The sequence below is a fragment of the Scomber scombrus genome, chromosome 14 (assembly GCF_963691925.1).
Source record: "Scomber scombrus chromosome 14, fScoSco1.1, whole genome shotgun sequence".
NCBI classification, from domain to species: domain Eukaryota; kingdom Metazoa; phylum Chordata; class Actinopteri; order Scombriformes; family Scombridae; genus Scomber; species Scomber scombrus.
Window position 1 is genome coordinate 19,177,868 of NC_084983.1, and position 144,179 is coordinate 19,322,046.

Here is a 144,179-nt window from a genome sequence, read left to right on the forward strand (position 1 = left end):
TCTTCTTCATCATTGATCACCTGTAATCCTTCAAACTAAAAAACATTCATTGAAGATAGTTGTGCAACCATTCATTTGAAAAATGATAAGTAAGCCATGAATTGAGTAACTGTTATCAATAGAAAATACTACTTAATTAGACTAAGGTTGTAAGGGACAAAAAACCTTGTCAGTTAAGTGTGGACTGTATTTTACATAATTGTGAATGTATGAAACTGTAAGATTTAATCTGATTCCTCATAATTACATGCGTTTTCCCTTCACAGTTGATTTCAATGTCCCTGATGAGACAATAATGTTAGAGTCTATTCTATATCTTCTACACAGTGAAGCTTTAAGCGTATGGATATCATCGGATTGATATCATGGATATCAATAATGGAACAAACTTCCCCACTCTGAAAAGTGCATATTGTTTTGTTTGCTCCCTGTAAATGGATTGGATTAAAAAAATGTGCAAATGTGGATATTACAATGTGTGCTGAGAAAAGAGTGCTGCTGAGATTTCAGACTATGCAGACCAAGGTGCATAAAATAACACGTTTTTGAATAGCATTTGCCTATAAACTATCATTACTGGTAACCCTAATAACCACTACATATTCATGTATTTGATTCAATTATGTGGGCATTAGGGGGAATGGATGTATTGAGAAGGGAAGGAGCCTTGATTTTTAATGCCACAACCCTGCATACGTGATTAGGGACCAGATTTGGTTAAAAAATTCCCTCTTTTTCTGTAGATATCTTCTCTCACTGCAACTCTGTTTTGCCAGGAATAATACTTAGCAAAAGCTCTCATTCAGATTCCAGAGTCAAGCATCAGTGGTGTTAATTAAGTACGAAGTGGGGAGCACAGTGACAATGGACAGCAGTAATTATATCCACTGCCTCTGTCTGCAAGTGTAGCCTTGAGAAAAATTGCATAAGAGAATCAGGAAGGGAGGTGGTGGGGGTGGGTTGAGGATAATTTAACAGAATTATCCACTTGGAAGCACGAACACTTATCTGAAAAAGTTTTCGGCTGTTTTTTGGCTTGCAAATAACAGAGGGAAGAAGTGAAAACAAAAAGACTCTGGGATGAGGACAATGACACATGGAGGAAAGCAGCAGTAACAAAATGAGACAAAAGGACCAGATCACTACTGGTCTCTCTTAGCTTCTCTTTTAAAGAGTCAGGTAACATCAGGCTGAAAAGCAGTGTTTTTGCACCCTTTGCTGTTGAAAAATATCAGTCTGAGTTGTTGCATCTGTGTGATTACAGATACAACAGTGATGCTACTGCGTACTGAAACACCTTGTAGTACACCTGTAGCTCACTGCAGCAAGGCGAGATGTCAAATCATTGATGCACTAGATTTTTAGCTGCTGTTAAGTTGTTCTTTAAATACTTGACAGTTTTTTTTGCACATTTACCCAAACAAATTGTGAATAATTTAAATACAGCAACACATTTTAGATTTTTTATTGTGATTAGTATGTTTGACCAGTTTTAAACCCTTGAAACTTGTTTGTCTTTAGTTATCTATCACTAGTTTTACTGTTGTAGAATTTAACTTATTGTTGCTTACAGAGTTGTAAGGGTGGAATGATTTGAAATCTGTTTGAAGTCTGCAATGCGTTATCTAACAACAACAACAACGTAACTTAAAAGCAGACAGGATGTTCACTGAGATGGATCACCCCTGCTGTAACAAGTCTAATGAGTATTCAAATGGCTTTCAGTACCACACAGAAAGGAATAGAAATGAGTGGATACACGGATGGTATGAAAAATGACACCATGTTTAAGAAAAATGCTCGTCAGCCTGAAGGAGTTTGTTTTGTTAAAATAATCAAATATACAACGCTCCAAGCAGAAAGTACCACTTGAGCAAACCAGAAGACTCAAGCTAGTCATGTGACTGAGCTTTATGCCTCTAATTTGTCCCGTTGTTTCAGTCTCATCTGTTTCATGAACAATGAATAGAGCGAATGATTCTTTGTTCCAATTTTTTTACACCACACACACCCTTTTTTCCCTTAGCTTAATTTATTACTTGTTGCATACCTTCATTGCATATGTGTCTCAACATGTTTTTATTTCTGCTTTTGCTCACGTTTTGTCACATTTTTCATTTCAAGCAAGCTTTCATTCAGAAAACAAAGTTTGTTGAATGCTTTGTCTCCTTTTAAGCGATCTGTTTAATGCATCACGTTTGTTAGAGAGAATCAGAAAACCATTGTGTCAATTCAGTCATTTGCAGAGTAGGGGGAGAGGAAGTGAGTGTGCAGAACAAAATAAATCAAAAGACTCAGTGGATTCATTACATTAACCACAGAGTTACACTGAAGCAGTAAAATCCTAAATAGATAAAACTGTGTTACGACGCAAATAATTTCATACTGTCAAAGCTTCTTGTGGCCCATAAAACGTAATATTTGATAACTTAATAAAGCAAACAGAAAAGAACATCTCAGTTTCATTTCAGATCCATAAATTCAGAAGTGTCTACAGCTTTGCAGTGACTTACCAAATAACACATGGTGCATAGAGTATGCTCACTGTGTATAATCTAGCAAAGTGTTGTGACACCAGTTATGCTCCAATTTGGCAGTGCTTGGAAATAATTAATTCATAATCTTGGGTTTAAGTAAACATTTTATAGTCAGTAGACATATTTTTACACTGTGAGCTTTATGGTGTGTGCTTTTATTGTGTAGTTGCATACATTTTTAAATCTTCCAGAAATCTGTCAGAGTTATGCCTGCACATGGATAAAAATGCAAAGAGCAGTAGGAAGACACAGGAACTGGAGGAAATAACTGTTTATTACCAGACTGCAAGGGAAACAGCTGAAAACACTAAAATACACTGACCACAAAGTGACAAAGACCTCAAAGAACAGACATGTGTAAATACACAAGGGGCTACTCACAGAGAGAGACACAGCTGAAGTGAGGCAGACACTGGAAAAGGAGGGAAACACATGGACTGGTTGACAATGAAGACAACAAGGGTATGGTAGGCGACAAAGAGGACAAGGCTAATGAGCCTGAATGCAGGGGAAACAGCCTGAGCAGGACTATAGCAAATCATGTGAAACACAAGGTTGCAAACTGCCAAGAATAAAACCAAAGCAAGGCAGAGATAAAACTAAAGAAAACAAAAAGCCCTGGACTCAAAGGAAAAACAATACCAAGCACAACCCCAAAAATACATACATAGACATAGACAAATGCACTTATCACAAATAATTTGTAACCCACAGCACATTCAAAACACACACATAGCAACACGATCTAGAGTTTAGTCTCCTTCATGTTTTTACTAACACTTAAATTTGTATTAGTGGTTGTGTTGAGTAGAGTTAATGATTACATTCATTAACACATGTATAATTTAGGCTATTAACAACAGTCAGTAGTATGGCAATATGTATTTTGGCCCGTCCAAGCTTTGGAGACATTTAAGTTTGTTTTATTGTTTATTTTGTTTTTTGTTTTGTTTTTCAGAATTTCGGATGTCTAGGATTATTTTTACCTTTACTGTTTCATGCAAATGTATTGATTGTTTGCCCTTAATATTACATTATTTTTTTTCTTTTCATTTTATTTAATCAGACATTGAATTCCTATCTCCATCTTGATTGATGTTGATGGGCTGTGAAAAAAAATCATGATACGTTGCATACATCGAATAAAAACTCAATAACTGAAATTAATTTGACTTAACTGTTTGTGTTACAGTATATGACACTGCCTTTAATTTTAATCTGCTCTTCAGAAGAACATAATGTTTTGTCATTCACCTCATGCATAGCATCTAATATAAACAGTCTTTCATGACTTTTGACTTTAAATTGTCATGTACTGAGAATAGTCAAATCGACCTGTATGTCTGAGGTATCTTATTTTGAAAGTCACAACCGGACATCAGTTAGTATGCTCCAAGTAGCTTGAACGCAGTCCATCCCCCGAGTCAGACTGAAAGTTGCCTCCGCTTGGGAGAGGAGGGAGTCGAGACTCGCTAGTTTGCACTGCAGCTGCTTCACAGGCTTTCTCTCGGAGAGATGAGGCGGAAAGAGAAGCGGCTGCTGCAGTTCGCCGGGCTGCTCATAGCGGCTCTTCTTTTCCTCCCCAATGTCGGGCTGTGGTCTTTGTACAGGGACCGAGTGCTCGTCAACTCGCCCGACACAGTGGACGGTCCGGGCGGCATTCCCCAAACACAGGTAAGGGAAGCTACTACTACTACTACTACCGTGGTCCCCCTCATGAAATGCTTCCCAGAGTACCGGGATCTTCGCCAGGGAGGACTGAGAACATGCAGTAGCGCCGTATTTTCTCTGCACGTTTTCTTCGTGTTCTTCTCAGTTCAAGCGACTCCTGAGGTGGAGTTGCTTCAGGCTCTCAATCAATCAGAATCAAAGAACACACTCATACGCGACCTCAGAGATGAAAATAATGCCAACATACATGTTTTTAGACATGTTTAAATGTCTAATAAGGTAGATTGTTCCACCCGCCGAATACACAATTCGATAGGGGTAAGCGGGTCAAGACAATGGAGAGCGACTATACTTTCAGCGCAGCCCAGGTTCAGCACCATGGAGAGCGCCCATGCTGTTAGACACAGACCTGAAGGCAAAAGAGGCTCCTCGGTTTTGTAAAACTGCCACCATAAAGCAAGAAAGTCTAGTTCGTTTAGGGTGTAATACTGTAAAGAACCCCCCGAAAAATTCAACTTGTAATTGTGAAGCTCTCAGCAGCCCCTGGAGATGGCTATAGAGGCATGAAATTGCAGGTTAGGCGTTCAGATCATTGTCCCGCTGCTCTAAAGTTAGTTATTTGCGCTGTTAGGTTTGTTTGCCTCTTATTATTATTTATCTATGTCCCAAACGTGGTGAATTGCTGCTGTTACCTATACTGTATTTAGCACAAAAAAAAAAAAAAAAAAATATATATATATATATATATATATATATATATATATATATATATATATATATATATATATATATATATATATATATATATATATATATTTTACAAAGAGCAACCATAAGCCGTTTCATCTGTGCTCTTATCGATGTTGCAGCCCTTCAGTATCTGCTTTGTAGCACTCGCCATGGGGAACAACCAAAGCTGCCACTGGTTATTTGCGTTATTGACTAATGTAAGGATTAATTGATCGTGTAGCATATGAAATGACATGAAAAGGGAAGCATCCACCACAGGTTATTAGATTGTTTTAGTGTTTAAAATGTCAAGAGTAATGAGAATATACATTTAAATATGGCACGCACTCACCACAGGCTGCCAGAACCTAAAGTGATTACTCAAACTGCTTATTAGAAAATAATTTAATGATATAATAAAAACAAGTATAATAACAGAGTAAAGCAGAATAGCTTTATATATGGAAAGCTCCAATTATAATTCCTTTAAATGCTAGATAATGTTTTCTATTATCATTTTTTTATTTTTTTTATCACTAATCCTTCAATTAACTAGAACTGACAAACTATTATACACAAGCATTTTACAACTAATTCCTGGTATGTCACTGGTATTTGTAGCCCATTCGATATGTCCAGCATCTCCTTACAGCAGTAAAATACTCAGATGAAACCACTAATGATAGTTACAAGTCTTAGCTGGTCAAATTTGCAGGATCACTGTCATCACATCAAGCTCCCGTCATGTTTCTTCTCGTATATATTCACGTCTTTACTGTATGTGTGTGGAAAAAAGCCACCCTGAGCTGTGAATCTGATTCACAATCAAAGCATGAAATAATCGTTTTTCACTCAAAATTACCTCAAAATCATTCAGAGGTTTGCTGTTTCAGTGTGTTTGACAGATTAAATGCAAGAATCAATAGCCTAAAATAAAATGACAGCTATTAAATGCAGGTAAATCAGCATGGTTTATGTGACTGTATGTGAAATTATTCCATTCAGATGCTGATCAACCATTGTACAAACAGCAGGTTGTTTAGACATGAGCAGCAACAAAGGTTTCCCACCATGAATTTCTTATTGACACATGCATCAGTTAGTCACTGTCCTCCTCACTGTTTCAACAGAGCAGATGAGAAAAGATAGGTGCAGTGATTAGAGTTTAGCATAAGGTTTACAGACTATCTAGGCAGTTTGCATTTTCAACTGAATAGTTATACACTTAGAATACTCTTTAACATGTTAAGCTCTCCTTTCTCCTTACTGTCACAGTAAAAATCAGTCATACTTTGTATTTGTTTAGGTCTTTTTATTCCATTTTCCAATATGAGGGTCTACAGATGGTAACCTCTAACAACCCCATCATGGCATAATGTCAAATTTGTAAACACTGAAATGCGTTGCAGTTGGAAAATAGCTTTGAGGTGCTTTGTGATGTGGCACAAATTTCCACTTCTTCAGAGAACATTTTGCATATATTGCCTTTGATATCCCTCATGAGCTTGACAGCATAAAGGCTAATTATGTTATGTAATGACAGTATATCTTTATTACGGAGATGGATTTATTCAGTACTCATTTGGCAAAACCAGCAGTATTTCACACTAAACATTCTGAGTGAGCCGCACTCTCCAGTGTCAATGTCTGTTGTTTTGCTGACCCATTAAACCACCCGACATTGAGTTATAAAACCTGATAAATTTGATGGCTGGAACTAACTTTTTTTTTTTTTTTTTTTTTTTTTGGGGGGGGGGGGGTTTATGCATGCATTTAGTCTTATGTCTTGAGGGATGAAATAAAAACATTTACGATTCACAAATTGTGAAATAAACACCAGATTTCTCAGTTTACCCACTCACCTTTTCATCCTGCTGTTCTGTACTTGCTCATGCTGCATTCATGTGATGTGGGCTGGAAGACAATGATGGAAAAAATTAATGACGTGCAAGTGTCTATGTCATAAGATGTATGATTGCAGAGTTGGCTTAAGTTGTGGTCATAATAGCATTAAACTTATTAATTTAGCATTTAATTATCCTTAATAGTACATTTTTGGCTGATGTGGGGCATCTAGAATTCTTTCCATTTTCAGTGAGTTCCAAATCAATTTGTGCTAAGTTGCAAAGTTGGATATGTTGACATGAAGTACAAAGCTGGTAGTTATCTTGTAGTCGTGGTATTTTTCCCCACATGATGTCAATGCCATTGCTTCAGTGTCATGTATGTACTGGACCCTACCCCAGCATACACAGGGTGAAAAGCAGGGAATCAACCTGAACCTGACTGCAGACAGTTCTCATTTTAGCCTCCAATACAACAGAACCTGTTACGCTGCTGAACTCTGGCTGAAAGCATTCATCACCATTTTTTGTTTCTTTCTTGTAAATTTTTAATAGCGAAAGACAAATGGAACAAAGGACAAACAAGGATAAAGGAAGGAACAATATGTGTGTCTCTGATCTGTGTTTGAGTGCTCCCAGTGGGCTGTTATGGCTTCACTGAAGTAGATAAAAATCAATACCATAATCCCATTCGGCCTTTTTCCCACATAACTCTTGTTAGAGACATTTGTATTGGATATTTTCTAACCCTTGTTGGTTTCGGTCTGCTTCACTTGTAGACAACAGTACTTAAATCATTTGAATAAGATTGCAGAGGATTAAATATAAACAGAATGAGCTGCTGTCTCATTCATATACAATCTACTCTCCCACAGATGTCTTAGATAAAATGGAAATATAGATGAGTAAAATTCATACATATTGTTTTTTTTTATTGATTTGTTGACTTAAGGAGGAGGGTGAGAAGGCTTTTCTTCAGCATCTTTATTTACATGTATTTAGTTGAACTTTTTTGCAACCAGTTTGTCCTGCAGGATCTTAGCTGGAGGAAAATATGTTTTACTTACAGTAAATGCCTTGCAGCCTAGCCAGCAGCATAAAGCTATGTCAGGCTTTGGCCACACAGACAGCAATACGTCTCTGTCAGTGATTTCCATAGGGACTATTTGTTTAGTAATTCTGATGATGCAAGAAAAAAGCTGTTCTTGAGTTTTTCAAAAGCAATTTTTCAATGATTTGAGCACCACAAGTAAAACTTATTTCAGGTTTATCAAATCAGGATGGCAGAAAAGATCCCAGACACAGAGCCTGTATCTTAAGAAAAAACAAAATCTAAATCTATATTATGTGCATGCCTACATACCACGAGGGGTACATTGAAAAGTTTCCATTCATCATTTTGATAAATTTACCATTGGGCATTGTGACTTTATGGGTCACGGTAACGTTGGACTTACCTTTTCTCTGTTGAAACCTCTTGAACTTTGCCACGCCCCTTTTTAGTGATGTCCAACCAGGTGTTTTCCTATATTTATTTGAATTTCCATTTTAATATGAGATTATAAATGTTGGATTTTTTGCATGTTTTTCCACAGTGTGACAAGTTATTTTAAAATAGAATTATCTTTTACCATACAGCATACACCACAGCGTAACTAAATACCTCCCAGCAGCAGAGTGACAGCTCTTTGCGTTAACCCAATTGATTTGCCCCTCTTAACCATACTGAGCATTGATCGCTGCAGTAGAAGAAAGGAGCAACCTGTCTCTGCCCCCCCGGCTCAGCAAAACACAGCACAACTCAGAGCAGGATAAGTCCGCTTTAGACCGGGAGGTGTACAGTATGTAAGGATGCTGGGAGGAGGATTATGTGAGCTACTGAGATGATGATGTAAGCCACATCTGTCCTTTTGTAGCCCCATGTTGAACAGAGCCAAGCTCAGAGGCTACAAGAGGAGACAAGTCACTCATCTGTAGTCTGAATTCTGCTGACAGAGACTTTCATTCACACAGAGGGAAAGAGAGGACTGCAGGGCTGCCACTGCTGCTGCCGGTCACGTGACTGAGAGTTTCATCTGTAGCTCAAAAACCAGAGCTGTGACAAAGAGATACAGTTTGTAAATATTTTTGCCACTGGTGGCAGTGGAACAAGCTGGAAACATAACACTGACATTATTACCTTATAAAGTTAATATAGCAAATGCATCAGCAAACAATCGTTTATTTATACATCAAGCTGACACAGTGCAAGATTAGCATAAATGTAGTCATGGCGTTGTCCACTAGATGTAAGTCAAATATTCACTCTTATTTTAGCTCTGTTTTGCTCCCCACCAACTCCTGAAGGATACATCTGGCTCTTTAGCTGCTAAATGCTCCACTGTGTTCACCAGTTAGCTGTTAATCTTCACTGTCTGTTTTGTGCTGTGCAGCTAACATCTAGTTTACCAAAGCTGTTTTTATAAAAAGAAAAACAAATACATATGCCTGGTGCAATGAGAATGGTAAACATGAACCCAGGAAAGCTGTGGACCACAAAACCAAAATAATTAGTTAAAAATATACTATGAAGCGCCGTAGAGTTGAAAGAGCCTGTAAAATCAAGTGATAATTCTCCATACTACAAGTTACTCCTTTAACCCTTATAAGGTATTCGGGTCTGTGGGACCCGTTTTCAGTTTTTAGCTTAAGAAAAATGATACAAATAATAATTTTTTCAAACTAAGATTCATTGGCCTTGGCTCATTTTCTGTGAGGAACATGAATCAGAAATTTTTTTCGATGACCCCCCCCTGTATACCCCCCCTACACTTTTATAATATATACAGGGTCTTCGGGTCCACTGGACCCGGGTCTAGTGAAAGTGTGTAAAAGATCCTGTGCACCCTCATTTTCCCTTCCTTTTTCCTCCTCTCTGGGCCTGTGTGTGTGTGTGTGTGTGTGTGTGTGTGTGTGTGTGTGCGTGTGTGTGTGTGTTTGTGTGAGAGAGAGAGAGAGCGAAGGAGAGTGCGGGAACAGGTGCACCCACCTGTTCCCGCACAAGGTTGCAAAATTGTTGCAAAATTGGAGTACCCAACACTATCTGCACCCACATTCCCACACATTTCACCCTCTGTCTTGCGGGAACCAATCTTGGGGACCTGACACTATGAATAGCTGTGTCAGCGTGGTTCCATACCGCAACTGATCAAGATTCTCTGTTCAGGCTGCCTTACAATTGATTTTGGAAGAGAGAGAAAGTTTAGATGGTGATGCAGAGGATGAAGTTTCATAGTGTGAGGATCATATCTCTGAAACTTCAGAGTCTGACACTGAGTTGGAAGAGGAGGATGAGCATCAGCCAGCTCAGAAGCTTTTCATTATTCTAGATTGTGGCCATTCAAATAAAACACTAGTTTTGGAAAAACTTCCTTCATTTGTACATGTAAGTGTTGATTATTTTCTAGTTATGCCTGCTTTATGATGCATTTTCTTATTTTGTTGCATTTTTTTTTAACTAAAAAAAAAAGAGCAACATTTCTATTCATAAATGTGATTTAACAAAGGTAAAGGGAACAAATTTAACATATGTGTTGTTTATATTACTTGCAATTGGGATGAAGTAAAGATCTGCTGAGTATTTTAACAAAAAAAGGTTCGATTATGTTGAATTAAAAGCCTCAAAATGCAATGGGTCCACCAGACCCAGCAGGACTCCCTGTGTAACAAAAAAACGAATACCATATAAGGGTTAACATACACATAATCATTTGATGTACTAATGATGAGAACAATGGCAGGTCATAAATATGAGAATGTCCTTATAGAGATGGGCATGGACGGTCGGGTCATGTCAAGGTGTTGCTGACATGTCCTAACTGATATTTGTACCTGTAACAAATTATCTTATCATTTTAACTTCACATAGTGTTAATGGTACAATTTATGCAGATTTGTCAGGTTAGTATGTTTTCTGTAACAAGTGTGTTATTGGAAAGTAGATTTGTGGCAGCCGCATCTCAGTATTTTAAGTATCTTTTTTGTTTTACTTTTGTAACAAAATCTATTTCTAAGCCTCATCTCAGTATCACTGGCACTGCACTTAAAAGGAAACGTTGGTGTTTTTTTTTTAACTTGGATCCTTTTTTCCCATCTTGTTGTGACTAACTGAGACAAGATTTTTTGAAATTGGTCCAGTATCGAGCGAGAGTGCTTCAGCCAGCTGCTGCAAAACAAGCTGCAGTATAATGCGACGGGGTAATCGCACCCCATTAATGTACTTCCACGAAAAGTGCTTGTTCTTGCCACTGACAGGCTCAGATTGTTATTGTAGGTTTCTGACAACATAATGGAAAGGACCATACTGAGAACTAAAACGTTTTTCTTTACCTTTCGCTTGATACTGTCTATCTATAATTATTATTGTTTGTTGAAATTAGCTAAATATTCATCCATGACAGAGTTGGAGAGAGGAGTGTCAGGAGGGCTTTGTTGTGTTGGAGCACAGAAAGCTTAACGTTATCTAAAAGATTTTCAAAGTCATGGCTGATTATTAAGCTGATTTTAGCAAGAGACTTCTCCTTGAGTGAGACTTGGTGAAACAAAAGCGGACATAGATTGACAGTGGGCTATTGGCCTGTCTGATTACATTACAAACTGTTTCGTAGATACCATCTGCAGATCTCTCACTGAAAACCTTACCAAATTAGATGGGAAAATAGGATCAAGGTTGAAAAATACAGAAGTTCCCCTTTAATATATATAGAGTTAAAACATTTTCTTACATGTAGGTAACATTTTCTCAGCTTCTCCATCTAAAAGTTTAGTCTATTACTGAATCTTTGGGCCTGGTCTGTGCAAAGCAGGGAATTGAGGCTGATAGTGGCTGCTGTCGGTCAACTTTGCCTCTAGCTGGAATGGGACAGGAAGCTTCTCTTTGAGTTGGCAGCATCCCGGCTCAGCACTTAATGGCCACCGTACAGCAACTCTTTGCTGTTATTCCCCTGCCTTCCTCTCCCTCAGACATGATAATAAGGAGCTTATTTGAACAGCTCAGAAGGGTTTGGTCTGGAGCCAGCAGAGGCTGTGATTCCAGCAGTGCCAACACAGCTGTAAATCACCACTAAACCCCCCAGTAGGTCCATCACACCATACTTATAGCGAACAATGTGCTGTTGTGTGTTCCTTTACTTACAAAATCTTGTGCAGGCACCCATAAAACATTTTCTTTACTTAGGATTTTAAAGGTTAGGTTCCAAAATTCCCAAAAAACAAATGTATTTTGTCATTTAACCATTACCCCACTTACTATCCCTGGCCATCCAGATATTTTTGGTTTTGTGTGCTAAAGCTTTGAGACACACATCTCTCAATCAACTGTTGTTACATTACATTCACGTGACACTTTTGTCCAAAGTGACTTACAATAAGTGTATTCTAATGATGTAGGAGAGTTGTAGATATCATCCGCAATTGTTACTTTACCTTTCTTTTAAGAGGTGAGACATAAGTAAGTGCTAGCAAGGCATCAGTAGTTAGAATATAGTCTGAAATGGTGGTTTTTAGCCTGCAGCAGAAGATGGGCAGTGACTCTGCTATACTGATTTCAGTGGGCAGTTCATTCCACTACAGTGGAGCTTTGACCAAGATGAGAAACCACAGGGTCATCTGAGTGATGGAATGGCTAAATGTCTAGAGGCAGAGGAGTGTAGGGTTTGACTATGACTTGGGGCTAGGAAAGAGCAGTTTCCTCCACTGCCCTGTAGGCCAGCACCACAGTTTTACTGGATGTGAACAGCAACAAGGAGCCAATATAGTGAATGGAGAAGAGCAGTGGTGTGAGCTTTATGTGGTGTCTTGACATCCACTCAGAGATGTCACCCAGGTAAGAAGTGATGGGTGTTGTCATCCCAATACGATAAAGGCAAATGGTGAATCTTGTTTGTCATCTTGAAAATATTAGAAACTCAACAGCTTCATACTCAGAATAATCCACACCGACATCACCATCAGCAGCTTTCACTATTTCTTTGGAGGAAAGTAGTCCCAATGAAAAATTCATTATGACAAGAAGCAGGCAGGAAAGCAAATAAAGGATGTGGATGTAAGTATAAGCAGCTGGAACTAACATGGCTAGCCAGCTAACAATAGCCTTCCACAAGTCCACAATTGTCCTTGCATTAATTGTTACCATGCAGTATCCTTCATAGCCCAAAATAGAGTAGTTTGAACTCTGCAGAATTTAGCAGGATCCAGTTATGACAGCAGCTGCTGGAGTGCAACACCTACTGCCTTGAGTTTAAACGTCAAGTTGTATGGTTATTCATTATGGCAAGGAAGGAAGCTTCAAAGCAGTAAGGTCCTTATTATAAGTCCTCATTGTATGTACTTAACAGGCTTTTAAAAACAAAACAAGCGGTTAGCAGTAGTGTTTGCATATATATCAAAGTTTTCAGGAACAGTAATGTGAGTTTAAATTCAGGTATCTGCATGTTTCCAAGCTGTATCCGCCAACAGTTTTTTATTAAGAACCTTTAAGCTGTTTGGGAGACTCTGCTGTTAGCAAGTGATAGCAGGACTGCTTTAAGCTGGAAGTGTGTGTTTGCATAGATATGCAAAGTTTGCCCTCTTTAGTGTGTGTTAGTGAAGTTCTCTCTGTATGTTTGCACACTATGTATTTGCCCACTATACTTTCTTGTTAGGTTTGTTTGCTTACCATGTGTGTATGTGCATGCAAACCCGTTCAGCCTGTAACCTGAAAAGAGTGTGACAGAGCAATAAATAAGAGAGAAGTCTGGAAATAGACAAAAGTATGTTGACACCTTTATATTACATCCACTATATCTGATTGTTGAGCATGTGATTTCAAAACTAAAAGCAGATTAATCTGTTGTTATAAGAATCTCTGCTCGTCTGTGAAGGCTTCCAACAAGAGTATGAAACCTGGCTGCATGGATTTGCTCTCAATCAGCCACAATAGCATTAGTGATGTCATATGCTGATGACTGGTGATAAAGTCTGGCTTGCATTTTGGGCTCCAGATCATCCCAAAGTATGGGGTTGAAAACATTTCTTCAATCCAAAACTGGGAAAACTTTTTTTTTTATGGTCGTGCCTTTGTGCATGGGAGCATTGTCATGTTGAAACAGGAAAAGGTCTTTCCCACACTGTTTCTACATATTGGAAGAACACTATTATCTAAAATATCTTTGGATGTTGTGGAAAAACAGCCCCAAACTAAAGCTATGTGGACAGGGTGTCAACATAGGGATTTGGCCATTAAAAGGGTAATCTGAAATGTTACACATCTACATTTGAGTTAAATAATCATACATTTAAAATTATGTGGCTTTTCATCTTTATTGTCAGCTCTCACTCATTCAACTATCTGTCCCTCACCTCGTCTAATAGTTTCAGTTCATATTTGTTGATATCAAGCAGAATGTAGTGTATGAAGAGATGATATTGGTGTTGAAGTGACATGTTGCATATTATGTTTATATTATTTATTGTAAAATAAATTAAACCAAGCTCTTCCCAATCATAATTGACTGGCTGAAATGTGAGCTGGCATTTTCTGGAAAGCGAAACCTTTCTCTGGAAGTGCTGCGCTATACAAAAAAAAGCAACAAAAAAAAAGCCATTGTGTGCAGCATCTTTAAAAAAGAGCAGCTGCACATTGAGTGTATCATGGCTGTTTCCCACTGCTCTTTGTGCATATAGGGAAAACAAATCATCAATGCTCCTATGTCCCCAACTACATCCTTCATCTGAAATAAAAAGAAAAGGAGTGAGGTTCTTCATCTGGATTAATGTTCTTTGGCTATTTCATGGAAACAGCAGGTGGTTCAAACATTTTGTAAGGTCAGTGTTTGTATCACCATCCATCAATATTGCAGAAGAAGACTGAGACTGCAGGAGGCGGCCTCTCTTCGGTCCTCTACATGCTCTCTTTATCTCAGCAGGACTCTCGATAATGACTTCTTTCGGGAGATGGACTGTGTGGCCTCAGTGAGCTCCTCTATGAGGGGGGGTTTGAGTGCCTCGCTGCAGGGGTCTCCGCCTGGAGGTCTTTTGCCCCAAGCTCTTGTCAGGCTCAGACAGGACGGAGAATGGAAGCCTAGAGAGATTTGCATGTGAATCACAACAGGATTTCTTGGCCCACAAGACTTTTTCTATGTGCTTTTTCAGTACTTCATCGAAAGCACTTTGAATGGAAAATGAAAACAGATACACCTTAGGTGATTTGCCAGATTTTTGTGAATAGGTAGTCAGGAGTTTCGTATCTCTCTACTTTGTCCTCTCACTAAACTGAAGGAATAGGTCAGTTATTCTCACAGAAGCTGGATGTTCTTAGAAGAAGGGAAGTGTTGTGAGTGTCCAGTGCAGATTTACTTGTATATGAAGTGGCTCTAGATAGAGGAGGAGGAGAAGAGGGTTGAGGTTGAACCGGAAAGACAGGTAATTGTATCTCTGGGGTCGAGGTGGATCTGCTCTCACTCAGAACTACTGTCAGCTCTCAGCAGGAGAAAGGGAAACAGAAAAGGGAATTATTGACCCAGGGTGGTCTGATTCATCCTCCTGAGAGAATGAATGGGCAGCTCTGTTCTTATCAGAATTAATGCTCTGCTGGTAACACCATTCCCGAACAAAGGCAGTCCAATAGTAGTCCTCTATCTCTCTTTGATCAACCCCTCCTCTTTATCCAGCACAACAGATCTGAAAGCAGCTACAAAGCATCACCCGCTACAAAACAAGAGAGAAATAATGCCTAGCAAAATAGCAACAACTTGTGGTGGTGGTTTTGATTTTGAGCCAATCAGCTGTTTCAAGTTATCATAAAATGTATCAATGTAAAAAAAATTCCTTCTGTTTAGCTTTTTTTTTTCCGGTGTCCAAGATGACATCTTTAAAGTTGTGTTTTTGTTTTCTGTTGTTTGTTTCTGTATGAATGGTGTAAGGTATATATGTAAGTTTGGGAGATGTAAGTTGTGATGCAGCAACACTGAGCCCAAGAAAAAATTCACCACGGAGACAATACATTAGTGACAACTTGAAGTCCATGATGTAAAACTGATGGCAGAGCTAAACAGAAATAAATTAACAAGATACAACTTACAACAATATTAGATTTTTACCACAAAAAAACATTAAGTTCTCCCATGATTGCACTGGAGGAGAAACATGCTGCTGCTTAATTCTAAAGTGTCTATCCTCCAAGGAGCATACATGTGCTCAGAATATTACATGTTAGATTTCCTTATTTTGTAGCACAAGAGAACAGTTTCATATATCTTTACCTCTGAAATGGCAAAACATTATTTAACCTGTAATTTGGGTATCTAATATCTTTTCAGGGCATCCCACCCAGGAGGTAGAGCAAATGGAAAGGATGGATGAAATTGCGGTGCTAGTGGGATGGTCTGGGTGCCACTAAAATTTAAAATAAAGCCACGTCATGGTATTTCTCTGTTCAGATTGTGAAGCATGTCTTGTATATTTACAATAAAAACATATTTCCAAAATTAAAACATCTGTTGTCATGAACTAGAGACTGAGACAAGTGGAAGTCTAATCTGTTGTGGCATAAGATGAAATTTATAGGGATCACCAAAGTCTTTTGGATATATTTCTTCACGATGAATGGCTGTACCAAATTCAGTGGAGGTCCATCTAAAAGTTGCCAAGATGATTCACTCTGACCAGAATGTTGGATTGGTACAACAACCTTCTTATCACACTAGTGTAGATAAAATAATATTCTCTATTCATAAGAAATCCACATTGGATGCCTGCATTTTGTATGCATTCATCTTGGGGATTATATGTAACTCAGGCATGATTAATACCATGCCTGACCCATACAAGAAAACTCTGTGTAAAGTCAGGCAGCACAGATGAAAGCAACACTCACAGTTTCTAAACAAATCTCTGGAGGCAGAGACAGCCGCAGCCTATACTGTCAGCTCCAGCAGATACTGTGCTGAGCTTTCACAAATGAGAATACAAATTTTGCACACTGTAATATATGAATGCTTTCTGCCAAGGAACACTCCTGTCATTAGTTATATTAATTGTATCATTGACTTGGCATTTATGTTGTACTCTTGGGACTCCCCATTGCGGTAATACAGCATACTGGAATACATAGAGGTAGGTAAATAACATACAGACGAGCAGTACAATATGGGAAGGGGGCGTATTTAGAAAAGACCTACATAGTGCTTTCAAACTGAGAAAGCACAAAGCACTTGGAGGCTGGGATGCCATATACTATATATATACAACCACCATATATGATACAAGATCTGCATACCAGTCTCTTGTGTTTGACTAGATCCCTGTTAAGTTTCCCACTGTGCTTTGAGGAAAGTTTTGGAGGGACAAGTAAGACCTCAGACATCACTGGCATTTTGTTCTGATTTTGCTGTCACTTATTTCTCAGGAGAAATGTTTTTCCCTTGTGTCATAATACAGCCGCTGAAGAATAAAACCATGCCACAAAGCACAATGAGGTAAGTCTTTGCTGAAAAGGTGATGCCTCAGAGATTAGCGTGGCATTTCCAGTCATTGTGATGTGGTTTTCATTGGTTTTTGCAGTGTTCGAGACCTTTTCAAGTCTAGTCAGGTGCAACATGTAAGACATTTTCAGAAACCAGGGATATGGCAGAAAATGGTTTGCAGATATGTCAAGTGTATAGAGTAATTTAGAACAATAAAAGGGGGAAATGGCATCCACAGGTATAATGTGACTCTTTCATTTTCCGGAAATCGGACTGACCATTTGAGAAGGGTCCAGCTTTCTTACAGTTATTGTTGCTATTCCTGTAAAGGTTTTCATTGTAGAATGGCACAAATGCAGTTTACATTGATAACCCGGCAGATGTATGTCTAAAATAATACTCTGAATCATTGAACCAATGGTTTATTGATTTTACTTGGAAGTACACAGCAAAAGCATAATATCATGCTAAAAGACTGAGGCTAAAGACATTTGCTACATTATTTGTTTTTCATAAAATATGCATCACTAACACATAAGAGAAAAGGCTTTCAGGATGTATGTTTGGGAAACAAAACATTATCTTGGAGAACAGGTTTTGGCTGAGGCTGCTGATGTGTGGACGTCCCCAAATCCAAGCAAGACAGTCACTAACGTTAGCTTAGTATAATAGAAATACCCTTTGACCCTTTAATCCGTTATATACTGACTTTGCTCTTACATGGCCCCACCGATAGCATGTGGTGAAATCATAGACTGACAGACCTGCCATGTCTAGTTATGGTTTTCTGTCTCTGTCCATGGTGCTGAAAGAGTCCAGTTTTTATTTGGTTTTGATAATCTGTCACTTTGTTGTTAATGCAAAATCAAGCAAGCACGCGCACACACAACCACACACACACACACACACACACACACACACACACACACACACACACACACACACACACACACACACACACACACACACACACACACACACACACATACAAACAAATACATACTGAAACTTCAAAGTGGAACTGATTCATAATGTTTATCTGCACCCAGGGACAGAGCAAACATTAGATGAATAGATGAATAGACCATTAAAAGACGACATGAAAGTTAATCAGTGATCACTCATGCAGGTGAAATTGGCCACGTCTCTCTCTCTCTCTATCTCTCTCTCACACACACACACACACACACACACACAAACATTCTGCTGTACACTGAATGTTTTACTCGATAAAAATATGAATTTCCATTCCAGCCTGTCACTTATCAGACACAGTGTTTTGTAATTAATGACTGCACAGTTTATGAAGATAAAATATGGGCTGCATTGCTTGTGGTGTAGCTCACGTGATGCCCTATTAGCTTGTTTATGCTGCACCTTGAATATTGACGGAGATAGAGGAGTGCCCAGAGCAGACAGTTGTTTGTGGCAACATGAAACCTCATCCCCATGATGCTGGCCATTAAGAAGGTAGCAGCAGAGCACAGAACGGGGAGGCAAAGAGGGCAACACAGAGTAGAATAAAGAAGGGTGTGTTTAATGTTTTTCTTTTCTTTAAGTACAATGTGAGAACCACTTAGAGCAGTTTTTATGAGGTGGGTATTGGTGATGTGGTTAATACTACACAATACAGCCCCAGAGGTAGAGTAGAGTCACTTTTTTATTTGAAACCCCCCCCCCCCCCCCCCCCCCCCCCCCAACACCCCCCACCTTGCTAGCTGAATTATCTCTTTCTCAAGTGTTAGACTGGATGGGGAAGGGTCAGGCAACACTGGGGGTTTTGTTTAGTGAGGCAACAGCAGGTGAGGAGCTTTGAGAAAGGAGAGACATGATGAATAGGTTTGCTGAAAGGTTTTTTGTTTTTGTATCTTTTGAACAACAAATTGCCTGATAACGAGATTTTTGTATGTTTGGGATTAACTTTTAGATGTTGTAATTAATACCTTTGCGACCTTCCTCCCAACCTGGTTGGAATGGAGGTTAAGGTGTTTGGCTTTGATGAGGAGGTGTTTCTGTTGTTGAAGGGAACTTATATTAATGTAAGTGATGTTCAAAGCTGTATTGACTGTACAGTGAGTTTATTAGAGCTTGTTTGCTAGAAACAGTGAGGTTTTACTTGATGAAAGTACCAAGACTTTATAAACTTTATTTAATTATTCACATAAATATGATGCAAGGACATTTTCAAACCTGTACTGTTTAGTCTGGTTAAATCAGACTCTCATTTGTATTCATGACAACTGAAAAGGGAAATAATTTAATTATGTAATGCAGTGGTGTTGTTTGGAGGTAAAAAGAACAAAATATAGTTGCAAACTGGAGTGACTGGTGACGGGACAGGACCAATTCATAAAATCTGTCTGGTATGAATGAGTGAGTAAAAAATTGCTCAGAGTTGGACGTTTTTTAAACTTGAGGCCTTCTGGGTGCTCCTGCTAAAATGGAGAGTGCAAAGAGTAGAAATATGAGGGGCTAAGCAACACAAAAGCAGCAAATATAAAGCTTCACTGTCATTGAAAACAATTACAAAAAGCTGCCCCAGGCTGCTAAAAAGTGCTCGGTCTGACTGGGGCCTTAATGTGGTGTCCAGTTTCATTTCCTGTATTCCTAGTATTGAGTGAATACGACAGTTTTTCTTGGAGTTCAATCCCCTGGCTGTTTGTTCTACACATCTACTCTGTGTTTGTGTATGAGAGAGAAACACACACACACACACACACACACACACACACACACACACACACACACACACCTTAATCTAATCTCAAATCACACTTTACCACTAACATTTACTAGGACCTAACAAATTATGTCTTGCCTTTGGTCCCCATGTGGACTACTGGTCCTATTTATACTGCAAAAGGTCCCTATGAGATTCCAAAAATGTGCACGCACGCACGCGCGCACACACACACACACACACACACACACACACACACACACGCACACGCACACACGCACACACGCGCGCACACACACGCGCACACATACACACACACACACACACACACACATATACCTGTAAAAGCAGACAAAATAACACCTAAGTAAAGTAACACAAAAAATACTCATAGAGACTCAGAGAGATTACGAAACGTTTTTGGTTTTCCTTGTTTGTTTTTCAAGGTCTTGTTAGAGCAGAAAAGCACTGGTGGAATATCATGGTGATGTGTGCTGAAAGGAAGGACTGATTGAAAGGAAATGGGGCGGCCCAGTGTTGCTTCCTTTTAGTTGGAAATAGACAGATGGACTCTTGCTGCATGTCAGGCCCTGGTGTGACTCGGAGTAGAGAGGAGGAAACGTGAAGCTATCAGAAGGGAGATAAAAGTTGCAATATGATATGTGATACTGGCATTTTATTTTGCAAAATAAAAATTAAACTAAAATTTCAGCAAGAGCAAGGGTTAAATTGAACAGAAGCAGAAAACATTGGCATCCTTAGATTTTCATTTTTTAGCCTGATTATTACGAAGTTTTCTGTGGACCCAAATCTATTCTGAATAAATCTCTGTGATGCCTGTGGGATGTTTTTAATAGCTGCACCGGTTCAATGACCTCATCATACAAATCATTCATAATTGTCCACATGGCTAACACCATCAATCAGAATAATTAGCCTCAAATTATTTCATGAAGAGGTGGCACTGAACAATCGGGATGCTGATTTTCCACAATTAATGAAACTTAAATATGACAGCTGTGGTATCAGCACTTTGGTGTTTCAAACATGACAACTTGAAAAGTTTTATTTTATTCATCCTGTTTGCTTGAAAATAATGATTATCTTTCAACATTTGCAAGTAATTAAAGGCTAGAATACCAACATTGCACAAGATGTCTAACCACCTTTTTATCAGCATTGAGTTTTTAGTGGCAGCCAACTCTAATTAATATTTTTGCCGTTACTGAATTAACATTAATTTGTTGATCTAATCTGCCAGCATTTTTTTCATTTTACCAGCAACAGTTACCTATATTATTAGAAATTATTATCATTATTATTATTAGATTTTTCATTGCTTTTCGCTATGAAGTGGGACGAGACAAAAGGTTTGATCTGGAGTTTAAGACATCCGGTTATTTTGCAGACCTGAAATCGGTAACAGTGGAACCAGCTATGGGAACCGGTCTTTAGTATGTACCGCCTTGGCAGATTGGCTTCGTTGTCTCTAAAATATCAAGCAGTCAAATAGAAACAAAGAGAACAGCTACTGTAGGTGCTCTACATTCACATGTACATACGCTCTCATTACTCGCCATAGTGGTTTGTCCGACAGTACGGTGATCTCAGCTAACAGCCTGGTTAATAGTATTCCATGCAGTCAGACGTGTTATTTGTATTTACAACGTTTCACTAATTGCATCCTCCCTTGGAGCTAATTAATTTACTGTTGTGCTCTGCTCCTATAATATCTTGAGTCACTGAAAGTCATTCCTAAACCAAGGAGAATCGCTGCTTTTGCATTTTAATGCTGAATAGAGAATAATAGCTTTCAGCTATAAGTGTGTGTGTGTGCATGTGTGTAATGGCAGTGAAATTGAATGTCATTTTCTTGGTGTCATACAAAAAAAAACAACAACAAAAAAAATGTGTTTCTTGCTTTGTGTGAATCCCCAGCTGTCAGCAGCACATGTAAATTCTGTTTTTCTTTTTTCTCTTTGTCGAAATTATTACAATATTTAAGCCTCTTAGTGCACCAATTCTGATTTGTAAACTAACTAATTATATATATTATTATGAATCAATTTCATACTATTATACCATGAGGTTTCTTCCTGTATTTATTATTGTTTGGCATTAAAATACAAAACTTTAACTACATAGATAATTCAGGTTTCTTTTACAGACACTTGAAATCTGTCAGTAATTCAAGGAAAATGCTCTACTTTTAAGGAAAGAGAAGTCATATGGGAAAGCATAATGTTCTTCATTGTCATTGACAGTTATACTTATGTTTCAAGTGTTTAAGGTTTCAAATGATGCTTAGACTTTTCTAGAATAAACTTTTATTTTTTAAATAGATTTTTAAACCTTTCTCTCTGTGTGAACCTTTCTCTCTTGAATGTTTTTTGTGTGATGTAACTAAACTTGGTGGTTATTATGAGCCTAAACTAAACAGTGTTGATTAAAGTCTTATAAGTTTGTGTGTTTTCTGCATACTCTTGCAGGGCCTGAACCAAATGAGGAAGGTTGCTCAGGTGGGACTCGATGGTGTGCGGAGGACAGACTGGCATGACTATGAAGCAATGAGGAGAGATGCTGCTCGCATTGGTGGGTCCAAACTCTTTGCTGATGCTGCTCTTTTATTTGGGCATGCTCGCTGAGAACATCTGCACTGTTTAAGCACAATGCCACAACACATACAGGCACACAAATTGCAGCACTGCAGTTCAACTCTCTTTTTTAGTCTTTTCTTAATTCCCTCCAAGTGGATTTCTCTCCCTGAAAAGCAGTGTGAATCAATGCTGCGAGTACAGTCCATATTTCATAATTAAACACTGTTAATCGTACACAATAAGCATCGATTCAGCTTCAAGGCAACACAAGGCAAGTGAAGTTTATTTATATAGTACAATTCATACATATTGGCAATTCACAGCCCTTTACGAATCAGCAGAGAGCATAGAAAAATAAGACATTAAAAAAGGTAAACTGCAATAAAACAGTTACAAGGAACACATGGAAATAAATCTTTTTAAAGAATGAGGTGCAGAAGAACAGAAATAGGGTGCAGTCGATCAGTTAACAAGTAACTTAGAACATTAGGACGTCTAGATTTGAAACTGGCTGAAGTTGGATCACATTTAATCACAAGCTAAATGCTGCTTTGTTATGTTTAATTTTGACAGTAAGCACCATAAACAGATTTCTCTCCAGTGGTCTGAGAGATCTAGCAGGTATGTACTACCGAAACATATCTGGAAGGTATTTTGGTCACCATTTAATGATTTACATCCAAGCAGCAGTCCTTTAAAGTTCTTTCAGTGACTTAAAAGGGGTCAGTGTTATGGTGTCATAGTAAAAATTTCTGATTTGGCTGTGTGGACATTGTTTAACATTTTACCTGAGTGTTTGTGGTCAGTTTCTTTATAACAAAGAGAAACAACTGTTTCCAGAAGTAAAAGTCCCATTCATTTTCTCAATACACAGCATCAGGTGAGTGACAGTTCGAGCACATCCACAACTCTGCCATTTGCATCAGTACAAAACATGAGCAACATGGTTAGAAAATATCTAGTTCATAAAATGCAAAGTGAGAAGTTAAGTACAACTCCCAGAGATGGAAAGCAAAAGCAGGGGTGAAGAAAAAGGTCTTCTGGGATAAACAAATAAACAACATATATATTAAAGGTGCAGTGCGTAAGATTTAGTTGTTTCTAGCGCCAGCATTTGGTTTGTCTGCTCTGGGCTACTGTAGAAACATGGTGCAACATGGCAGGCTCCATAGAACCCACATCCACATGGACCCACTGTAGATATAAATAGCTTCATAAAATTCCTATTTTCAGGGGATTTTACACTAATTAAAACATACTTATCAATTTTATATTCTATTTGTGTCAAGTCTATTCTGCTAGTAAATTCTACACACTGCACCTTTAAAGATCCTTTAGTGAATGTTTGTTAACTCTGTATGATGGGTCATTACCAAGAGTTGTATATGTTAATTGGGTGGTGTAAAACAGGAGAAGAAGTTGTGTGGCAAGAGACAGAGGACAACATTAACGTGGCCCACAAACGATTTTTGAGGAAAATTACACAAAAAAACTCAAAAGATATTTTATTAGACAATTTAAAAAATATTTCTTAGTCTCCAAATTTTCCTAAAAACATAATTGAAGTGATCCATGTAACACGTTTATTATGCAAGGAAAAGTACAACGTTAAGTAGAAGAGTTTATCTCTGAAATGAGCCATTAAAGTGAGAAGTTATTTTCCACAGTTATTACCTTCAGGTATATAGACAGATCATTTCTGCCTAATGGAACAAGGCAGCTCATTTTAATTTGATGCTCTCCTCTGACTATAGATCAGCTTTCATGCATGTGTCTGTGTGTGTTTGGTGGTGTGCATTGATGAGTGGCTAATGAAACATGCAGCACAGTGTTATTTGATGCCCTCCTGAAATAAGCTCAGATATCATAATGTCTGTGTGTTGTTAGAAGGTTATTAGGTACATGCTTGTGTGTACATAGTATATATATTTTTGAATGCCCTTTTTATGTACAGTCTACACTTGTTCTCACACTTTGTCTGTGCTTGAATGCTGTTACAATTTGGTGGGTGGGTGTATTGTAAATGCTGTTGCAAGTTTTAGCTAGGTCTCTCTTGAGAAAGAGAAACTTAAGAAACTTACCATTTAAATAAAAGATAAATAAATTAAGAGGAAGCCTCTGTAAATATCTTGTATAACAGAAAAGAAGCTCTTCAGTTCACCAAAAACACCATACAATGGGTGGTCTTTTATTGTGCAGGACGCTACTGAGTTTCCTGCCTACTCTTTTCTCCATGACCACCACTAGTAAATCAGGAGGCAAACCAATGATGGATCCTGCCTTTTTTATTAACTTGTTGATCCTATGTATGTCCTCTGATTTTAACCCCCACCCCCAGCAGACAATAGTTTAAAAAAGCACACTAGCTAAAATACTTTGATAAAACACATTAAAGGGTGACCTGCTGACATCAAACGATCGAAGCTTCCTGAGGAAGGACAGCCGGGAGGGGCTGGTATGATGGTGCCAATGAAGAGTATGTTTTTTCACTCATTGGATGTATGTGTGTGTGTGATAGGTAACGGTGAACAGGGGAAACCGTTTCCTCTGACAGACGCTGATCGGATCGACCAGGCCTACAGGGAGAATGGCTTCAACATTTACATCAGCGATAGGATATCCCTCAACCGCTCCCTCCCGGACATCCGCCATTTAAAGTGAGTCCTGTGTGTGTGTGTGTGTGTGTGTATTCGTCCCTGCAGGTAAATGTATGAAAGCACTTATTACAGTAAACAAAGACACTATTGCTAACATTAGTTTTCATCAGCCCATACCAGGTGCCAAACTAAAACCAAAGGTGAGTGGCACCCAGACTTTGGAACAATGTCTCCCCTCCCATTAAATCAGCTGAGTTTTATATAAAGCATTCAATAATGCCAAGGGTTTGGTGGTAAATGGTTGTGTATGCTTTCATATGTGTGTTACGTCTGCTTGAATTTTTGAATGTTTTTATTCTTTTGTTTCTTTTTCTCTTTTTCTTTGTGTGCTGATGTTGATGTAAAGCACTTTATACCCAATGTTAAAAAGGTGCTATATAAATAAAGTTTTACTTAATTGAGGTCAAAAAAGGGCCCTAAAAAGTAATAATCATAGACATATTTAGCATTAAACTTGTGATATTAATGTGTTGTGTTACATTATGATGCTTGAACTGGTGCCTCAATAGAAGCGCTCCTTATTCACAAGTAAACACTGTGACTTAAGTAAGTCCCTGAAATCCGCCTACAGTATGTATTCATCTTCATCAGGAGCAGCAGGTCATTGAGAGGATACTTGGTGCAGCGTTTGAAAGGATTAATGCTAAAGGCTGTGCTACATCAGAAAAGAGTGAAAAAGTTTTTGAATTTCTCTCAAAGAACCAGAATCTATCCAGAACCCCGTGAACTGCATGCTCTCCTTCAATCCCAGAAAGGCATTGTGAAAGGCCTTTAATCACAGCTTTTCTTTTTCCTGACAAGAACTTTCCTCTGACACTTGACCCTCCCTTCTCTTTCATGTGGAAAGCAGCTTTGAACGCTTCCTCGCTGCCAGTTTCCCCCAAAGAGGACTGACTCTTTTTTTTTTTTAGGTGTGTTTATAAAAGCAGGCCTTCCCTGACCTTATGCACCTCTTGGCATAAACCGTCAGTGCTGACAGGTACTCAGAATAAATGAAATATATCAAAACATTCACCCACACATACCTAGTTTTCCACAGGGGGCATCCATTTTGGGTCTGCTGATGTCTATGCATGAGAATGCAGCAAGGTCAAAACTAAAGACTTGGATGTTGTTGCTGTTAAATCAAATCTTGACTATCCTCCATCCTATTATCTGTATTTACCTATCCTGTCCAGGGTCATGGAGGGATGGCGCCTAACCCAGTTCACCTTGGGCGAGATGCAGGATACACTCAGGACAGCTGGCCAGTCTGACAGGACTAACACATTCACACTCACATTTATACCTAAGGGAAATTTAGAGTCTCCAAAGCACCTAACCATACATGTCTTTTGATATTAGGGAGAAACCACTAAGTTACTGGATACCTGACTTTTTAAATATTAAACCAAGACCACGCTCTCTTTCTAACCTGCTAGTAACTTGTCACAAGCCGGCTCAATGCGGGGAGACCAAGCATGAGTTGTGATTAAAATAGATTAATTGCATACAACTAAAAGATAAATTAAACAAAAAACAAAAAACACAAATAGTTGAAGCTGGAGGAGAGAGGGAAAGACTGCCTGACTGACTGCCACCATCTTATATAGAAGCCTGTCACTCCAGGTGAGATTAATCTCCAGATTACCCAACTCTGCCCACCAGGCTCCTGCAGGTAGAGGACAAGGAGTCTGTCCAGAGAGGGTGGTCACACTCACCCTATAAAAAGGTTTACAAACTACAAAAATCCCTATAAACTTTGGAACTAAAAGAAACATTAGTTCCTTTTTGCCAACCGGCCACCTCCAAACTCAATGACAAAATCCAGCACTTGTCATCCCCCTTTAAACAACCCATATTAGCCTTTTCTATAGAAATACAGCTAAATAAATGTACTATATATAAATAAAGTTATTATAAAGTTATTTTCAGATCTGATGATCCCATTGGCCGCACAAACAAAATGCATATGATGTTACAAATATGATTAATATGACTGCATCCCTATCTGCAATTTATCTATAAATGTTTAAAATATGTTTAGCTTATGGCAACAGACAAACAGGCAGCTGTAATGCCAATAAGTACATTTACATGACATCCATGATACCAGTATTTTTTAAATACTTTATACTTTTTAATGTGATGACATTTGAATTATTAGAATGTGCTTCATGAGTGATTGCTGTTACAGACTGATGCGCACCCCTAGCTGCCAAAATGTTCGTCACTCTTCTGCAACCAATCGGACAGACGCACTTCGCACCAACCAGTGGCTGTCCGTTCCCCACACCCTCCCCGACTTCTACCCCTGTAAGCTGCATCTGTCTCTTAGTGATTGGCATGTTGTCGGAGCCATGGAGGCAGCCAGTCTCAGACCCGCGACTGACACATTCGATTTCTGCACTCCTGACAAGATTTAATTGAAACACACACACACACATATACTCACACACCTCCATCCCCTGTGGAATGGGACAGGGTTTATTAGGATTCACTGGCTGGCTGCCTGTCGATCACTCTGCCTGCCTGTCTCCCAGCGTTCATATTTGAATGAATAACACGCGGGCAGATGTTCAACACACACATTGATCGACTGACATAGTTCACTACACTCCTTTTCTCTCTCTCCGTCATTGAGGGAACACAATTCTCTTTCCGTGATGAGCTCCTTTGCAGGCGTTCCGCCACTTGCTGTGATGATCATGTACGAGGTGATCGCTGTAACCCGTCATCGGAGCCAATGTTGGCGGTTGATAACAGCTGTATGTGCTGAAAATAATGAAATTACAGCTGTCTGTGATGTAGGAGGAACATGTCAGTAGCATCACTGCAGAACTCCACTTAGGGGCCTGTCTGAAGGTCTGTTCTAACTGTTGAACCACCTATTGACTCTTTACTCTTTTATATATTGTAATTTTCTCATTTAACAGCAAAACAAATTATTACAAAGAAAACACATTATCCATCCAAAGAATTGCTCATGTTTTATTGCCAATTTGTATCCATTACCTTTTTTTTGTTTGTTTTTACAGGGAATGCGCTTCAAAAATGACATCATTGTTTTTAGCCATGCCAATGAATGCAATATCTAACTTGTTGATCAGTTTCAATTAAATGTAAGTTTATTATTATATTAAATTAATTTGTGCAGATTCTCATGGTCTCCCGAGGATTAACCCTACTAACTTTGGCGATCCCCTGACTATACATTGAGTGCCACTAGAAGGTCAAATTCATCATATATATCCGTGAAATACTGTATATCAGCATCATCTAATAAGACTGGCACAAAATTCAAAATTCCTCTGGTGTTACCAAGTGGTCAGAATTTCTGTTTGGGAAATATTTTAGTATATGATAAAATACATTTTTTCAAAATTGCATGATATCACAAAATTATGTTTTCATCACCCTCAGCTTTTACATTTATTGCCAGTTAACACATTTTAGCATGCTAACGTGATAAATTAAGAACCAGGTGAACATTATGTCTTCTAAACCGGAATCAGCCAACTGACACAATTTCCGGTTCCGATTGAGTGTACGCTGCGCGCATTTTGGCTGCCGCTGCTCTCCAGTGTTTCTGCTTTTTTTTCTGTGTTTTTGCTGTTGCTCTGCTGTTGCCTTCTGGATTACTTTCACCTGTTTTCTGGACTACTTCATCTTACTAACCGTCTGTTGGATTACTAACACTGTTTGCTGGATTGCTCATATCACGGACTGTTTCTACTGGCCAGATAATTCCAAGTCATGGTCGTAGTTTCCATTGCTATGCCGATGATATTCAGCTCTACATAAATTCTTATTCCCCCAACGATTCCCCCTCCAGCAGCCTAGCTAACTCTCTGTCTGATCTACAAATTTGGATGCATGATAATTTCCTCAAACTCATTTCTGACAAAACAGATGTACTCGTCATTGGCTCCAAATCCTCACCTCCAAAACTCTCCACTCTGACCATTGGCAGTCTATCTCTCAACCCCGCACCCGCGGTCAGGAACCTTGGCATCCTTTTTGACTCCACTCTCACCTTTGATGCTCACATTAAATCTCTCACCAAGACATCCTTCTTTCACCTCCGTAACATTGCACGCCTCTGCTCATTTCTCTCAAATTCTGATGATCAGACCGTGGTTCACGCATTCATCATGTCCCACATTGACTACTGCAATTCCCTTTTCATTGGTCTCCCAGAAAGATCCACCCAAAAACTTCAGCACATCCAGAACTCAGCAGCCAGAATCCTCACTCACACTTCATGCACGGCCCACATCACCCGCATCCTCTCTCAGCTGCACTGGTTACCAGTTTTGTCCCGGATCAAATTCAAAATCCTACTTCTCACCTTCAAAGCCCTCCATAACCTGGCTCCTGTATACCTCATTGAACTCCTGACTCCTTATTTTCCCTCTCTGTCTCTCAGATCCTCCGCCTCCAACCTCCTCACCGTCCCACGCACCAAACTGTCCACCTTGGGAGGCCGGTCCTTTAGCGCCATGGCCCCCAAGCTCTGGAATTCTCTCCCTCAATCCCTCTGCGACTGTTCTTCCTTTTCCATATTCAAGTCTCAGTTAAAAACTTTTCTTTTTAATGAACAATTCTCTTCATCCTCCTCTGCATAGTCTTGCTTTGATCTGTTTTTTGTTTTTGTTTTTTTTCCTCTGTCAAGCATCCTTGGGTGTGTGAAAGGCACTATATAAATGATGATTATTATTATTATTATTATTAAACCTCAGTATGTTAGATTTATCTTAATCTTAATATATCTTGTTAATCATTGTCCTATGTCTAATAGCCAAAGACCCCAGTTTTGACATAAGCAAGAAAATATAGAGTCAACATACCATCTAACATAGCATTACAAGTGAAGACATTCGAGCGTGAACCATTAAAAGTTGTTTCTTTTTGTACAAATTATACAAAAGAATTCATTTACCATAATCGCTAAAGCTATTTTTCCCACATTTTTATCACTGACATCTTCGCCTTATCACAATCTCTTAGAAGAACCCAAACCACTGCCAAACAGGAAGCTTTCATGTCCATCACTATTTTTTCTCTGCTATGAAGGCAGCAACAACAAATGTTACTCTCATGCAATTTTACACCTTTATCATCTCTCTTGAGATGAGAAACACAGCGATACACAAGCAATGTTAGGGCTTTGCAAATGTTATACAAATAAGCCAATGCATTCAATGTGTTTTTTAGACCTCAATGTTACATACAATGCGTTTTCTTGAGAAACCGTGAATATATAGAGTAACTGCTCCAGTCACTATCTATTCATGTTCATCAATTTCAGGGTCTCACATTAGTCAAGACGTGATGCACACCCTTTACACATACAGACAAACAAGCATCCACATCTATGGGCAATTTAGAGTTACTTGCGGGTGTTTGGATCTGACATTATATGAAATGAAAGTGTCCTTTTTTCTCAGTTTCTCTGAAAGTAAATGCAATTAGATTCCTGAGGGAAATTTAAGCATCCGGTACCTTTTTTTCTGTCCATTTTCATAGTTTTAGAGGCACCTGGATTACTGCATGCATCCTTCCCTCATTTAAGTGTAAGGAGTAAAACAGGGACAATTTGTTAAAAAGCAAACCATACTAGAATAAAATAAAAGTATAAAAATGTATAAAATGCATATTGTTTGTGTGTAGCTGTAAACAGAAGCTCTATGCGGAGAAGCTGCCCAACACAAGTATCATCATCCCATTCCATAATGAGGGCTGGTCGTCGCTTCTGAGGACCGTTCACAGCGTACTCAACCGCTCTCCTCCACAGCTCATCGCAGAGGTCATCCTGGTCGACGACTTCAGTGACAAAGGTACAAGAAGAACACACACTCATCACTGATTCAAACACACACACACACACACACACACACACACACACACACACACACACACACACACACACACACACACACACACACAAACAAACACCTGCTTCGAAGACAGACCTTGCTTGTTTGCTGTTTTTTCTCTTTTATTCTGACTTCACTGAAATGGAAACGTGTGTAATACAGCTCTGAACACATTGGTGTGTATGAGTGAATGTTTGTTGTCATGGTCCAACTCCAACTTCTGTGTTGTATTGCCTAGAATGCACTGAAAGATATGAGAATATAATATAGTGTTAACAGTAATATTTAGTAATATTAGATTTGATAAGATTCAACTTTATTGTCATTGTGTATGGTATAAGTACACAGCCAATGAAATACAGTTAGCACATAACATGGTATTGTGTTAACTGGAAGCATATCGATAGTAATTAATACAGCAAGAACATAACACATACAGACATTTGATGCCTGACACGCATCAGTGTGTAGTACAGACAACCCCTGAGCAGTATATGCTGTATGTCTGAACAAGGCTACAGTATATATAGGGTGCAGAAAGTTCATATACATGTCTGTTAGTCTTGAGGTGTGAATTTCTCATTAGACGATGTGGAGATGCTCAATGAATAAATAAATCACCAGTTCAGACATCAAAACTCCAAGCCTGCTGTCACAACCAGGAAACATGAACGAAAAATACACATTTCACCCTCAATGACTGCTGAGATTCATCTGAGAGAGGCACTAAAATAATTTTATCAGCTTTAGCTAGCAGTAGCATTTGCATCAGCTGCCAAAGACTGGCAAGGCGGAGGTAAGTAAGAAGAGTGTGCACAGTGTCAGATTTTTCCAGAGAAATGCAGGTTCTACATCTGTTTGTCTTTTTGTAGGTGAGGGCTGCAGTAATTTTTCATTTAATAATGGCCGTCCAATTTTCATAGTGAGGATGAAATCATAATCATATCAGACTTAGCCAAAATACATCTCTGCTGCAGCATTTATCGCTCTAGTTCACTCTGTTCAGCATATGTGGGTTTGGTTTTGTGTATGTGTATCTCCATTTGCACAAACTAAACAAAAATGCTTTCCATTTTTGTTTGGTTTGTGCGTCTGCGTGTGTGTGTGTGTGCGTGTGCACGCGCACTTGTCTGTGTGTTACTTTTTCTCTCCTTTCACAAGCCCTCTTAAGAAAGTGTTTAAGTCCTTGTTAATTAGTGCTCTCTGTCACGGTCCCTTGTTGAAGGATGTGTTTACTTCTCGTCTCCACGGTAATGAGATGTTCCGCTGCCTCAGACTCATTTGGAGGTTAACACCCATCAGAGCTGAGAAACGAAACCCTCCCACTGCTGCTGCTGAGTGGAAAGGAAACAAAAACCAGAAAAAATACTTTTCAAACTGCAGGACAGTCTTCTTATTTTCAAATGTGTTCATCAGTAATATACATGTTGTGTAAAGTGGAAAGCATTTTGAAGGTAGAAAACATGTCATAGAATTTCTAAAAATCTCCATTAGATTTTGTTGTGTGATTTTGTTGTGTGATAATTTTCCAGTTTGGCTGGAAAATTATCACACAACAAAATCAATGAGTCTATAATTGAGTCTGAAGATAAGCCACAAAGTCTAATGAAATAAGTATACAGTTTGACTTTTTCACCAATCTATCATTTATTTTAGCACAAAATGTACATGAAAGCATATTAGAAATGAAGAATATCATGTTGTTGACAACACAAACAAATTAAGTCATGTACAACTAGTTTGCAGTCAATTTTTTTGTAGAAATTTCACCTTTCCGAACTCATGCCTGGAGTTTGGATGGATGGGTGACCAGGATTTGCGTCCCATACCACAAATGATAATTAATTGATTCATGGCAATTATCTTTCCCTGAACTTAAGTCTAAGCTTAATCATTATCAGTGATTCTCTAATTATATCAAAATTATTTCAGTTAAGCAAACACATAACCATAAACATCTTAATCACGCTTAAAGCCAAGTTTTACACAGCTCTGAAAACTTAATATTTTTAATTTATTATATGTTCAATTTGTTGAACCATTTCTAATACTGTTTAAAACGGTTTTGTCATTATATTGATTTAAAAAAAAAATCACAATCTGACAAAATTATATTTAAAGTATATCTAATGCAAAAAAAATCACATATGAACATAAGTAACTTGAGGCAGCGTGGGAAATTTAAAAAAAGGAATTCCTCAGACAAATTTGCACTGCTTTGTCTCATAAACAAGCCACTTAGCCATTTGTACCCCACTGTTTGGGCACAGTTAATAAAATGAACCAACTTTTATGCTCGAGTTCTGACCAAAGATAATTATTTTATTCCTCCATCGCCTCTCCTCTAGCCTAACATGTCCCTGTGGGTGGGAAGTAAGGATCAACTCAGCTGTGTGAGAATAGAACATGAACACGGGGTGGGTCTGTGCACTCTGACGTCAGGATCGATGAGAGAACATTACACAGCTGCAGGGAATGGATTTCACCTCTGCAGGTTATCTGCTCTAACGTTCCCTCTCACAGCTACTGTCCTTTGATAAGAAATTAGTCAAGCTGTAATTAAAACTTAACAGTCTAGAGGGCAAAGTGAACTTCAATCAGTTCTGGGGTCTCATTTATAAAACAGTGTGTAGGATCCATACTAAAAGTGTACATATGCCAACCAATTGTCAGATTTATAAAACTGTACAGGCGCAAATGCACATATTATTCCATTTGAAAATCACATTCCATCTACAAATGTGTGCACATGGATCAGCCTCATATCACGTCTTCTACACACCCATATTCAACCATAAATGGTCACTGCAAAACCTTTATGAGTACTGATGTACTGGTATTTCTTTCACTGGCATAATCAGGCTTTTTGTCTCGAGACACCTGCATAATCAGTGTCGAGAGCGAGCATATCGGGTTCTCTCACTCATCAATGCAGAGTAAGAATCACCATATCCGTGAACAGACTTTTATTGTTTTATTTCCCATTTTTGGACTACTTGAAATTATGTGTGTAACCCACAACAACCATATAGAACTTCAATAAACATTCCTGTGGATTGTAAAGGTAGGCATCTCTGGTTAAGTTATCACTTGACATCCTGCAGCAGGCCAGAAGTTAACCAGTTTTAAGTAGTTTATACACTGCATACTCATATCTACAATACAATAAACATTGTATTCATTTATATTTATATATACTACAAAATCCAGCATAGGGGTGTTTCTCTGTTCTGCAACTACCTTTAAGTTGCATTTATTTGATGTAATCTTCTTCTAGAACCGAAAATGATAATTTCATCACTAAGTTAACGTGGTCGAAGAAAAAGGAATCAGTATATTCATGCTTAATATCAGGGAACGGCAATCCAGACTTTACTGGATCCTGCCACCTGCAAAATCCTGATATCATGCTGACATCATCCTGACATCATGCTGACATCATTCATTTCAGCAGCTGTGTTTTGCTGCTTAGCTGACCCGCTCCTCTCCACTCTGGGTAAAATAGCGCTGAGGCTTCAAGCCCTGTTTTATACGTACACAACGGTAATAAATGAGACCCCCCTATCTCTGGTTGAGAGATTGGTACAACAACTTTGGAGAGAATAATTCTGAACAGTTTCTGTGCAGAATAATACAAATCAATGCTGAGAGCTTTGAAACATCATACAAATAAATCAAGGAGCAAGTGCATTACAGACAAGGAGAGAAAAAGTGATTTATAAGGATGTGTGGTTCGAAACTACGGTATGGTGTTTAATTTTTGGTTTGCACATTAATTTGCCAAGCTGAGAAATACATTTCTGCAAAAATGTGGAAGAAGCAAGGAGATGAATCAGTGATGTGTGTGAACAGGAGCATCTGAATAAGTCCTGTCTCTATATAGGTGTTTGTGTGTCTCATTGCAGCTGTGGCATATTTGTTCACTTTAAAAAGGTGAGGACATTTCATGCCTTCATGTGACAGGAACAGTAGAGAGATGCAACAAAAGCCCCTGGCTGGATTTGAACTAGGTGACTTTGCAGTCCATAGTTGTTGTCTTAACCTGTATGCTGCCTCAAGCCAACCCAATCTCATGACAGTTCATGAAATAGTCACAAAATTTATCTGTAGATGCGTGTACATGGACACAAATTTTCCAAATTTTTCGTAACATTCAGCACGACTTTTAAACTAATGTATTTCAGTTGGAAGCATCTTTTGTGCCTACACCACTTTTAACTTACACATGCCATTATATAAACGCCATGTATGTATAGGGTTAGGGTTAGGGTTAGGGTTACTAGGGTACTGCCATGTTTGGAGGTGGTGGGTTGGTAGATGGTTCCATTCATAAGTGGCTAAATGTGGACTTTGCTGCAGGAGACCACTGTTCTCCATCCATTTCCAACTGCAAGTGTCATGTCTCCAAGTTGAGACGTTTTTATTTTGTTGTGGTGTTTACAGTATGTTGCCATGACAATGAAGGTTATCTAACTTTATGGCAGTATCATTTAACTCAAACCATAATTTTCTCCTAACCCTAACCAAGTGATTTTTGTGCCTAAACCTAACTAGACTTTAACCACCGTGTTGTCACGTCATAAAACATCATTATTTTAAAAAAATGATGTGTGAAGTACAAATTTGAGTGATCAGACAAAAATGTATATGAAATTTAAAAAGAAAAGTGAATCAGTGAATATAGGTACAGTAGTAAGCTCGTATGTGGCTACCTAGTAAACTAGCTAACAGCCCTGCTAAATTTTCTGTAGCTGGCTCACCTAATTTAGCTTGCTGAATTTAGCTAATTTCTAGACCATTATTGTTAATGACATGAAGACATACATACTAACACAAATGCACACTTTTAACCAAGCTGTACGGAGACTTCCTCTTTACTGAGGTATGAAATAAAATATGATAATTATTCTTACACAATTCAGGATCAAATTCTCAATCAGAGAACAGAATCAGTCTATGTTAATAATTTACGGCACGACCACCAACAGCTCCACACACATTTCAATGCCATATCCTGCCCTTGTTTGTGATGAGATTCTCAAACCACTTTTTCATTTCATTTTCATCTTAATAATTTTCACCCTTTGGCAGATTACACCCCCACACCTCCACCTCCACCTCCACCGACACACACACACACACACACACACACACACACACACACACACACACACACACACACACACACACACACACACACACACACATCCACACCCACCCCTTGACTCTTGTTATAGAGTATATAATAAAAGCAGCTCAGCCCCTCTGGAATCTCTGCAGGTTTTGCACTTTCTTCATATTTTATTCAATCACAGGAATCAGTCGAGGTTGGTTCAATCAGTTCAGTCAGGTCAGAGTGACCCCCACTCTTTGGTCTCCGCCTCTGTGTTTATCTCTCGCTCTGTCTCTCTGCCTCCACTGCACTGTTACCACATCTGACCAGCAGACAGTTCTGATTTACTGTCAGCAACTCAAGCATGACATTGAGCTATAGTCAGTGAGCAAGTGTTGCCTCTTTTCTTCATCTTATTTATTTTATTTTTTTGCCTCTCCACTACATAAAGTTTTATAAGCCTTAAGAAAATAGTGAAATATCTACATTTAAAGCCCCTGGATGTAAAATAGTGTCCTGAATATACCGTTCACGATATGAATTCATCAATAACAGGGTTAGCCCTTTAAAGAAGTTTAACCGTGAATCAAAATTATCGTGAAATATGATAACGTCAAAATCCTATACTTCTGCAATTTGTAATTATAACAATAGAGCGATATCCTCTTGCTGTTTATAGATGGTCACAGTGGGTAAATGGTTTGTGGGTGTGTGTGTGTGTGTGTGTGTGTGTGTGTGTGTGTGTGTGTGTGTGTGTGTGTGTGTGTGTGTGTGTGTGTGTCTGGCAGCTTAGTTTTGGTGGATGAGCGTGAGCGATGAATACTGCTGGTGGAGCCCAAGTCATTTCACGGATTTATGGCCAGACGGGGCAGGGAAAGTCGCTGTAACTTAACACATACAGTACCAAACAGAAAAGAACTGAAAGCTGCCTCCTTCTTCTACACATCAGGGAAGAGAAAATTGCGTTTGGGAGGCAACGGAAGGGAACGCTGTATGTAACAGCGTGCGTGTAATAGTGTGCAGCTGCTGGAGCCTTGTATGTTCAATCAAATTCATCCAAGGATCGTATCAAGAAAACTCCTAAATCTGACTCTCACAGATCAACCAGCATGAGCTTCAGTCACTTCAGTTCTCATATTGTTAAATGTAACCTCTGCTCCTAAACCCTGCTGCTGTTGACATGGGTTACTACTAAAATACAGTATATTACAACATTGAGTACAAATGATAGAAAATGTTATCATCTTACAATGATTGCAATATTGTAGGGTGAAGTGTGTAGGGTATTTGATCTTATCGTTAATTAGAAACAAACAAGTTAGATACACTGCACTGAAAATACATGCCTCAAAGTGCAACCTCAGTGCAATAAAAGTGAGTATACAGGTGACCACTGAACCAAAATGAGTACAGATGTGTCTTCTGATTCAGACTAATTGCCTGAACAAGGTTATAAAAGCACCTGTGAAGACCACAACTTTATCATTTTTGGCCTGGGTTGTGTCTCATGTAACATGGTTCCACCCAGATTGTGAGACATGAAGATAGGAGAAGATCATTAGTTCATGACTGAACATCAGCCCAAACACAGTTGCAGCAGTGGTTAGGAGGTACAGGAGAACCGATACTACGATTAACAGAAGGCGCATTGGTCGTCGTTCAAAAAAAATGACACTCAGTCAGTTATGCATTTAAGAAAACAATGTGCAAATGCTTCTGACTTGGCACAAGGAATTTCCTTGGAAAACTGTGACAGCAAGTCCTCCAAATTAAATGACCACATAACCACACGTTTGTACCCTGCATTCCAGGACGACCCATTGGAGCGTAATATGCCGTTTTTTCTAAAACCGTTGCAAATCACTGTTAACAAATTATTACGTTTTTATCATGTGAAAACACTGTGGCTAAGGTTTGGTCAGGTTTAGGAACAAAAAAACACTGGGGGAGGGTTAGGGAAATATTGTGGTTTGTGTTAAAATGTTCCCTTGAAATGTGGTCACTACTTCCTTGTAATTAGGCAACCGTTGTATTCATGGCAACAGTGAACACTGTGTTGCATGTGTGTTTATGGTTTGTTTGTTTCTTTAAATGAAAACGGAAAAAAAACAAGAAGTGAGCAGTGGTCTACTTAGTCCACTTTTTGCCATCTAACCCTCACATCAGCCATATTGTATTTGTCCACAAATCACATATTCACCTCCTGTAGCGTTGAAATTAAGCTTTAAAAAGTTTGGAGCTCATTCCTTCATGGTGGACAGCAGCTGTCACTGTAGCTACTTGGATTCTTGTGCAGTTACAATGGGACCTGTTTTCAAGGGGAAAAAAACGTCCCTAAAACTAAAATCCCCTAAAATCCCAAATAACTATTGCAACAAAATTCTGTCAACTCTGTTCGCTGTTAACATTTCCTACAATATCCTTTTTTTTGCAAGTTGTCTGGAGGTGTTAACTTCTAACTGGGAACATTAACTTACACAGGAGGCGTAGCAGACTCGTGGCAGCAGCTGGTGATAGATCTGGCAGTGGTCATCAGAGTACACATTCAGTGTAGTTGCATGCATAAAATGTAGGAAAATAGATACAAAGTGTCTTACTGTTATGTAGCCTGTGTTAATAGCTGTGTTGAATAAATATAGAAGCGTAACTGTTCTGTCCAACGCGTGTGAGGTAGACAATGCAGTCTAAAAAAAAACGTTTTAAGAATTAACATATATGAAATAACTGTCACAATATAAACAATGGATTTACACATAATTATGATTTGTTTATTTTGCTGCCTTGTGAAGCACTTTGTCACTTAGATTTTGAAAAGTGATCTATAAATAAAGTTTAATTTCCTTTTCTTCTTCTTCTTCTTATTATCATTATTGCATACAGTAGATGCAAGACCATATGAAGTAACTCAACATTACAGTTCACATACAATCTGACAAAGTTAACAGTAACTGACTCATTCTAGTCAACATACAAGCAATTCTAGTAATTATGACAAAATGCAATTATTTTTTCACGCATAGTTGCACACTTTAATAACAAACAGACATTAAGAATAGATGGCACGATGAAGTCAATTAGGCGTAGCTGAATGCAGCTGCTGGCATTGACATACAACCTAAATAACCTTATGGCTTTTTTTCAACACAAATAAAGCATGATTAAAATGTTGTTTTGGTTTAACATTGAAAAAGAGAACATGACTTGATGCATAAAGCATATTTAACCAAAACCCAATATTTGTTTCCTGATCTTAGCTTGTATTTGGGAAGCAGCATGTGAATCTGAGCTCTGAACTTATGCTTTTTACACCCAAACGCCACCACATTATCACATTCAGGATTTTGACACCACATGAACACTCACCTTGTGACTTTTCAGTTTTTTAAAATTAAATCAAGCCCCCCCCCCCAAAAAAAACAACCCAAAACAAAAACATTATTTACAGCAGTAGCTGCGGGGGAGTATCGCCCACATTCACATATTAACACCAGGGAATCAGCCATGCAGCGACCACTGCCTGAGCCTAGTGACACATAAACAGCACCAGTAGAGCAGTTTGGGACTGAAAGCTTTGTTCAGGGGATTCTGACAGGAGTTAAAGATGCAGGGGAAGGTGTTACTCATTCAAGTCCCTCTGCCATGCCACTGTGGGGATTCTTACAAGAGTAGAGCCGAAGTAGATAGTTTATTTTGTTTGATCTAGTCACAACTGTTGTCTCAAAACTATGCATATTCACAGCTTAAAAACATATATTACATTTTCCAGTTCAGAGGTTTATCTTCCTCCTACTAGTGCCTGATTACATACTGATTCACTGTTTGCTTGTCTTTACAGTAGCATATCTTTTAAATGTTAAGAGATCATATTGGGTTTTTTTTGCCTTTATTTAGTCCACCTGCTGCAATAATTTCTTGTAATAATATAACTATAGGTGCGTTTGGGCGCTGTAGGAACTCATAATTTCCCTCTTCCATTCTTCTGACAACTGTTTTGTGTCTCTGAACCTTATTTATCCAAATGCTGTTTGTATTTATATATCTATTGCTATTTACTTGTTACCTGGTGTTACATTGTGATGTCTTTCCTTTCAGAATAACAATCATATAGTGACAGAATTATGAAAATCATCAGAAAACAGCTCAGCCAGAATAAAAATCCCTCATGTATGTATCCTTGTAAAGCTTTTATTATTACTTTTTTTGAAATTTCAACACTTTTAATGATTAAAAAAACAGTGTAATATATGACAATTTCCCTTATAACAACATTTTGAACCCTAGCACAATGGTACAACATTTGTTTTAAATCCCCAACCCACCCTTTTTTATTATCTACTTGACTTGAAGTAAGAATCTGTAAATCTGTAAATAATCGGTCTGAAGATAATCGGAGTGACTACTAATGTGTGAACATGTATATTCCAGATCTGTACTGTATGCATGCACAGTAAGTACAACACTGTCTCTAAGAAATGACATTCATATACGACTAGACTGCTACAGCAAATACTTTTTGTTAGAAATGTTCCTCTCAACAAAGAGAAAATGTTTGTTAATTAATGTATTTGGTAAGTTGCAATAATGCTTATACTGATGGTATGAGAAATGTAGTTCTTTGTCAATGCAACATAATTGGGAAAACAACTTAGTACTACATGAACTCCATTTCCAGGAGACAGTGTTGTTTAGTTAAATTCCCTGATCCCAGGGAAGAATCTCTCACTACAACACTTTCTAGTAGCAGGTGTCTCATCTTCTTCCTCTTCATTACTACAACAGTAATATAGTCCAGTCAAACAGTTCTTTCAGTGAAAAGCACAACAGTAAACCAACAGTTGTTTCAAATGCCAAATGTGGCTTCATCTTTGGCTATAGTAGAGTGTGACACTGTCTGTTATTTTGTTAAGCACTCATGTACTTGTGTTGAATTTGTCAATAACATTGATTTTTAATGAGAATGAAAGAGACTTGTGTCATGTAATCACAGCCAGTAACAGAGCCTGTATTTATTCAGTGAGGCAGCTGTGGCACACAGCACTATCAGCTTCCTTGTGATGGAAACCTGTCATTGGCAGATTGATCGCCCAATTACTTTCTCACTTTCTGGTCCCCGATGGGATCAGTTGAGCAAATGGCTGCAATACTTCATTTCAAGTAAGGAGCAGCCTACACACTGCTCTTATGCAGAGTGACTTTTGATGTATTTCCAGTCAGATGTAAGGGCGGTTTGACGGTCAGACAGCGTGGCTCCCAGCAGGTGTCAGCCCAGCCTCCAACCTGGAGCGACCACAGAGCTGACTGCAAGAAGTCCGCCGACAGTATGTCTCACATTTTAGTGGAAAACAGATTTTCATTGTGTGAAAATGATAGTGACCTCTGCCAGTGCTGGGGCACAGTGTTGAAAGATACAGGTTCTTGCTTGGCTTTAATTTATACCTGGCAAATATAATGTGTTTGATGTTTCTGAGTAAAATGAATATCTGTCAGGATGACCCCAGCATCAAGAATACAGTTGTTGTTTTCTGTGATGCTGTGATGCTGCCTGTTTGATCTTTAATATTGCATGGCACTGTGAAAAGCACATAAGAGAAGAATGACACTAATGGAGTCTGAGTGCTGAGATGTGTTTGTCAGATTTCTGCCATGCTTCAGACAATCTGTTATGTAATTGTCCTTGTTTTAAAACATGAATGGCTTTTATTCTCATTTACTGATAGAGCCCATCTTTGTGATTGTTTGCTTTTTTATTTTCCGGATAAAGAGTGCAATCAAACACTAAACAACTGAGCGAAAAAGTAAGATTATTCTAAAAAAAGCAGCTTGATATTTAGATTTCATCTACAGGTTATCTCATGAGTGAAGAAAATCATCACCTTTTGGCCAAAACAGAAAACCAGAGTAAAGTAGACCACCCTGCTAATGACTGTAGTGTTTGCTATCCTTCACATTGCAAATGTGATGGACAGAATCAACAATATAGTGATTATTTAGCTATTCTTGGAGTATTTGTGTGTGTGTCTCTCTGAGTGTGGTGCTAGAGGAAGTGCCCTGCATGGGGGCATAGATATTCTCAGTGAATCAGAGTAATCTGACTGTTTATGAGATATGTAATTGTCACAACCCGGCTGAAAGCTGGACTAAGGAAGGGAGACCACACATGAGTTGTAACTACAAAATAAGATATATTAAACTTAAAACCAACTAAACACAACAAAACCAAAGCAGGTGAAAGCCAGGGGAGAGAGGAAGTGTGTCTGACTGCCATCAGTTTATATATAGAGAGCAGTTAGTCAGTCCACGTGAACTGAATGTCCCTGATGACACTTGATTACATCATGTACAATGTTATGAGTCTGGTACTAGACACAAAGTTTCTAAAATGTAAAATATTGACCTTGTCTGGGACAAATGAATGTGCTTAATACATTTCATAGCAATCTTCTCACCAGATCTCAAAATGTTGTCTGTACAATCGGAAATTATTGGCTCGATAAGAGGAAAGAGGAAAAAGGTCATAAGGTCAACCAAAACATTGGGATGCACCCTACTGGGTGATCATGAAAAGCTGTGGTAAATTTTCTGGCATTGCAAGAAGATTTGACCTGGTGGTGGCACTAGATGAAAGGTCGAGACATCGCCACAACCACCAGGAATCAACTTAGAGCCAATTTCCTGCCAATCTGGCAAGTAGTTGTTGAGAGAGAGAGCATTTGCTCTCTGGAGCAAAGTGTTTGTGATTGATGGACGTACTAACCACGGACATTGCTACACTTTGACTGTGCCAACTAGCAGGCAAAAACTGGGGCATATGATATAAACTTGGAAGAAACAGAAAGATTAATACTTTCTGTTAATAAAAAAGTTCCTAATTAGTACTTAATAAACTAATTTCATTGCAGGACAGTTTTATTAATGATTTAGTTGCTGCCTGGGAAAGCTGCTGTCAGCAGTGTAGAGTTGCTTTGAACAGTCTTATCAACACCAGCAGCCCCGCCATCTGCATGATGAAGAGGTGGGGAGAGGAAGCGGCGACGATGAGGAGATAGGAGACAATGTGCGGTGATGGAAGCGCGTACGAATGGGGAGAGAGGCAGTAATGCAGAAACATTGAACAAAGTTCAGCATGTTTATTCATTCATGTCAGCGTGCGCGTATGTGTGTGTGTTTGTTTGAGTGTCTGTTTGTGTATGTGACTGAGGGTGTGGGGAGATAATGAGGTAATGGTGCTCAGTGAAGTGTGACAGCGAGACGAGGGAGAGAGTGATATGAAGAGGGAGGTTGAGAGGGAGACAGATGACAGAGGACAAAAGGAGCTAATTGAGTGTTGCCACTTAGAGATGTTGAGCCATCAGTTGGAGCTGATCGATTCAAACATCGTTCTGAAGAGGAGAAGGCCACAGGAGTCACGTTTACTGAGTAAGGACACAGTAAACAATGTCCACTGTAGCTTCGATGATGTATTTATTTGCCTCTGCATTAAGTTACGTAGTTAAGAACATGTCATCTGGAGCTTCGTTTAAAAGCCAAATTCACTTTTATTTGATCCAGCCTTCAATCTCCCAGCTACCAACATATTATACTTAAGCTATTGTGTTATGTGTTCAAATGACAAAATAGTTTTTTTTTTTGAACTACATAATATAGCAAGATGTTGGGTACACAGCAGTTTATTATGCAACATGTTATGTTTAGAAAAGTTGTGTATAGGGTCGTTTGCCAGTTTTGAAGGAGCTATATGATGGTAACAGTCGCTAAAGTTGGGGACAGACTTTCTTGTAGATGTCTGTTAAGTGGTTGCATAACCGCATACCTATATTAAAGTTTATTATATGCTAACACAATTTTCCAAATCTATTTTTTATTTGGGAGGTCTAAAATGAAATAATTCCCTCGGTCAGTCAAGTCTTATCTGTTTATGTGCAGGGAGATGATGAAATTAGAGGAAGCATTGTCTAAATGTCATACAAGGTATGGTGTTGCATCACCAGCACTATACCATCATTACTCAATATTACAGACTGTTTGAGAAATATCTCCAACTGAATCTCAACCTATCTGCTCACAGATGAGATAACACAGACTGATATGTCATCAGTTAATTTGGGCTTTGATGTTGAAAATTTAACCACTTACACTTTACAAATTAGATTGCTTTTATTCTTTGTACTATTGTTCGTTAATTTTCCTATATCTAGAAAATAAACAAACAAAAGGGATTTAATTATCCCTCCTGGTCTGAACTCTGGAGTACTGAGACACTTGAGTTAACATAAATCAATCGCCAAGACTGTAATAGAGTTAGACTTGTAATTGGAATTTTAGGAGCAGCATCTTACATCATTAATTCTTTTTATACATTCATACATTTTTTTTAATTAATTAACACCTTCCCTACCTATCATGCGGTTTAGACCTTAACATGTTTAACTGTCATCCTACCAACAACCTGCTTTCAACTGGGGTCCCCCAGGACTCCAATACGTTGGTATTTTAAAAAAGCACTAATTAAAACAGTAACAGAAAACAATGATTTTAAAACATTAGTAAACAAATTGATTGATAAAGTTCTGAAAAATAGGAATGATAGAATAAACCACTTGTGAGATATGACAAAAAGTAAACCTCTGGGGGTCTCTGGTTAACCCAGTCAGGCTTGATTTCCTTCTATGGATATTCTATGAATTCAGTTGTCTCTCCAGAAGGTTTTATATCTCTCGATGCAACCTCCCTTTTCATTTTTCTTCTTGATTGTGTTGTCTTTTCTGTTGTAGGCATGAATTCAAACTCTGGTCAATTACTAGACTGAACTTGCCTGTATTTCTTATAATATATATTTTTTCCATTTTTCTCCATATTTTTCAGCATAGCAGTTTTTCTATGTATTTTTCTATGTAGTAGATTTTATGCTATAGTTTTTTTTTTTTCTGATGTGTTTAACTTAAACAAATTTCACTCAACTTTTGTATGTGTTTGCTTTGTGCTGACCCTGATGTTTCATGTTGGTTTTGCCCTTTTCACAGAGTCATGCTCTGTCCCCTACGTGGGAGTTTCAGACAGTGTTGTCCAGTTTTGCTCTGATTGGTCCAGCTTGTGAGCAGACTGACTTTCAATCATGCCGATCACAATCACCTGAGTGATGAATGTGTTTGCGTCTACATATTGCTTGTCCTGCTTTGTGATGGTGATTTAAGAATGCCTGGTGAAGATCGAAATGTTGCTCTATTAAAATTGCTGGGAGCTACAAGTTCAATGCGCTGATCTTTTGTCGGAGACTTGCAGAGACATTTTTTATTTATTTATTTATTTTTCTGTTTTTTTCCCTCTCCCTTGTCTTGCTGCTCTTCTCCTTCACAAATCCTTCTTAATTAGAGCATTTTTCTCTAATTAAGACAAGCCTTCAATTCCTTTGACACCTCTGGCTTATTTGGAAAGACACCTTCAGTCTTTTAATTTCAGTTAAATTAACCACAAAGCATGATTAGACAAATGTCCTCTAGTCTTATCTTATCACATAATATGCTACAAGTTGTGTCCTTGAGAGTGTCTCTTGTCTCCTCTTTGCAGCTTTCTTTGTTGTTTTTTCCCGTTCAGCTTTTTTAAAATATATATTACAGTTGTGCTATAAGAGTCTACACACATGTTGTCACTGCCTGTATATTTCATTCATGGGGATCTAAGATCTCACAAAAAGCTGCTGCTTTTCAAGCTTCCTTGTGAATCTCCTCACAGCCGTTCTCCTCTCTGCCATGTAAATCATGAATTTCTGAAGTAGATAAACTGGTCTAGTGTTATCATCTCAGTCTCAGTAGAATATTAGTACACTATTTAAATGTTAAATGTCCATTTTACACACAGACCACCTCTATTAAGATTTTTTCGGATTCTTTCTTGATTTAATCTGTTTCTGTCTTGATAATAGTGTAGATGAAGGAAAATCTGAGCTCACCCTTATTTGAGCTGCTTCATTTTACTGGAGACTTAGATTACATTTAACAGAGTAAGGTCTCGCAAAAAATGTACCATCTTTTTTTAAAACATGTCCCTTTTCACTGCTTTTTTTCTGATATTAATGGACAGACTATGTGGTAACAGCTGGGATGTGGAGGGTGCTGAATTTGCTTCAGTATTGCATTTCTACTTTTGCAGATGATGTGTGGTCCTAATAGCTTCATCAACCTATGACCCCGAGCACACACTGAGGCATTTTGCAGCGAAGTGTATAGCTGTATTTATACTTGATGGAAGGGGTTAATGGCAGTTCCTTTGGTGTAGACCGTTTAAATTATTATCTAGTGTCAGATGTCACCTAGTGATAGCACTACTGCAACACTGCATGTATCACAAGTGGTCAGCCTATATTATATTATGTGTACCTTATTTTCTTTACTTGTGATACAGAGCACTGGTATACACATAGAACTAGTGTTACATACAGGTATTTTCTGTCTTGCCTGACCTCATTATTCAGACTGCTGCCATACAATTGTAGTGGTTACATTATTTTATTCCCTTCATGGTAGACAGCGATAATCACAGTGAGTAGGAGGGTTGCAGTGGAAATGGCTTTTGTAGACATAGCCCAATCCAAGCAATTACCAGATGTTTGGCAAAGACTTCTGTCTGATTTCCTTTATTCACCTGCTCTAATCATATCTTATCATTGGTCCAATAAAATACAGTAACTGCTATAGCAACCTGCTCTGCACTGAAAAACCTGGGTGAGTTCATATTGCTCAAGTCATACAATTGTGTTTACTAAAGTAAACGGTTTTACTGTTTGTTTTAATAAGCAAGCAGAGTGATGAAAATGCATAATTTCAAAGCAACTTCATCAGAGGAACCAGGAACTAGTGAAAATGATGAAAATGACAAAGTGGAAACAAGGAGAGGCAAAGCGAGTTACAGAAGCTGGGGGGAGTCTACCTGTGCCAGCATTGCGGCTCACTCCTCGTAGTGGTCATGGCCGTAGCTACCATTGAGGACACCGAGGTCATGTCCTCGGTATTTTTTTCTTGAAGTTTTGTTGAAAGTGAAAATAGCTGACGAGACAATTATCCTTGCATCAACGGACCGTCATGTGACACGTACTTGAAGATTCCGCTGCCATGTCAAAACGAAAGTATCCGGCTATAGCCAGCGGTGGAGTGACTTGTGAATTGGACTTGACCCGATTTTGCAAACTGTTCATTCATTGGATGAGCCCTTTTCTCCCTTTCCCAGCAGGCCGTGCTCCATTCCACATTTTAAGAACAAACAAAGAAAATAATATATTGCAGTTATAATTTTTAAATATACAACCATGTAAGTTGTAGAATACTGAAATAGAAGTTGATTTAAGTTGCACAATTTGAAATGATAAGAAAGAACTGGACCACAAGAATGACCATGACTGAGAAATGCACAGCAAGAAAGCAGTATAAATACATCATGGATTAAACAGAACAGTCATATAAATTGCAGTCTTATTTTTGACCTCGGTATTTGAAAAATCCTGGCTATGGCCTTGGTAGTGGTGTTACATAGCAGTGTGAGGAGGGAACCCTGGTATCCAGCGTTAGTTAATGTAACTCACCCAAAGCACTTCATAATCAGCAAAGGCGCATCAGTCAGACCTGCGCAGGACTCCTGTCTGGAATATGAATCACTTAAGATCAGTTGAGATGCAACTTTTTACAGACATCCCTATCTGTGTTGCTTTTTTTCCTTTCTAGAGGTCAGCTGTGCAGTTTATCTGTTAAAAAGAACATCCTTGATGTTTGGTGGTGTGCCAGAGCATCCAGGGATTAATCTGCCACCTTGGAAACTGAGCTCAGCGGGCCATTTTGGGTCTAGTGTGTCTCAACTCTAATTGGATTATTAAGAAATGCATTATAGGGAGAATGTTGCTGCTGAACATTCATTTAGCTAACTTTTATATTTTAATGTAAGATTTAAAGGCTGTGTCTACAATTTAGAATGGAAAAGGCAAAGAGTAATGATAATACTAATACTACTACTACTACTAATAATAATAATCATAATAATAATAATAAGAAGAAGAATCATGATAATAATCATATTAATAATAATAATTCAAAATATACATTTGTTTTACTCTAATGTCTCCAGACATTGCTAATGTAAATCAACCTTTTCAGCAACCCAAAACATTGGAAACCTTGATTTAGGTGTTGTTTACTGTTAATCCTTGTTTTAAAAGTTTTGTCTGTCAATTTAAATGGGTTAAAGTGAAAGTGCAAATTACACCATTAATCATTAGGTTTAACCCCTTAAATCCACCATAAAAAGTCTGAGAGAAGTCGTCACTGTGGATTTGTGTCCATAAAAGTGCGTGACTTTCACACCTAAACCCAGATTTGGGCCTTGTCTCCCTGTTTCAAACCACAATGGTGGCAAATACATATCAGAAAAACACCCTTAAGAGTAATCTTTGGGTAGTTTCAGAAGGAAAAGACAAACATGTTCTCATTAAGGTATGAGGACTTGTTATTTCAAAAAGTGGTGGCGGTGTACATGACTAAATGCCTCTCATTCATGTCTGCTGTACATGGAGCATTGAGTCTTTAAATGGCAATTTCTTAAAAAAACTGGAAACCATCAGACACCACAGGGCAGCTGTGACTCAGGAAGTAGAGTGGGTTGTCCATTAATTGGAAGAATCCCCAGCTCCTCCAGTCGAAGAGTCCTTGGGCAAGATACTGAACCTTCAATTTGTCTGGCTGACAGTGCCATTGGTGTGTGAATGAGTGGGTGGATACATTAGTTTCTCCTCCTGATGAGCAGGTTGGCACAGGGCTCTAAACTAACTTTTTTCACTGGTTGCACTGGTGCGCATAGATTTTTTTCTTAGGTGCACCAGCACAAAAGTTAGGTGCACCCAAATTTCCGACCATATCGCATTCAACACCGCAGTTTTAAAGGTTCACGTTTTTTAAATAGCTGTCCATATAGGCAGTATTGACTTGTAAATGATTAACTAACAATCTGGTCAACATAAAGTTTTTTATTTGAACAATTCCACAAGAAAGGTAACTTCACTGAAAAGTGCTGGTGCTTAAAGTGCTTCACTGAGCTGAAATTTAAACTTAAAACATCTCAAGATAAATGAAATAGTCATTATTATGAGATAGTTTCTCATTATTATGAGATAGTTTCTCATTATTATGAGATACTAAGTCATTATTATGAGATACTAAGTCATTATTTTGAGATAGTTTCTCATTATAATGACTTACAGGATTTTTTTTTTTTCAACACAAATGGGCTTCCATACGGAGTCGATCGTATGTGGCTCATTATCTGATGCTGTCTCCTGACTAGGGCTTGACATAACCTGGGAGGTTGATGACTCCGTATCAGAGCATTCGTTATGATTTTCGGACAGATCAGGCCTTAACTTAACATGCTTCACGAAAAAGTTGTCAATGGTTCTTTTCATCTTTTCATCCGCGGCTACATGCACTCTACATTATGGCTGTCAAAATTGCTCCAAAATGACGTTCGAATATTCCCTTTGCTCTCACACGCGCTGCATTTACAGCCACACACACACGCAGTCACTCTCTAGTGCGCGCTCTTGCTCGTTTACTCCAGATTCCGGGAGATTACGTCTCAGGGAGCCAAAATCAATATGCGGGAGACTCCCGTAACTTCCGGGAGAGTTGGGATGTCTAGATCTGGAGAAGCGGTATAGTGAGGAAAAGGGCATGCTCATTTGGGTGCACATTTTCGAGATGTGCCCTCATGTTGCTAGTGCCGGAATGGTAAGCTAACTGTAGCTTACACAGCTTGCATAAAACTTTATCTCGATGCTCCGTATTTTTGCCGTCTACTGACCAAAATCCGAAGTATTTCCAAATGGGGCTTTTTAGGTTGCTTGGAGTCCAAACAGCTCACTGCTTCCGAGTTGGGCTCTGAACTTTCTGCCATTTCGTTTTCATCTCTGTGCAAGTGCGACTCCTGTGACTTGTCCCTGTCCCTGACCCGTCATGCAGTGCGCCCACTCGCAAAGCAGCCGCTGATGTGTTTTTTTTCCACAGTCGAATATTAATTTTCACAATCGAATCTCCATTTAAAAAAAATATTCAAATATATATTCGAATTTAGAATATTCGTTGACAGCCCTACTTTAAATCCACTCTCTCTGTCTGACTGCAGCACACGCATTACACACAGGAATAACTGGACCACGGCCAATCAGAGGGGGTCCCGCCCTTCACTATCTCTTATTGGTTTAGACCACGATATGGGCCTAATGTGTGTCTGTTGTTGAAGGTTGAACCACAGGGAGACTTTCAGAGTCGCAGAGATTTTTTTTTTCCGAACAGCTGGTCGCACCGGTGCGACCTCAGATTTTTTTTAGTCGCACCACTGAGAAATTAGGTTGCATGTGCGACCAAATTGGTCGCACGTTAGAGCCCTGTGGCACCTTGTTTGGTCCTGCCATCTGTGTATGAATGTGTGTGAATGGGTGAATGTCGTTATGCAGTATAAAGCACTTTGAGTGTTTGGAAGACAAGAGAGGCGGTACATAAGTACAGTCAATTTACCATTTACCATAAGTCATTAGAAGTCGTTAAATTCTGTAACGTATGATACTGTATGATATATTCTGAACTAAGCGCAAATGTATGGGGAACAAATAACATGCTTTAGCTTTCTGGTTTCATTTGCTTTAAAAGTTGTTTCATAGGAGTCAATACAAATATAACCAACATGCTAAAATGAATATTTTGCATTGTACGATGCTTATTGACCTGAATGGACTAACTACACCTCAGTCAGCGGATGTGATTTCAGTTCACAGAGAAATGCATCAAAGTAAGACAAGCATAAACTACAAACATGTGACATTTTAAATGCATACAGACACTTTGACAAGAGCCCAAGGCCAACTGCCGCACCTTTCATCTGCTAAGTACTAATTCATGTTTGAGCTTGGCCCTGTGTGAGCAGATGAAAGACGGGCCGGGCAGCTCCAGCACTGTCCGTAGGAGAAATAAGTGAGTGACGGACTGCAGTGAGGCAAACAAACAGAAAAGGGATGGATGTTATGCTGGAATTTAAGTTGCAGTTTAGTTTGTGCTGAATAAATGGCCTGGATTTCTATCACCAACCTGATGTGTGTGATGAACAATTCATCCCTCTGATCCACGCTTTGAAATGACCCCGACATCCACGACGCCTAAACCCTCCAATCTCCTCTGCTTCACATTGAAGACTAATATGTTTGCCGACATTCAGCTCGCTCTCATTAGAGTGATTAATTGCCTCCTTGCTTTCGGTAAACAGTATGAGCTGTATTCCAATTTATTCAGGGAAAATTAACCAATCATAATTAAATGCTCTGATCTTTCTCCCTCACCTCTCCACGTGCAAGCTCTCGTCACACAAGATAATTAATTTTGCTTCGGTAGATGTAAGTAACACTTTCTGTATAGTGAGTTTTCATATATAGCAAGAGTCAGGCTTTAATGGTCAGTTTTTAATAGGCTGATTTATTGCTGGAGCACACAGGCAGGACAGTTCGTTTTTTTTTCCTCACAGTTTGGCGTCGACCCCTGCGACGCCCCTCCGCCCTTGTTCCAATGTCACATTTTACAGCGTGTAGGTCAGCTGCTGTGCAACACAATAAACACAGCAAGGGAAAAAAAAAAGGTTGACCTTCACTGGTGTCAGAGACATACAAAGTCTGGGGATGGAGAGTTTGGACTTGGAGTAAGTTTTTATAGAGAGACAGTAAGAGACATTTAAAGTCCCCCTCCAGTTAAAAATGTGTTTTTCTTCTTGTTACTTCAGTTGGATGTTTCACTGTGCAGAATCATATATGTACAGAGTTTGACACTAGGAGGCTGTTTTCATATTCATCTGAGCATGATTCGTGACATAACTAGTTGGCCTTCACATTAACCTATTGTGCTGTTGAGTTATCAAAGACACTTTCGAGGTTTTATTTGGAGAATCGTTGAGGATGTTGTTAAAATCGACAGTGAGGAAAATGCCTCTTGGCAGCGGGTCATCTGGTCCGCCCAGTTATTTCTCTCCCTGCTGCAGGTTGTCTGAATGTGTTTTAAAGTGTAACCTTAGATCTCTTTCTTTTTTCTGGCTTTCTTACTCTCTGTCAACCCCAACTCAGTCAGAGCTGCAATTTGGCATGGAAGTAAATAAAGTTTCAAAAGTATGAATTTAAAAGGTCAACATTTCAACTTCCCTTAGTCTCTCATTGCATTCCCATTGACAGGCGATATGGCTTTTTGTGAAAAAGAAGCTGTCTCTGAATTAAACTTCATGTTTTGACAGCTACAGGAATGATTTCTATTCACACTGTGAGTACTGACTCCGGCCCTGAGACCAAGATTTTTGGAGTTTGAACATTTTTTCACATGCTCTCCAAAAACACACACACAAAAAAAACACAATGGGAGGCCACAACATTCATAATTGAGACATAGATTTTAAGAAGAGTGTCAAGTTTAGAGACCCAACCAAAGTTTCAAACATCCCAACTATTGCCTCTAGTCCTAGCTGTTGTTGAAATGGATAAATAACAGGATTTCTTTTCCCAGCCTGTGTGGGCTTTACAGACAAATATACCAAATACAGTGTATTGTGAGAAAATGACCTTTCTTTGAGAACTTATTTTTCTAAGGTTTAAAATTGGCTAAAACACATCTCAAACCTTTAATCTTAAATGTTCATCCAGCCAGATGTCAGCTGAAATTAAACATGTTTTACTGCGAATTGTAGCCCTTCAATCATCATTTAAACAGCCATTAAAGGCCACATGGAAAAGTTTTCAAACTCAACAGTAAGTCATATAACCAGGAAAGTCTTTCCTCTTCAGGGAGACCATTAAATCAACATATTTCTGGGGCTAAGGGTGGCTGAAAAGTGTATGTAGAGTAGAGCCATGATCATCACCATTATCATGTAGAGTATTATCATGTATACAGTTATTTATAGTGTTTTATGGCTGGCAGAAGTTTTGACCAACATGGACATGGGACAATATGCATTTAAAAAATAAACTTTTGTTGGTAGCAAAAAGAGAAACCTAACAGCATCTACAGCAAAAAGGGAAATTGAGTTATTACTTAATTAATTGTCTCTGTGTGTTTTTTATTTTGTTTTGTGTTTTTATGCTACATTGCTGTAAATAAAATGTCCTCTTATGGGACAATAAAAGCTGAATTGAACTTTTATTGTTATTACTATTGTGCTTATTAATAATTATGAGCTTGTAAGCAAAGGTTCCCATTTATATATGACAACAAATTATATAATATATTGGTCTATATGAATTTTGGATGGTTGCAATAGCCTGTTACCAATGACTATCTCATGTTCATGTATCCAGTCTATCACTTTATCAGTGCTCTTTCATTTCCATTTGTTGCAATGCAAGCTCGAGGAAAGCATTTTCCAAATTCCAGTTATGTCAACAGATGGAAAACGCAGTTTAAAAACATAACATCTTTAATGATGCAGTAAACTGATACAGTGACCGTGGGTGAAGTCTGCTGCAGATACAAGACAAATAATGGGAAGGAGGGAGGGGGGCATGGATAGTCTCTAAATCAGCTCTCACTGTCAGTGTGTACATATTTATTTCTAATGATTCCCCATAGGCCGAATACTCTCTCTAATATTACCAGTTCTCTCCAGCTCTTTTGGAATGGGATGATCAGATATTAGCTGAGAGGATTAGTTATTCTGAAAAGGCACTGTGTTTCAGCTTTAAATGTTTGAGACAATAATGTGTCTGGTGAAAATCAGACGCGTGTCTCCAATGCATCGACTGTCACTGCCAGTATATTCACTTTGATGTCAATTAGGCAATGCTACACATTAACATTTCATTAGCTATCTTCCAGTCTACTGACAAGCATTTTGGAGTGGCTATGGCTCAGGCAGTAGAGCGGGTTGTCTACTAATCAGAATATCAGTGGCTTTACAAATGCAGTCCATTTACCACTGAAATTAGCTAGCTTCATGGCCAACTAAGCAAATAATCTAGCAACAGATAAACTAGCAAGCATGTGTTTTAACATCAACATTATACTGACAAGGCAGAAAATGATACGGCCAATGACTATTTTCTTGCTAGAAATGTTTAATGTTAAAACAAGTAAGCAGATTTGTACACTACTCAACTACTGTACAGTTGAGTGATTGAGAGAAGGTGACAGAAGTAATAAAATAATCTAAAAAACGTACCTTTGGCTGTGTGTTTTTTCAATTTCTTAATTATTGATTACAGATATAAACACATTTTAGCTCAAATAGGCTATAACATCAGCCCACAGATGTGCAGATACATTCAATAAAAAGTTAATTTATTCTATATGATGAGATAATGTACAATCATCTAGTTATCAGAATCAATATTTTGTTTCTGTTTCTTTTCTCCTCAAAACTAATTTTGTATATTTTCTGTTCTTGATCATTAAATTAATACTGGTAAGTTCACCTTACCTACAAGGAGCTGTGGACTATTACTGGTTTTGTTTGGGGGGGGGGGTTGTCCTGCATCAGTAAAGCAATACATGTCTGCAGTTTGTTAGTGTGACTCATTACCCTTGCCTCTCTGTCTTTAATGTTTGCATTCACAATGCAACAGTCCCAACAGGCAGAAAACTCTGCAAATTACCAACATGCAGTGGCCAATATGTAAAGTACACCCTAGACAGGTTGTCAGTCTATCACAAGACACTGCAGTAACAACTGCACAGCAACCTCTTTGCTACAAAGACATGTCCATGCCAAGCATTTAAGAAAGCATATCCATTATGTTTCCACTCCTGAAACAGCTAAACCATCCAAACTGCTACAATAAAATTTAATTAACAGCACTGAACATGTGTCCACTGACTTACCCTCCTGTCTCTTCTTTACAGAGCACCTAAAGGTGGCACTAGAGGAATACATGATGCGGATGCCGAAAGTTCGCATCATGCGGACTAAGAAGAGGGAGGGTTTGATCAGAACCCGCCTGCTGGGAGCTACTGCTGCAAAAGGAGAGGTCATCACTTTCCTGGACTCCCACTGTGAAGCCAACGTCAACTGGCTGCCCCCACTGCTAGGTGAACAAAACACACACAGAGACATACATTTCCATTTCTATACTTGTGAGGTGGCAAAAACCTTTCTAGCCAACTCTTTAACTATCAAACAGCACTTTGAAGTAGTGAGGCTATATCTAAAATGTCCCCATTCCGAAAATCTCCTCACTTTAGAAAAAGGTCCTGTCTTGACTTTACAAAATGTTTTAACTTTTCAAACAGGTCCTTGATTTCTAAAAAATGTCTTTAGTTCACAGAAATGTTCTTACTTTTTTTTCAAATGTCCTCAAAGTCCTCACATTGACAGAATTAAAAAAGCACACACATATGCTCAAAATGTTGATACTGCCGTCACACTGCTTTCTCAAACAGAATCAAGAGGAGTGCCTCCTCTTCAAGTTGATGGAGTTACTGACAAACAATCTCACTTTCTCTGTTACCCTTCTTTCATTAAGGACCCGTGCTCAGCCATGTTTCCGAGCATGGCGTCGTTCCACGTGGAATTGTTTCACGACAGCCCTGATGTCCCCTCGTTCCCTCCCTTTCAAGCTGTTTATTCATTATGTGGGAATAGGACGCATGTCTTCCAGTGTGTAACATGAACACATAGTTGTTGTGTACATTATAGCAGGCTGTGAACATTAATAATGGAGAGGAGGTGGAGGCTTTGACAAAATGAGTCAATTTACATGTTACAAGCAGGTTCACATCCTGTGTTGTATTCAAATGACAACAATTTAGTAATATATAATAATCACTTTCATTAAATTATAATTATTATGCACAAAGAAATATGAATCATATTAATTACAAAAATTGATCAGCTACTTCAGAAAGATATACTACAAGACAATAATACTATGTAGTAGATGACCCAGTTTTAAGTGGTAAAAGTTTTTGGATGAGTGAGCTTCCCAGTGACTTTTATGCAAATGTCTCAAAGGCAATCTAACTAGGTCGGACCTGGTAATGTTTTTCATATGACTTTGCACATGGGAAGTCTGCATTGAATGCCATCAGATTAACATAAATGCTGCAGCAGCAGAAGATAAAACATACAAAGACAGAAATGCTCATTTTGTTTTACATCACTGTAATGAATGTAGTATCTCAACCATCATTTCTTATGCAGAACAATCAGTTTAATGAACAAGAAAACACTGTGAAAAAGCTAATTTTAGGGCATTGATGTGATTGACCTTCTGTTGTCTGATCATTGTATAAAAACACAATTTCCCTTCATGGTGCAACTGGAGTTTAAAAAACCCTTTAATAACCACAGTAGTAAACAGACTAGCAGGCCCTCTCTAAATCACTGGTGTCAGTATTGGCTTTATATATAGCATATAACATGTGAGCAAATGGACATTGAATAACAGTAACAGCTTAACATCTTCCCAATCAACGATGGCAGTCTTTGCAGGCAGCAGAATTCACTTTCACATCATGTTAAATGATTAAATTGCCACTAGTGGTGTCAGTGGTGAGCATCCTTTATTAATTACAGCTTCAACATCAAAATAAAATCTATCAGGGATGCAGCCTTCAAAAAAAAACATCTTGCTATCTGAACATTTTTACCTCAACCCTCTCTTTCTATCTCTCTCTCTCTCTCTCTCTCTCTCTCTCTCTCTCTCTCTCTCTCTCTCTCTCTCTCTCTCTCTCTCTCTCTCTCTCTCTCTCTCTCTCTCTCTCTCTCTCTCTCTCTCTCTCTCTCTCTCTCTCTCTCTCTCTCACACACACACACACACACACACACACACACACAAACACACACACATTAGATGCCAAATATTGTGTAAGCATGTGTCCCTGTCTGTAAATGTCTCATCATGTTTGAATAAAGCAGTGAGGAACATTAATGTTAAAGTAATCTCTGTCTGAACAAGTGATGAAGCTACCAATGTTATGTGTCCCCTGTATGAAAAAGGCTTTGTTAATCACTAAATTTGTCTGACATCTTCCTCTGGTGGCCAGTTGGTAATCTCAGCATGCGAATGGTGGAGTCATGAGTGGAACTGAACAAGAAAAAGAAAAAGAAAAAAATCACCACATCCACGCCTATAGTACTTATTCCAGAAGGTCAAGTCGAAACATTTCCAATACTGCTGAAAAACTTTTTGACAATGAGCAGGGGAGAAGACGGCTGTAGCTGTTTTATCAGTTTCTCATCCTGAGTGACCTGCGTCAACATGCTGGCAACCCTTTTTCAGACACGGTCGATGTGTATCTTGAGCTCAGTGAAAAGAGTGGCATTGCACACAAACAAACGTACTTCATGTTAGTATTGTATTCTTCATGGAAACCCAGTTGCTTTTCTTGTTTACCACTCCTACAGTACAAAAACATACACAAACATAAGCCTTGTATTGTGTGTTTGCTGTGAACCTTCAGGAGTAAAAAAAACTGTTTCTTTTTAACTGAGCTAAAGATCAAAATTCTGCCTCCCTGTGTGTCTTTCAGACCGAATCGCCCAGAACAGAAAGACTATCGTGTGTCCAATGATCGATGTGATCAACCACGACAATTTTGGCTACGACACGCAGGCAGGGGATGCCATGCGAGGGGCGTTTGATTGGGAAATGTACTACAAACGAATTCCCATTCCTCCAGAGCTGCAGAGGGACGACCCCAGCGAACCCTTTGAGTGAGTGACAACACACTTTATTTGGATTGAATCATACCCTCTACCAATTTATACTGTTGCATAAAATTTACCAAACATTGCACAGTTGACAGACTTTGTTTCCGTGTTGAGAAGATTATCTTTCATGCTGTTGCTTTAAATGTCAGATTTCACTTGAGGGGTTTTAGTGACTTATCGTCATAATGGCATCATTTTTGTTTTGGATGGAAGAGAATGACAGTTTCTAAAGCCCACTTGAGTTAAATGATAGTATCACATTGTTTTCATTCTCCTCTTTTGGCTGTATTTTCAGCATTATCTTCCATTCAGCCCAGCTGATCTGTTAAAAGCTTCTGTTTTCTAAAAGTACACATTTTATTTATTTATTTTTGTATGTTTCTGTTGTTGTTTTTCGGTCAACATGCTCCATTAAATGTATCACAAGATTGTACAATCAACTTCAAACTTATGTAGGAGGAGATGCTAGTTTGTGGGGCTAGTTATTAAGTGCAACACGCCTGGAGGACACACATGCTGTACAGATAGAAGGAGTGGATGTGATGAAAAAAAAAAGTTTTCTGGAGAGTTGAGGCTTGTTTATAACCGATTTTTGCTCCCTACAAGTCAAAAGCCAGGACTTCAAGTTGCTCTGAAGGCTCCATATGCAAAATTACCTCTATTTCCTTTTCCATTCTGTAGCCTTTGTTGCTAAGGTTGTTGCTAAGGTAGAACAAAAAAACAAAAGCAAAATCCTGCTACTGTTTGTTTATGTAGCCTCCAGAACTACCAGAAGCTGGCCAATCAACACAGTGTGGGGTCATCGGACAGAGGTTGAACTGAGGGGCTGCATTAAGATAAACAAGATATACTGTATAAGGACTTCTTGAACTCAAAATCATGCAAAGACATTCCAGTAAAGCCACAAAAAAAGTATATTTAGACCTGAAAATATGCATAATATGTCTTCTTAAAACCATTAGCAGAGAAAAGAACAATGTACACAGCAAAACATTCAACAATGCTGCTGTGCAGGCATTGTATAATCATATTATAACAGCCTCAAACATTTTTTGTCTGGTATTCTAAGCTCTATTAGGAGAAATATTGTATATCTATTTCCTGAAGTCAACCTAAATCAATAGTATCACTGATGTTATGTTTTACCCTTATACGTTACTAAGTATAAAATAATGCACGCATACTCTAAAGAAATATACTACTACAGATTGAATTATAATAGTTTTCCAAAATTAAATGGAATTATGATTCACTTTAAAAAATAATCTGTGTGAATGATTACCTCAAATGTTTTGACAAAATACACAAACATTATGTTTTAAGCTCTTACACATTCATATCCCATTTGATGATGTCATTCCAAACATTAGATAAAGGTAGTCTGACCTATGTTGGCTGCTGTGTCACTCTTCATAGTGTTAACAAGCCAACTGAAAGCTACAGACTTAACTGAACAGTGCCTCTCTCCACATACACACATACACACTCCCCCACCTCACTAACAGTGGGTTGATGCTTCTGTTTTGTGTAGGAGGTGGGGACAGACTGATAAGGGAGTGTTTCATTACTTTTTAACTTTACTATTGAGAGCCCTGCAGAAACAGGGGATCCAAGTGCTCATACACAAACCAGTAGAGTTGGAGTCAAACCCCCTTGAGCAGCACACACTGGTGCACTGCAGCGCTCTTCTGACTGTAGAGACTGTGTCAACACATGCATTAAACATTTTGCTCGCTGATTCTCCTGCTTAAAGCCACACTGTTGTACCACAGCACTTTACAAGTGGAACACCTAGAACAGGAGCCGAAAAATGTTGATTTGTTATTAATATGAATAATATACATACTGTCGACTTTAGTCTCAGCAGCAGGCCATTTATAATAAGCAAAAGGCAAATTAAGTGTCCTAAATGGCCTCCACTGTGTGAAGTTTTAATATATGTGTTATGTGCTCCTATTTCCATGTATGTGCTATCTATGAAATGCTCCTTTGACAAGTAGACAGTGAGGGACAGGGAGCTGTCTTCTTCCCAGTCGAGCTGTCCAGGCTTCATGATTGTTGCCATAGAGACAGCTCTAAAGTAAACAATCTTTTAGCAATGTTGTGACTAGGGACAAGGTCGTCTGGGTGTTGCCTGAATAACTGAGAGTGGTTCAGTTCTTTTCCCTCATATTTGCCGTGGCATTTCACTGAGTCTACACCAGCACTTTCAATTGTGACTGCTGTCTTCTCGGTCGATCAAGTTTGTGTTTGTCAATAAATCTTTTTTGCATAAGACATATCTCTTGGAGATACTGTATTGACGAGCTCAAGATTTCTATAACACAATGTTCTTTGTGACAGTCGGGGGAAGGGAAAACGAAGAAGTGCATATTTGTATGTCTTGTGCTTTCTCTCAACAACAAAGTGTTACCAGTTAATTTCTGAAGGTAATTACAGCTGCACAGTGTGCTTTCTTTCTGACAATGCAGTATGAGCTTTCTTAAATGAACACATCACACAAACGCTGAGAGTCATAAAACTGGTTGCTCCTGCTTCTCCTCTGCTTTATTTTGTCTCAGTGGTAATTAAGTCCATTCTTTTACATTGTTTCAAACTCATGATTTGTGCACAGAATTGTACTAACATAGAATAAGACCACTTTTTTTAAACAAGGAGTGGTTATTTCAGTCATTATGTGACTGCAGCTGCCGATTTTGGACATGTTTCAGTCATGGTTTTCATTCATCAATCTCATGCTCATCTGTTTTTAAACTTAAAGTTGAATTAATACCACTGCCCACACCTGCTACATATTGTTTATTGCCTCACTCACATAACTCTAACACATGTTTTAAGCTTCAAGTCTATTGTTTGTCAATATGTAGCTTGACTGATTGTATACTGGGCTGTGAGGGGTCTCAAAACTCTTCAGAGAGTGCATCAACATTGTGGCTGAAGCATCCAGTGTAGACACTGACTAGCTGCTGCTGTTGTGCTGGTAATGTAGTTAAAGAAGTAGCACAAATTGAGGTATTTTACTTTAAAACAGCTGCAGGCACAAGAATGTATTTGACTTAGCCTGGAATGCCAACTTGTTATAAGTTAATGTAATTTACATTAAAAAAAAGCCATAAGTATGTAGACAGTGTGGTCATTAGTCAGTGATATTTAGGCAATAGCGTACTGTCTCACTGCACAAATCAAGGTATGTAATGAAAAGGGTTTACTGAGATTGGTGTGGAAGAATTTCTCTGGCTTGCGCAGAGCCCTGACCTCAACACCTTTGGGATGTGTCGGGATGCCTACTCTGAGCCAAGCCTTATCACCCAGCATCACATCTCAGTAATGCTCTTGTGGCATTAGTGAGCAAATCCCTGTAGCCAGCAGGTTCCAAAATCTGGCAGAAAACCAGAGGAGTGGAAGCTGTTCTAGCAGCAGATTGAAGTCCATAGTTTTGGTTAAACGATCGCATGTTCTATTGTCCACATACTTTTTGCCATATAATCTACATTTTTCTTTTATCAGCTGATACCAAATATAGAATATTTTTGTCATTGAGAAAGCAAGTTGAATATTATGTAAATTGTATTACACAGCAAACAAATCCATTCAGTTGTCACACATGCATATCTTGCAGCTTACAGTTTCATCAGATAGCATGACTCACAGAAAGCACAGCAAACATAAATGTTTTTATCACTCCAAATTGTTTTGACTTTAAAGCTGCAGTGCGGGACTTTTACATATAAATGAATGAACATTACATTCAAGCCCTCTTCAAACAATCTCACACAATGCAGATTAAGCTAATCGCCCCCAGATAAATCTCTCTGTATTTGACAGTCTACAGAACTTTTAATTCAGGTGTCTAGTTTGACATTCCCATGCTGGTGCACCAGCAATAATGCACTTCATGTGAACCAGGAATTACTGGTTTCCCCTTCTGTGCATCCTGATAGCTCCAGTGGAGGTAATGTATTTAACAACCAACACTTCAAAACCTACCAAACATATGGATCAGGCAAAGAAGTAAATGATATTGCAGGAGTGGTTTGAGCAGTTAAAATTCATTGTATCGGCTTTGACAGCTGATGTCCTCCACAAAAGGAGAAACACTTGTTTCAGTGGCCACCTTTTAATCGTACAGGTGTTAACACTTACATTTTAAACTGTGTATTTCTTTGAGAACAAAACATTGAATAGTGAAGATAAAAACAAAAAAAGTATAGGGAGAGGCACAGACAGTAAGTCTCTGTGTGCGTGTGTGAGTATTTCTGGTGGTACTATTTTCTATTTTCTCTCCAGATAATGAAGATGCTCTGAACAGTGCTGTACCAATTAACCCACCACAGAGAACTGTGGCTTCTGTCTGCTGTGACAAGCTCTGTGCAGCTGAGTACAGGGCTTGTTAGCTGTTGTTCTGTTTCTCTGCTGCACTTGATTGTAGCTGCTTCACACCTGAGGCACAAAAATTGGGGTAGCAGGTGCAGACACAAAAAAAAAAAAGATCAGATTGTCTTGATAGGGGACTTCATTGACTAGATCTGAACCTTAACCCCAACTCCTTCCACTGCACGACCTACTTTAACCCGATTAAAGTAACTAACTGTAACAATAAATCAAAATTCAAGCACATCCTCCACATATTTCTATCCCCCCACAAGTAACGCATTCCTCTTCAGTGCAGAAATATTACATCACACACGTGCAGGTATACTGGGTTGTCATAGTTACAAGCTTTCAGTTGAAAGTTGGAGGCAGCCAGCCAGCAGGTAGCATGCTTTCGCCAAAGTCCTCCCTGCAGAGGATCAATTAAAGGCAAACAGGGCAGCTACTGTACTGTTGGCAGTGAAAAACACTCCAGGGCTTCCCACGCCTCATGAGCAGTGAGTACATGTACGAGTCCTGTGGCGATAACAACCATGTTTCTGCCGTTTTCCTTCACTAAGGGTGAAATGATCTAAAAGTCATTAGAAATACCTCCGTACTTCTCTTCAACACTCTTGTTTGTCTTGTTGTTTGACATTTCTCTATCAATCAGGGCGAAGAGGAACCTTGTTTTCTGCTTTAGTTTACCCCAAACATCATTATGCACAGTCATATTTACTCTTGTGAGACACGTTTTCTCATAGCAATACAACATGTAGAAAAAGTTTGTAACTTAAAGTTTATAAAGTGCTTCATTATCAATATTTCTGACATCTGTTTATTCAGTTTCTCTCTGACTTTTCAGTTTAAGGTGATCTCAGATACTTTTTCTTGCTTTTTCCCATCTCATCTTTGTTCCTTTCAATCTGAAAATGTGATGATCTGAGGGTTAGTTGTTTTTATTTGTGAGTAAGTTAGTTAGTCTTTTATCTATTTACTGTAGATGTATCTTTTGACAGGTGAGACACGTATCTAGAACAAAAACAAAGTGGAAAGTAATGCTGCTGATTGCATAGGTAGAGCTTTTGTACAAAATGTACTCAAAGTAGTGAGTGTTTGTGTTGCATTTTGTGTCCCCTAGGTCACCAGTGATGGCAGGTGGACTGTTCGCTGTGGACAGGAAGTGGTTCTGGGACCTGGGAGGATACGACACTGGTTTGGAGATCTGGGGAGGAGAACAATATGAGATTTCCTTCAAGGTAAAAAAAAACAAGAACAAACAAATAAATCAGGGTGATAGAAAGACAGTAATGTGTCACAACAATTACATGATAATTAAAAATATTTTGTAAGCCAATATTTACTGCTCATTTACTGCTTCAGTGTGTTCTATTTATGAACGTCTGCAGTTGAAGACAACGTTTACTGGTTGTTGTTAAAAAATAAAATTATAATTCTGGCTTTTCCTCAACTAAATTTTACCAGCAAGACATTCTTCTTCATTATAGGTTTGACCCTGATACTACTGTACACGGTAACAGAATAATATTTACATCCAATAATATTTCATTCCAATAATTAATTGCTAAATCTAACTTTAAAACTAAATTATTTATGTCACTGACAACAACAGAGGGTCTATATAGCACAGATGAATAAAGTATATCACACAATACATAAGTGGGGTCAATTCATTGTTGGTTTGGCTCTGCACATGAGATCTTTTGCAATAAGAGAAGAAAAAAATCACCATCCTTCTCCTTTAAGTAGGCCCTGGGTTAAAAGTGTGCATTTCTCATAGTCTCAAGTATTTGACCTCAACAAAAAACAGTGATGACCCAGTGCTGGTGTGAAAAGCCCTTCTGTTTTAGTGTTTTGAAGCTTTTCATCTTATTTAAGTAATTACTGTGATAATATCATATACCAAGGTTATTATTTTGGCCAAGATACTCATACTATTAAATTTTGCTATCAGCACATGCCTAGCTGTGCCTCTTAAGTCTACTTTATGCCCTCAGATATTCAATTTGGTTTCCTTTTTATTAAGATCCCCATTAGCTGATACAGCGCAGACAGCCAGTCTCCCGAGGTGAGAAGATTAACAGGCTCTCATACTAATCCTTACAACCAAACTGCTGCTCCCACAGACAGCCAGGCCCTGTATGCATGTGAAACACAATCACTTTATTCACAGGTACCGTTAATCTAAAGCTCCATCCTGGTGACATTGGTATGGGAACACAGATCATTTCCAGCTCACACAGTGAGATAATATCAGGACATACACGCACACAGAGCACAGGGCCAATATGACCTCACATGCAGAGCGACGGGACAGTGTAGGACATAAAACTGGTGACGGATTATTTATAATGCTCCAGCAAATTGGACTTTCAGGTATACTAACATTTCGGTGAGACAGAGCTGCTCTAAAGAAAGAAATAATTAAACTTCTGTGGATGGAGCCAAAAAGAAAGTAGTTATTCAGAGTAAAAGTAATAGTTGGCAAAAGAAAACTTTCTAAAAGCATACATTAAAACAAAAATGACAAAGTTTTCCATTCATGATAGCACTCTGAATTTAAGATGGATAGTCAGCTACTGACCCATATTGGTAAATTGTACAGCTGATAGAAATAATGCTTTGCTACAAGGATAATGCAGTCACTTTCTGATGCTTGTCTCCATGACAACACCATCAAACAGTCATTGATGGCAAGAAAAAAAGTTTTAAAAAATGACATCATCCTGCATATTATTGGCTCTCAGGTCCAGATGCAGGTGATATAATAAAGTCAAACCATAATGAACACATTTATTTTCAAATTTAGATCATTGGTTGTTTAAAGTCCATTCAGGATGGTGTGGGAAGCAGAACTTCTTGTTTTATTCATAGTGACACCGATAGACACTACTCAAGTTGTTGTTGCACTTGCCAGATTTTGTCTTGCAGCAATATGTTTTATTCATGCAGCTGGAGTGAATTCTGTTGTTCTATAGTTTCTCTATCAGCTGAGCTGTTTGCACTCTTGTGATTCAAGCTGGTTTGCTGGTGGTGGAGCTTCTTCATGTGCCACAGACCAGAGACTATGGTTGTGCTGCGGTGAAAATAATAGACACACAAGGTCATGAGGCTTACTTAGTTATGCCTGGATGATTTAATAGCCTAATGTTAGTTGGTGCTTGAAATTATTCCCATGCCGAAACAATTTAAAAATTCAATTTACTAAGGAAAACAACTTTTAAATGAAGGGGACACGATGAAGAATGCAAACTGGATTGGTCATAGCTTGTGTGTTTTAAAAGCAATGCAGGATTTTCCCTAAAAAAATACAGACTCTTATTTTGTCATTATTTTGTTGTGTTCAGGACTTTTCTGGTATGTTAAGGACAGATGATGCGTAGCTACCAGCAAATAACAGCACGCAGGCTGTGAGGTCAGGGCTCTATGGCATAGCGACCAGGTTACATTGCTGTCTCCATCTCTCTCCTCTGCTCTGCTCTGCTCTATGTCTCTGTGTCATGGATATATAAGAGGCCATTCCTGCATTGTATATCTTTAATGACTTTATTTGCTTTGAATGATGAAATTATGTAGCACTCCTGGATTTGTAAATTTTGAACATTACGTGTCCCTGCACCAGCTTCCTGTTTGGCATCAGGACAGTCTGTGTCCGTGTCGCCCTGCACTCCAAAGAAGGAAAAAAGTCCTTCCTGCAATTCCTACAACTAGTCACTTCATCTTCAGCTGCTCTCTCCAAGATGTTTCAAGACACTGCCAAAATTCTGAGAGCAGAGGCGAAATGAAAGCAGGTTGAGACAGATTAGCTGAGGCTTAAAAGCTGGCTGACCGTATGCGGAGACACTGGGAGTGTTACATGCTCTGCCGCCTTGGCCATAACCTTCTGGACATCATGGGACAGTCTCAGTCGAGGTGTCCAGCAACAGCGGCGATGGAGAATCGAGAGAAGCAGGGACTCATCCTTGCCGTGGAGATCACTCTCGAAACCCTGGTTCGCTCTTCTCACAGCTTAGTAAGACATTGCCAGCATCATCAGGGCATCATGCTGCTCTCTGCCTTGTCCGAAGAGATGCCCATCTGCGGTGGCAATGATACTGGTGCACATTGGCCAAGAATGAGCTTGGAGTGGCAATTCCATCCATGGAGAAGTAAGATCAGTGAGCTGATTCGCCATTGTCGAAGTGAGAAAGATGAGAGCAGCAGTGAGATGTTGCTTTTCATACTGTTTGAGGCAAACATAATCAGTAGGTGCATCCTGACTGGGCTACTATATACAGTTAGGGATATCCGATATTATCTACCCTCCAAAATGATCGGCCGATATTTACTTAAAAATGTAATATCGGGAAGTATCGATATCGGGTTTGAATAACCAATGTTTGTTCTGTAGGCTTCAGCATTTCCGAGCCTGCATGAACGCAGCATGGAACATTTACCGGCGTTCGCTTCATGACGTATAACAACAACAACACGCTAGACTCGTGGGTCGCTATGCTAACCGTGGCTAACAAGTTCATAGCGTCCACCGCCATGTACACAGACATACAAACAGAAACGAGGTTTACCTCCTCGTTGTCATTTTCTCTGTTATGCTTATGGCGAGTTGCCTCTGTGACGTCACTGTCAGAGTCCGGTGGGTCCTATCTGGGTCCTACTCTGCTGGAGACACAACAGCTGAGAGGACCGAGTGAGAGGACGTTCCTGAAAGGTCCCGCCTCCAGAAACGGGGCTTATGTCTGTGGTTTGGAACTATTTCCAAGTGTTCCCTACAGATAGTAAATTTGCAATTTGCAATGGCTGCAAAGCAGCATAATAAATATGGCAGTGCCATATTGGAACTTTTTCCATTACTTAGGTTGAAGTTGTTCTATTATTTTGCACAGACAGTGTTTGCATTTGGAAAGCCATGTTGCATTTATGTATGCATCCAGTGGGGCATCACAATATAATTAGGCATAATGTGTTAATTCCACAATAGCAGATATGTTATGTTGTTACCAGTAACAGTTTTGGTGTAAAACGCCTGCATATATCGTTATCGGGTGATATAGGTACCGGAAATTAAGAGTTGGGGAATATCGGAATATCGGCAGAAAAGTCAATATCAAGCATCCCTACATACAGTATATGCAAATTTTAGTTGCAGATTTTGTGCACGTGATTGGAGAAGAGTATTACCTCATAGAGTCCAGTAGAGGGAGGAGCAAGTGTGCAATTGAACCTGGGATAAAGAGTCTATCGGTCTGCATATGTATATTTTTATCTGTCCATTCTCCTGAACTCCCACCAGTTTCAGTCTGCTTCTAACCTTCAAACAACATAAATGTTATGTACATATTATATGACTTTTTGGAAACACTAAATCTCTCTCTCCCTTGTTTGTTTGCATGTTTAAATACAGCTTTTCATTTTCCCACTTTTTACTTTGCTATTGTCTTCCATAGAAACAAAAGAGTAAGAGTCCTCCTCCTCTTCATCTCCTCTCTTTCTTTCTTGAGGTTTATTTTCAACTTTGCAAGCCAAGAAAGAGAATCCATACTGTTGTCTTCATTATAGTTGGGGGAGTAAAATGAGGATCCACTGCTCTGTTACATGAGATGGACTATTTTACCTAAGACAAGCACATTAGGGTGCTTAAAGTCTAATAAAGCTACACAGAATAGCTTCAAAAATATGTCACTAAAAAGTCTTTGCATTTGCAGTCTCCAACAACACAGCTTACTGACACAGTTTAAGACACTCTAACAGTGACTTAACCCAGCAACACATTTTTTTTCTTCTAATCTGACCCTATTGCTCCAGTGAAGTCAGTTCACCATCCTATCATAATTTGCTTTTGGAGTCTTCTCATCCTCCTCCACTATCCAGCCATCTAATCTATGTCTTTATTGCCTCTCCCTCTGAATTCACTCTCTCCTCTCTGTCCCCTGCAGGATTTATAAGCCTGTTAGACCCACTCTACAATTCCTCTTTCTTCTTAGCCATCAGTCTTCTGCTCATCTCCTTGATCGTCTCCTTCGTTCACCTTGCTTTACCTTTCCAAAAATTCCTGAATATCCAGATGGACAAAGCTTCTAAGTATAATACAGATCCAGCTAAAGAGGGTGCTCTCTCTCTCTCTCTCTCTCTCTCTCTCTCTCTCTCTCTCTCTCTCTCTCTCTCTCTCTCTCTCTCTCTCTCTCTCTCTCTCTCTCTGACTGTTGATGTCTCTAGGTTTGGATGTGTGGTGGTCGGATGGAGGACATCCCTTGCTCCAGGGTAGGACACATCTATAGGAAGTACGTCCCCTACAAGGTCCCTGGAGGGATCAGCTTGGCAAAGGTAATTCTTTAGACTTACACCATCCAATAATAATAATAATAATAATACATTTTATTTTTAAGGCGCCTTTCAGGGCACTCAAGGTCGCCTTACAATACAGATAAAAAACAATTAAAAGAGCCAAAAGGGACACATGTAAGTGCAATAAAAAACAAATACAATCAGAAAACTGCAGGATGGATGACAAATTAAAGTGAGTATGAAAGTTTGAAAAGGTGGGTTTTTAGACGGGATTTGAAAATGGATAGAGAGGTAATGTTCCTGATGTCGGGGGGAAGGGAGTTCCAGAGGCGGGGGGCAGAGCGGCTGAAGGCTCTGGACCCCATGGTGGACAGACGGGCAGAGGGAACAGCGAGGCTGATGGAGGAGGCTGATCTGAGTGCCCGGGAGGGAGTGTTGATGTGGAGGAGGTCAGAGAGGTATGGGGGGGCGAGGTTGTGGATGGCCTTGAAAGTGTGAAGCAGGATTTTGAAGTCTATGCGAAATTTGACAGGAAGCCAGTGAAGTTGTTGAAGAACAGGAGTGATATGATTGATGGATGGAGTTCTGGAGACAATACGAGCAGCTGAGTTCTGGACCAGTTGGAGCTTACGGAGGGACTTGTGGGGGAGACCGAAGAGGAGGGAGTTGCAATAGTCTAGGCGGGATGTAACTAGAGTGTGGACCAGGATGGCAGCGCTGTTGGAAGTGAGGGACGGACGGAGGCGGTTGATATTGCGAAGATGGAAGTAGGCTGACTGGGTAACCTTATTAATGTGAGTCTGGAATGACAAAGAGCTGTCAAGGACGACACCCAGGCTCTTTACCTGAGTGGAGGGGGAAACAGAGGAGTTGTCAATGGGGATGGTGAAACTGGGAGTGTTAGTGAGAGAGGATTTTGAACCAACTAGGAGGACCTCAGTTTTATCGCTGTTGAGTTTGAGAAAGTTGGAAGAGATTTGATTTCCTGTAAACAGACACAGAGGGAGGGGGCGGGAAGGTGGAGGTGGGTTTAGAGGAGAGGTAGAGCTGGGTGTCGTCCGCGTAACAATGGAAATGGATGTTATATTTTCGGAAAATATGACCAAGAGGAAGGAGATAGATGATAAATAGGATGGGACCGAGGACAGAGCCTTGAGGAACACCAGAGGAGAGGGGAGAAGGTTGGGATGTGAATGTCTTCAGCTGGATGAACTGAGTGCGGCCAGAGAGGTAGGAAATGAACCAGTCCAGAGGTGTGTCAGATAGTCCAATAGATGCTAGCCTGTCGAGGAGGATGGGGTGGGAGATGGTGTCGAAGGCCGCACTCAGATCAAGGAGGATGAGAATGGAAGATAGTCTGGAGTCAGCTGCCATCAGGAGGTCGTCGGTGATTTTAAGGAGAGCAGTCTCTGTGCTATGGCGTGGGCGGAAACCAGACTGGAACTGTTCATATAGGTTATTGTTATGGAGATGAGTATGAACCTGAGATGCCACTGCTTTTTCCAGGATTTTTGAAATAAATGGTAGGTTAGAAATCGGACAAAGGTTATTGAAGTTGTTGGGATCAGAACCAGGTTTCTTCAGAATAGGTGTTACAGCCGCGGATTTGAGAGATGATGGAACAGAGCCAGAGGTTAGGGAGGAGTGAATGATGGCAGTTATCAGGGGCAACAGAGAGGGAAGGCATGCAGTGACTAAAGAGGTCGGCAGTGGGTCGAGCTGGCAGGTGGATGTTTTAGACTTCAGGATGAGGTCAGAAATGACAATGGGAGAGGGGAGTTGGAAGCTTGAGAACGGTTGAAAGAGGGGGGCATGAGAAGCCAGAGGAGACGGATTGCAGGATGAGTGATGGGTCAGTTGCTGGTGGATCTTGCTTATTTTTTCATCCAAGACCAAGTTCAATACAGCAGATCAGTCACAGATTTTCTCTATTGTGTAACAGCAACTCAGTGTCAGTACAATACTGCCACAGAACCTCTCAGTCTGACTACCATGCTGGTACATCTGAGTCACAAAACAACAATAGTTTGCATTGTGTGATTGTAGAACAAATTTGTCAGATTTGTAACAAGACTAATCAAAGCTTATCTCAATAGGCTGTTTTTTGTTTTGTTTGTTTGTTTGTTTTAGGGTTAGGCGGTGCGGGTTGTCCGACACCCTTTCCTATTTTACCTATCAAAGCACTAAACCTGTAGTATATGTAATGTGAGGCACTATAAGCAAAATATTTTATAAACCTTTCTGCTTCAAAACATATTGAAAATATAGGACACAACGAAAATTCAAATCTAAATAAAAGCTATAATGCAGGTTTATATGTTGATATATTGTCGCTAGTATGGTATTGTTTGCATGTCCAAAATGTCCACACACACACGCACACACACAAACACACACACACACACACACACACACACACCTGTGTCCTTAAACTGCATCTTCTTCTGATTAAACTTATCAAGCATTCTTTTCTCAAACATAAACACTTCATCCTTGTGTAAAACTAGTTTTTAAGTGGCACAGGATAAATAATAACAGCCCGTTTGTTTTCTATTTTCTCTTCTTTCTCCTTTACGTATGAGAGCACTTTACAGTTGGCTCAGCATCCACAAACAAAAGACCACCAAATGAGCGGCAGCAGTATGTGTCGTATCCGCTTTCTACGAGTTATAGCCTTTTCTGGTGCTACTGTGAAGAATGAGCTTAAGTTTCTTTGTTCCTTGTATTCCTCAAAGTATCTACACAGAATGAGAAATTGTCTAAAAGTGCTAAATCATCTGAAATGCAGCAGAACACCATTCATTATGTATGCCTCAGCTGCAGCTTGGAACTTGGCTCGGTTTGGCTCAGTATGCGACTGAACGCCACTGGCCTTTGTTTTGCTTTTTTATTCTGACCAGCAGTCTTTAAACTGGACCTCAGTGGAATGCTGATGGTCCTGAATCAGCCTGACCCTGCGATGAAGGAGAAAATTTACATAAAAAGGTACAAAAACAAAAAGAAAAAAAGAACTCAGACTTGTTCTCTGCACAAATTTTAAGTTTCAGTTTTTTAATCAGGGTTGTACCTCTTCATTTTTAAAATTATTTTTCAAAATCTTTTTTATTGAGGTGACACCAAAATTCACAGAGACCAACGAGGTCAGCTGCAATTCAGCTACTAACAAGATTTCATAGCTGAAACAAAGACACAAAATGTTGCTGTTTTGTTGAGTTATTCTGATCATAATCACAAATTATGCCGGAAGAGTATGCGGGCAATGGATGCCATTATCAGGGTAGACTCCGTTAGACTAGATTATCCTCGCTGCCAGGGAGTGTTTGTATCCATTTGTGGGAAGCTAATAGACATTTTTAGATACCTGCTCAGAGGAGATATCTGTTGAGTGAATGCCTTAATCCACCTGACCCTTTCTCTTTGATTTGATTTCAGAACCTAAAACGCGTGGCGGAGGTGTGGATGGATGAATACGCTGAATTTGTTTACCAGCGTCGGCCGGAGTATCGCCACCTGTCAGCCGGAGATATGACGGCACAGAAGGAGCTGAGGAGCCGCCTAAACTGCAAGAGCTTCAAGTGGTTCATGAACGAGGTGGCCTGGGATCTGCCCAAACACTACCCACCAGTGGAGCCTCCTGCTGCTGCGTGGGGAGAGGTAAACACTGAGAGAAAATAAGGTCCACTATAAGAACATAGTGAAGAAGAAAGAGAAATATGCAGAGATTTGGACATGTTTATGTGCAGCAACTTAAACCTCCAGATTTCCACATGCATGAATAAATAATAGCTGGAATTTATCATGAAAAGTTACACAGTTCTGGTTTCATGAACACGTCAGACAACCACCATTTCAGGGATGGACTGGTTACGCTGTAATGCATACTTGACAGACAGATGTGTGGGAGAACAAAGTCATCAGATAATAAGGTAATGAACTCCCACCCACTGTCAGCACTAATAGGTTTATTTAAAGTAAGTTCTTTGGTCCTCCCTCTGTCTTATTACTTCAGAAATATACTGTATATATTTTTTTAAACTTCAGACAAAAGTTAGAATAACAACAATATCAAAAGGAAAGAAGATTATGATAAAAATGAATAAAGACTGTTCCTTAGCTAAAAGCAAAGTGAAAAATGTGTTTTTTAAGCCTTAATTTGAAAATGTCAGCAGTTTATAATTCCCCTTATACTGTCTGGCGAACTCTGAATGCTGTGAGGCCTTTTCACCAACTCTGGTTCTTGGAAAAACCAAATGAGATCCACCATGACAATACTTTGTGATGATATCATTAATATATCCACACTCAAGTCATGGAGATACAGTGCAGTATTTACAAATCAATGAACCACTTCATGCAAAGGTAAATGTGAGGAAAACCACAGAGGTATATTCAGGAGATTAAAATAACAGTTTTAAAGATATTGGTGTAGCTATTTAAACATGAAAAAAGTAAATAATAAACCTTACAGTGGTTTAAAAGCTTAATGTATACAATAGTCTTTGAAATGTGTTTTATGTTTTATGTGCCTTGTAAGGTGTCCTTGAGTGCTTTGAAAGGCGCCTTTAAATATAATGCATTATTATTATTATTATTATTATTATTAAATGGAGCACGTGAGTTTAGTTACCATTTCATTGGTCTACTTCAAGGTTAACCTTTGCATATACATTTTTTTTATTATATTTTGAACAACAAGTCCAACTGAGGTGAACAGTTTCTCTTGTGGTGGTAGCAGAGTTATATTTATTGTGCATACTGTGTATGAGGATTGGTTTGGGTTTTGTAGCACAACCACTGCATGGTGTTGTACTCTGGATAAAAAAAGGGACCAACAAAAACCACACATCGTGTTCAATGCAGCACAGAATTTTGACTTATTAAAATTAAATTCTAGCAGGAGATTTCCACATTGAAAGCAGAGGGGTATGGATCAAGCTTGAAATTGTGATTGCAAAATTCCCAGTGGTAACAACAGACAAGAGACAGTGATGAAACATGTTTGCAATAAGACAAGATTTATGCCTTTTCCTCCAACATGATGCAACTACCAGCAGAATGTCCTGCCTAATATACCCAGGGGCCAAACTTTGGGGCCTTGCCAGCAGGGCTAGAGCAGATTTTTAACCAAGGTCCATTGGCAGCTGCGGGAATTGTGGAGAGAAATTGTTAGTTTCCTGTAGACCAGAGCAGCTTCCATCGATTCTTATATACATTTAATCTGTCCAATTCTCTGCATTTCCTCTTCCTTATGTTTATAACTCACTGACATTAAAAGGTCTTTGGACAGAGAAGGTGATTTTTATTCACCTCTACTCCTTCAGCTGCTTTAATAAAACTAATAATAAAGTCAAATACATCACAGTAAACTGTAATGAATTAGTAGCAGTGTGGACTTTTTTGTGATGTGACAGTAATGGTCATCATCATTTCTAAGCTTAAGGCCATATAAAATGGTTTGTATGATTTCAGGTCAAACTAACAATATTATTAAAACCAAAAAAGCTTGGGATTTTATCACTGTGGTGCTCAGGGCATCAGATTAGTTTCTCATCGTTTTATTTGAATAGGTCAATGGCAACTTAATACAATAATCACAGTTGACAGTCAGAGGCAGCCTTAAAAAAAACAGTGTAAAACAGGAAATAAAAAATGTGATCCAATCAAATCCAAAAAAAAAACTGATGGTTGATATTGGAAATTATTTTCAGACTGTAGTTTAGAAGATGCTCAGATAAAGGACTCTGGGCTCAACCTGGTTTCCATAGCAACCAACATGCCATTGACGTAGTTACTACTACTTAATGCAAGTGAAATAACCTAGGGGGGAAAAGCTAATATACTATATTTATCTACATTATGCAGAAATGACATGAATACTTGAAAGTTAGTCAAATCAAAGGCATTTCATTTGCGATTTAGATACAGTATACAAAACACAGCACAGAACCCTCTGGAATTTACATTTTCATTTTTGTATGCAAGAAGAAAATGTGTGTGTGATCAATGTATTGATTGACATGTCCTCCTCATCTTCTTGAGTCCATGCTAACGTGTTTCTGTGTGTATGTGTGTTTTCTAGATACGCAATGTGGGTAGTGGCCTGTGTATGGAGATTAAACATTTCGTATCGGGGAGCCCCATCCGCCTCGAGAGCTGTGTGAAGGGGCGGGGTGAGGTGGCCTGGAGTCATGGGCAGGTGAGGGTCAGCCATTACACTTTCTCAAGTAAAAAAGTATGTTTTATCTGTACGGCTGCTGTGCTGCACTGCATATGTGATATTTGCGCAGTCCTGTATGTCTTGAATTTGTTAATTCATCTGGATATTTTTAGCTGCGCTATTTTATGTTGGTTTGACTTGAGATTTGTCCCCTGCAGGTGTTGACATTTGGTTGGAGGGAGGATATTCGGGTCGGTGACCCCATGCACACAAGGAAGGTCTGCTTTGACGCCGTCTCTCACAACAGCCCGGTCACTCTGTACGACTGTCATGGCATGAAGGGGAACCAGCTGTGGAGCTACAGGAAGGTATGGGGGAGGACAGTAGAGAAGTGAATGAAGTGGAGTTTTTACTGCCTCTTTTAAGATAACAAAGTGTGCTGTTGTACTACTTGCTTTGGTCAACCTACCATCATTTAGGTAAATGAATGAATCATTTCATAATCATGGCTATATGTGGAACTTCTAATGACATAATATAAGGAAAACTTGAGGGATGCATAAACAAACCAAAAAAAAGATGGCATTTTTCATTGATGGCATTACATTTTAATTTGTACAAAAATATGACAATCCTGGCATGAAGCTATACTAGCTACAGTATGTGGTGTTTTCAGCCCATTCATTTCAGTGTCCTCTTGTCTGATTGGTGGGACAGATTGAGAGGAAGGTTAGAGCTGTGCCTTGCTGTCTGCCAAAATGTCTGTTTTGATACAACCACTGATGGAGTTGGACATTTTCAAAACACAAGTTGCTCTAATTTATTTTTCTATAAAAAAGTATGATCAAATGACTATTTGCAATGTGAAAGGGGTCACTTTGTAGTAACAAACAAACTGAGCTCACTCGACTCTGCAGTTCTACAAAACGTTTGAGCATCTTTCAGCTCATTGGTCTGATTTTACAGCTGCCTGCGAGCTTGTCATAACTTAACTGTTTTCATTCATTTATAACTGCTCTCATCAGCTTTTGCATGATCTCCATAAACAGATACATGCATATAAATGCAGTATCTGAAGGCAATGGGACATGATTTTGATGTTAGACATTGTGGTTTCCATTTGTAGTCTGTTTGCATGCAGCTCATCAGTCCGTATGAAGGGCAAAAGAGGCATTTTACAAAATACAATCTCCGAACCAATCGTGTGACAACAATTTAGTTTTTTATTTGCTTTTTGAAAAAATGTATCTGCATTCATATCTGTTTAGAGGGATTAGCCGAAATGGTAGCTGATGGCTTCCAAGATTGACTTTCCTATAGTACCCAAAATGAAAACAGAGCTAAAAAGAAGAGAATAAGAATATTGGGCATCCATCACGTGTTCACAAACATTACTGCAAATGCTACATAATGTTGCTCAGTGTGTGATGGATGTCTAAATAAGCAAGGTTTGCCATATCAACTTTCTAAGATGATAATATGTTCATATTGTGTTCATAGCTTATTGTGCTCCCCCCATGCACACAAAAAAAGAAAAAAAAAGAAAAGTCAATGTTAAAAGTTCACACTACACTTCTACTCTCTGAGTTAAATGTCTGCTGGAACTGATATTCACGTTCTTAAATGTCACTTTTCCTACTTCACTGTTTACTTTAGCCCTGTTTCACATTGGCACCTTTAAGCCCCATGTTAAATTGATTTTCAGGGGATTACCCGCAAATTCAGGGCTAACCCTGCTCCGGAGCAGGGCAAGCAAACCCTAGGGTAAAGTCGGAGTAAGCCCACTTTGGAGTGTGCCAGTGCGAAAGCTTTCTTAGCCTGGGGCTAACAGGTCTTGTAGCCTGGGGCTAAGGGCGTTTCTAAGGATAATTTTTGCCCTGGGCTAAGTGCAATGTGAAAAGGCCGATATAGAAACCATAGTTTGTAACACCTGTACACAGCAAAATATTAAAATATTATTTGACTCTGCTGTGAGCTTCCTGTATTTGAAAAATTGTTTGATCATGTTTTGGTTTGTATTATTGGACAAAGGTAAGCTGCAGTAGAGTGGTTAATTTTTTTCTTAGATTCAAAGCCATAAGCAAGGTGGCACTATGTACCATCATAAATAATGCAGAAACCATTTTAATGAGGTCAGGGTTGAAAACCTCTCCTTTGATACACTTTGCTTATATTAGCTTAATGCAGCAGCTTCATCATTACTCTGAATAGAGGAAAACATTCAAAGCCTGTTTATGCGAGGACATACAGTCATGTCCCTCTTGGATTAGAATACCAAATTATTAATTTAAAAGCAATACATGATGTTTCTTTGTTTCTGTCTTTAAGAGGGAAAATAGCTCCTTAATTATACTTGGTTTTCTTTTCATGACAGACTTTATTCTTGACTTTGCTGGGTTTCTGATTTGTAAGTAACATAAGTGGAATAAATAATGAAGGTAAAATCAAATATGCTTTCATTCGATTTAAAATATAATGTAAACATTTACGTAATGAGAATATACCTTGGGCATTCTTGTCAAATTCATAATCATATTGATAAATAGAAGTATACATTTTCTTCCGGTTTATCTGTTGTGAAAATTACAGTGTACTATGATCAGTATTTAAAGGGGAAAACAGCCAGTTGTTTGTAATAATATAAGGCAAAGTATGTCAGTTAATATTTCACCAAAATGCCCCCAAAAATCATATCAAGGGAGAAATAAAATGTCCTGTCCAAAACATTACAACTCTTTGATTGTGAATAACGTGGTACTTTTTCTCTTCATGTGCTCTTTCTCACATCGTTTCCTGCAGGATAAGAGTCTGTATCACCCCGTCAGTAATAGCTGTATCGACAGCAGCCCTGGAGAGCGGCGAGCCTTCATGAACACATGTGACCCCTCGTCTCTCAGCCAGCAGTGGCTGTTCGAGAGAACCAACACCACTGTGCTGGAGCACTTTAACCGTGGCACTGACTGAGGCCACTGGATGATGAGATTAGGCATTTTCCAAAGATCAAGATCAATAAGCAATGATCACTTTTGATTAGGTGAGTAATAGCATATGGTACTAGCTTTTGTTAGGCTAGTAAAGTCAGATTGAAGTATCCAGGGACAAAATTAATGCACCGTTGGTGTTGGTCTTTTTGTGAGAGTATAGAGAATAAGATGAATAGAAATGCCAACCTTATTCTATAAACTTTGTTGTAAACTTGTCTGAAATGCTGCAAACTCTGTTAATTTTGCCTCTGTGTCACTGTTGTCCAGATGACAATGGAAGCTACAAGTGAATAATGTGCCGCTTCAGAAACATTCCCCGTGGTACAGCAGTGATCGAGTGCACTGGCTGAGAGCTGAAGAGCTTGTCAGACCACATACAATTACATCCAAAATCCAATCACACAGCATGAGCTCATGCTAAGGAAGCAGGTAAATCACTCTACCAAAATTCTTAGTATGGTTAAATTACTCAATTCTGTCTTTAAAATACTGATATAAACTGATTTAAATAAACCTATTCCCCTCTCTGTCTGTATTCTGTCTTTCCCAGAGTGGGGGAACCACGGTGAAACCTGATTATCCTGTTGAAACCAGGAAAACATGGAGCTTTCACAGACTGCAGTTTGGACCTCGAGAATTTCCAAGAATCAAAAATTTGCAAAGAATGCTCCTTCCTTCCTTTGCCGGTGTAAATCTGTTGAACACAGACTCTGTTGGATTTAAAAGGATGGTCTATTCTCTTGCCTTATTTCCCCCGGTCTTTTTCAATTGATGCCTTAAAAATCCAACAGTGGGACATGCCTGATCCTCATGTTTTCATCCAAAAACACCATACAGCAATGTATATGGGACTTTCTAAAAACTGTTACTGTATGGAAACTGGAAAAGGCTGAATACCTGTTGAACAATTATTCTTGCACAGTGTGCAAAATCACTGCAAGAACATATCTTTTTGTTTTTCAAAAGGGACCAAATCTTGTACAGACCCATCCTGGAATTTCAAATATTCTTTTTATACTGAGCAATAAAGAAAGAAAATGGTTATGTAGGTTGTGTCTATTTGTACTTCAATATGTAGATTTTTTTTCATTTAAATGCTGTGTGAACATTTGCAGATAACATACTGCTCACACAGGTTAATGAAAAAATGACTCCTTGGAAGCAAACAAAAGAAAAATATACAGAACACGTATTAACATTAATTAAATCAGAATGTTTCTTTAACAGGGATATATCAAGAGGAAAAATGAATAGCGTTTCCTGTGTGTTAACATATAAAAGCTAAAACTCATTTCATAGGTACGACATTTCCAGGCCAAATTGTGGCTGTATGGGTCATGTTGATTTGACGGTCGGTTGGTCCACAACTTGGTCTAGGCCTGAAATATCTCAATAACTCAATTATATTGGTTTTTATTATTTCCAGACAATGTACTGTACTCAAAACATTTTGGTGATTACATGACTTTTAATCTTATATGACCTGCAGATGGATATTTCTGGTTAAGAGCAAAATGTCTCGACTATTGAACGGATTGCCATGGCATTTGGTACAAATATGTTTCCCAAAGGATAAATTGTATATTGTTATACCTTAAGTGCCACCTGCTTACGATCTGAACTTGGATCTATCTCTGAGTTATTTTGCCTCAAGAACATTTTATTGTACAGGTATGATTCAACAGTGGCCTAACTTGCAAAAAGACTTCAGTTGACTTACACATTATAATGAAAAAACAAAAACAAAAAAACCCATTGCTGGTGCCTGAAAAGGAGGGAAAACAGGAAATCCACAGCAACAACAGCATGTTTTCACATATCTTTTGTCAAAACCTACAGCCAAGAAAAAAACAATCCTCTACCTACTGATTACTGTTATATTAATGACAGGTGTACAATTCACTACAGGCTACACAAATGAAAAAAATTAAATAAAAACCACATATGACAGCCTGCCATGACATCTGATAACCATATCCCAGAAGCTATCACTACCACTAAGAAACTAAATAGCTGAAACTAACATTATTATTGTCATAATGCTCATGGCTCATAGTAGTACAAATATGTAACAAATATTGATAACTTCCCAGCCTTAGCCACAGTATCGTAGACATGCATTTCATAGACACTGTAGTACAGTTAAAACAACCTGTTGTGAATTATATGAGGTAATCAGAGTTTAAATATCCCCCCATGGCTAATACATTTATATTATAATACAACACAGATTGGTAATGTATCAGCAACAAGTCTTACACAATAACATGGTTAAATGATATAGTTGCTGACTTTCCAAATTGTTTTATTGTCAACAAATCTCATATTAGTGTATGTCAATAATGAACTGACATTGACTGATCCGGAGAGTAGTTCTTTATAAGAGACTGGGCATGCACGTGACTGTGGTTCCATTTACAGTGCTTTGCTAGCTTTGCAACATTTTGACTTTGAAGTAAGTTGTTTTAGAAATTTACAATGTAGTACAAAGTCAAGAGGTCGTGATGTGTAGTACAACAAGCTTGACTTTGCCTGCCTACATATAGTTTTTGGAAAATAATGGTCTACGGCACAGAGGAATACAATATATGAGGGACACACACACACACACACACACACACACACACACACACATACATACACACAATACTTATAAGTAGATACATTCATTGGTGATTTTGCTCTGTACATGGGAAAATCTTGGAGGTTAAAAACAAAATAAAATTGCCAGCCATGTCTGTGTGGAAGAATGTCAAAAATCTCTAGTTGTGGCAGCAAACACTTCAGGGTGTCGGGTCAGGACACTAATTTAACTTATTCAGGTGAGAGTGTGGGGGAAAAAAGGAATGCAGAGTCCATGTACAGATTTGACTGTTTATATAGTCATTGGGATACGTATCTCTGAGTTTGTGTGGTTCTGCAACAACAGAGAACAGCTATACAGATTGATTAATAACTACAATCTGACAGAAACATCAATAAAAGACATAATTACACATATATAACAGCTAACATCAGACTGAAAACTATTAACCTTAGCGTAAAACATAAAATAACAAATACAATGTACAACAGACTTAACTAGCTAGCATAACTCTCAATTAGCACAATCCAGCAGCTAGCTCTTAATGGTGAAATATTTTGGATGGAGGAAACACCAATTAACTAATCCTTTTATTGCACTCATGGCGACAAATAAGCTATCACCCAACATAACAAGCTTAAAGAACCTTGTAGCTTACGTATTCATGGACGCACACAGTAAAAAAGTCCGTTTGACGTTGCTATGGTTAGAAACAGTGAAGTCCTGTCATCGTCTCTCTGTCCCACGCGCTCTACAGGTGCAGGCACGCAGAGTGAGTGATGCATTCATGTGCACAGAGCAGCGTCGGAAATCAGAGACTCAAGCGAACGGTGCATGAGAGCACAGCCTTTTTTACAATGTCCTATAAGGTTAAGGGACAAACATGGTTTTACAAAAAAAATAATAAATAAATGTAGATTTGTGGTTGGAAACTGGAATTGAATAGCTATCCCCTCTGTCTGATCCATCCACCAAGACCTCTTCCCAACGTGGGCTTTGACGCCTTTGGGGATTTTCTATTTTTCCCCTGTCAGAATTACGACAGCCACTAGAAGGCTGTGTCACTTTAACATAAATACATTTAGCTCACTTGCTTAAACAACTTATCCTGTCATTTTTCAGTGTCTGTATTAATGATAATTTCTGGTACACCAACAGTGTGCCCACTCCAAGCACTGTGTGTTTGACCACTCAGGTCCTTGACTCAGCACCTGTATAGAGCAGATGTCTTATTGGGAATCTGATAAAACCGAGGTCACACAAAATCATCTCTGTAGGGAAACGTAAGCTAGCCATGGAGGTTTAATTTCCAGATTGAGCAAAGGACAGCAGCCGCTGAGGCCGAAAGTTCATTTGCCACTTTCACTTTTTTTATTGACAAAGTGAGTCATCAACCTTAGTGGGAAATCCAATACCTGAGTATGAGTCTGGGGATCTTATTGGAGGTCTAATGCTACCCAGGTCAAACAAGCAGTGGAAGCCTTTGCAGAAATTGCTCTAACCTTTGTCTTTGCTATACATGCACCAAGGGTAAAAAGAAAAAGAAAGAAAAGAAGATATATGAAATAGACTGCCAAACTCATAAAAATGTGAATTTATCTGTCAGTCAACAGAAATTGTATGTCACCAAAAATGATCATTTATGAAAGCTTAAGTGATAAACACAGATCTACACAGTGTCATATAAACTACAAATTCAAACAAATGTGCTTATGTGCTTAAAAATATATAAATATATATTTCAAGACTCCACATTGAATATGATGTCATCATCATGACAAAATGACCAACATGTGCAGTACATACAGTACAGTTGTGGCTGATCAGGAAGAAACCTGTGAACCAATTCTCAACCTCATAAAAATCCAAAATATATTGACTTGGAGAAACAAACCTCACAAGTGCCTTCACGTTGAAAATATGCCTCCTTAATGATAATAAACAAATGCCTCTTCAGTTATTATTAAATGCCTCCTCAGTAACACTGAACAAATGCCTCTTCAACAATAACTCATGCCTCTTAAATTACAATTAAATGCTTCCTCATTAATAATAAACAAAAGCCTCTTCAATTATAAATGAATGCCTCTGTAATAGTAAAAATGAACAAATGCCTCTTCAATTATATTTAAATACCTCCTCAATAATAGACAAATGCCCCTTCAATAACAAGCAAATGTGTATAAAAAATAAAAATAAATAAATAAATAAAGCCTGCAGGCTATAGTTAGGCAAGCATAAACTATTGCACGAATAGCACAGGTACCCCAGTTAAAAGGTGATTTTTAAAAAATATTCACCCATAGTTGGCCCCAGAATGCTCAAAACTGCCCTTAATCAAAAAAGCAAAAGGCAGCAAAAAGGCCTAAACAGAGTCGCTTCCACACATGCACTGCAATCCTTTTCTGGAGGAGCTGTTCGTGTGACCACAAATGTCCAATTCAGTCGGACCAGAAAAATTAAATGGACTTTAACCTGCCAGCTCCCTATACAACGTCTGTATAACATCCAACTGAGCACATGTGTAAATATAGTAGGCTGGCTAAGCTGCATTTTTTTGACTAGGCCTGAATGCTCTTCCATTGGGAGAGAGGACTTCCTGGGAAAGTTTAAGAATAACGAATTTCAACAATAGTGTACTTTTTGCATCATTTCCTGCCTCCTGCTAACTCTTTCCAGGTGCCACCCCTCGCCTAAACAAAACAGAGTATGTCCAGTAGGTGAGAATGTGTCTGACACGGACATCCTGCTGTGTAATATTTGTATGAAAGGGAAACTCAGGACATGTTTAGGCCTGGTTTTCCAAACTGTTCCATTAGTTCATATGTGAAAAGAGCTTAAATCTGCTAAAATGAGGTCTGCAGTAAATTGAGGGATCAGAATGAGATGGGTGTGCAATTTCTCACCTCTCTTAGCGCCAAAGAAAGGGTGTCATAATCCGATCAACACTTGATAAATCGATCCTGCTACAACTAATTGGGAAAAGGGACAGCAAATACCAAAGAATGGGTGACTACTAGAAGTTGTTGAGTCATTTTTGCTTCCGCCTATAGCAGAAATTAATGGAAGATTCAACCCATACAAAGACAGAAGGGTTAGATAGCTACATGAGATAAAAAAACAAGGAGAGAAAAAATAGCAACACAACTCAAGGAAGGAAAAAAAAAAAAAAAGGAAACCTCCCAAAACTTAATGCACACACAAATGCTTCATTTCTAAGCCCTGTGTTCAAAATTACTTTTCAGGTAGTCCCCTATAATTTGTTAAATAAATAATACATTTGTAAGACCAACTGACTAATTATAGTTATAAATATAGTTTGTGTGTGTGTGTGTGTGTGTGTGTGTGTGTGTGTGTGTGTGTGTGTGTGTGTGTGTGTGTGTGTGTGTGTGTGTGTGTGTGTGTGTGTGTGTGTGTGTGTGTGTGTATTCCAGACAGTATTCCATTTATTTAAAGTAGGAGCAGAGACTTTGTTTGCAGCTGAGAGTCACACAACATTAATCTGGTGTGGGTGAACCTGGCAGGACTTCCATATTAATTTTTTATTACAATATAGTTTTTTGATTCAATTTCACTTCTCATTGTTACTACAGTGTTTTTTTAATATGTATGTTATATTAGCATATTTACTTCTCATCAGTCTTTCCCTCTTTTTTCTAAGGTTGTCTTTTTGTTAAATTAGATATTTTATATTGGGTAATTTGTTATTTACATAGATTTATGACTGATGGGAGATGCGACTGCAGTTTGTTTGTCAGAGATAATGACAATAAAAGCTTTCTCTAATCTTGAAAGCATGTTTTGATAACACCAGTTCATTCCATTAAGTTGAACATGAATGATCATGGCTGCCTAGCAGTCAATGGGCTTTCACACACAATACATATGGGCTATTATTGTTATTATTATGACTTATTCTGATTTCAGTCCCCCCCAGATTGACTGTATTGTTGATAGCGCTGCAGACTTACTGAGAACAACTCTGGACTCCATCGCTCCTTTAAAAAAGAAGATAATTAAACAACGGAAAACAGCTCCTTGGTATAATTCCCAAACTCGACAATTAAAACAAATTTTACGAAAACTAGAAAGAATATGGCGCTCCAGTAAATCAGAAGAATCTCACCTAACCTGGCAAGACAGTCTTAAAACATATAAGAAGGCCCTCCGTAACACCAGAGCTGCCTACTACTCATCACTAATAGAGGAGAATAAAAATAGTCCAAGGTTTCTTTTCAGTACTTTGGCTAAACTGACAAAGAGTCATAACACTACTGATCCATGTATTCCTTTAACTCTCAGTAGTGATGACTTCATGAGTTTCTTTAATGACAAAATCTTAACTATTAGGGACACAATTAATCACCTCTTGCCCTCAATAAGCACTGATTCATCCTCTAACATAGGAAACTCAGAAACTGCTGTTAAACCTGATATTTATTTAGACTGTTTCTCTCCAATCAACCTTATAGAATTAACCTCAATGATCACTTCCTCTAAACCATCAACCTGTCTCTTAGACCCGATTCCAACTAGGCTGCTTAAGGAAGTCCTTCCCTCTGTTAGTACTTCCTTATTAAATATGATCAATCTGTCTTTAGTGACAGGATATGTACCACAGTCTTTTAAAGTAGCTGTCATTAAACCACTTCTTAAGAAGCCTACTCTTGATTCAGAGGTTCTAGCTAACTATAGGCCCATATCGAACCTCCCCTTTCTCTCTAAGATCCTCGAGAAAGCAGTTGCTAATCAGCTGTGTAACTTTCTAAATAATAACAGCTTATTTGAGGATTTTCAGTCTGGATTCAGAGCTCATCATAGTACAGAAACTGCACTGGTAAAAGTTACAAATGACCTCCTAACTTCATCAGACAATGGACTTCTCTCTGTCCTCGTCCTGTTAGATCTTAGTGCTGCCTTCGATACTATTGATCATCAAATCCTGTTAAAGAGACTTGAACATTTAATTGGTATTAGAGGAACAGCATTAAATTGGTTTAAATCCTATCTGTCAGATAGATTTCAGTTTGTAAATGTCAATGATAAATCCTCCATGCAAACAAAAGTAAAACACGGTGTTCCTCAGGGTTCAGTGCTTGGACCAATACTATTCTCCTTATATATGCTTCCTTTAGGAAATATTATTCGGAAACACTCAATAAATTTTCATTGTTATGCAGATGACACTCAATTATATCTATCAATAAAGCCTAATGAAATCAACCAGTTAACTAAACTACAAACATGCATCAAGGACATAAAGGCCTGGATGACCTGTAACTTCCTGCTGTTAAACTCAGAAAAAACTGAAGTTATTGTGCTTGGCCCTAAACACCTTAGAAACACATTATCCAATGATATAACTACTCTGGATGGCATTACTTTGGCCTCCAGTACTACTGTAAGGAACCTAGGAGTTATATTTGACCAGGATCTGTCCTTTAATTCCCACATAAAACAAATTTCAAGGTCTGCCTATTTTCATCTGCGTAACATTTCAAAAATCAGACATATTCTGTCTCAAAATGATGCTGAAAAACTAATCCATGCATTTGTTACTTCTAGGCTGGATTATTGTAATTCATTATTATCAGGCTGCCCTAACAAGTCTCTAAAGACTCTCCAACTGGTCCAGAATGCAGCTGCACGCGTTCTGACAAAAACTAGAAAGAGAGATCACATTACTCCTATTTTAGCTTCACTGCATTGGCTTCCCATAAAATCAAGAATAAAATTTAAAATCCTTCTCCTTACTTTTAAAGCTCTTACTGGTCAGGCTCCATCATACCTTAAAGAGCTCATAGTACCTTATGTACCTACCAGAACACTGCGCTCCCAGCATGCAGGCCTACTTGTGGTACCTAGTATCTCTAAAAGTAGAATGGGAGGCAGAGCCTTCAGTTATCAGGCTCCTCTCCTGTGGAACCATCTCCCAGATTCGGTCCGGAGGGCAGACACCCTCTCTACTTTTAAGAGTAGGCTTAAAACTTTCCTTTTTGATAGAGCTTATAGTTAGCAAGCTCCTAGTTTATGCTGCTATAGGCTTAGACTGCCGGGGGACTCCTACCTCCATGATGCACTGAGCTCCTCTCTCCTCCTCTCTCTCTCTCTCTATCCATCCATCTATATCCAATAACATTCATGTACTATTAATGCATTCAGTAACCTACACTTCTTCCCCGGAGTTGTCTGTGCTTTCTCATCTCACAGGCAATCTGGGCCTGTAGACGTCCGGATGACAGATTCCAGTCCCGGACCTTCTAGCTTCAATGTTTATTTTCAATGTGCTACTCTCTCTCTCTCCTATTCTTCCTCTCTCTCCCCTCTACCCCAACCGGTCGAGGCAGATGGCCGCCCACTTTGAGCCTGGTTCTGCCTGATGTTTCTTCCTGTTAAAAGGGAGTTTTTTCTTGCCATTGTCGCTAAATGCTTGCTCATGTGGGAATGTTGGGTCTCTTTATAAATTAAAACTTGAAGAGTACGGTTTAGAACCTGCTCTATGTGTAAAGTGCCTTGAGATAACTTTGTTGTGATTTGGCGCTATACAAATAAAGATTGATTGATTGATTGATTATTTATTATCACTTCACTTCCTGGCACTTTTGCATAAAACAGCATTTTTTTACAAGTAGAATTCAGGCACTCAAAGTGTAAATATGATGTACTTCTAAATAATGAATGATTTCAGACTCAGCTTTGGTCTGTTTACTGGCATCTTCAGTGTACTATTTTTGTCACTTTCTAGGGTGAAGACAGACTTAAAGCACATTAAGGGTGAGTGTAGTATGGAATAAGTACAGAGAGAGACTACCACAAGTATAAATGTTTGGTCTGCAGTGGTGTGTTAGCCTTCTGTTTGACCTCGGAATGAATCCCGTCAGAGCTTCTGCTTTTTAAATTTACAGCTATAAAAGTTAAAAAAAAAAAAAAAAAAAAAGAAAGAAAGAAAGACAGAAATTGAGTTGACCACTCAAAACATTAAGATACACTTCAAAGAAAACCCTAATCTGCCCTTGTTCTTTGTTGTATTTTATAAGTCTGAATGTGGTTTCATGGTCACTGAGTGTTACAGCAATGGGCTTGTGCACACAATGAATCCAGACTCCAAGAAATGTTGCTCTGAAGTGAAATTGGTTAGAAGTAACTGGCTGGTATGCATTTTGATGAGTTAGATTATTTTTATTCACATACAGCTGTTGATTTAGAGTGTCATTTGAAAAGATGTGTGATCGAAACTTTGACATCTCAAGTTCTAAACAGATGCAGAGACAATCTGAGGTGAATGGCAAGTAATGTTCACAACTGCTAACTACGGAGCTATGTGTGTAATGCACTGTGTCAAGTCAATTTTACAAGGGGGAGAGGCCCACTGTCATTTAAATTCCATCTCTAACACATCCAGCTCGACATTCGCCTCCATCATATTATGACCCAGCAAATTGCACCCTCTCCATTTGATGATGTGCGATATGAACATCAGACAGCATGAAATGGAAAGATAGATGCAAGCTGGAGACAAAAACTGAGACGAAAAATGCTAATTGAATCCTGCCCTGACTGAAAAATAAAACATTTTCCTTCCTTGGTGTCAGCTTTTATCTTACATATCTGGAAAATATGTGTGCAGAAATGGGTCAGGATAAAAAGCACCTTATTAGCATGTGTGTTAACCACGCTAATAGAAGTATTAGTCACATGTTGGAGATCAAACTGGAAGAGTCCTTGAATGAAACATATAATGACTCCTTGTGAAAGCACAGTTTCTCTCTCTGGGGAGATGGTTTGCTGCCTGTGTGACTAACATCCACAGGCTCCTCTTGGGTTGTGATTCCTTCAGTCCAGGGAGCCAGGAGAGGTGTGACAGCCCTGCTCTGCTCATAACCTATCAGCTGAATAATTACAGCTAACCTGCTTCTCCACAGGGCTTTGCTGCTATAAACGGCCCTGCTGTCACGCACTAATGGGAAATCACAGCCGTAGCAGTGTTGCAGCGGCAGGCTTGGGTCGCCAGGGACCTGGGTGGACGTATTCGGGTCAAATCCTTTAACATGCCTCGCTGTTTAAAACGGCAGACTGGAGCTGTTCAACAAGGGTTGTTTTTAGGTGATGTAACACATCCTCTGGACACCATTTTAGAGTCCAACTGAGATCATATTTCTTGTAAATCACATGCTGTGTGCTTTCATTACACAACAAAACGAACAAAGGATATCAGCACCCAAAAAGGAAATATTAATACTTTTTTTGTTTTCATTATTGTGCATATTGACACATTTACATTGACAGAACACACATTTGAATAACCAATGTTGCATTAGGTAGATAACACTGGCTAACAGCTAGATAGTAGTCTGAGACACAAAGGCCCCAGACTTTTTTACCTGCAGCTCACATTAGCTTTCTAGCTAATGCTTCCTTCTTGTGTACTGTAGCAGTATACACATATTGGTATGGCTACTCTGGTTTGCTAAATGAGCTACCTAAGCAACATCCCTCATGAGAAGTACACTGCAGGCAGTATAGCCAATTAACATTTTGAACAGCTGAAATAAATCTATCTGCAGGGGTCATAAATGGTCAATTTAAATGGTGTGACACTTAAAGGACAGGTCCATAATTTTTCATGTGGGTCTTAAAACAATAGTCAGGAGCCCAAATGAACATTTATATAGATTGTACTCAACATAATCTTTCCTCCTGTCCATACTGACCTTTAGAAGATACTTTCATAATACACTTACAATGTAAGTGATGGACGACAAAATCCACAGTCCCCTTTCTGTGCAAAAATGTATTTAGATGTTTATCTAAAGCTACTGTAATATCACACTTCAGTCATCCAAATGAGTCAAATCAAGTAGATATTTTTCAACGTTAGTCTTTTTAGTGCCAAAGTCACTCTTTTTGATACTATACTTCCACCACAGCTCGACAGGGAAACACTGCTAGAGGAAACACAAAGAGGGAATTTGATGTTGAAAGACTGTAAATGTGGCAGAAGGATATAATGATAATAATATAATAACAATAAACTTTATTTATATAGCACCTTTCATGTCATAAAATGCAGCTCAATGTGTTTTACAAGAGAAACAATAGAAACAACAGGAACAACAGGAGACACAAGGAGCAGAATGTACAAATACAAAGCTATAAAGAATCATAAAGAGATTAAAAAATATATAATAATGTCAGTAATAAAAACAAGTGGATCATAGTAAAACATCTTAAGATATAAAAGGAATAAATCAAGTATGAGAAGTATAAAATAAATTACATAATAACAACAACGTTACAAAGTGTGAATTAAATAAAAGCAACATCATAAAAATATGTTTTGAACAGTTGTTTTTTTGTTTTTTTTTAACTATCAGCAAAGGTTGCTTGTTTTATTTGTGATTGGAGTTTTTTTCCAAACCTTTGGTATATAATAACAGCAAGCATTTTGGCACACTGTGCAAGCCAGCACTAAATGACCTAGGGGAATGGTTTGGAACATACAGACAGGGGGCAAATTAAAGGAAAAACTTGTGTATAGAAACAACGATTGCAGATGCTTTCACACAGGTGCACTGCATGGTACAATCAAGCAATTAACTCAAGCTCAGCTGGCAAGTGATTCAATGGGAACAGTGACTAACGTGACATTTGCATTTAGATCTATGGAAAAGGCATCAGTAAATAGGGTCAGAAATTGTGGTCAACAGCACACATTTGATGACCATGATGCTTGTGTATAAGTGCAATATGTAAGGAAAAACATAAGAGCTACTCCTCCTTATGTGGCTGAGAATGTCAATGCAGGATGTGATCAGACTGTGTCAAAAAATAGTCCATCAACAATTACACAGAGAGGGGTATTAGAATAAGGTTGCAGTGCATAAACCCCTCATTACAAAGATGATTCCTACTTGAGAGTTCAGTTGTGTAAAAAACACAGGCACTGGTCTACAGAGATATGGAGAAAAGCGATATGGTCGGATGAGTCGTCCTTTATCCTATCCTTGACAAGTGGGTCATGTGATGTACACCAAGAGAAGGGTACATGTCTGAATGTTTGACCCCTACAGTGAGGGGATCCAGTGGTTCTGTTAGTCTGTGGGGGGCATTTTGTTGGCACGGTTTGGGTCCACTAGTCCCATTAGAGGAAAGGGTCTCCTCAAATCAATACTATGTTGCATTGCATTTGTATCCTGAAGGGAGTGGTCTCTTCCAGGATGACAATGAACCCATCTATAGGAGTATTAAAATGATGTGAATCATATGCTATGGCCTTCACAGTCATCTCAACCCAATTGAACACCAATGGGAGATTTTGGACCAACGTGTTTGACAGCGCTCTCCACCACCATCATCAAAACACCAGACGAGGGAATATCTTGTGAAAGAATGGTCTTCATCCCTCCAGTAGAGTTCACACTGTAGAATCAATAACAAGGAGCATTGAAGCTGTTCTGGCAGCACGTGGTGGCCCAACATCATACTAAGACACATTATGTTGTTTTTTCCTTTAATCTGTCCTCTGTCTGTAGGTGGTATTCAGACCACATCAAACAGTGTGGTGAAAACGCCAGTCCTCTGATTCATTTGAAAGTGGATAGTGCGTTTTAGCTGTCGGGGGTTTTAGCCACAGCGGTGCTGCACCAGCTTACAGCAAGAAAGTTGAGCCAGAGTACATTTTTGAAGAACTGCAACCTGATATCACATTGCGGTGGTCAATCACAGCTGGTGATCATACTGATCAGAGCTGTAAAACCATGCCATGAGGGGATACAAAGATGTTACTAGGAAGAGGGGAGGGCATTTCTTTTAGTTTGATAAGATTAAAGTAAAGTTAGGCATTACTTTCTAACTTTACAAGTCACTAAATTTAGAAAGAGAGAGCAGCTGTGGTTGAGAGAGGTGCAGAGTGAATAAAGAGTTTTAATGTTCTCCATTTATACTTTCTCTCCATTTTACTTCCTTGCTAGATTAAAAAAAACACATTACCTTGATCATTAACTTGACAGTGTGAAACATGACACATTCATAGATACACAGGCTACTGGCTTTTAAAACTCTCAGCAGCCAGAGTGACTCCCAGAGTAGTGGGGCTCCGATTAAGGTGCTAAGAAGGGAGTGGAATCAACACGAACAGGCCACAGCGCCCCCTCTGGTGCCGTGATCTTTGTACTGGTCTATATGAGTACACTGTTTTGTCATTGCAAAGTCTTCTTGTCACATTGATAAATGGTCTATGAAGTTGTTTGCCAGCACTGACATCCCATTTCAACTCGAGTGAAGCCCATCCCTTCTGAACAATGCAGGCCTATCCCAGAAACAGTCCCAAATGTCAAAAAATCCAAATTGTCTCGTGACTAATTCTCTGACTAAAGCCTCATAAGCTTCAGATAAACTTTAAACACATTGCTGCATAAAATGACACACACTGTGAGTTTTGGCCCCCATCACGTACATTTAAAGCACATTAGAAGGGGATATTTTAATAATCAGTGTGAACAGGAGGAATGATTAAAGTGAAGAAAACCTCTTCCAGTGTTATGGCTACTGACTTTTGCTTTAAGGCAGACTTGAAAAAATGTGAACCTATGAGACATGTTTTTCTATGACATAAACATACTGTTTTCACATACACACAGTAACGATGTACATGCCTATTAAATGTAGTATGGCCTAGCCTCAGGCTTTCATGTTTTTTTCATGTCTTGCTTTTATGTATCAAAATCATTACTTTTATACTGTGCTGCACTCCAAAATAAATTATTGACTGCTTCTTCTTACAAATGCTGTGATGAAGACTGACAGCAAACTTACTTGCACTTGAATATTGACCATTGTACTCTTTGAGTAAATAACTGTTGTCAGGAGATTATCACATTACTAAAGACAGAATTAAGACAACCTAACATAAATGGGTCCACATTAAAGCTCTGCTGGTGTATTTAAACAGAGAAAAATGTTAGCAAGCTGTGCAGCATGTGACTAGCTACACATCTCTTGGTAGTGGCATGTTGAATGAAAAAAAAAGAAATGATAATGATATGTAATATATGTATAATGATGATAATGAACCAAAGCAAAAAAGTTGGCAAAGAGGACTACTGAATTGTAAAATGTGATAAATTTATGATGCACCCAAGATTTAATAACTGTTTGAATGATGCCAAAGTCACAGATATAGAACTCCAATGCCACATCATTGTTGTATTATAGCAAGGGGGAAAAAAAACTGCAAAGCTTGGACCTATTCTGTCTGCAAATTTAAAAAAAAAACAGATGGCAATTAAGTACTTTGTCATTCTACAGTTTAGTGATAATGTCAAAAAAGTAACTTTAAAAATGATATGCTTATTGCTAAACATGGCCAATAACTACAGGTTCATGGAAAGCATTCATGAATGTCTTTTGAAATGTATTACATCCCTGATCAATCTGGAATATAGTTTTTACATAACGTTGCCTAAAAGATATTGTTGTTTTTTTATCTTCATCCTTCTTGCTGTTTAAGGAAGTGTTTTTCCCCCACTCTGCAGTCTGTCTGAGGCTAAGTGACTTAGTTAAATACCTGCTCTTTTCATATTTACATAAACCATGTCCAGCCTGTGTGAGTAATTTGCAGTCTGGAGCTTCACAATAACAACAACATTTTGACAGCGACAGCCAGAAACCAGAGCTGTTCACAAGTCATTTTTTACAAGTCCAAGTCAAGTCTCAAGTCTTTGAGCTAGAGTCCAAGTCAAGTCTCAAGTCTTTGAGGGTCAAGTCCAAGTCAAGTCTCAAGTCTCTGGTCAAGAGTCCGAGTCAAGTCTCAAGTCTCTCGCCAACACTAATTCAAATTCCTTCATATATTCAAAGACCTTGATATAGGACAGTATGAAAATGTACCAATTGTAGGTTCACTATAGAGAATCTACTGCAATGTGATGTGAAGAAACATACACTAAGAATTATTTCAATTCCATAACTGTATTTTCTTCAACAAAAAAATAATTATTTTAACAATGTTGTAAAATATAACAAAATGAACAAAACATGAACATCACAGAAACACTGCACTGCAGTTTAACACTGTGGTACAAACACATGTTCATTATTTTTTTCTCCAAGCTGCCTTTTATCTGCTGCTTAACACAACACACAGCAGGGAATGTGTGGGGATATTATAAATATATATATATATATATATATATATATATATATATATATATATATATATATATATATATATATATATATATATATATATATATATATATATATATATATATATATATATAAAATGACCATAGTTAACGCAACGTTGTGTTTTTTAATAATTAGTAGCGGAGCCACTAAGTTAGTGGCACTAAGCATAATAAGAGTTGCGGTGGTTTCCTGTCTGAGCTTTCAAAATAAAACATTTGCTATTGTGCGCTTCTTATTATTATTAACAAACAAATTTGGGGCTTGTCAATTACGGGAGAAATGACGGGAGGGCGGCGGGAGATGGTTTCGAAATATGGGAGAACCAGGGAAAATCGGGAGTGTGAAGGCATTGTATCCAAACGTAATGATCTGAGGCACTCCTGCTGAACTTATCGCACTCGCCATTGTCAATGTCTGATACTGAAGATGCGCGCTTCACACATGGCGCATGCGCGTGGCATGACGTTGGTGTTTACATCTAGCTCAGAGCCAGAGATCATACAAAAAGATGAATGACAGATAAATAATGAGAATAATAATAATAACATGAAATAAAGGTTGTTCGCGAGTCTCGAGCCTCGAGTCGAAGTCAAGTCTGAAGTCTTTTGAGGTCGAGTCCAAGTCGAGTCTGAAGTCACAGTTTAGTGAGACTTAAGTGCAACTCGAGTCCGAGTCGCGAGTCCGAGTCCCCAGCTCTGCCAGAAACTGCAGCTCATTGTGCTTCAGACAGTTACTCGCGGGTTGTTGGTGACACACACATGCTGCTGTCACCTCTGTCTTTGAACAGATTCATACAGCATGCTATATATTCTGTTCAGGTTGCCTGGACCAGGCACTCGTCCAAGAGCAGCTCAAGAACAGGAGACAAACAGCTCTTCAGCTGAGAGAAAGCTATTAAAAATGCCAGTCAGGAATTAAACTTAGTTTTTGTTGCAGGGATCCTACCAGTATATTATAATTTTCAGTCCATTTACTGCAAATCAACTGCTGTAATTTAGTTATTTTTTTCCACCCCCCACACAGCCATTCTCTTCTTGCTACTTTTACTACAGTGTGAAAATCAGCTTGCACGGGCATGAAACTTACTTGAGTTTAATAATCAACCACAGATAACATCATATCTGCAAGAATAACCAGGGCATGGCCCAGAAGCAGATTCCTCAGGGTGATCATGTATAATTAAAGTTCCTTGTAATTTGTCGGTCAGGGGCCCATTTCACCAAATTTTCAACACGCAGGCTGTGATAAAGAATATGAGATAATGTCCTATTGCATTCTTATTAAGACTTTTAATCAAAACAATCACCAATGTTGCTATAGTATTTGCAAAATGTGTGTAAGCAATCAGGCCCTGGCAGGCTTTTTAGACTACATCCACTGGTGGCACCCTCAAAGCCTGGAAAAGGCTCTTTGAATTCATCCAAATACTCTCATGTTGTTGGGTGTCATGAACATTGTAGCCTTTAGGGTATGCCTGGCGGTTTGAAACTTTTAGTAAGTCATTTCTCTAAATACAGTAATACAGTAATGCAGGAGGCATTAAATGCCTTTAAGGATACATTGTAGACATGAGAGAGAAATTGAGACTACTACTTTTGACTGGGGGTTTCTGAATCTTCACGGCATGTTGTGAAATGTTAAATTAGGCCGTTCCATAGAACTTTTTTTTTTAAAAAGCAGCACTATTCTTCACCAAACTAACGGATTTATACAGGGAGGGTGGTGCTGATATGGATGTGAAACCTGTGTTTCTAAGATCATGTAGGAAATACTTTTCTTTCTGCACTCCTGAGATGGCCTATCATTTTAATTCCATTTCATCTTGTTTAAAGTCACATCTCATGGCATGCGGTGTGCTCAATCCAAAATTCAAGGCATTTATCTGAATGCTTGAGGGCTTTCACTGATAAGATGATGACAACTAAAGAAAAATCTCCCATCTCACTGCGTTATATATCATTGCTGTGTGATGTTCACTGAGCTCCAGGAGGTATTTTTGTGATCAAGTGGTGTAATTTACTCTCTGTGTAGCCATTTACACTCAAACCTGCCTTGCCACTTCAACTAGTAATTTTCGACATTTCCCAGAGTGCAGAGAATAGTCCCAATACTACTGGCATGATTCTGCTTTAAGCAACACATGTGGCCATTAAAATTAAGAGAATAGTGAGAAATAGTTGAGTCACAGCATTAAGACAGACAACAGAGAGCCCTGTACTCACAGTGCATTCTGATCTGGTTTTATATAAAAATGTTCTTTTGCATCTTGTACAATGGATTTATGAAAATGGCCTAATGTTGGTACAAAATAGTAGCTTTGTCTTGCTCAAAATGTGACTCTTTTTTGTATAGGTTAATATTACTTGTGATTTAGTCTCCTAATACTGCCTCTCAGCATATTTTGGAATTACAATTTAGATATTTGACATTTAACAGATCTCCTGAATCATCTGGGGAGACATTTTTACATTCAGTAACCCAGACAACACCAAGCCAATTCTGATCAAACCACATATTGACTTTTTCAAACCACAGTCACTCCATGTCTGGTCTGCATCCTAATTTTCATCCTCTTATCCATCCTGCACAGGTAATTACTTATTTCATACCAAGCACTCAAAGCACAGAGGTGCTCATTCCCCCAACAAAGGAATCAATCACAGGTGATGGAAAAAAAGAAGAATATTGTTAAATATAGTAATTAATTCCTGAATTCATTGAAAAGGCCATTCCAGACAACCTATAATGAAATAGTCACAGAAACCCCTTAGAGACTACAGAACAGGAAAAAAGGATGGAAGTTAGGTAATCACGTCAGAGCATATCAAATTGGAACAATGGACGGAGCCCTGAAAGCCAAACATTTAAGCAGTCAGAGAAATGTATTATTGAACTCTAGCTATCTGCAAAAAACTATGTAGAAACCAAACTAAAGTGTTTAACAAAAAAAGACTGCATGAAGAGCCATATTAGTGGTGAAGGTGAAGATAAAATACAAAGGCCATGCGGTCAGGAAAAACAAATGGGTTAATCTCATCAGGAGCGTTCATTTGCTCAGTAAATTAGCAATCTATCTATTTGTGTAGAATAACCCCTCAATTAATTAAACAAAAAGAAAATGGCAAACCGAAAGGTTTCAAACTGTTTTTTTTTTTTTAGTTTGTTCCAGATATTTGGCGCATAAAAACCAAGCATTGTTTTGATCCTGTCGACAGTAAGCAGACTTGTTTCAGATAACCTGAAGTGTGAACATTAATGCATTTTGATCCAAAGCCATTCAGGGCTTTCCGAACCAACAGTGGCTATTATTTTTCTGAGAATCGGAAGAGGAAAAGGGTGGATCAGCACAAGACATGATTATTTCAAGGCAGTGGAGAGTCCAAAGAGAAGGGAAGGAAAATTAGACTCTCCTCTTCCTAGCGCCTAAGAACAACCAGCAACAGAACATTTCAGGCCTTAAAATGTCTATTTACTCACATTGTAGGAGATTTGGCTTCAGAGTGGGTTCAGGGAAAAATAGCAAACAAAACAGAACCAAATTAATCCAAACCATGATTGAGCAAAACCTTGAATTTTTAGATACCAGACACATCCAGATACCATATTCATTGCAACATATGATGCAAAAACCAGCTAAGATGACACAAATATACATTATTCTTTATTGGATGTTACATATTGTATATAAATCCCTGAAATGCCTCCTAACAGCAGTCACTGCTGAACAAGAAGGATTGGGAGGAAACACAATCACACCTTGCAATTTCAAATGGATTTTGGCAAGGATGAACTGACCGTTTCATTTGCCGTAACAGCTTTGTTACATTGTTTTCTCCTTAAATTAAACGCAGCTGCAGGAAGAAACACATTTACTATGATTGTTCATCCAGGAACACATTCACAGAAGACATCTATATGAGCAGAGGCTTTTAGGAAAACTCCACTAGGGAAAACAGCATCTGCAAACAAAAGCTTAACTCCAACTCACACCCTACCTGGAAGTAGGCTTAAAATACTGCAAGAGAGAAATTATACATGGCCATGTTGGATTAGAAAATGATGAATCAATGTTTGAAGTTTGCCAATGAGGTAAAAAAAAATTGATGAAGATTAGGGAGTTGACTTTTTTTTTTTTTTTTAAATAAGGAAGACCACAGCAACACTACTGAATGGAAGACTAGAAACATGCTTATAGGATTAAATTTGTCTCATATCTTTAGAAAAGAAAAAAAAATATTCACCAGTAACTGGCTTACTGGGTTGAAGGTGGAATCATAAAAATAGAGCTCTTTTGCACATGCCATCTGCACCATATTCATGTAACATATTTAATGTGCGCTTCCTTGTATTTACATTGCATCTTATACATTAAACATTGGGTAAAGCACTTGTGGGCACCCTATTATCAATCCCATTGTTGATATATGATTGTGGAGGTGGGCGTGGTTTGGGCAGTTGGCTGTAGGAGAGAGAGGCTGGGTAGAGCTGGCTCAGCAGGAGCAGCAGTTGAGTTGATTAGCTCAGCTGGGACGAGATGACTAATCAACCTCTCTTTGTCTCTGCAGTACTGGCTGAACTGGAACAGGCTGCAGACAGAAAGCTGAGCTGTGTCGCAGCCAAGGAAAAAAAGTTTACATTTGTGGTGCATTTAAGTTGTATTACATGGAGATGTTTGTGTGCTGGAGAGCAGCACATGGGAGTTCCACACCTGTTTATTCGGTGAATAAGAGAACTCCTAACCAACCACTGTCTGTCTGTGTCCTCTGCTGAGGTGAACCCCTCGGTAGCAGCACTTGTGCTACTATGATAAATGGGGATTTTTTAAATTTTTTTTAATTCATCAGGACTTTATGGACAATTGGGTGCATGGTGACATGGGGCACCTCACAAAGGTATTTTGATTCCGCTTGAAATAAGGTTGCTGACAGTGCTAAAACTGAACCACAGTGGAAATGTACTGTAAACTAAAAAAATATGAGCCATAGCAGACTTACAATCTCAGGAGAGTGGCAGAAGTGGCATAAAGCTTTTATTCAGAAAAGCTTTATGAGCTTTGCATATAACAGAATTAGATTCCAATTTAATATAAAACACATTCATAAGTGCAGGTTAAGTTGCCCAAATTGAGCAAAATTCTTTCTCATCACCACAAATGTGAAGCCACGTGGAGAGACACTGGCTGTGTGATAATCTTCAGACTTTATATTGTAAACATGACCTACTTACAGTAGTTCAATTTCATCCAGCCCATAAAATTCATTTATCCTTCACGGAGCAATTCTCATGGCAGGCATTAAATCAAATACTAAAAACCACACACACACACACACACACACACACACACATGCAGAGTAACCTTCAGAAACTTGGTCTATGATCTGCAGTATCAATCTGTCACATAAGGAAGCGTGGAGAGTGAAGGGCCTCTCTAATACGCCTGCCTCGCCTCCATTCAGTGTCCCAAAAACCATCCGCCTTGTCAGAGTAATTTTCTTCACTTGAAATTAGCTGCTTCTAATAAAATTTTAATTCAGTTATTACAAGCACAGTAACGCCTCAAGTGCTGCCCCTAAGCTCTGCCTGTCTTATGTAAATGTATTCGCCAGATGCACTTAAGGCTCATGCAAATGAATTTTAATTTGGTGGAAATTGGTTCTGTTCATTAACGTGCATTACCCGAGCTACAAATGGAATCTGACCATTTGTCTCCACACATTGACATCAGTTCAATTTGGCTGCGGGAGACTTCTGCAGGAGGACGGTCTATTTGATAGTGCTCATGGGGTTCTATGAAGTTAATAACAGCATTTACGCAAAATGACTTTTTGGGGAAAAGTTGCTGCAATTTCCTCTCTTCCAGCTGCTCCAGTAATGGCCTGAAATCTATTTCAGGGAAGGAGAGAAACTGTGACTGATGAAAGTTAAATTTCCCATGAGAAACCACAACAACACATGAAAAGAACTTGGGGTGCATCTATTACATTGTTTCAGAGAAAATAGTGCCTTTTGGAGTGTTTTCTGTTGCCCTCGGTGATGAAAAATAAATGCCCAAATGGATGCAAGTAGATGTATCTCATGACAGCCTGATCGTTTTTTCTGATCTGATCTGTCACATCAAGGCTTTTCTTTCCACAAAATATAAGTGTTTACAAACATACAAACAGCTCGAAGCACAAGCTGTCTACTAGTCCTCATGAATTTAACATGAATTCTCACATCAGCATGGCTTTTCCGAAAACTGTCAGCGTGTACAGTAAGAAAGGGACTCAGTGGCCCAGAGAGAGATCATTACTGTGACCTAACTCGGTCAGTATGTGTCCTGCTCAAGTATCCTTTGAGAACTGCTTCAAGGCATACAAAAATGTCAATCTTGATTTAGTTACAAAAGTGCATATTGTAGGAAAACAAATGTTTACAGATATGGTCAGTGTGAACATTTTCCTCTCAAAACACACATAACTGTTGCAAATTAACAGTGTAAATGGTTGGACATCTGAAGTTTGTACCATGTTTGTCTCATGTTGTAACCTTTAGTATGTGGGAGTTCCAAACTGTGCAGTGTATTGGGGCCATCACATGTGAACAAGTATTTAAAGATTATTGTCTAGCATGTGATAATGTGTTGCCTCAGGCTTGAAAGAACTGTTCTCCTGGAGCTTGGAGCTCAATATAAAGGATCTTACTGCCGATCTTCTATATTTTTCTTCTTGTTAACAACTCATGTTTGGAACTGGCTTAGGCTGAAATATTACACAGATGTCAATGTTTTGCTGTCTCAACAATTTTACCATAATTTTATGTACTTTCTATTTTATTTTAATTTAAAAAATGAACAAGCTCAACATCATTTTTATATGATAAATATTTGTTTTAAGCCTAGCAGGATGAATTATCCTACTCAAGACATAGTTAATATGTAGTGGACACATAAGGTAAACTGTATAGGCAATTACCTGGTTGTGTCTCTGAAGGAGAGCTGCAGGTACTGACCTGTCACCTCTCTACTGAGAAAAAGCAGTGTTTTATTCGTCTGCCAGCTTTCTTTGTTCAGTCAAGCTTCACAAAGGGACATAGCCTCGGATGAGTTTCAATCAGATTTTGAAAAAGAATGCTTTGAAATTGATGTGGTAGTTTTAGTGGCACCCTTTTCAACAGAAATATTCATGAGCTTCTCATGCAGAGCAATGCTAACATGAGTCAGAATAATATCTAACAGCAGAATACTTGGAGGATCATTTTCTCAGTCTGAATTCATGCATGTCTCCACTTGTCACATGTTGTTGTGTGACACTAGTGTGACACAGGCCTAAAAAATGTTATGCTTTTTATTTGTAAAACAGTGTCACATGCTTGGGCTATAAAAAAATACTAAACAGAAGAAATAACTCTTTAAATAAAATATCAATTTTTTGGGAAGATGGTGCTGGTTGGCACATTTTTTTCTCTGTTGTAAAAGAAAACATTTGCGTACCCTTTTCACATCTGCACATTTCTGTGTCCATGTTTTAATTGTGGGGAGGGTTCAACCTCTGTCTAAAACTCGCCTTTAGCTCCAGTCTCTTTAAGTCCCTCCTCCTGATTAGCCCACTCTGTTGTGATTGGCCAGGATCTGGAAGCAAAACGTAGTAGAAGGGTTTCACTTGTTTTTTCTTATTCTTCACTCCAAATGGAAACTTCTCAAAAACATTGGTACATGTCTGAGCCCAAATCCATTCCAAAATATGAGTGGACAACGTGAACAACCTCGGAAAAAGATTACAAAATGGAAATGTGTGCCTAACTGACCTCATCTCATCACAGAAGCGTTCAGAGCAGGCTGAAGCCTGAGCTTTTGTCTTACAATCAATCAATCAATCTTTATTTATAAGTGCCAAATCACAACAAAAGTCATCTTAAGGCACTTTACACATAGAGCAGGTCTAGACCTGCACCACCTACTCTTTGATTTAATTCAAAGAAACCCAACATTCCCACTTGAGCAAGGACTTGGGAGCTACAGGGAGCATTTTTTCATACATTCAACTCAAGTTTGGAAACTTTGATCATGTTACATCTGACATCGTGACAGGAGATGATAGAAAATCCTCAAGAGCATAATATCTTCCTTTTTGAAGTTGTGGCTAGACATGGGCCTCTATTTTATTCTTGTACAATCTTGATTGAGAATGTATGTGTCTGATTGAAACTGCCCAGCTAAGACACACTGACACACCAGCATCCACTACTGCATATTAGAAGGTAGGTTTACCATATGCAGCATGTACATTATGTGGTTATCTGAAGATTGATGGATTTCAATGGTGAACTGAAACTTTGCTGATTTGAAGCAGTGTTACAGGTTACAATTGTCATGTTCAGTTGTGTGGTTTATATCATTGTATATAGCTAGTGCAGGGACAACCCAAATGGCTCATTATTTTTAACAAGACATTTCTTTTCACTGAGTTAGCTGGTGTTGCCTATGTCCAGTTTATATCGTTTGGATTGTGTGTTCCTACATATTTGTATCAGGGACAGGAAACACATCGAGGAGCAGTCTCACAACTAACAACTCTACAGGCATCAGGAAACATACAATACAAGTCAAACGTTTCAACACACTTTCTCATTCAAATGAATGGGAAGGTGTGTCCATACTTTTGACTGGTACTGTAAATTCTGACAAGAGTAAATTCAAACTTCTGTTTGTTTGGGAGGGATTCAGGATGGGAATGGCATTTGATTGCACTGCACTGCCACACAGCAGTCAATTGATTTTGATGTGACAGGGTCAAACTCAGCAAGTATGCTGCTGACAAAACCCATGAAGATAAAACTCCTTCCCTTTGCTTGCTTCTGGATAACAATGCAACCTGCAGAAAACAACAGATAGCTGAAAAATTAAGATGGACATATAACAGTGCAGAGATCAATGCAGACTTCGATATCAGTGGTAGAAAGAACATTTACTTAAGTAGTGTTGTTGGGTGCAATTTTAAGGTGCATGTGCTTGAGTATTTCCATTTCATGCCACTTGTACTCCACTACATTTTAGAGGAAGACTTCTACTTTTTACTTGATTTTTTTTGACAGCTATAATTACTAGCTACATTTAGATTGAGATTTTACCATAGCCTGTACATAAAGATGGATGTACTCAGGTGTGATGTTATTCACTGGTTTGAATTGAGCCCAGAGTTGCTACAATTGACAGTATTATCACTGACTTAGTATTTATAGAGAGAGGATGACACTTTTTGGATGATAATCGATTGGAATCAAGTTCATTTTTTAGTTGCGGCACTGACATTGCACATTGCTTCAAGTCATTGTATTTCCACTTGGATTTAAAATAATATAATGCAACTTATTGTTTGTTATATCAGTGGATTACAACCTTTTCACCCGTACCTCCTTACAAAGAGTTTTGTTTGACTCCTTTGTTGCTTACCTAGTTTAAACTTTTAAGTTTTACTCCAAAAAAGGACCACATACTTCTTCCATCACTGTAGAATACAGTGAATGTAGTGAGGCTGCACTAAATGCTACAAAGGAGCCCTGTGACCTCATTCAAGTTCAAGGACAGTCAGAAATCTCAGTGTCCAAGTCAGTGTTTGAGTTCTTTAAAGGCAGAATATAATGCATTTTGTGATTTTCTGTTATTTTTATATCGTTATGATGTTGGATGTCCATGTACAAAATCAGCATCAAGATTTCTTCTAATTCGTAGTTCTGCATGGTGTAATGAGCTCCACACAATCTGCTGACCCTGTTGGTGCATTCAAGGAATGCCTGAAAACTCACTCACACACTTCTGTGAACACCTCAACAATTGAGTCTTGTGACTTTTTTAACACTGTTGATTTTTACACTTCATTCTTGTTGCTTAGGGTACTTTCAGCTTTTTCATTACACTTGATTGTCTTGCTTCACTTTTAAAACACTTTGGATAAAAGTGTCTGTCAAATGATAAATGTAAATGTAAAATAAAAGATCAGCATGAGATAAATTAGTAGTTTTGGACTTTAAATCATGTAAAGATATTCCAGCAGAGCTCCGGGATGTAAGGATAGACATAGAAATGTGCATGATACAGCCCCTTTAATCAATGAACCATCTTTTTGCAAAGCAAATACATGCACATACACAATAACAGTACAGACACATGACATGAATGTGTATATTTTTACATATAAATGAAGACTGTTCTGCACACATTGCTCAATACGGGACATGCTGTATTGTGTTGACCGTATACCCTCTTACACTCATGCACGCTGGCGATTATCTTGCATGAATAATACTGTTGCTGAATGTAAACACTGCCTGCCAGTTTTGCTAAACTTGAAAAGAAGCTGTGAGAGAGGAGAAGGCAAATAAATAATAAATGAGGAAAAGCTTCCTGTTTTTCAGCTTGGGTTATATGGATGCTTCACATTCCAGTGAATCTGGAGCCATGAATATGATATTAGAAAGGGGAAGACGTAAAGTACTGTATCTTGCAGACAAGCATCATGGAAGGAAATAACACACACGTTATAAGTGTTAGTTTTTTTTTTCTCCTTTCTCCTGAAGCACTGTGTAATGAACTTTTTCACCTTCGAGGACCTATTGAAATAACATCATGAGATTAATTTAATTTTAATCATAGCTTTCTCAATGACAAGAGGGCAACCCAACATCCATGACATTTGAAAGTCAGTCAATCAAACCACTGAAGTGTAGAACAGTGCTGTCAGTCATCCTTTGTTAATAAATACCATCCATTTCAATTGAAGTCTGGAATACATCCAAGAACTCACTTGGATCAATGATTAAGATTTTATGATTTCTAACCCAGAGGTGGTGACCATACAGGACAGCAGGTTATATAAAGACATGGACATAGTGTCTGCAACATCACTCACAGGCATATAAGGATCTACAGATGTGTTGGTGGGGCACATATAGGCTGAGACACTTGTCAGCCAGGATCACACTCCTTGAAAATATTCCCAGATGGAACAATAACTATTTTTTTATTCTTTAAAAGAATATATTTTGATTGGTAGACTCAACTGGAAGTCAGGGGTAGTTCCATCAACCTAAATTTTAGAGAAATAATGTCTTTAAAAGAATACAGTATCTAAACCAATGTTGAGTATCAAACACGTGTCCTCTTTAGACTACAGTGGACACAGACACAGAATAGCTGTAAAAAGGTATGAAAACAAAAAAAAGACTAAAACAGCAACTGTAGCAAAATCCGCTTAAAGGTAATGCACAGGAGATCCAGTGTCCATTCAAGAAGGTGTCTGTGCCCACTCACAGCTCACACACCTGAAGCTGAAGCTAAAGGTTAACTTGTTAGTGCATGCAAATGTTTATATAATAATGTCTTATTATAAATATAATATCTTTCTGAGAAAGAGAAAAATGAGCAAGGGATGGCATCCCCACTTTGCTACTGCGTTTTAATGCAGCTAAATTCAAAGTAACATTTTATCTGTTTCTTTTGTCAGACAATTGATTGAGTATGAACTACCAGGTCATGAATACTATTTGAGCATTAGTCTTATTTTATCATCAAACAAAATTAACAAAAAATGCATTTTGATGACAGCAGCTCAGCTTTGAGATCAGCTATGATTACATTTAAAATGAGTGATCACGGGAAAGTTAGGCACAAAAAAGGTCTGTCAAGAGCGGACAAGAGCAGCATCTTTTTACCACATATCATAAATGTGCCTGCTGAAGATTAAATGTGACACATATTTAATTCATTAAATGCACTACCTTTGAAACATTTCCAGTAAACACTAAAACCATGATGGCTGAGCCAAGGTGCAGCCAGAATGCAACATGACTGTATCATGTGCACATTAGGTGACATATCTGTCTGTCTGTTCCCTAAGATTGTTCTTTCTCACAGAAATGCGAGTAAATATACAACTTACATTTTTGTCAAACGTGTTTGTGTAAAAACATTGCTTAATCTGCCAAATGAATAGAAAGCACACAAATAAGGAAAGACGTATGGTAAAAGACCAAAACGGCGGTATCTTCATGACCAAAAGGTTTGTACTCCTTAGAAAAGAGGAGCGTAGTGAAGAAAGTAACTTCTTTTTTTTTTTTTGTAACATGACAGTAAGCTTTTCAGCAGAAGAATAACATTATGAGTGAGAATAAAAACCACCAAAGATCCTGTAGCAGAATATGTCTTCAGGGATAATGATGCATCCACGTATCATCATACTTGTTGCTCTGAACTGTGCGCAGCCTAGTATCAAAAAATGGATGCTGTGTGTGTGTGAATGTGCCTGCCTTAAGGAAAGGCTATGTGAAGAGGTAGAGGCTATAAAAGTCCCATGTGAGTGTAGATGGAATCTCTCTCAGGCTATTGGTGTGTTTTGTTAGTGAATAGTAGTAGCAGTATCATAAAATATGAAAGAGTCAATGGTTGTATGAACACTCTCCAGTCAATCAGCACTGAGTCTTCATTGCCATGATATAGATGAATCACAATAAACACAATGACATTACAACATATAATACAACATTTCAACATTAAAAAAGGTCAATGTCAATACACGCTTTTTTGTAATCCTTAGTCCTGAGTTTGCAACTAAATATGTGCCCAAGTGTAGTTCTCCTTCGTCTCATGTGCTCTCATTATTAGTTGTTGTATCAAATAGTATGATGAGTATACAACAGATGCATTATGTACAATTACACATATTATATATATATTATAACACTGGACATAGTTGGTATATAGTGACTGTGACCCTAAACACATATGCTAACACTAGCTACCATGTTGTCTTACGCTCCTGAGTCGGCTATGAGCAGCCAGGGTCGTCTCGTCATCTGAGCTCTGATGTAGGATTTCCCAAAGTCTCCTGTTTTGTATTTTTGTCTTTGTCAGCAGTCTTTTGTCTTGCTGCCTTCAGCCTCCTCTGAAAATAAAATGTGTCCCCTAGTTGTGATAAACAGCCACATACTGAAAATCAAGAAGACCAGCCCTCTGATATCGTTAATTGTTTCTGTGTGTGTCGCAATGAAGCTGACATCTCAGCAGTTTCACGCAGTATCTCTATGATGATCAGCTACATTGAGGGGCTACTATCTGCAGTGGGGGGAAAAATACAGAAAATAACCTGGCACCAACAGTGAGTGGATTCAAGTTGAGTGAGTGGTAGAACCATGATGTAGAAAAATGGCAAATGATAGCAGGGAAAGCCCAACTGCTCCAGTACTATCCAAGGACATTGAAAAAAGAAAACTTACCCCAAAAGCTGCTGGTCAACTTTTATCACTGTGCAATAGAATCTGTTCTGACATATTGCATCACAGTGTGGTATGCAAGCAGCACACAAGCATAATATCTACAGCGAGTGATTAAAACAGCATAAATGATCATTGAGACAGAGCTACCTACCATGGAAAGTATATATGACTCACTGTGCTTCCAATGAACTCTCTGCATCATAAAAGACTTGCTGTCACCATCTCTTCAGCCCCCTGCCATCTGGCAGAAGATACAGAATTAGTTCTCCAGGACTAGCAGCCTGGAGAACAGTTTCTTCGCCAGAGCTGTTGTTCAGTTGAGCCAAGCCCTCACTGTATTGTCCCTTGCACCTGCACAACACTATTAACTAATCTGGTGTGCAATAAATATCACTTAATGGATGGTTCAATACTGTTTTTTAAACTATTATTGTAATCTTGTTTTTATTTTGCTTTAATTTTAACTGTTGATGTTTTTACTCACTGTTGTGGCTTGTTTTAGGCACTTAGTTTTTATCAGCACTATGTGTTGGGAGATGTACTGTAATTTTGCTTTGAACAGTGACAATAAAGCTGATTCTGTGTAATGCCACTTGATGCAGGTTTTGAATTTCAGACTTGTGGCTGGTATATTGTGTACATCATAATTTAGTCAGGTACTGTGTGTGTGTGTGTGTGTGTGTGTGTGTGTGTGTGTGTGTGTGTGTGTGTGTGTGTGTGTGTGTGTGTGTGTGTGTGTGTGTGTGTGTGTGTGTGTGCCACTTTGCCGGGTCTCACTTGGATGAGAGATGATATCTCAAGAGACTCCCTGGATTATAAAAAAAAATGAAATAAATGGGGTTATAAAACATAGGTTACCTGTCTATGAATCCCACCTGTTTATGAGACAAAGGCTCCTAGGTCATGTGATGACACCTGAACAGACTCCCTCCACTAAAACTGAGAAGTGGATTAAGGTTCCAAAAGCTAGTAAACTAGTAAGTGGACCATATTTTAAAAATGAATTATTTGTCAAACTATTTTTCCCAAGATCTAAAGAATTTACTTCCATGCTTACATAGCACATAATGTTGACTCAGTTGAAGAAGCAAGGTATCTATCAGTATCCATGGTGACAGATGTTTCCTGCTTAGAGTGGAGGTGAATGCATCCCACACTTTACTTGCCACGGCCTCTGTTCTGTTTTCACATGTTAAACAAGGCGTACTATAGCAATTATGCATTTGATCAAATCTAGTCTGCACCCACCTAGTTTAAAGATATAGTAAATATGAAGACAAAGTTCTCGTGGGATTGCTCAGCTGGAAAGTCTTAACGTGTGAGATTTCCAGGTTTTGCCCCTGAAGGTCACCAAGTGACCTGTTGCAGACAGAGATGGATGCAAGATTCCTCCACATGGCTTCTCCCCTGTCACTGCTTTTCTGGCTCATTACGCCAACCCAGTTCCCTTCCCACACAACATCACAGCTCATGGGCTGACTGACAGATGGCCGCCATGTTGACTCCATTAGAGCTGGACAACAAGCGAGACTTCCCGACGTGAGGTCACAGAGCAACACGGGGGAATAGCTGGTGTCCTTCTGCTGTGCACAACAAAGTTAATATAATGTGAGACAGAGTGACAGCTTGTCACTGTCTCAACTGAATACTCAAAGAAATCAAACAGAGAAATACAGGAGGCTGTGTGATTTGGAATCTCCAACAAAATCAGCAAAAAAATGGAATTGCCCACTTTTATCAGTTCAATCATCAGCCTGATGTTGTCTAATGTGTATGCAAGGTTCCAAAAAAATTTATCACGTCTCTTTTTGTGACTACCTGTCAACTACAGGCACAATGTTTTGGATTAACATTAGTTAACATTGATGCTAAGATTAGGCTAAATTATTTTTGTTCATCCATGCCATGTGAGAAGAACTGCACCATTATGAAATTGTAAATAAGAGTTTTCAGTTTGCTTATGAAGATGATTGTGTTCGTGTTCTGTTCAGTTCTTTCTTGTTCAGGTTTGTTCAGTTCTGTTCTTCTGTGCCTACATTATCATAAATAAAATGGTTATTCATCAGTCCTGCATTTGGGTCCATCTACTGCTACTCCCTTGACAAAATGATGAGGTAAAAATAATCTCAAGCCTGATGAAATGCTTCTTCTTTTCTAGTGCGAGGCAGCCTGTCGTTCCTTTTATTGTGTTTCTCCTCCTTCACCAGCCTGCCTCATTTTACATGCTTTGAATCAGTGGATGGGGAATTAAAAGTAGTTCCACTCCCAACATCTATTTGCTCTGATTCAAAAACTGGGAGCCACTTACTGGCGTTTTCCCCTGGTGCGCCTGGAACTTTTATTAAACTTTGATCACTTAACTTTGGTTAATTGAAAAAAAAATATGCGTGGGGAGATTTAATTGGGTAAGAATCTATGTATGCACACACACACACACACACACACACACACACACACACACACACACACACACACACACACACACACACACACACACACACACACACACGCACACACACAGTACCTGACTAAATTATGATGTACTCAATACACCAGCCACAAGTCTGAAATTCAAAACCTGCATCAAATGTTTTACTCAGCAGTGGCTGTAAAATTAGGCTTATCAGTCAGAAGGCAAATAGAATTGGCATTTAATTAATCAAATAGTCAGCCTAATATTAAGACAGAGTGTCCTCTTCAAATGAATTTACCTTGTCACTCCTAAAGCTCTTGTAAAGCACATGGGTTTAATAAAGCTGTTACAATTTTTGTTTTATGTGACAGTGGTGTGTGAGGGGGTTCATATTGGATTCAACTATATGGGTAAAAATTCCACATGGGCTGGTTTCAGCCTTTTGTAAATTGCAGTATATTCTGGGGTTTCATCACCTCAGAGTTTGAGAATATTGTAGTAAATTACACCCAAAAGGGCAGCAGAAAAAAACAGCTGATACAAATAGTAATATGCAAAATGGTATACCAGTTTAATTGGTATTAAAGGAACAGCATTAAACTGGTTTAAATCCTATCTGTCAGATAGATTTCAGTTTGTAAATGTTAATGATAAATCCTCTATGCAAACAAAAGCTAGACACAGTGTTCCTCAGGGTTCAGTGCTTGGACCAATACTACAGTATTCTCCTTATATATGCTTCCTTTAGGAAACATTATTCGGAAACACTCAATAAATGTTCATTGTTACACAGACGACACTCAATTATATCTATCAATAAAGCCTAATGCAATCAACCAGTTAACTAAACTACAAACATGTATTAAGGACATAAAGGCCTGGATGACCTTTAACTTCCTGCTATTAAACTCAGAAAAAACTGAAGTTATTGTGCTTGGCCCTAAACACCTCAGAAACACATTATCCAATGATATAACCACTCTGGATGACATTACTTTGGCCTCCAGTACTACTGTAAGGAACCTAGGAGTTATATTTGACCAGGATCTGTCCTTTAATTCCCATATAAAACAAATTTCAAGGACTGCCTATTTTCATCTGCGTAACATTTCAAAAATTAGACACATCCTGTCTCAAAATGATGCTTAAAAACTAATCCATGCATTTGTTACTTCTAGGCTGGACTATTGCAATTCATTATTATCAGGCTGTCCGAATGAATCTCTAAAGACTCTCCAACTGGTCCAGAATGCAGCTGCACGCGTTCTGACAAAAACTAGAAAGAGAGATCACATTACTCCTATTTTAGCTTCACTGCATTGGCTTCCCGTAAAATCACGAATAGAATTTAAAATCCTTCTCCTTACTTTTAAAGCTCTTAATGGTCAGGCTCCATCATATCTTAAACAGCTTATAGTACCTTATGTACCTACCAGAACACTGCGCTCCCAGCATGCAGGCCTACTTGTGGTACCTAGTATCTCTAAAAGTAGAATGGGAGGCAGGGCCTTCAGTTATCAGGCTCCTCTCCTGTGGAACCATCTCCCAGATTCGGTCCGGAGGGCAGACACCCTCTCTACTTTTAAGAGTAGGCTTAAAACTTTCCTTTTTGATAAAGCTTATAGTTAGCCAGCTCCTAGTTTATGCTGCTATAGGCTTAGACTGCCGGGGGACTCCTACCTCCATGATGCACTGAGCTCCTCTCTCCTCCTCTCTCTCTCTATCCATCTATCTATATCCAATAACATTCATGTACTATTAATGCATTCAATAACCTAAACTTCTTCCCCAGAGTTGTCTGTGCTTTCTCGTCTCACAGGTAATCTGGGCCTGTAGACGTCCGGATGACAGATTCCAGTCCCGGACCTACTAGCTTCAATGTTTATTTTCAATGTGCTTCTCCTTCTCCCTCTCTCCTCTTCTTCCTCTCTCTCCTCTCTACCCCAACCGGTCGAGGCAGATGGCCGCCCACTTTGAGCCTGGTTCTGCCTGATGTTTCTTCCTGTTAAAAGGGAGTTTTTTCTTGCCATTGTCGCTAAGTGTTTGCTCATGTGGGAATGTTGGGTCTCTTTAAAATTAAAACCTGAAGAGTACGGTTTAGAACCTGCTCTATGTGTGTGCCTTGAGATAACTTTGTTGTGATTTGGCGCTATACAAATAAAGATTGATTGATTGATTGAGTTTGTGTCACGGTTGTGTAGCGGGTGGACCCAAAAAGCAGACAGTCTCGGAAAAAGGGCACTTTATTGGCCAACTCGGGAGAAAACAACAAGATAACTCAGGCCACATGGGAAGCAAAGAACACACAGTAGGAACTGACTCACAGGTATGACACACGGAAAACAGGAACTAACTCAGAGACCAAACAGGGAAAACAGAGATTCAGACAAAGACTGAACTGAAAACCAAAACCTATATAGACATAGGGTAATACACAACAGGACACAGGTGAGTGGAACAAGACGGGTGAAACACATGAGGCAATCTACTAAGGCAGGGGAAACACAGGAAGTAAAACTAACAAAATACACAAAGAGAATAACTTTCAAAATAAAACACAAACTACAACAGGATGTGACAGTTTGTACAACTTATAGCAAATAACCATGCAGGGTTCCACTACTTGACAAGACAAAGATGGTTAGTCTAAAGTAACATGTGGTCTGCAACTGGACAACTAAAGAGAAACTTTTTATGTTGCATGTAAAGCAGATAGTGTTGTGATAACTTGCAATTAACAGCATGAATCTTTGGTCCACCTCTACAATACACTGTAGTCTGAACATATTTGCACCACTGGACACATTTGTTGTTCTGTTGGCTTCTCAAGTACAGATTTCAAATGAATCAAAAAAGCATGATGATTTGGATTGAGGCAGTGTCACAGACAAGCAAGTACATACCAGTGTTTGGCAACTGGTTGCCTTATTTGTCTGTTTGGCCGTTACATACTGTTCAGGTCAAATATGAGCGATTTTGACATTTGAAAGCAGTACACCAAACAGACTTCAGGAATTTTCCAAATCCAAAATACACCAAAATAGAAATATTTGAAAATGATTTAGATTTGTGCTGCTTGTGTTCTGGGTCAAATTCAACCCACATTTATTCTTTTAATTCATTTTTAGGGATTTTAGAGAGGGTCAAATCAAGGTAAAGTCTAGTGTTGTGAACTCCTAAAAAAACTGTTCCCACTATATATCTACACTTGCCAGGGTTCCCTCCCAGGTGGATATCTGCAACTGCAAACTAGCCTGTACAAAGTAATAAATCAAAGCCATCAATTTTCACATTGTAAGTTCTCAACATAGTTCTCCCTATAGTGAAGGGCAGATTTCATAGTACTATAAACAGTACTTAAGCCCCTACTTAGTGATCTAGTGGATGTGTTATTACAAGATAAAAAAGGAGATAGTGAGTTGAAGGCAAAGTATTACAAAAGGACAAGATGGAGGAAAGGTGCTTGTGACTTCTCTCATACAAAGGCAACGCAACCTTCCCCCTACGCCAGCCACATCAGCACAGTAGTCCCATCAATCAGCAGCCCTACAGTCAATAGGCCATATCCATAATCCTGCAAGTGTAAACCAGATGTTGGGAAAACCCTATTTTGCTTACAGCACCAGCTTAACTAGCAGCTGAGACAATGGCATAATCCAAAAGTAGCTCAAAATGTAGTGTGCCTTAATCAAACTCAAAAAAGAAAGTCATAATTGTCATTTCACAGCTTTGTGAACATTTAAAAAGGAGATAGATTTTGTCCATAAGAAGAGAGGAGAGAGCAAGATTTACTGTCAGAAGAGGCAGTACCTTTGTGTGTGTGTGTGTGTGTGTGTGTGTGTGTGTGTGTGTGTGTGTGTGTGTGTGTGTGTGTGTGTGTGCCTTGTGAGGTCCATGCCTAAGATAACTTTATACAAGATTCACAACCTAATGTTTGCAATATAAAACAGCATATAACATATGCTAGAAGTTATGCTGGTTAGTGTTCAAACTAGAGTTTTTAGCTCCACTACTCAATAAGGGGAATGTCCTAACTTTATTTTTCAACTATTTAATAATGGCCCGTGGGGGCATTTAACTGAAATAGATGTGAGCTAACTACAAGCCACCATTTAGGGTTCCAGAAAATTGTATGTCTGATTGACGTTTATTCTAGATAGAAAAAGAGATAGACTATGATATAAATGCTCTATATAAATAAAGCTACCTTGCCTTGCCTTGCCTAGATAGAGTATGTTTTAATTCCAGCTGGAAACTATATAATAATACTTATCAACAATAGCATTAACATTAGTCGCTATTTTTACTGTACTTATAATTGTAATAATTATGTAAATATCTACATTGAGCAAATGGTGTAGTGCAGTTATGGATCAGATAATTGTAAAATGATGAAATCTGTATGAAAGTGTTTGTATTATATTTAGAATAAAGAATGTATTCACAGTAATGTTCTAACAGTTTTTCATATAAATTAATAATAATCAATGTCAATTAATAAGTGGGAGCCGACTATTTAAGATTTATAGCTTTGGACTTCTATATCTAAAAATGTGTTTTACTTACTACCACAAAATATTCAAATTTTGTTAACTCTTTTCTTGATTAGTCACTGGAATAAAATACAGGAGTTGGACCTCTACTAGATAGATAGTGTGTGTCTGATGAAGACTTCTGGTATTACATGTCTTTTGTTTTCCTGGAGATCAGTTGAGCGCTCTGCATTCAGGATTGTGTATTGGTCCAAAGCAACGATGGCTGGAAGTGTCACAACAGAGAAAGAGGTCATTAGGACAAGCCCCAGATGTAAGCTGCAACTTATTGATGAATGTTTCATGTTTTGCCTGTGTGTTGCTGCTGGCCTTAGGGAGAACGTTTTGGCAGAGATATTTGGAGTGAGCACTTACACAGTGAGTTGGGTTTTAATCGCATGGTCCATTTACTTATACCTTATATTTCTTGTTTTGAATTGTATGTTTCAATGTTTCCAATTTTTACTATTATTGGGTTTTATTTGTATTTTTTTTTAATTGTATGTTTTTATCTTCTTTGTTTCCAATTCTTACAGTTAAATGTTTTGTTTTTAAGTAAAGCACATTGAGTTGCCCCTGGGTTTGAAATGCACTATATAAATAAAGCTGCCTTGCCTTGCCTTCAGATCCATTCAAGTCTGGATGATGCGGTAGTGGGTGAGACAATAATGTCTGTGAAATTCCAGCAGTACGGCCCATATCTGAGTGTTATTGTTGACTGCACAGAGTTCAGATGTGAAACCTGAGAGGCAATTACCTTTCACTCTGAAACATTCTCCACCTACAAGAGCTACACCACCTTCAAGGTATTAACTGAAGTCGCACCCCGTGGTGCAATCACTTTTGCTTCCAAATTATTTGCTGGCTAAGTCTCTGACAAGGAGTTGACATGGCAGTCAGGAAGTTGGAGTTACTGGAGCCTGGGGATGAGATCATGGCAGACAAGAGTTTCCTCATTGCAAAGCTATTGGAGCATGTTGGAGCCAAATTGATCATTCCACCTCTCAGACACCAAAGCCAGTTCAGCAGAGGAGGAAACTGAGACGACACAGGCCATAGTCAGACTCTGTATTTTCATTGAACAAGCAATTAGTTGGATAAAGGAGTACTACTTTTGGGATTCTCAAGTTTCCCTCATCGCACAGTAAATCACATGAGGTCCTGCTGGTGCATGATGGTGAATTACCAGGGTCCTCTGGATCTTCAAGGCAAGGTCAAAAAGACAACTAGGTACAGTGAGCACACAGCAAGCCTGCTATTCTCACTTCTGGTGCAGCCAGTCTGTAACATCAGACACCTCCCAAAGAAGTTCAGGAGGGTAACCAGGAGCCTGTCTCATAAGACAAGCCCCATTTCAATTCATCTTTATTTATGTAGCACAAAATCACAATAGAAGTTGTCTCAGGGCACTTTTCAGATTGTACTATTCAATTTACAGAGACCCAGGATTCTTCTGTGAGCAAGCACTTGGTGACAGTGGCAAGGAAAAACTGCCTTTTAACTGGAAGAAAGCCCAAACAGAACCGGGTATCTGCCTTGACTGGTGGGTTGAGAAAGAATGAAGGAGGGGGAGAGAGGAGATAGGAGAGAGAGACATAGGTGAAGCACAACAATAATGATGATAATAATAATATGACTAATAATAATAACAGTAGCAATGGGCAAAAATAATCAGTCATTATTATATTCTGAATGAAGAACATCCTTTTACACCCTCTCCATTGTGAAATCACTCATAGCATCTGTAACCACATCACACCAAGCTAGGCTTGTGACCATCAGCTGACCCTGGACTTGTCAGTGGTAGGTGTGTGTTTTCCTCAGTTTTATTTGACCCTCAACAAGCTCTGTGTGTGATGCGCCTCCAATTCCTTTCATATCAGGGTACTTAACCTCAACGAGGCCACAGGGAGGGTCCTCACTTGCTCAAACAAAGAATTTATATCCTTTGTCCAACTTTGACCTTTTCACATGTCCATGAATTTTGTCAACAAAATGGACAACATCTGCAATTGTGATTTGTAGCAGAGAAAGCAGAGACTTGTGGAAAATATGCTGTTTAGCATTCTTAGTAGCGTCAGTAGCAGTGACAGACAAGATTGTGGAGCTGTGACCGAAAGTCGTGTTTTCCTAGTTCAGGTTTTGTTCACCAAATTGTGAATTAGACCTATTCTCTCAAGGGGACAAAAGACAGGGAGATGCAACTTCTGTAGGACTCTAAAAGTAATGTTTATGTTTTTTGCAGTTTTATATGACTAATACACTCAGTTGATTGTCTACAGTTGACAGAAAAGAAGAGCATGTGGTTTGCAGCCTGTGTTGATTGTTGGTTTTAATGGTGAAATTAAATCTACCATTCAAAACTGTTTGTTGCCTCCTTCACCTTCTAAAAAAATCATAGAAATAATTATGGCTAGTTTTGTTAACCTTACCTCTTACACAAGATCATAATATAGTGATTGTGAATATATTTTTTCTATATACAAATAATAGTACTCCATACTATGAAAGGGTCAGGATATGAATAGCATAGTAAGAATAAGGATTGATGTTTGTCTGTGTTGTCATAAAAGGCCTATGAGGCATACAATTTAAACCCAACACCATCAAATAACGTGTTGGAGTACAGAAACTAAACAACAGAAAATGTCTGTTTAATAATTAAAACACATGAATGCCTGCAGACTATCAGGTCATAAATGTTACTCAGTTTTGAAAAGGAAGATTGATCTGTGTTCAACATTGAAATAAACAAAGCAGCTCCTCCCAGAGTCTGTAAAAAATGATCTCTTCTTATAAATCCAATACAGCTGAGAGTCTGCAACTGCAAGGCTGCATTCAAACCAATTTTCACACAGGTGATTTCACTGATTAATCCTCCCTCTATGATTGAAGGTGTGCTTATCAGTGAAATCACTGGCTGAAGACTCTTCTCCTGCCAGCTGCAGCTCATACACCCTGGTAGTGTTCCACAGTGGGGACACAGCTGGCTGTACTGATAAAAAACCATCACTTTCTTTTCACCCATAATTGCTCCATCTCGATCAAACAAACATGTTACATCTGATAGTGCTACGTGCTTTCTCTCTGCAGGTTTAGGGAAGCTTTCAAGCATTTTTTTTGGTTTCTGTTAGCAAAAACAGATATTGAAACATTAGTACTTGGCTTTACACCTGTGCTGACTGGACAGATTAGCAGATTTGTTTCTATGATTCAAACTGAGACCTTACTCGTTCACCAATACTCCAGGTAAAATACTGTGTGTAACTATCAAAATCTACAGATGATTAAATAACATTTGTACCTTTTTGCCCTGCAAGCAACATTGTGTATGTATAATGGATGAAAATCAAGGTTTCTTGATATATAACATAAAGGATTCAGCGGGGTTGAAGAACATCATGATGCAAAGAAAAATTATGTTTCACTCAAGTCTTGTATATCAGGGTTTTTCTTTTATAATGTATATATTTATAATATATTATGAATATCATACACTATATCTATACTATAATATGTCACAATGCAATAACTAGAAAAGGCATTGCCTTATCAACAAAATGTCTGAGTGTTGAGCATCTAACTCTACAGTGAGAGAAAAGATAATCTCAGGGTTTTAGAAAACATACATTTAATTGGTGTATTCAAAGCTTAGCCACATATTGTGTCCTTCTTCAAGAGATGAAGGTGATAAACTATCTGTTCAAGGCTGGTCTTTGGTGATTGGATGGGAATGTCCTTCTTGATGTTTCTCTAACTGACCATTGACTCCTGGTCAATGACTTTGACCCCATCCAAGTCAAGGCTGTAACCAGATTTGGTGTGTTGTTCACAGCTAACATCGTCTATTTCTGGTGGTTATTTCAAGTCTGTTGTCCAATGATCTTGCACTCCCCACAGCTTTTATATGTGATGTCATATCACCAGTTCTTTTCTTGGGCGTCATGTCTTTAGGGAGATAGAGATGCTTAATGTGGCTATAATCAATATATTTGTATAATAATACTATTATATAAGTTGACAGTGTAATGTCAGAGGTGTTGCTCATGGTGATAAACCTGCAGAGAATAAGCAGTATCTTTGCTACTCCCCTCGGCTTCATAAAGCTTTATAGCAAGTTTCGACTCATTGTTTAGCTGCCCAGCTGCAACTTTACTGTTTTGGTGCACAATCATCACTTCCAGTGCCCTTCTCTGTTTTCAGAGAAAGAGCTCTAAAAAACGACTGTACACTGCCTGCTCAGCACCAAATTGCAAACAGACACAGCTAGTGATAACTGGGTAACATTGCTGAGCATTTAGCAGATAAAAAGCCAGATATCTCCCTCAGGAGTTGGTAGAGAGCAAAAACAAAACTAAAAGAGAGTTCATATTGGACTTACATTCACCAGGTGGACAGAAACATGACTCCAGATGAATGATAATGTTTTACACTGCTGGATGTGGATATAAGCAACTGTTTGTTAGCAAGTGTCCACTGCCCCCTGGCCCAAAAAAATAAAAAATAAAAATCAATGAATGCAAGTTTAAGATTTTATAAGGTTTATAAAATACCAGCAAGATATTCAAATGACTTTTAACCCCCAGCTGCACCAGAGTGGCTATGTATTTGAATAAAGTCAATTTTACTGGGGGCAGATTCCAAAACAAACCCAAGCATATATTTTAGCTCTGGTTCTCTAGCTGATTGATATTTCAGTACAAGTTCAGTACGAGTTAATGGTAGGCTGCTGGCCTAATATCAAACACAAGACATGGTCAAAACTTTGTATATGGTTGAACCCTGTACGTTCACTCTGAAAATGTGGCTGGTTTGTTACAGGGATAGTCAGTGGTAGTGTCTTTAATGTGAATTGTTCATATTCTGATTTCTGTTGTGGAGTCAATAATGTTTGCTGGTAAAGTGTTCTGAAGTAGCTAGTTGAGTAAAAATAAATAAATATGAATGCAGTTGAAAGGACAATACTTTCCACTCATGTACTGTTCTAATTACCTATATATTATCATCCCCTGCTCTTTTCTTTCATCTGTTTCACTCTGTGTATGTCTCCCCTTTTTTGTCCTGTGTTGAGTGTTTTGTCAGAGTGACAGTTATTTGGGGTGCTTTAATTGTGCGCTTCACCTCGTGCTTTTATGCAATGGTTTCTGTGTCATTGTTGGTGGTTGTTCATGGAGGTTGCAGAGGAAATTGTTAATGAAAGTTTTGACAGTGTTTTGGTTGCAAATGCCTCAGGCTTATCTCCACCCGGTTACCGAAGTTACAGTCAAATCAAGTGTGTATCAGCCACCCCACACTGAACTCATATAACTGCCACCATGAGTCACTTCTTACCTTCAAGACTCATGTTTTAAAGCTGTTGTTCATCATTTGTGATGTGGAAATAAAAAGCTTGCATCTTAGTATTAGTTCAATTATAAAACCCAAATGCACTGCAGAGCATCTCTCCTGCTGACTGCTGACAGCTGTTGAAGATCCGACCACACTGTATGGTAGAGGAGGAGAAGGTAGAGACACTGGCACGCATCTGTTTTAACAGACGTTTAGCTAACTTTGCTGTATTTTACACCAGAGCTAAGAGTGTCAGAAATCAGAGCAGCCGCTTTGCATCACGCTGTTGTCCTTTGTTTTCATCATCTTGTAGCGATTCAATTTTAAGACCAACAGCCAATGAGAAAATCCAACACTGACTTAACTTAATCACTCACTCAGTCACACTATAGACTCTCACTATATGGCTGGTCCATGGCTGGTCCAGCCAACCAGAATAATATGTTCATTAGTGGGTTTGGCATAATGAGTGACCCTTTCACATTTAACTTGATTCATTGTTATGATCTAAAATATCACTTATTTCAGGTCTGTGTCTTCAACAATGATTGTATCGAGAGCAGAGCTCACAGAGCTCACAGAACTTCCATTATTTTTTAAAAACTTGATCTCTGGTGTATTCAATTTTCTCAAGATGCAGTATGCAATCCATCATTAAAACAATGGGTCCTATAAAAAATGCATTCATTCTTTGTGCTGTAGGAATAAAGTTACAGAGGGAATCTGATTGCCTCATCAGAATTCTTGGTGTGTACCCTTGCTGAAAAGAAGGACCACATTAATCAAGCAGCAGAACCCCAATGAAATACACAAAAACCCTCAGCCCTTATCCCCTTCTTCTCTTGACAGAAGAAGCCCTCCTCCTCATTCAAGGTCCCTTTCAGCATGAATCTGCACAAACCTGTTTTAAAGTGGGTGACTGTGAACATGTTTTAACACCAAATCGCAACTGTCCCGTTCAACATAAAAATGTTCAACATCATTTAATCATTTATCAGATATGAAGTTTAGAATTACGGTAGCATCAGAGCTCAGAGGGCTCACATGTTGATTTTGTTTGTCGTTCCTTCTGTTAGCTCCTCCTGGGAGATCTCCAGATGCTCTCAGGCCTGCTGGGACATGTAAAACAGTCATTGCGGTTGGATCTATTTCTGGGTTTACTCCCAGTCAGCCTGTTACCATCTTAAGGCGGAGCTTTTTTTCTCTGTCTGGAAGTAATCAGGCATCGTCTAGTTCATTTCAAAATCATACAGTTATTTTTTTTAACCTTTAAATCAATCAAGGAAAGATAAACATGAGTTTGGTTGACATTGGTGACTGGGATCATGCAGATCAAATGCAATAGGTATTTGGATTTAAGTTGAATTAAATAAGGATTGTTGATTCATCCACAATGTTGGAGGCCACTGAAAACTCAAGAGGACAATGTCAAGAGGTTTTAGTGGCATCTAGTAGTGAGGTTGCAGATTACAAGCAATTGAAAAGCCCTCCCCCTCCCCATTGCAGCATAGATGAGAACCTACATTGGCTGCAAAACACGAAAACGAGAAAGACCCTCTCCAGAGACAGTGTTTAGTTTGTTCATTCTGGGCTACACAGTGCTTCCTATGTGCAGATGATTATACACCAATTAAAACATACCCACTTTTGCCAAGTTCATTCCACTAGATGCCACTAAATTATACCCATTGCACCTTTAAGCAGCAGTGGCACAGCCTTGTTAGGCAGCCAGTCCACCGTTCACCATTTCAGTGCAATCTCACTTAATTTGAGCCTGATCTTTGTGTTGTAGCTCATAGCAAATACTGACCACTGATGTGGTTAACTACCTTGTACACTTTGTGTCATTATGGTACATTATGTATGCTATCCATCCACCTTGGCCACTTACTTGTGTGTGGTAGATAAATGTAGTACCTCTTTAGCTCAAAAAAAATTTCCTTGGAACGTAGGAAAGCAGGATTTACTTTTCTTGTCACTGTTTTATTGAAAAGAAAAATATTTGTATACATTTATGAATGTAATTGAAATGTAAAGGAGACCAAGTTGATAAAAGACTGAAATCAGGTAAAGCCTTTGGGATCAAGAGTCTGACCAAGTACTCATTGTCACCTTTCAATACTTGATCATTTTACATAAACATTTTGTTCATAGTCTAGTCTCAAAAATTATTGAATGTTTTGTTTTGTACCTGAGAGAGGGTGAAAAGTTAGTCAAGTGTTCGGTCTTTTGGGCACACCTTCCTACAACTAACAGATCACCTTCATTTGGGTCCGCGTCAACAGCGTCAACATGGTTGGCCTTTGAAGTCAAAGCTATCAGTCTTTCAACACTGTATTTGTCATTGAGAATCCAAAGCTTGCACACGACTCCAAGAACAGTGCATCTATCTTAGAGCTAGTGGATCCCCTCTTGTGTAATTTGAAACACACATATTTGGATTTACTAATTGGGTGCTCCAGTTTGTTGATTCCTGGCTTTTTCTGTGTCTTAACCACATGTACTGTAACACTGTCAAATTCTCAGTCTGCTATGAGGTGTGAGGAGATGAAAAGACAGACAAACAGCCAGGTGAACAGTTTTTGGATTGTTGGATTTGTTGAGTGTAAAAGTGGACAGATCTGACAGGAAGATTATCATGTGACAACAACTGCTCTAGTCCCAGTTTGTCATTTCTATAGCTTAGTGTACACACACATAGACACACACTGCCACTCATTCACTCACTGTATGACTCTGAGTGGATAAATCTGTGAGTCCATCTGCCCATCTGCCTGGAGAAGAGGAAAAATTGTTGATCCCAAATTAGAAGTAATAATTTATAGATCATTCGCAAAGAATGAGACAGAGATTGCAAGAGAAGAGAAGTTGTACGTCCTGGTATATACTCCATCTAAATAACACTCACACTACATCACACAGAAATGTTACTGGCACTGATATGTGAAGTCTATGATTTGCCATCCAACTTTTCTTTGCAAGTTAGCAAGCCAGCTTGTTCAACAGTGGCTGTAAAAGCCAGCAACATTTTAGCTTTCAGTTCAAATGGTCACACATGATTACTAATAACCTATTTTTGACAAATTCCTCCAGTGGCCATGTGAATCATGACACAGTACAGTACAGTGTTATAGAACCACAAAATATCTTTGTGAGAGGATCAAGGTGAATGGATGGGTAAAAGAACCCAGAAGAACAACAACTACTGGTTATAACACAAAACACTGCTTTCTGTTTCCTGCCTGCAGTTAGCATTGGTTGCCATGACCATGTCTTTCCCTAACCCTAAACAAGTCACCTTTTTTGGCTAAACCTTTCCAATAGTGGTATCAGACCAGACAATTCCAATAATAAGTAATGTGAAGAGTTACCACAGCCATACTCTACTGTAGCTGCCATATGCAGATATTGTAGCATTTAATCCTTTTAAATCTCTCAGCTGCCTTAGACACTCGATCACGCCATCCTCTTGGATTGTGTTAATGTTGGCATCCAGGGACTGATGTGATTTGCCTCCTACTTCAAATATCGATCAGCCTCTTTTAGATTTGACAATGTTCCCTCTGCAAACATCTGATGTGGAGTACCACAAAGCTCCATATCAGGCCATATTTTGTTTTCTCTGCATATGCTTCCTTTGGGATCTATTTTCAAAAATATATAACATTTTATACCATTGTTGCATTGACGACACCCAGCTGTACCTCCCGCTGAGTCCAATGTTAGCTCCCTGTTAAAGTCCTGGATGGTAAAAAGCTTCCTCTGGCTCAACAAGAATAACACTGCAGTCCTGAGCTTTGGTCCCACAGACAACTCAGAAAGCACATTAAATGCCCTTGGGCTTCTGTCATTAAATATGAGGTCCCAGGCATGAAACATTGGTGTTATTTTTGATTCTGGTTTCAAATTTAAAAAAAACAAATGAACCAAGTCGTTAGTACTGGCTTCTTACATCTCAGATCACTTGCAAAGTTAAAATCATTCCTGTCTGTAAATTATTTGAAGACCATAGTTCACACTTGTATTTCCTCTCGACTCAGCAACTGTAATTCTCTCTATGTAGGAATCTGTCAGTCAGCCCTATCTTGCCTGCAGCTGGTTCAAAATGCAGCAGCGAGACTGGTACCAAAAAGAGAAACCATATCTCGCCTGTACTGGCCTCTCTTCACTGGTTACACGTGAGGTACAGAATTGATTTTAAGATTATTTTGTTTGTTTTTAAAGCACTGCATGGACTGGCACTGGGTTACATCTCGAAATTGCTCATCCAATATTCTACCTCTAGACCCCTCAGATCTGCTGACCAGTCACTGCTCTCTATCTCACCCACACTGTTAAAAAGCGAAAGTGAGCTTTCTTAGTTGTTGGCTCTAAATTGTGCAATAGTTTACTACCAATGATTATATTGCCCCCCTTCCATTTCTATCTTTAAAACCCATCTCTTCTCTTTAGCCTCTCATTTATCTTGATGGAGTCATGTCTGCCCACAATCTGGCTTGTATTTGTTTGTATTTACTTGTTGTGTGTGCACTACTGTTATAATTTGTTGTAATTATTTGTGACTGTGTTGTTATTTTTGACTTGAGAGAATTATAGTATGTGAGAGTTGCTCTTGTAATAACTGGATTTAGAATTTCCTACACTCTATTGTCAACAACAGCACAATATTCAGAGAAACATGATTGCTCCCTAGGACTTTCTCTCCAGTATACTTCTACTTTGCAGCTGAAAAAAATATTATACATTTATACAAATGCAAATCTGAGGAAATTGCCAACCTCCTTCCCTTTTGGGCTTTTTTTTCCTTCTCTGCTCAGTTGTAGAACGGACATTTTTTTAGCAGTCTTTACTGACAAAAGCAAAACTAAATACTGACACTTTTTTTACATGGCAACATTCCACTTATTTTGGGTTTGACAGACAGTTTGGCCCACAGCAGGTGACAGCAGAGTGCCCATACAGATTCTGACATCCACTTCCTGATGCAATTAACCTACCACAGGCTGAAGCTCTCAGTCTTCAAAGTGAGACTCCACTCAATTAAAACCAGACATGAAAAAGCTGGAAACTAAAACCAGATGGATGATGGTGATGACTTATTTCTCTCCATCTCAAGATTGTAGGTTTAAATTGATAACAGCTATTTTTAACTGCCAGCAGGGAAAGACAAACTTCATCTTTCAACAGATATTTCAGTTGAGGGAACATGACTAGAGTTAAACCATGTATGAAAAGGTTGAATTTGACATGGACAAGACACCGATAAACACACTTTTCTTTAAAAGACGAGAATAACCATAACCCACACTGTTATAAAATGTCAACACTTCAAAAATCTAATCTATTTTTATTTAAGGAGTTTGAATGTCTGTGCACTAAAATACTTTACACTTGGAGGAACATGTGCCTTCACTTAATTTGCAACTAAAGTTCTTCTAATACATTTCTGTAGGTGAGCTGGTGTGCTACAAGGTAAAAAATTAAACAAGCAAGTGTCGACTTGCAGCATGAGATAATTTCCCTCGTGTTCATTTTAATGCTTACCTAATATAAAACAAACACCATACTTAAGATCCATGCATCAGCATGTGAGAGAACTGTTGGACTCACAAATGTATCTGAAATGTGTGACTGACAGTCAACTTATGAAATTGGGCACTGTTTGCGATCTGCATGTAAGCAGTGCTTGTACATCTCCTTTGTGCCCCAGATGTGTAGTTTAAACTGGAGCAGATGCAGGACATGAGGGTTTGTTTGATTTCTTGCAAAAAGGAAGGTAGAGTTGTAGTTAGTTACAGCATACATTATATATATATTTTATTACCAACAGTCATGAAAGAGATAGTTTGGGGGTGGACTTTTTTTTTTCTTGTTCACTCTGCTAGATTTTAGCCTCTTGTCCTCCCAATCATATTCTTTATATATTAACAATTTATCTATAATTGTGTGACACTGTTTATCCATATTGCAATTTTGCTATTTTGGTCTACTCTGTACACACATCTATTTCATGTCTGTCTGTCTGGAAACAAGGATTCCTCCTCTGTGGCATTGATTTTTAATATGAAAGTGCCTTTTTCAATGTTTTACTGGTTTCAAAGGCTGGGTCCATTTATGTATTTATTCTGGAGAGGAGGAAATCACTGCAGATAAATCAGTTCCCGGTAAAAACCTCCTGAACAATGAACACTGAAGGAAGCCTAACCTGGAGAAGCTGACTGCAATGACGGCAACGGCGGTTGTTTAACAACGAAGACAACAACTCCCATGATCCCACGCTACTGTACAACACCATCAAACTCTGAATTTTGTTATTGTATTAATTGAGAGACCCTTAGCTGCAGAATTTACATACTGTGCATTTAAATTGATAAGAAAGTAGGACAGGCATATGCATTAGGCTTCTGTTTGTGCCTAATAGTGTGAAGTGTTGTATCTTCAAAAAAGTCTTCTTTCTTAAACAGCTGTTGGAAAAGAGGTGGTTCTTCTTATGTTAAGGGTTGTCTTGAGTGATAGATTGACTTAACAATTTGTTAAGTATTGGTTTACTTGGGCTCCCCCTGTAAAAATATATGCTACATGGTGTGTTTCTTTTCATAATGAAGATTACGTCCTCACTACGTATGCATGTTAAAAGATAAACAAACTATGGGCTTTCTTAGACTGTCATAGTTTTTTTTTATCTCTATTTTATGGTCCAAAATTCACATCAGCTTCCCTTCCCTTCAACCCACACCAATTCTGATGTTACAGCTTCACTCAGAGCCAATGTGGATTAATACGTTTGTAGAAATAGAAGTATCTTGGTTTTCTAAGACAGATGAATGATGGACGTCTTACACGCTCCAGAAAGGTTTCCAAAATGCTGGCGGAGTGGATTGCCATTAAGTCTGATATAATGACAGCAGCACGAAGATAACAGGCTAAGGGTTGTTGGTATCTACAGCCTGTGGAGACCAGCTGCTTTCAGATGCAGGTCACACCATGCAATCAGTGTGTACAGATACATAGTGTTCATCTCATAGAGGTCAGAGGCTAAAAAGGCTGGTGGCCTTAATTGGTGGTAAACTACAGAGCAGCATGCCAGGGATTCTAATAATACACGTCAGATTCAATCAGCTGGGCTGCACCACAACTGGAGGACACCTTGTTTTGTCTTGAACGTCTTCTATCAGGTTATTGATTCCCTTCTCTCCTCCGGCAGCACGCTGTGATGCTTATTAACCCCGCAGATTTAACAACACAGAAACAAGTGAAACTCAGACCTCCAGAGGCAAAGAACGCTTTGCTGCTCTCTTTCTGTCACAGCAGGGAGAAGAGAGGAGGGGGGTGAGTACTTAAATATATATTTTTTTGTGTAGGAAAAAGGGGAAAAAATAGTAAAGGGTTGTCACAAATTTTACTCTTCCCCCTCAAACTCTTTCCATTATTTGCTTTTATTATTTTCACTTGCAGAGACTTAAAACTGCTTTTAATTGGATTATCTTGACACATGAAGACAATGGGTCTCCATGCCTGTCTCCTTAGTTTTTAACAGAAATGTTATCGCAACTCTTATAAATTCCACTGCAGTCTCTTTATTTATGACCTGGGGAACAAAAAATAAACAATTAATTCTGTCTGGAAGAAAACATTCCCGAAATACAGAAACCAGGTCACCAGTTCTCCAGTTCTGTGTTTGATGGAATTGGTTTTTGTAACTTTATATTTTATGAACAACAGATTAATCTTTAATCAAGGACATATGTGACATCCACCACTATAACTTTAAGCTCACAGTTTAGAGTTCAGTTTGAAAATACTAACACTGAGCTGCGAGAAGATTTTGTGATTTGGTAGGGAGATATCCGGCATTTTAATAAAATCACACTGTGATAATAAGTATTATCACAGAAGTACATGTAAGTGCAGAAAAGTATGCACTGCATACTGCATAATCATAATCATGTAAAAAAAAAAAAGCTGTCATATTGCTTACTGCATGGATTACATAACGTTTTGACATTGAGCATGTATGGGAAATAGAGAAGTAAATAAACTGCTTAGGGTGCATGACTTTATACTTTCTATATAAAAAAAGATAACAAAATCCATGAATTTATTGTTTAGAAATAATGCAATTAATACAAAATAAAAGGGAGAACAGTAGTAGGGTCTCAACAGTTGTAGTGCAGTTCACCATGATGCTTTTGCCCCTGCAGCTGTTACCTCGATCACACTGATATGTTCTATCCAGGGAGAGGCATCTTGTTGTTGCTAGGCAACACACCACAGCTGTCAATCACTTTGTGCCGGTGAGCTACACATGAATACCAACTGCAGCTCTTACAGGCAGTTCAAATTACAACTACGACAGATAAATAAATCAAAAAATGTGCCTGGAAACGTCAGAGTGCCACACAAATGTTACTACATTAAGATTTACGCAGTCCTTTTTGTCTAAGTTTGTTGTTTTGTGTTTTTTCTATGAGAATAACGGGGGAGCTTGTCTATGTTTCCACTGCCCCATGTTCCCCCAGTTAAATAATGAAATAAAGAATTTCACCTGTCTTTCAAGCATTTTCATAGATGAAAAACAACAACACATTATGTGCATTAGGGAATGGCCATACCTGTGCTGTGGTAATGCAGGCCTGAGGAAATATAGGGGCTAATTTTGATTGAAAGAACATTTCTTAGAAATGGGGGAACATAGGGCTGACCCCGAATAAAGAACATTGGATAGTCAGAAACAAAAACCACTGTTCTTTCAAAGGAAGACCCTGTTAACCTTGATAACACAGGGACATTAAATGCAGGTCAAAATCAGTTTAGACCACTGATTTTGGGGAGAAAATCATTTGAAAACTCATGTTCATTTAAAATAGTGTGCTGTGGTGTATGAATGTGCACATCAGTGTTACACATCATTGCTGACTCACTATGGATATCGATTCATGCATATTGAGTGCAAACACGTTCTCATAAGTGATGCAAAGTGAATAAGAGGGAACTACCGAAGTATCTTCAAAGGCCCTGTGAATGTCCCCAGAGATTCTCCACCTGAGCTCACTCCAAATTAACCTGCTTATCTCAAACATCTTACAAACTCACACACACACACACAGACAACATATGTATATTAAGACCCTGTGGACTTTGTGATGAAGAATTTGATTTAATATTCCAGTTATAGGAGAGGGCTGAAGTACCGCAGGGAAATCCATCATCTTTTGCTGCAGCTTCAGGCTCAGGTTGATCAAATTAAACTTCTTCTGCACTGTCTGCTGCTTTGTAGTTTTCCAATACCTCCAGAAAAGGGTTAGGAAATTCCTAGAAAACATATTCTGAACAGAGTTCCACTCATGTCCTTAGAGATTATTACAAGGTACACTATAAGAAAAGAAAACTTCCTCAGAGTTTCTGTGCTCTGAACACAAATGGCACACTGAAGTAAACAGAGTTGTTTTTCCTGATTATAATCTTCGGTTTTCATAAGAATTGAAGGTGAAAATGTTTCTTGTCATTGATGTATGCTGTGTAATCTATTTTAGGGAACCATTTAATCTAATATCTGGAGATGTTTTCTAGTAGAGAACTACAGCTGCACACTTGCTTCCCAGACTCTTCAATAAAGTTTTCACCCATTAGCAGTAATATGAGGATGGCAACGTTGGTCTGTTAGTCTAACACTGTGGTCACTAAATTGTTTGAGGAGCAAATTCTACCCCCAAAGTAATGAAAAGTTCAGATGATGTATCTATATATTGACAATTTTCCCCATTCAGAGGGGAATTGGGTTTACAGTAGTCAACAACACAACAGTAGACTTTGCCACAAGAGAGTCCTGTTTGTTTCCTGTTTCTAACTGCCAGCATCACATTTCCAACCGTGAGTTGGAATATGACTAATCGTAACTACAACGTCTTCTAACCTTAATTCTGTGGTTACTGTTGTAGCCATGACAATGTAGGTTGCCTAACTTTAAAAGGAACCCCGACTATTAAGACGTATAGGCCTTATTAGATTAGAGTTGTTATCAACTATATGAAAGTGATATAGAAAATAAGATAAAAATGTCTTTTGTTCAGCGTTTTCAATTTGAACCCGAGCGCAATGTTAGAGAGGAGGACAACACAGAAGACATTACTGCAATTTTAAAAGATTTTTTTTTCAAAATTAAGACGATTGGAGAGGTGAGCTGTGCAGCAGCTGCTCGTCTATGCTAACCGGAAGGGAAAATGTGTGTTGTAAAGAGCTCCGCTTTCTGTCAGCAGCTGTTCAAGGTAAGCGTTCGGATAAAACTATTGTATGATAAAACTGCATTGTTCTTACTTGCAGAACACTGTACATTTAAATTTATAACAGTATAGAAACAGGAATCGTCACACCATCTGAACTGCAGTGCACTAACACTGTGGCTAACGAGCATCTGTTTGCATGGATAAGATATGACGAGGTGCAACAGTCAGCATCGCTTAAGGAATCATTTCACATTCTACTCATTTGAAAAGACAACCAGAGGACGGCAGCAGCCCACATGCCCACCAACGAGCCCTGCGAGACCCTGCAGTAAACCTGCTCTCCCTGAGATAGGAAATGACAACTTCACAAATAACTGTTGATGTGGGCTTTTAATATTTCTATTTTTGTGTGGAAGCATTGACCAAAATGAGAAAAAACAACAACACACAAACACATGTAGCCTACACCTTGTTTTACATTGATGACTAGTTTATTATTATTGGTGGAGCTCCTAAACTGCATTTCCAATTAATCCTGCAAGTTTTTCCTTTTTACACACACTAGGATTTGCAGCAGACTGGTGGTCAAACAAAACAAGCATCAACAATTGAAATGGTCACACTGGACTTTTTGTTATTTTATTGTATGAATACCATTAATGTATTAAACAGAAAAAAATGATTTGTTGCAATCATCAGTCCCACACCTTTCAAATAATTGTTGTGCAATTCAGGGTAATACTTTCCTCCCAAACAGCTTTTGGTTGTCAGAATAGCAATAAGCTGCAGCTCATGTATTTCTCACTGCTTTCTAAACTGTGGGTGAGTTGAGGTGATACTCCACCTGTAGGTTTCTGGTTTCACTTAATTTCATTCCACGCCGGAAGCTATGGACATCTATTCTGAAGATGTCGGGCCAGCTGCAGTGTGGAAAACTATTTATATCTGATGGGAGTCTCTGCAGGTCTTAACCCTCCAGTGTTTTTATCTTTTAGACTGTGATTAAAGAAGAAGAGCAAGTGAATAACACTTGTCACTGGGCCGTGACTGAACAGGATGTCATGTAATTTGCAGGAAATATGTTTGCATTTAAAGTAGAAGCTAAATTAAACCTGCAGTCAGATGTGGTTAAGTTCACAAAAATCTGAATTCTAAGTTGAAACTAAAAGGAAAACTTAAAATTTGATGAAAGTTTGTTGCGTTAAAAGTTTGAGTTCTCCCAACTTTCTTTCTTTTTTTTTGCATCACAGGTTACCACAACACAAACAAGCAGCTTTTACTGATTAGCACAACTTCTTCTGGAGCAAGAATGTAATTACTGAAATAATCTAAGTGCTTGGCTGAATGAAAATGACAACCTGCATACCTACATATGTGTTAAAAAGAACACATATGTTGATGTCTCAGTGTTGTAGTATAAACCACTGATTGGAAATTATACATTTTATTCTCTAAGGAAATTCAAGACTGCTCTTTTGTCGTTAAAGAAAAGCCCCAATCTAAAGGTCAGGGCCCCACAAAGGCATCACAAGATAAATCTGATCAAATATGATACTGACAGAACTGGAAAGTAGAAATTTAAATTTAAAAAATCATCTATAGACATATGCAATCTATGATGAGGGGTCACATTTAGAGGCAGCTTCAATTGAAGGGGTCACAAATGATGATTTTCAATCAGTGATGAAAAGGACAAAACAAACCCTGAAAGGAATAGATAGAGAAATAGGACAGACATTTCTGAATGGAAGTAGAAGCTCTAAATGATCTCTCTTACTCTGCAGGAAGTAATATATTTAGCCATATTTTATAAGACACTGACTTTTAACTATTTTAGTGACTATTATAAGACACTGGACGATACTAAGCTAACAGATGGAGACAGGAGAGTGCTGCACAGTGCTTCAAACAATGTTTTTGAAGGTTTGCTTGTATTTTCCTGGTGCAAAACCTGGGGCTAAAAAGGCCTATGTGAATGGATGCAGAAAAGGCAGGAAAGACATGGCTATGACATCATAATCTGCTAAACCTAAAGGCAAGAAAAAGGACCTCTAATTTCAGCATATTTTTAAATGTATTTTATTTATTTAAGATTTATTTGGCAGGGACAGTACGCATCAATCATTAATTTAGTTCACACTGCAACGTAAATATGTCAAAGCTAGCCTGGAGGCAAATTTACATCTGTAGTCCCCGGGCAGGTCAACATTTTAGCAACGTGTCATGCTTCATGTAGAAACATAGCTTAGTTTGTAACATAGCGTTATATTGACACTAGTCTAATTCTTGTAAACTTAGCAGCTGGCTGAGATGGCAGCCCCCCTCCGAAACCAACCCCTCCTCCCTCAACCAGCAGTGGAGGGAAAAGAACAGAGAACAGGATGAGTCACTGATACTCCCTGATGTCTGTGTTCTTCAGTCTTTCTAAACTTCGCTCAGTATTTTGAAGTCAGAAATATTATTTATTTTACTGAGTTTCCAGAGATATATATGACTTTGCTGCTGTAAACATTAGTGTTGCTGCTGGGATGTATATTCCATTAACCTAAAACTGTTTCTAAACAACATAATATGAAGAAAGGGGGAGGCAAGTTGACAAGGAGAGGGACTTATGTTTGTGCCAGTGCATGCCAGTATGTTATGTTGTTTTTGTGAGATCAAGGCAGTTTTCGAACTGCGGATGAAACCTGAACGTTAAAAACAGGGAAATGGAGAGGGAGAGGGGTCATATCAGAAGAGTGTTTTGCAGTTTCAATCAGCAGATTGGGAGCACTTGTATACATCTTTTTTTTTCGTCAGCTCTCACGTTAACAAGGACATCAGCCTTAAAAATATTCACAAAATCAGCTTTAGAAATGAAATGAAAAGCATTCAACAGAAGAAGAACACTGGGTGAGGACATCTTTTCTCTTAACTATTGATTACATCTGGCTTCATGATATGAGCCCCCTTGCCTCGCTATTTGATACATTCATTTGTTGCAATTAAAGCCTAATTGATACTTATTCCCTTTTTCTGCACCAGCTAGTGTCTTTTTTTCACTAAATGGATTAGGCAGCATTTCAGTGCTTCCCAGGTTTCTGGGCTGTAATGAAAAGTTTAACACTGTGCTGAAATCTGGAGCTGGAGGACATGTTCTTCCCATCCGGAGGTAAAGCGAGTCAGTAATATTGCAGAAAGCAGATGTGTTTTTTCTTGACTGAGTGGAGATGACAGAATTAAATTGCTAAACCACATTCACTTATGGTAATTTCACAGTCCGGGGATTTTTGGGAGTTTGTTCTATTAACTCAGGGCGAGTTCGACATGTTAAAGATCCACTGCCCAGCAGCAGCCAGCTATATAGTTCTTTTAACCTTTATCTACCCAGGAAAGGTGTTAGAAGGGTATTATGTGTGCTTTTTTTTTAACAACACACTACTCACACCTGGGACCTGCCAAAGTGTCCTTCCGTTAAGCACTGAGCATTTCTATCAAAGTAAGTTGGAGTTCATGGCCTGAGTCTGTGGGTATGAGCGGCAGGTGGTGTCCTGAAATAATCTCATGAAACTCAAAATAATGATTATACTGTGAAGCAGATAAAGGCCTTAAAGGTATGCTTCTTTCAAAATAAAAGAGTTGGCCACTTGACCAATAAGATATTGTCACTATTTTTAGTTCTGTTTTGTTCAACAGAAGCTCCTGAGTGAAATCAGGCTCTTGAGTTGCTGGATATTACACATTCTTCACCAACTAGTTGCTAACATCGTGTTTCTGCCATTTGTTGCTGGGCAGGCAGCATACAGCAAAAAAAATCAAAACATTGAGCTGACAGAAACTGAAACGCTCTGGTGAAAACTCTCTGTGGGTTTGTCAAAGTGAGCAACCCCTTTCAGATTACATACAATCTTTTGATCCATTGTTAATATGAAAATACTGAGTAAACTGTTTGGATTTTTGGGTTATCTTTCTGCTGTGATGGATGTTGTAAAATGTCTGGTGGTGTCACTATGAATGTGGTGCTGTAAATTAAGCTAGAAATTTAAATGTCATCAAAACTAACAGGAGTACTGTTGGCCAATAATACAAAGAATACTTTTTTTGTATGAAACATTTTATTCATAGAGTGATTTTCAAAGAAGTCAAGGATCACCTGAAAAAAATCTGTATATAAAACACACTAACAGCATGAAAGGCTCTACCACTAACAATGCAGACTGCTAGAACGATAACTAATGAGTGGAATTGCTTTAATTGGCTGCAGCAGAAGAAATCCATCAACAGTTTCAAAAAGTGAGTTTGATATGATGAAAATCATCATCATCATCAAGGATTATAACTCGAATGAAGGCAGAATCAAAGTGGAGAATAATGAGGCATCTTTTTATCAGTTTTATTCAATTTCTAATAGGATTTCTCTGGCAGTATATTGTGCAGATTGTCCAGAGCCTGGGAGCATGCTGCGCTGTAAGCAGCACAAATCACTGATCAATAAGTAGATACTGCATTATCTGGTTAACTCCCAACACAGACTGGAGTGTAACTGAGGCAGCCAACTGGAGAAGGCTAATCCCTCGAGTTTTCTTCTGAGTGGGAGTTCAGCCACACAAGTCCATTTGACAGTCTGACTTTGTTGCAGGATGTCCATCCTGTTAATCACTGACCCAGATATAAGAGCTGCATGGCAAGTTGTCCCCGAACAAAGCAATGATTCCTGTACATTTGCTCCAGATTAGGGAAGGCAAGGCAAGGCAGTTTTATTTATATAGCGCATTTCATACACAGTGGCAACTCAATGTGCTTTACATAAAACAAACATTCAACAGAAAAAATTTAAAAAAAACATGGAATTTGAGAAATTCCATTAGACATATCCCCATTAATTAAATGTCATTGGTCTTCAACCTCTTCATAACTGGCTTTGAATAGTGTCTTTGGGATGTTGTTTTCCACTTTGCATGCAATCATAAATTAATTAACCTTAAAGGTGCAATATGTAAGAATCAGAACTTCCTTCTCATTAATGACAGCAGTGGCCGTTAAATGAGCTGCTGGTTCAAGTGCTTACAGCAGTGCTAACATTAGCCAGCTCAAACCACTACATTAAATATATTTCACATGCTTTGCAGTAATGTTAGCTTACCCTGTCCAATAGAAAAAAAAGTCAGTTTGGTGTTGAGTGTCCTTTATAAAGAAATCAGTCCACAGGCTATTGTAGGTAACCGGGAAAGCCAAGATAGGTCTCATTGTTTTTATTTATTCACATTCTGTTGATAATTTTTTACATATTTTTTGTTGTTTGTTGTTTTAAGTTATGACTCCTACACAATCCTTGTGTATTGCTCCTTTATATCTGAACTCACTTTTCAGACACATATGTCACAGGGTGTGTGTGTGAGGGGATGTATGTGATAGCTGGTCCTGGTGGTGGTGCTGTTTTGGGTGGGAACTCTGTGGGTTTTTACATTCACCTGGAAAGACACTTGTGTTCAGCGTGTTTTGATTGGTGCACTTGGTTCTGTAAGGGGTTTTCCACCTTTCTCCTGGCAGCTAATTAACAGGTGAAGGGCAGGTGTAAGCCAGGAGAAGAAGCAGAGCTTGCAGATGCCGTGACGGAGCAGTGTAAGAAGAGACTTGGTGTGCACACAACACAATGTAAGAACAAAGGCAAGATGCCAGCCTACGGCCTGCTTGCAAATAAGGAGAGTGTAAAAGCTGGGAGAACAGCCGACATCCCGCAGTGAGTGAGGCAGAGGGAAGGAAACGGAGCTCGGCACAAGCGGCACGCTCCGCCTGCAGGCCGCTGCAGGAAAGGGGGAGACAGTTTGTGGCAAAGTGTGCTTCACCCCCTCCTTCACTTAAATCCCCCTTTTATATTTGCTTTTTAAATGTTGAATGTGAGGAAGCAGTACGGCTCCATTCAGTAACTTCAAAGGCACCTGATAAATTGATATAAGCTTTGTACTGAATAGGAAAGAGCCCTCCTTTTGTGTTATATCCCTCTGTTTTCTTGGATAGATTTGGTGTATTTGCATTGATATGTGGTTTGTTTTGGTTGCAGTGTATTAAGTTAACAGATTATTGTGGCTCACCCCCATTAGTTGATATAGCTACACTATTCCACCTTAAAACCTAGCCCTGTGATAAAAAGGGGTTTTGGCAATACTATTGGTGCACGTACTGTTACTTAAAACAAGACTTAGGGTTGCTAAATATTAAAACTTTGATTTCATTACATCCTGATTACATACAGGATAAAGAAAGGAGGACATTGATGCAGGTGGAAATGCATGGTCTAAATGTTTCATCTTCCCTCTAAAAGGAGTTCCATTTAAATCCAGATTATTAAAATAAAATCTAACACATTAAGGATTGACTCTTAAATATCTGGTTACTACAAGACGACATGCTGACTGTCCATGTTGAATTTATGAACTTATATTTACTACAGGCGCCCCTTGATCCTAAACGTGAGCCAACAAAGTCAAATGAGGGTTCAGATTGTCTTTTATACTCTCTGGAATTTTCCTAGCTTTCCCATGAAGCCAGTTTTACCATTTTCAACGTCTCTACATTTTCTATATTTAAAAATGTAAAGAGAAAAACATTTTTTTTCTTCTTTCAGAGAGGATGTGCCAAGAGGAAACATTCCAATTTTACCTGCATGTTGCTAAAGGGATTATACATCATGGATTCCCAGACGGTTCTCTTGTCCATTGAGATGCACTCTAGCTAAAAATGTGAAAAGCTCCATATTACACAGAGCTAAAGAGAGAAAAGGCATCATAAAAATGTTCTCTGCAGTCTGGATATTCTACTCTGTGTCTGTCCTATACCCTTCATGTTACACATCAGGGGGCTGTATAGAAATGTTAAAAGGCTTCCTCATCTAGTATGAAGGTTAAAGCTTCCATGACTACTGCCTTGATCCATCTTAAAAGTGCATACAGTGTAATGATACTCCTGTAAAGCACTTGGGATACTGAACCTCCACCAAAGAGTGGTTGAGAGTTTTGTGTCTAGGTTTACAGAGGGTTTGGTAAGGCAGCCTGATTCTTCCAGCTCACACCTCACATCTCATGTCCTCATGTTGTTGTTGAAATGAAATCCCCCTGTGGCTAACGAGCATCTGTTTGCATGGATAAGATATGACGAGGTGCAACAGTCAGCATCGCTTAAGGAATCATTTCACATTCTACTCATTTGAAAAGACAACCAGAGGACGGCAGCAGCCCACATGCCCACCAACGAGCTCTGCGAGACCCTGCAGTAAACCTGCTCTCCCTGAGATAGGAAATGACAACTTCACAAATAACTGTTGATGTGGGCTTTTAATATTTCTATTTTTGTGTGGAAGCATTAACCAAAATTAGAAAAAACAACAACACACAAACACATGTAGCCTACACCTTGTTGTACATTGATGACTAGTTTATTATTATTGGTGGAGCTCCTAAACTGCATTTCCAATTAATCCTGCAATTGTTTCCTTTTTACACAAATTTTGTTCTTTTTGCCTCATTCTCTTCACCTCCTCATACAGTACCTCAACAATGAACTTGATCGTTTTTCTGTGGCTTCCAAAACAACCCATATTACTCCTCCAAACATGAGTGTTTTCTGATCTCCCACCTCTGTGGTGAGGGTTTAGTTAGAGAAAGATCAATGTAATGGTTGCGGTCTAGCTCCTATGATACCCGTATCTTTTTTCAGTCAACAAACAATCAACAGATCAACAGATATTTTACAAAGACAGTTAACAAAAAGGCAGAGGGGTATTAGTCACTCCCTGAAATTGGTCTGTATATTAAAAGTCTCTTGATGTGTTTTCAATACAAAGAGAAAAACATGTAGGCAGGCGGATATACAGACAGACTAAGGTAGGAGAAAAAGCTCCAGCCAAGAAAAAGATCTGATTAGGGTTGAATGCCCCTTCTCTCTCTGAGAGCCGCTAAAGGACATTACATAAAAAAGCTCCCCCATTAGCTAGATATGACAAATAATAAAGACATAATGAAGATGTAAAGTTAGCAAAAACAGCCATTTACATTAAATCAACAAGAAACATAATTATACAGAATGAGCAAAATACAATTAGCTAAATACACTGTATATGCTAATTGTACAAATGTAGGATGCTGCAAATCATTTGGCAAAGTGCAGCAGCAGCATCTGTTGTTGCCAACAGTAAATATTTAAAACAGCAAAAACACATTATAACTCTCATCAGAGTTGTTATAGCTCTGAAATTATGTATTTTGCTAAAAAATATGTTCTCTTTATATAATATATTACTGGAAGTCGTGTCTGATGAGTAAAGACAGCAGAGGTTTCAGTCTGCATAAATATTTTTCTCTATTACTAATGCAGCACACATGCATGAGTAGAGACTTTCTCCATCACTACACCGTCTCAGGAGCATCCGACAGTCCTCCCCCATGTTTTGATCGAGGACCAAATTACCAGATCGCTGTACCATGAGCAGCTGACAAATGTCTTTGCAGTTGACAAGCGTGTGATTCATATAAAAAAAATTAAATTTTGTCTGTACCAAACTTTTATTTATTTATTTTATTTTTTGCAGAGCTGTTGCTAAAATTGCTTCCAGTCTCCACTACTCTCTTCTAAAGAGGTACTGCTGTCTTGGGAGGTCAATGGTGATAGTATCATTTTGGGTTTTGTTGTAGGGTAGCATTATGAAAGTGACACAGAGTCCAGGTTAGAAATCTAAGAAAACTGGAGAAAAGGTCAAGGAGGATAGTATTTCTAACATACCTTGAATGTATATTTAATCACCTAGCATTACTCTTTAATACAATGAAAATTGAATTGGATACCTGATTTAACAATAATTTATAAACACATGGGGACTCTATGAATGCACACTAGTGTTTGTTTTTCAAATCAAATACATTTGTCCTTTATAATCTAATGCAACAACCTACCTTATTCTTTTCTGTTTTCTAAATACAGTCATTTACAAAATATGTGTTGATTTGTATAAAATCACATTGCAATATCTGATGTTTTTATATACCTGTTTTCAGAAAATAGGGTTTTTAGGACCACATTATAGACAGAAATTCAGTATCTAAATGTAATGAATTATGTTTGCACCTTTAATGTTTTTATGCCTTTCATAATAACTCAATCAATTAAAAAAAAATCCCCACTGTGTGGTTAGAGATCAGTGCGGGGGAGATATTTAGAATAAATAGAAAGTTTAAAAACTTTTCTCACTCTGCTGCTTTCAGTAGAAAGCTGTGATATTTGTGTCATTGAGATTCTGTATTCCTGTGTGCAGATAACTCATTGAACCCACGCACTCTGCTTGGTTTCAAGCAGAAACTGCTGACAGAGGACGACTAAAAGCTTGCCGCACCTCCTCCCACATCAGCCTGAACTGCAAAGTTCCTTCTGTCTGTTAAAGTGTCGGATACAGACGACACTGTTCACTTGTGCACAAACTTTCCCACAGGAGTGGAAAAGTTTCAATGTGAGATTCCACTAACAAGAGTCAATAACAGTAAGAAGTTGAAAGTTTAGGGAGCAAAAAGGTGCTATCAGAATGGCAGTATCATGCACTAAGCACTGCCTCCTGCAGAGCTGGCGGTGGACAGACTGAGGCTGACTGCTACACCGTGCAGCGCTGGCACATCTGTTTCAGTCACTGCTAATGAGGAAGAGTGCCTGACAGGCCCTGCTGCTCCTGCACCAGCACACTCACAAGCTGCCCTATAGCCATACATATTCAACATCCTCTGTTCATTTGTATAGCATTAACCCCACTCTCACCCTCTGCCTGGCACCACTGAAAGAAACATGCAGAGTGTTTGTTGGAAAGGTTAAAACCTGAATTTCTTTGTATTTTGTGATTGTTTGCCTGAAGGCACAGAGGGCGGGGGTACATAACAGAAAACGAATGAAAAGGACACATGTTCTTCTGTTTGAAATGTTGTCTTTTGGGTTGCTCTTCATGAATATGTTTAGTTTTTCATATGCAAATATAGTCAAACTTACTGTATATAAATGAGAAAGCCTAAAATTTGGGGATATTGAGGAATGATTTATTTCAGTTTTTATTTTTCAGAAAAATCTCAAAAATGCAAAAAATGTGCATACAAATTAGAGTATAAAAATTACATTGCATTTATTTTATATTATTGTATTTATTTTATTGTAATTGTATTCTTATTGTGCAATGCATAACACACTGTCCAACACATGAAAATAATAATTGCAATAAGATCATTAACAATAACAATCAGAACAATGCCCTTTTCAGCAAAAAATGTGTTGTTTATTGTATTTTATAGTATTATATTGTTGTTGGTGGCCAAAGGCTAAAGCAGACTGCAGACAAACTGGAGGATTAATAGCATAATAGTCTTATTACTGTATGAGCTCAAACCACAAACACAGATTCTCTTCCGAGGAAGGATTTGTATGTTGAGTAGTCTGCTGTTATTTAGTGATTTTTAATGTTCTATGATGTGAAGCAGCAGACAGAAAATAATAAACGGAAGGCTGATATTCTCTGTTGTTGAGTCTGCTGCTGATAAACCCTGGAGACATGCGCTACATCACTCCCCTACTCTGTCTGACCACCTGGATACTAACTGCAGGTCTGAGCTCACTAGCTGATTTCAGGCATTGTTTCATTTAAATGACCGTAACATTGGTGTAGATTTTAGCAGAAAAGATATGGTTATATCCCTACCAGTGGTAAAGTGTTTGCCTAATCATCTCTACCAATATGTTTACCGTTCTCAAACGATCTTGCCATGTTAGTAGACCTATCCAGAGTTGCCAGGTTGTTTGTGTCTATGCAACAAAACCTTTCAAACTGATGATGGATTTTTGCCTCACTTTATTCATGTGTTGGACTGCAGAGTTTCTCCAGCTGCTTTTTGTGTAGTGATTGATTACTGCTTAAGAATATAGTTATGGAGTTTTGCTTGAGTTGTCCTGCAGACAGTTGAGTCATATATAAATTAGCTTTGCTTCCAGTCTGAACACAATAGGATTCATAGCACTACACTGTAGGATAAGGGGGAATAAATCCAGTCCTCAATCGTTGAAAAAATGCATTCTGAAGTTCAGCTGAGGCTAGTATCAGTCAGTCTCATGATTATCAGTATTTTTAGTTACACTTTTATTCCACTATCCTTGAGTCAGAAAGAGTACCAGCAACACAATTCCATCATTTTTTTGATTCACAAACATCATGTTTAGCACCATTCTGCTTGTTTCAATCACAACATGTTGAATCAACAGTCCAAAAGTACAAGTTTAGAGACCATGCGTCTCCAGATTAAAGTCTCCTCTGTGAGAAACAATTAGAGTCAAGAGTTTATTCATTGGAAACTCAATATTAACACTCACGATAGATGTGATTTTATCCATTGTTTCCAGCTCCATGTATTCCTGTATCCTGAACTTTCTTTTGGAACAACACAAATTGGACTCTCTCATTACAACATCCTCTTATTCTGACCCAACTCTAAAGTGCAGGAACGACTCCTCAGGTTGCATGCAAATACTCCCACAAACCCTCAGTCAACTTCTTTAAAGCCTGCCACTTACATAATTGGTTGTGGTATTGATTTTACTCTTCTCAGCTTCCCAGGTTCTATTTATATTATATGGCCTTATATATACAATTGTAGCCGATTTATGGATCCTAAAGTCTCGTTATCAGGGCACCACCGAAAATACTTCGGAAATTGTAATTAATTTGATGCAATTAATTACTATAATTTAATCTAATTACTGAATCAGTCAAATATCTAAAGTTATGAATTCTAGGCGTCAGGGAACCAAGAATGTATTCACACCAGAAATAAAATGCACACGCACACAGTTGTCAATAATACTCACAGGTTATTTATTGACTAAGTAAGGGTAATAAGCAGTCAATAAAATAATAGGGATTATAAAATGGAAATATTCATAAAGAAAGGATAATAACCAGGTTACTAATGTCACAGCAGTGATAGTCTAAATGTCTAAATGGTATTTAGATTACTATATTAACCTATTTGGAATAAAAATGGAAATGTGGACTTTGGACCGTAGTCAGCAATAAGCCCTTGTACATCACCAGCCTGGTCACAATAAAGATGGTTTTAGCCTACTTTTCAGAAGATGGCGTCAGCTTGAAGCATTCGGGATGGGGTGAAGATAGACAAGATACGAGTCTCGGCGAGCTCCGCTGGACCCAATTGGTTCTGATGGCTGCAGGTTCATCAGCTGGCCTGCGGCTGCTGTTTCGAGGTGCGTCTTCTGAAGGCGTTGTGGGACCCGGGCTGGAGGACGAGTTGGGCTGGTGCAATTAGTTGTTGTCTTGATAACTTTGGATCGGCTGGCCAGGCAAAGTCGAAGCTAATCAAACTTTAACTAATTTGGTCAAAAGATTCAAAATGGTGCTCTTGAATTCGGCTTGAATTATCAAGAGAAAAAGATCTTCCTTTAAGGACGTGATGAGTCTTTGAATTTCTATGATGATTTCATCAGGACTAGTAACTAGTAAAACTAGGTTAAAGTAAGATAACGTAAAAATAAAAGTAAAAGTCGACTTAAAAATTTAAAAGAGTAAAAACGAAAAGAGTCTAAGAAATGCAAAGAGTAAATAACAAAAACAAGAGAGGTGCTGCTTAAGGGTAAAAATAAAAACAAGAGAGTGAGTCAGCTACACACCAGCAGTTTTGTAGTAGAGGGTGTGGTCTGGTTTTGGGGTGCGTTGTCTCTCCTCTCTACTGACGAAAAGGGGGGGGGGGGTAAGTTGAATCTTTGGCGTAATTTTAATTATAAATCAAACGTAATTCTTTCATTTCTCATCACTGCTGTCACATTTGTACCCGCTAAAGAAAATGCATCCTTCATTTTGGCACAGATATAACAGACATGAATTAACATCCTATCAGAAGTGTTCTTTACGTCATGATACTTGTAAAATCTATTTAAACACGGAGAATACTTTCAGTAATGGCTATTGAAAGTCTTCTGTTCCCAACCAACTATTATATCACGTTTACCTTAGCCTGTCTGACTCAGGAAATGATATTACACTTTTTCCTGAATTCCTGTTGGACTTTTAACACTAGTTGTACCTACAGAGAATTGGAGTTTCAAGCATTGTTCACTTGAACATGAAAACACACAATCAAGACAAACATCAACGGATTGCAATGGGTTAAAACACATTATTACATTTACCAAATTACTTATTAATTATTCTCAGGAGGTATTTTAATTGTCAACTACATTATGAAAAGGAAAGAGTTTGTTTTGAGGTGAACACAACGGAATGTGTGTTTTGTCTCAAACAATGACAGGAAGGATTAACATGTCATGACCATTGGCCTTGGGAATCTCACATTGATGCTCTAAAAGTCCTTTCTCCGGGTTGAAAGTTCATTTGAGGTGTAAAACCTGAGAATTTACACCTTTTCCTTGTGAAGTTGAGTCTCCCAGGGAGAGACGTGTATTGGGAGAGTGTCATTTTAATCCAATCTCTGTGGCTCTATTTATGATGGGTCAGTCTTATCAGATAAAAGGGCCAGTGTGAGAGAATAAACTTAGCCAGATGTTCCGGCTACACAATGTATGTATACATTTTAATACAAAGGTTTGTGTTTTCTGTTTGTGCATCTCAAACACTTCACCTCAAGAGACATTGCAACAATAATTGAGAGTACTAGGGAGACCTGTACTCATAAAAAAGTAATTCTAATTGAACTTTCTTGTTTGGCGAAGACAGTTCCTCCCCTATTGTACTCTCACAGGAATTATCTCCCTGGCTGAGCAATTACATATGTGAGTTATGTACAATAATTCAGGACAGTATTTCCAGGAGGGATACTTCCTTCTAGTCACATGTGGGTTTGTTGCCACTTTAATTTAGTTAACTTTGAAGGCTCATCTTTCATGGCCTCATTTTGGACTCTTTGGGCCTGATTTACTAATTGATTTACTTGCACAGTGCAATAGATTGCGCGTCTCGTTTGCCTGCGTTTTGCGGGTGATCTACTAAGAATAATTGCGTAAATGAAAACAGGTGCAACAGGGTGGAGACAGCATTATTTAAATGAGGGTTTTGCATGTCTTAATGGAGAGTTTGGACGAGCAGAAAGCTGCAAGCGCAAAAGGAAATGTGATCAGGTTCTAGTGGAAGAGGTTAACAAATATATTGAGTTATAACAAAAACAAATATTACCAGAGAAACCGACATAGAGTATTTGTGATGAAGTCAATGCAGTTAGTAAAACCAAAAATATTCCACTCCAAAATTATTAACACAGGTGGAAAAACTCCGTCCTGTGCGTATTGTGTCATTGTGCCTCCGTCTCCTCCTCTCTACAGTAACAGCAGGTTAACACCTGTCCTTCAAAGGTATTATTTATAGATGCAGTTAGCATCAGAAAAAATACCTTCAGGTTTGGTAAATCACAATGTGCGTGCTAAATAATATATTTGCATTTTCTCCTCCCTGTATTTTGCACACTGGGGTTGAAACGCCCCATATTACATATTCATTATGGCAAACGTACTAAATGGACAGCACGTATTATCTTGCACAGTTCAAAGACGCAAACCTCAGTGCGCTGCGTTAGTAGATCAGCTTGCACATTTTTTGCGGGAGATGTCAAGTTTGCACACGTTTTTACACATGCAGACCTTTAGTAAATCGGGCCCTTTGTGTTCTCTTGATTTCTAGTATTATACTTCTGTTGTTCAGCCCTTTTGGTCATTTGTTTTTTCTTATTTGTATTTGGGGTGTTGTTTGAAGGACTGCACTGCATTATTGGTTAGCTTATCTTTAATTGGGTTTATTTTCAGAGGTTTTTCTTGGGTAGTTTAATATATACTGGGTTGTTAGTGTGTTTTCTGGGTTCTGATTTTCAGTTCACTCTGTTTCCTTTCTGTGTTCCTGCACTCCTCCCCACCTGCCCTGCTTCATGCCCGTTAGCCCAGCGCTGCCCTCAGAGTTTGTTCCCCAGCCTTCACACCTGTACTGTA

At 38.6% G+C, this 144,179-nt stretch overlaps 1 protein-coding gene across 1 annotated transcript; it reads left to right on the top strand.

The window, feature by feature from the left end:
- The first annotated feature begins 4,052 nt into the window (after nucleotides 1–4,052).
- Nucleotides 4,053–77,646, top strand: LOC133994380 (polypeptide N-acetylgalactosaminyltransferase 10-like). Its single transcript, XM_062433624.1, has 12 exons — nucleotides 4,053–4,211; nucleotides 22,432–22,534; nucleotides 25,058–25,196; nucleotides 30,849–31,015; nucleotides 55,064–55,249; nucleotides 57,692–57,875; nucleotides 63,364–63,481; nucleotides 68,457–68,564; nucleotides 71,958–72,179; nucleotides 74,605–74,721; nucleotides 74,901–75,050; nucleotides 77,482–77,646. The coding sequence occupies exons 1-12, from the start codon at nucleotides 4,053–4,055 to the stop codon at nucleotides 77,644–77,646; spliced, it is 1,818 nt and encodes a 605-aa protein (XP_062289608.1).
- Nucleotides 77,647–144,179: the final 66,533 nt, after the last annotated feature.

Excerpts from the sequence above, each read along its gene's own strand:
- LOC133994380 (XM_062433624.1), top strand. The coding sequence starts at position 4,053 with ATGAGGCGGAAAGAGAAGCGGCTGCTGCAGTTCGCCGGGCTGCTCATA. Across the intron at positions 4,212-22,431 it reads GCGGCATTCCCCAAACACAG|GGCCTGAACCAAATGAGGAA; the intron begins GTAAGGGAAGCT and ends ATACTCTTGCAG. Across the intron at positions 55,250-57,691 it reads CTGGCTGCCCCCACTGCTAG|ACCGAATCGCCCAGAACAGA; the intron begins GTGAACAAAACA and ends TGTGTCTTTCAG.